The sequence below is a fragment of the Topomyia yanbarensis genome, chromosome 2, assembly GCF_030247195.1.
Source record: "Topomyia yanbarensis strain Yona2022 chromosome 2, ASM3024719v1, whole genome shotgun sequence".
Classification (NCBI taxonomy): Eukaryota; Metazoa; Arthropoda; class Insecta; order Diptera; family Culicidae; genus Topomyia; species Topomyia yanbarensis.
In genome coordinates, this window is record NC_080671.1 from 398,354,774 (window position 1) to 398,498,952 (window position 144,179).

Here is a 144,179-nt window from a genome sequence, read left to right on the forward strand (position 1 = left end):
ATATTTTCACGAAAAATTCCTCTATTTTATGTGAAAAAACCTCCTTACATGAAAAATAATCTCGTAAACTCAACGTAGGGGTTAGGCATTTTATACATAGAATCTGTATGCAAAGTTTGAAATAAATCGGTTAAGTAGATTTGGAATGGCAGTCAACAACGCAAATCGTGTTTTTCCAAAGACGTTCTACAAAAATCTTCGTCAGCGAGTTGCTTGTCGATATTTTTGCTTGGATAAATTACAGAATGTTATATTATTTATTATTATTGAGAGGGAAAAACCCGCGGGAGTGGATTTTCAAAAGCTCCTTCTGCCGTAGGCACAAAACCTCTATCTTTTAGGTATCAACAGTTAACAAACAAACCAAATGATACAATGACTAACACTAAACACTGCTTAAAATAAACACTTCTTAAACTCTATCTTACATAGGTAAAGTATTAACATTAACATAAAAAATTGGCTAACACTATCAAATTTGTGAAAGGGTGCGCGAAAACAATTTTTTTAAAGAAGTGCGAGACAAATTGAAGTCAAAGACATTGTAACATTGATTGAACACTCTACACATGCTACTGACGGGTTCATTTTTGCCATAATTAGTACGAGACACTGGAAAACGGACAAAAGAGTAGGAACGAAGGTTTCGGAGGCGAATATCAATGTTGAGAAGACGGAGTAAATCAGGGCTGTCAATGCGAGACAATAACAGATCAGAGACAAAGGACGCTTTGGCCACATTGCGGCGCAAAGACAGTGTTTCAAGACCAATGAGGTTGCAACGATCTTCGTATCTGGGCAGATTGTAGGGATCGCTCCAAGGCAGGTGGCGCAGCGCAAAACGCACAAATTTACGCTGAATACTCTCGATGCGTTGAATGCTGTTCTTGTAGAAAGGAGCCCAAACAACGGCGGCATATTCCAATGTGGAACGAACGAGCGAGCAGTACAACGTTTTTAAGCACTGTACGTTAGTAAAATGCTTAGTAACCCTAAAAATGAATCCTAGATTACGCGAAGCCTTAGACGAGATAAAAGCAATGTGATCCTTAAATGTAAGCTTTGAATCCAAAAGAATCCCTAAATCTTTCACTGTAGTTTCTCTTTTTAAATTGTTTTGCAAGATAGTGTAGTCGAATGTTACGATGGAGCGTTTTCGTGCAAACGTAATCACAGAACACTTCGAGGCATTCAAAACCATCCTGTTAGTCACGCACCAATTGGCGAAAATGTCTAACTGAGATTGCAAAAACAAAGCATCAGAGTAACTTTTAACTATATGGAATAACTTATAATCATCGGCATAAGACACCTTGAAGCACTTAATCAATGAATCCAGATCGTTTATGTATAGAAGGAAAATATATGGACCGATATGGCTGCCTTGAGGTACGCCGGACGTTACGTCGAAGGATGAGGATAAATGATTCCCGATTTTAACAGACATTTTACGGCCTGTCAAGTAAGATCGAAGCCATTCCAAAAAACTGCCGCAGAAACCGAGACGTTCCACTTTCGCAATCGTAATTTGATGGTTGATTTTATCGAAGGCGGCCGACAGATCGGTGTATATTGCATCAACCTGAAATCGATCCTGTAGCGAGCGAGCGATAAATGAGGTGTAGGCTACTAAATTAGTGCAAGTAGATCTCCTGGGAATGAAACCGTGTTGAGTTTCTGAGATGTAGCTAGAACAACAATGTGTCAAAAACTCGAGAACGATGAGCTCCAATAATTTCGATAGTGCACATAAAGATGCGATTCCTCGGTAATTGGGAACTTCGCTTTTGGATCCTTTTTTATAAACCGGAAAAACGTAAGATGATTTCCAGATGGTAGGAAACACTCCGGAACTTAACGACATATTGAAAACGACGGACAGAGGTAGGCAAAGCGACGACGAGCATTTTTTAATGATAGAGGATGGGATTCCGTCAGGTCCAGGAGTGTTAGAACACTTGAGTTTTGCGCAAGCTTTTTGTACAATATCGGAAGATATCGTGAAATGAGGTCCAATACTAGTCCTGCGGGGAATGTTGTCGGCTGCTGCGGAGACTTGTTGATTATTAAGAGTATCATTGGTAAAAACACTGCTGAATTGTTGGCGAAATAACTCACAGATGTCCGGCAATGAAGTCGCTTCTAAATCACCCAGCGACATAGAAGTGGGTACCTGATTCACGCCTCTGTTCATTAACGTAATTCCAAAACTTTTTTGGATTGTTACGAAGGTGGCTCTGAATACGATGAAGGTAGGAATTGAAGAGAGACTTATTAAGTCTCTTGTAACAATGATTTAAGAAGATATAATGATTCTTTAGCATATCGGTTCGGTATTTCGAAAACTTTTTTAGAGCTGACCTTTTGGCCGATTTAAACTTTTTTAGTGTACGATTCGACCATGGAGGATATTCACAGCCATGATAGAGTTTTTTAGGAGTAAACTGGTCGATAGCATAAATCAGTACGTTCGAAACAATTTCAGCCGCTGCGTTTGCATCAGATTGTGGCAAGATTTCATTCCAATTTATACGAGACAAGAAAAGGTGCATTCCTCGAAAATCTGTCTTGCGATAGACATATGTCAGTTTCTCAGTGGTATCTTCGAATGTACAAGGTACACATTTTCGGAGAAAACAATGAAGAGCAGGGTGGTGTTGGCATAGTTTAACGAGAGGATATAATATATAATTATTCATTATAATGTATAAAAGTTTTGATCAAATCGCTTCACCCAAACATAAAAAAAAAATAAATCGCGGAGAAATTAATTTTTGTTTCGCACTGAATACCTTACCCACCCACCCCCTTTAAATTCGATCGAGATCAGTAATATACTGATAGTTAAACTTAAAAGATACTCATACATTATATGCTTCTAAATTGGTTGTAATGCATGTTGGTTTTTGACTGGGTTTACTGTAAAAATACAGATCAACAGATAGAGCATTTTTTGTTAGGGGAAACTTTGCCACTGCGACCACTATTCAGGTTACCTTTTGTGGCTACTTGCTCTACATGTTACACACACATTTCGCTTGATTCTTTTACAATACATAAATAACTAAGTAACACTCCCGTAGCGCATTTTTTGCAAACTTAGAATTTTCGAATTAATTCAACAAACGATAATCCCTCATTAATTCTTGGTAGCCGGCTGCCCAGCGCAATATACACCTGATAACACCTGTGAGAGTTGCATAGATCGTATCACTTATCAAGGTGAAACCAGATTTGTGTAACTCTTTACCCTATCCTACTAACAAAACTTCCTTCCCGTGGCAACCGTGAATATACAGAGGTATTCACAGTCTCCATTCGTTGATGTTCTGTGCAAATTCGCTTGTTCTGGTCAATTACGGAGTAGCGAGTTGTAACTTTTAGCTTGTAGGCTTGACTTATGGATCCAACAGGACGGCGCCGCATCGCCTATGTCGTACAGTATCACACCTCTAGACTTTTATATGAGACTATGTAAAGTAAAAATCTTTGTGAATAAGTCTGCAACGATTGAAGCATTGGAAGCGAACATTACTCGAGTAATTAGCCAGATACCACTTGAAAAGCTCGAACGCGTAAACAAAAAATTGACCACTCGAATGGGATACCTCAAGCAATAAAAAGGCAAAGAATGTCCTTTGATTGATGATAAGGATTTCGCGATTTAATTCATTTCTCATTTTTTTGCTAGTTTTGAAAAAAAATCATGATGAATCACCCTGTATAAAATCCGCTCAGTTTTTCTCGTAAAACACTATTAGAATGGCCAATTTTCCTCGATGTTTTTCGAGGTGTGAAGCAAGTCTTGAACATAGAAATAATATCTGTTCCTTTCATATATGAGAAATGTGCCAAGAGTATGTACAAGTATTCTAGAGTTGTTTCAATTTGAGTAATTAAACATTCGATGTTTTTGGAAATTCCCACACAAACCACGTGTATCCCATTTGAACCGTTATCCCACCGCGCGCAAATGCAGATTCCGCCTCTTTGGTGCGGTCATTCTCGTGTGATGGAAGCTCGCAGTCGCAACTCACGAACCGCAGTCAGCAAAACTAGCCAACCAAACACAATTTGCCACAGCTGATGAAGCGAGAAAGGTCGAATGCGAAGTGAGATGGGATGGATGTAGTCCGCGTCACACAGCCATCGTACACGAGGTCACATGGCAAAACCAACGGTACCTTGGCTCGAGGGTCCCTCGGCGAGTGTGCCGGAGAAAGAGATCGAAACGATACCTACACGCTACTCGTTCGTTGGTTCGTCCGATGGCGATCTTATACAAAATGTTTGTTCCGATTTGGAGCGCGCGTGCAATTGTAGATCAGGTCACATTTGGGGCCCAAGAAAACCTGATTGATTAATAGTTGAGATCGATTTGCCTTTTCTATAGAAGCTCTATAGCTATATACAATTGATCTAGAAATAATGGATTTGCGAATTCCATAGAATTATCACAGCGATGTAGTAAGACTTTTATGGAAAGCTGCAGAACGAAAACGATTTATTTAAATGACAAGTAGAACGAAATGATCAAAATAAATGTTAAATGTTTGTTAGTGCTTTTCAAATCGGAACACAGTTATTCAGAGCAGAGCAGAGTTAAGATAAAAACAATCAATCATGATGTCTTCATGGTGTCAATTGCCAATAATTCGTTTTGCCTTCAGTTCGCGTCAAAATACTGACATTATTATTACGAACTCCTTTACCAAGTGTATTTATTTTTATGGCCATAACCAATCAAGGTAGGTACACTGGGCCACAGATGCAATCTAGCGGAACAAAACGAATTGCTTCCCGAGTTTACGTTCTAGAGATTTAGTGTTTTCGGCATTCCAGGAATATTTAACAAGAAGTGTTTATTCCTAACTGTGCGCAAAGGTGGAACTCGAATGAATTATAAATTAAATATTGAGTTTTAGACATTTGCTGTGTGCAACATAATGGTAACGTAATAGTGTTATCTGAGACCAATTGAGACAAAGAACACAAGGGTTACCCCATGGTTCACGTTATACTATTACGGTTTCTTGAAATGTCAAAGAATGCCATTGTAGGGGGATCCGGGGATATTAAGACAGTGGGGGTAATTCGGAACCCCTCGATTTCTCAGAAAATAGCAATGCATTCTGACTATCGTATATATTCGTGGAACTGCTATTCTGAAACAATAATTTTGAGAGCTGAATTTGATTCTTTGTTCTTTGTAGAAAGGAGATACAACGTGTTTCGTTTTTTTGCCATTCTCAAAACAAAAATCAATATAATGTAAAATCCGTGATTAAATCAACAAATAAAAGTGAAAAAATAAATGATTAGTGTTTTGGACAGCTTGAGGCTCCTATTTTATGGATTGATTTTTGTTTGGGTAAAAACACAGATATTTTCGAGATGCTTACCGCTTTTGTACGAAATGAGCGTACGGGGCTATTCGGACCCCCTATTCCGTCAAGCACCGTTCAAACAAACTTTTTGCATCCATCATACAGAAAAGAATCACTAGTGCGGCCAAACCAAAACATGAACTTGAAAATATATTGTAATGCAATTTCAGGTATGAGTAATAAATTATTTCAAGTTATTCAATTAATTGTTGATTGCAGATATTTTATTTTCTTCTGCACATACAATTCGGATCGGGAGGAAACAATGTGTGATGTGAAACTTGACATTCCAGCGGTTAACCTTCGCATGGTTATTTCCTGCGTGCGCAATTCTGGGCGCTCTTCTTTGTTTTGATAGGCTGAAAAAAGCAGAATGGTGGCTGTTCGGCCATCTATGGGAGCTGTCCATGAATGTCAGCTTCTTTCTCCGACCAGCCTAGATAAGCCGTGTAGTGTCGGTAGTGGTTGTTTCAACTGGCTAAGAATTACACTACGGACTACCTGTTCCGGTGGTAATACCAAACAGGGAACCCCAATTCCATAGTGTCATGCGACCCGTGCTATGGGTAAAATTGTTGAGGAGGTTTAAAATATTCTCAATGGCGAACGGAGCCGGGAAGAGCCGGGCGAACTCCCCAGTAACTGGCTGTGGTCCACTAGGAGGTTGATAACTCTATTATCTTTCTCCGGACGAAACCAGCCTAGAGGCCGCGTGGCATCCGGCGGGTTGAAGTATGTCAGTTATGGAAATAACTGTCAAATTCATTCCCAAAGGTGGCCGCGTCACTTATGAGGAGGCAAAGAGCTTTAGACCGATCAGTCTGACCTCCTTCCTTCTCAAATCAGTGGAACGTTTAATCGACCACTACATTCGGGATGGTAGCTTGGGCGAGCATCCGCTGCATGCAATGCAACATGCATATCAGCCGGGGAAGTCTACTACCACCCTGTTACACAATGTTGTCTACAGCATTGAAAAAGCTTTTTCACAAAAGCAATCAAGTTTAGGAGTTTTTCTCGATATTGAAGGTGCTTTTGACAACTTTGTCTTTTGGAAGCAGCACGCGATCATGGAGTACCTTCATATATCACGAACTGGATACACGCTATGCTTAGAAACCGACATCTGTGCTCATCGTTAAGACAAGTAGAGATGAGGAAACTGAGTGTCTGCGGATGTCCTCAAGGTGGTGTGCTGTCACCACTTCTATGGAACCTTGTCGCCGATAGCTTGTTCAGAAAACTAAATGAGCTTGGGTTTCCGACGTGTGGTTTCGCCGATGATTATCATATAATGATCACCGGTATTTGCATTAACATACTTTTTGATTTGATGCAACAAGCCTTATGTGTTGTTGAGCGGTGGTGTCTTCATGTTGGACCATCAGTTAATCCAAATAAAACCTCAATGGTGCTTTTCACGCAACGAAGGATTACAACCGAAGCTCGTCCATTGCAGTTTTTTTGACTCTGAAATTATTGTCGAAGATCAAGTTAAGTACGTTGGGGTAATTCTCGACTCAAAACTTAATTGGACAGCTCACATCGATTTCAGGATCAAGAAAGCTTGCATGGCCTTTGGCCAATGTAGACGGGCTTTCGGCAAATCTTGGGGACTCAAACCCAAGTACATTCAGTGGATCTACACAACAATTGTTAGACCAATACTGGCATACGGGTGGCTTGTTTGGTGGCAGAAGGGAGAAGTCATGACAATACAATCAAAGTTAAACCATCTTCAGAGAATGGTCTTGATGGCGATGACTGGTGCGTTCTCGACAACACCTACTGCTCTCGATGCACTCTTGAACATAAAACCACTATATGTGTTTCTGAAACAAAAAGCGCATTCTTGTGCATACCGTCTTAAGGTTACTGGGCTCTGGAACAGTAACCCAATAGATCGTGTAACTAGCCACACAAGGCTGTGACCCCAAATGCTTACTTGGGATGAATATACACTTGCTCCCAGTGACCTTACACTCACATGTAGTTTTCCTTCTAAAACTTTCAATGTGAGAATTGCTCTTCGTGAGGAATGGCTGTCTGGCTGGATGGAGCGACAACTTCAAGAATACGTAGTTCGTTATACGGACGGCTCTTTGTTGGAGGGCCGAGCCGGTGCTGGTGTCTATTGTCATGAGATGAGATTAAACCAATCTCATTCGCTCGAATCTATTTTTGCTCTGACAGTCAGGCTGCCCTGAAAGCACTTAGTTCGGCAGATTCGAGATCAAAATTAGTAATCGCAGGTCATTCCGGTATTACTGGAAATGAATGGGTGGACGAATTGGCTAGAGCTGGCGCTGCGACTGATTTCGTTGGTCCAGAACCAGTTCTACCACTGTCAATAAGTTGGATAAAGCACAAGATTCGCTCTTGGGCTGCATTCGAACATGCCAACCATTGGCGTAGCTTGCAAACTTGCGTTCAAACAAAGGCTTTTCTGCCGGATGTGAGTCCGAAAATGTCAAGAAATTTGTTGCATTTTTCCAAGTACAACTACAGTATTCTGGTCAGGGCACTGACTGGACATTGCGAACTCAATTATCACATGGCTACTATTCAGCGCGCTGAGTATTATTCATGTGATCTTTGTGAATCCGATTACGGAACATCATATCATTTGATATGCAATTGCCCTGTATTAATGCAATTGCGCATCCGGATTTTTGGTTCTCCATACATAGATGAACCTATGTACAGAGCTGAAATTTGAGGATATGCTTTTGTTCCTAACCCAGTGTGGTAAAGAGCTATAGTTTTTTAGCCGTATTTGAATGACAATATCTCTTCGGGGGTGTTGTCGTTGTGTTATCTCAATATCCCCTCGGGGGTGTTGATATATCCGCTCACTGTTTGAGTAGAGGTTCTTAATCCCTCCGGGGGTTGGAAGTTTTATTCCTGCTGTTGTAGCACCTGCAGATCGTTCAGCATCACTCCGGGGGTGCAGAATGCTCTGTTTAAATTGTTCTGTGTCGTTGTTTTCCTTACCCCTAACCTTACCACTTCCCCAATCCTTCCCATCAGGAAAATGATGAAAAGACGATTCTTGGCAAGGCACAAATCTCCGATCAACATGGGGAACGTGCCATTTGAGCCAGACGCTACTGATTCCTGATTCCTGAATTGTTGATTGCAGATATTTTATTTTCTTCTGCACATACAATTCGGAGCGGGAGGAAACAATGTGTGATGTGAAACTTGACATTCCAGCGGTTAACCTTCGCATGGTTATTTCCTCACTGAAAGCCATTCGATGAAGAAAATAACAAAACAAATTTTTGTTTTCCTAATTAGTTGATTTCAACAGAAAAATGAATAACGTAACTAAATTTTCTCTTAATTTTGAGAGATTCTCAAATAATAGTTATTGAAAATTATTATTGATTTTGATTCAAGACGCACATCATACGAAATGACAGCAAGTAGCTAAGATGCACACCTTACTGAAATACATCAAGGTAGCGACAGCAACACGCTGGGCATAACGGTTCAGCACGTAGGTAGTTGTCTCAGCTTGGAAAGCTTGTTTTATCCTGGACGCAACTACCTGAACCAGTACACAAAAAAAACAGAAATTCAACTGACCTCATTTTGGTTTTACCTAGTTTTTCTTTAAAAACATTTCAATAAAGGGATGATTTTTATTGACATTTTTTTCAATACATGTGCACTGAAAATTGAAAGTATTGTCGAAAATTGTCAAAATCATTCTATTTCGGATTTAGTCGATTATATAGTAACATTTCAATTATTAACCAATGTAATATGTAATATGATAATTATTTTTCATCGTTTGAGATTCCAAACTAGATGTGGAATAAGTATGAAGTTTTTTTTGTAGTGCTGGATAGTGTTTGTGACTAAATAGAAAAAAATATACCTTTTTTCTAAAATTCAAATCAATCAATTTCCAACAATCCTTAAATACCTTTGGCTATTTCGTCTCATTTAAGATTGCAGTTTATAAAAAGATAACATTATGAGAAACATAACTCTGTATTATATTTACGTGTGAATTACTGACATACGGAATTTTTCAACAATTTAATTCCATACCTTTCATCCGTCGGTCGGTGAAACAAAACGTTTGAAATATCCTATGTTGTATTTTACGATGAAGCAGTTTAATTCAACAATGAGATTAGTTGAATTCTAGTCGTTTGTGTCTTGGCTGAAAAGGTAGTGTAACGGCATATGCAATTGTGTCTGGACTAAAACAAGCGTTACAAGCTGAGACAAGCGTTTCAAGCTTTAGCTCATGTAGCTTTTCAAGTTTTGTGCTTTAGCTTTTTAAGTTTTGTGCTAGGATGAAACGTTCGTGTCCAGACTGAAACTGACAGCATCAAACCAACAACGTTAGATTATTGTTTTCAACAAAAATTTAGTTCGCCCAAATATTAACTAGACGAAACCAAAAACTCAACTAATTTTTTAGTTGAAATTGTGATGAATCGGTTTTCCGTGCTGCGTGCGCTCTTCTTTGTTTTGATAGGCTGAAAAAAGCAGAATGGTTCGTTTCACAAATCACGCGTTGGCGTCCTTGATCTGGATACCTAGTTACAAATGACGCAAATGGAATATGAGGCATTGCGTTTCAACTAGATTGTTTTTCGGTGAGGTGAAAATTGGCACACCCATGAGGCGATAATTGGATCGTTGAGGTGGGAACAGATGCACAGAATTTATTTTCATTTATGCTGAAAATTGAGACAATTCTACTCAATATAGATGTTCAAGAAACAGTACACTGATACTTTATTCTGAGAAAGGTTATAGGTAATATGACTTCTTTTAAAGTTGTCCAAAAAATAGTGCGACTCCTCCCTAATGGTACCAAAATAGGCCCATCACCCTATGAAGTAAAAAGGTATGTCTTTGTAAACAATCAATTAAAATTTCATGATCTGCTAAATACGCGTCAATTCCATGCACACTTATTCGTGGCAAGGAATCGACTGTAATTCTGTTATAAAAATACTTCCATTATAATTGAGCGGGGATTGTCGATGGGAAATGGACGTGTGAGCTAGTCAGATATCTATCCAGCTTTTTACGTGCCATAATGGCAGTCTAAATTGTTTAGTTCGTAATACGTTTAACGGCCCTTTTTTGACAATAGTCGTTTACGTCAGTTTGACAGCATCGAGTTTAGCGGAAACAAGATTTGTAGTTGATGAATCTCTGCTTCCTCAATTTTTTAAATGGATTCGAACATTCTTTCAACTAAAACTCAGAAGCTGCAACCAGAGGATCTAGCTCGTTATTTAGAAAAAATTAAAATTGTGGATGGAGTTGATCCGTACTGCATGCGATTCGACGCCGAGATGCTACCACTAACAGTGGATTACGACAAGATATTTGCTTATTTAATTAGCAAATTATCATTCAGAAGTGGAGCTCCTCATAAAAATGTCAAATCATTGGACGCCTACAAAACTTTCCAATCCGGATTCGTTAGGGAAGTGAAAGGATATAAGCATAATCAGGTGTTCGTCGTTTTTGGAAAGGTTGGTAAAATTAAATTTAAAATTCTAGTGATTATTATTGTTGACTTCTACTACCTGTGATAGGTGCTACACAGTATGAGTGTTGGTGAAGCTCCGGCAGAATGTTGGATCATAGTGAATGATAACGATTCCGAAGAACAAGCACTAGGAACAGTTTTAGCGGCCCACTGTGATTGTACTGCAGGCGCTGGAGAAACTTGTTCGCACGTTTCGGCTATTCTGTATGCTTTATCGTATGCCAGAGAAATATGTTTGGGAAAGCATGTAAGTATAAATCTGCAACTGTCACCAAAGATCCACTTATTCATGACATTGTTGTTGTGCAGAGCGATATTTTGGTATAAAGTTTATTCGTTTTTTCAAAAACAGAAGTCGAGTGTCGATCGATTGTCTACTGTACTAATAAATGTCATTTGCAGTTATCTGTGACGGAATTGCCTTCATATTGGATTGCTCCAGCGGGGGCTAGCGCAAACGCCGATTTGTATAAGCCAATTGAAACAGTCGACTTTGGCAGAAAACGATTAACAACTTGTGATTTGCGCGATGCTCCATTGGACAGAACCGAGGAAGAGTACAAAAAACTGATCGATAATATTGTTCAAACGGGACAACATGTGGCGGCCAGTGGTGCATTCTTTCTAAGAACTGACATTAACGTAGAAGAAATTGAAATCATTCGATGTAGAGAGCGTCTGGAATCGTTGTCGTTACAGAGTCACTTCAACGACACAAACGTTGGTAAATCGCTAGAGGATTTAGTGTCACTAGGAAAATCCATAAACTGGACCATCGATGCCAGCGATTGTTTTTCAATCGAAGAAATGACCAGAAAACAACATGCTGAACCATTGTGGTTTAAGCTGAGATATGGTAGAGTAACTGCATCAATTTTTCACCGCTGTACCAGAACCAGTCTCTAATCCATCGAAATCGCTTCTGAAATCAATTATAATTCAAAAGGAAGGACAGAATTTCCCAGCTACGCTGCATGGCAAACGCAATGAAATGAAAGGAGTTGATGCAGCTATCGAAGTTTTCAAACAAAGCAGACATAGGAATCTTAGATACGGAAAATCAGGATTGGTTATTTCCCCCCTATATCCTTACTTCGCCGCATCGCCTGATTATATAATCAATTGTGACTGCTGCGGAAAAGTAGTTGTAGAGGTCAAATGTCCTTTCAAATTCGACGTGCTATCGCGAGAAGAAGGAATCAATGTACTACTCAATCGAAACCAACCTTATATTTTGAAAAACAACAACGGTTATTTAACAGTAAATCAAAATCACGCTTACTATTATCAAATACAAATGCAAATATTCATTTCTAATGCAGCGTACGGTTTTTTTGTTATATGGGCTCCAAAGTTTACTTTGTTTTTCAAAATAAACAAAAATGAGCTGTTCTGGAACGAGAAAGCTTCGACAGCTAAGAATTTTTTCGAAAACGTGTTAGCCCCGGAGATTTTAGGACATTATTTCTCATTAGGTAAAATATAAATACAATACTCAGTCATATTTGAATAAATATTTATATGTACTTCAACAATTTTTCAAAGCACATACTACCATGTAAACATTTAATCTACAAAAGTACCGTTATCCTTGCTTCCTGCAAAGTAGGAGGTAGATACAAGGAACAAATAGCTGTATCGATTGCAATCATTCATTAATTATACTGGGACACAAATTAAATAATGAACAACATACTACAACAATCATGTTCAATACATTTTGGCCATTATGCTCGTGATTAAGAAGGGTAATTGGAAGTCTTTTTGTTAAAATTTCGTTTTTTTGCCTTAAGCTACCTATAACACGTTCTACCTCGTTTCTAATTGAAGCTAAAGCTCGTGTCCTTTCAACAGCACCTGAACTCAATTGTCGCTTTTTACTCGCTGAGTCTGGTACCTGTAGGCATGCTCCTTTATCTTCTATAACTTTTCTAACTGTAAATCCGCGATCTGCCAAAACTATATCACCTATCAACAAATTATTGGTAAAGTCTGAATTTTCTGTAATAAATTTATCGGAGGTGCGTCCACTATACGGCTTCGACACGTAAGAGATATAACCGAACGGGGTTATTCCAATCATAATTTTTACAGTGTAGTTATGTTTATAACTACTGAACATTTTAACTACTGCGTCTTTAGTACCTGGTTTTTCAGCGTACACTTCAAAACAGTCTAGTATGACAGTAATTGGCTTATTAAAAAGTTTGATATACCTGTTTGGTATGTTGGATTTGAGTACATCTCGCTCTGGGAACTTCACAAGCCCTTTCAATTGTCGATATAGCGCATATAGACCGGAATAAAAGTACTTACAAACTGTTGCAGGACATACTCGAAACAAATGTGCTAATGTAACGAAACTGAGTCCCAATCGTAGATACATAAGAACCATTATAAAGGTTTGTTCTTTATCTAATACGCCCGAATACGTCAAAATGCCTTTCTGTACAAATTTATACACGACAACGAGAGATGAATATGTTGGCAATCCGGTTAGGTGTTTCACCTTGTTATCATTGTCATGGAACGATTTCAAATCGTACTTCATGGCAGCAAGAACTATATTTTGCTTTGAAATTGTGTTTTTCAGCGATATTATTTCAAGCTCTTTTTCGCGTAAAACCTTTTGCCTATTGTTTAAAGTTTCCTGATCAATGTAGGGCGGGGTAGGGTTTTTTACTTGTCCATCATTTTCCTTATCCTCTTTTCTGGAAGTTTCTTCCCTGATGCTATCTGTTTGACGACTGCTTTCGAAACAGTAATCTACATTTTCTCCAACATATTCCTCTAACCACTCTTCAGATAGTTCAGTGCTCAATGTATTATTAGCCTGTTCAGTTATCATTTCATTTGGGCCCTGAAATAAGGTTATTGAAACTTACTTTTATCTCACAAATAAAACATAAATACCATTTCATCAAAACTAGCTTGCCATTTCATGTTGCTGGTATTGTTTGAGATCCTTGGAACCTTCGGATATCTGAGAACCTCGTTGCTTTCATCGCTGACCAGCGCATCACGCCGTTCAACACACTCGACGAAGTATTCTTTGTGACCATTTAATTCGTCGCTTACCTGTTCACCAATCGCACCAATGGTCCAATGATTGATACGAGAAGAGTAACTAATTGGCTTAGTGGCCTGTACTACAATCGATTGTTTACATACTACTTGATCCATCGACGTGTGAAGATCCGAATTAGAAATGGGTGCAATATACGACGCTATGTGTTTATGGTATAATGTTGAAGTTGCTTCAAATGCAATCTGTTCCAACTCGATTCGATCAGACGATTTCAGCTCCGATGTAGGCAGCGTGTTAATATTAAGGTGTATCGTCGGAATCCAATTTGGATCATACACATCGTGGGGTAGAGCTGGTTTTCCTGCCAATACAAACGTTTGAATATGTTTGTGAATTTCAATATGTTTGAGTTAATTCATATAGTTTGAGATACCTGCATAAAAATGTTTGCTGCATACAAAGCTTTTATCGACGTTTTCCACCTTGATAGATACAGCATCTATCCACAATTCTCGGCGTATGGTATCACGGGCAGTTGATGGCATCGGGAATCGATGGAAGCTTGCAAGAGACTCTCCATATCTTGCTCCGCAACCAGCTACACAACATTTTATCGGCATGATGTAAAACGAATTCTGGAAAGCGAGTTTTTTTGAAAATGGCGGCCAACTGCGGAAGCGGATTGCTATGCTGTCAAGGTGACGTAAACGACTATGGTCAAATGGGGGTTTATTGCATATTACGAACAAGGTTATGGTGGGCGCCATTATGGCACGTAAAAAGCTGGATAATCGTTTGAAAATTGGGTAGCAGGACCACAGGATAAGAGTATTTTTAACACTCTCCAATCAAACCGCAACTCCATACTCGATAATTCATCTGTTCTCTGTGCAAAAAATCCCTTTGCGTGCGATACGGATCATCTAAGTTTATCTAAAACTAAAGAATGTTGGCAACGGCCTCACCGTTTTCCAGTATGCCGAGTTTGTATATCCTTCGGCGCAGTCAATCCCTTACCGATGCTTCAAGTAAGGATCAGCTAGCAAAAACTAGTTTCACTCTTATTTCTTACAATGTTGTAAGCACACACTAACAAATTTTTCCATTCAGAATAAAACCTGGAATTTATCAGAATACACTAATATAATTAATTTAACACAAAAAGATACTAAAATTACAAACTTTCATAAAAAGATTCACTTTCCGTTGACTATAATATTGATGAAATATGCGCAGCTATCTTTGAGAAAAATGAGTGAGATTATTTGACACACATACATACATAAAAACACACACATGCAGCCATTTTCCGTTCTCAACGAGCTGAATCGAATGGTATAAAAGACTTGACCATGAGAGACTCTGCGAAAGGATACAAAAATAGCTAAGTCCCGAAAAGGTGAGTTTTGTTAAAAATAATATTTTTTTCGAGATAAAATCAAAAGTCGACTTTTCGTGCATTTTAAAGATATTATAAAAAATACTTTCTGAAATTTCATGTGATCCCCACTTTGAAAAAAAGAAAACATCAGTTCCGGCTTATATTGGACTTTTTTATCTAACCTTACGATTCAGTTTATATTTACGGAACCACAAAACCGATTCACACGAAATTTTATAGCAGTATGGTTTTTGTCTCTAGATAAAAAAATACCCTTTAAAAAAACTCGCCGGCGGTAAAACGCTCCACAACCACCACCTTGTGATGAGACTAGTCGAAAATATTATGTATATACGTCACAACTAGTACTATAAAACCAAAATTACCGAATTACGATTAATCATGCATTGCGTCCAGAAAAAATTCCGACATGTACCCATTTTTCGCGCTCTTTAGTGGTGGAACCCTTTAATGCTACTAGCATTGACAAATGCTATCAACAATTCCATTTCACATGCGCAGGCGCGTAACATGCTATAGACCGTGTTGGTCTCCGCAAAGAACGCCGGCGTGGAAATTTTGATCTGCTTTATAAACTTAGTGAGGATAAGTCGTAAAATAAGTCAGAATTGGCATGCCATTTCCATATGCATCACAAATTATTGTACGGCTGTCGAACTGAAAAAGAAAGCCAACGTACATAGAGAGAATTGGTACTGGTGATGTACCCAAATAGAAGGTATGATCACAGATAACAGACATTTAGGCTAGAACAAAATTTCTTTAAAAACCTGTGTAAACTTTCAAATTGATAAACGTTGGAAATCCTTGTTTCACTATTGCCATCTACGCAACTGTTTGCTACATGTGTTTGACAACTGCACTCCAACTGCATTGCGTCGATCACTGCGCCACCTACAATGTTTGCCAAACGTGTTTCAGAGTCTGATTTATTCGGAATTTCAATAGCGGGTATTTACACACGTTTCGAATCGAGCCTAAACGTCTGTTATCTGTGGTATGATTTACCAAGTACACGGAAAAAATATTGCTCCCAAAATCGTGAATAAAGTGCCATGAATTCTGGAACAATCACGTTTTACGTTATGAAAACAGGACCATGAACAAAAGTCATGTGTTTTATAATTATTTTCAACTTCCCTTCAGTAGCGTTCGCAAAACGCTTTTATTAGTGGAAATATTTGTTTTTGTTTTGTGAACTTCAGTCACGGCTTCCGCCAAGTTATTTCTAATTCGATTTTCAGTACGTAAACTAGTTCACAACTTTATGAACATTATTCATAAAACCAAAAGTTGACTAATGCTGTTTTTCATAGATATAGGAACATTAGTTCACAAAATCAAAATATTCTGGTAATTTTCTCGTGAACTATTTCACGAAATTCGGAATTTTATTCATGAATTCATTCAATCCCCATAAACTAATACATTATCTCTAATATATGAGCCACAATCCAATATCCATGCTTGTTCACAAAATCATCGAATATTATTCATGTATTCGTGAACTGATTCATGATTCCTAATATATTAGTTACGATCCAATATCCGTGCTCGTGAAATAGTTCACGAAATAATGAAATATTATTCGCGTATTCGTGAACAGGTTGATGATACTTAGTATAATAGTCACAACTTACCATTCGTTTTCCTGAAATAGTTCACGAAATCATAAAATACTGTTCATGTTTTCGTGAACTGGTTCATAATTCCTAGTACATGATTTACAATTGCGTGCTGGTGACATTTATAAGATATCCCTAATTATTTACAATTTCATTCAACATGGTAATGAAATTTTTACGCGATCTCTCACAAATCATTTTTGTTCCATGCACTTTTTCATGAAAAGTCCAGCTACTAGCGACCAATCAGAGGTAAGAACAGTAGATATAAAAAGCTATTGTGATGTCCGTACAGAATACAAAAACTGCGCTGAAAACCCCAAATAGTGTGCGTGATATAGTTCGCAGAACACGATAGGGACCGTTCATAAACCACGTAGACCGAAATTTGAGAATTTTTAACCCCCCCTCCCCCCTAGTAGACCTTAGTAGACTTTCACCAACCCCCCCCCCCCCCCCCACGCCAAATGTCTACGTAGACTTTTATTTTTTTATTCGCGGAAAATGTAGAATTAGCAAGAAGCACATTATAATGTTCAATTAAAAATTAGCGTTCCGATTTATTTCAAACTTTTTAAATATTAAAGAAAGGTTTTTCACATTGGTTTTTTGTCTATGACTGATCAAATCAATTAATAACAAATCAAGGTGCTTGTCAACGTTTGTGTAGCGGAATACTTCTTTTCAAGGTTAGTCACTCAAGTATATGTAAAAAGATTTATTGCTATAACTAGTTAAATTTTTGGCCGAAGTGTAACCTACAGCAACAATGCAGAATTGCTAAACACTTTTTGAGCCTTACTCGTGCATTCAATTGTTAAATTAAAGGAAACAATTACAAAATAATACTGTCGATGTGTACTGTTATCTAGACTAAAATAATACACCAACTGTGCTCACAAACTTCACTTTTCGTGAACAAATATTTAAATCTTCCCAAAAATATTTATTTTTCTTATGTAATTAATAGGATCAGCCATATCACCTGAGAGTATTATCGCAAAGTATCAAAGCTTAACTCCGAATATTTTCGAAGATAAACATAGTAGAACCGGTTTGCATGGAGTTGCGTAGGGTCAAGACATAAAATTTAACGGGTGTTTAAATATTTTGAAATCAGTGTAAATGATTGCAAGAGAAACTGATTAACTCGAGTCAACACTCTGTTGTAGAAGTTTCACTACACTACTGCTTTAACCACCGAAATCAACAAATAAAAAAAATTATTCCACCTATTAATAAAAATCGGGTGTTTTGTTGTTACAATGGTGGTTTTATTGCTTAACTTTGACCAATTTTTAAATTTTTATGGTTCATGCATTTAATGGTCCATGCATGTCTGGTAACTAGTTGTGTCTCAGATGATTTCACAGTCAAAATCTTCCGTCGAGAGGAATTTTGGTCAAACATCTTTAGAACTGTCATTTTGTATTATTCCTAGATCAAAACTATATCAAAATATACGCAAGAAACAACAACGTGTGAGGTTGCCCAAACAAAATCGTGGGTTCTGGGTTGAGTGGTCGCTTAACGAGTAGTTACCTCAATAGTGTACTAGCTTTGAAGTGCCTGCATATATACACCTAGCTGAATAGACCGATATTTTAAATGCAACTCTCTTTAAATCCCATTTATAATTAGTAATACGAGAATAACCAAAAAATAAGAGTCTACGTAGACTTTTTCAAAGAGCCCCCCTCCCCCTCGTAGACAAACGTAGACTTTTGCTAGACCCCCCCGTCCCCCTTATGAGTCTACGTGGTTTATGAACGGCCCCATATCGAGAACAGTGTTTTTAATCAAATATAGAAGCAATATACATACCAGACATTTAAGCTCATATTGAAAACTTTTGTAAACATCTGCGACTGCCATTTAGAATAAAGCATCCAGAGTACAAGTGTCAAACTACGTGTAGCTAACCGTTGAGTAGATAGCAGTAGTCAGTCACTGATTTCCAATGCAAATCGATTTGAAATTTTACCAGGTTTCTTAATAAGTTACGTTGTAGCCTGAATGTTTGTTATCTGTGGTGAAACCTGAAAGGTGATCTCAAAAATCGCTTATAGGGATTAAGACCATATTCCATTAAACCACTCGAAAAACGTGAAATAGTTACAAATACATTATTTTTTATTTTATTTCAGAGAATATTTAGGTAAATGAGGATTGTCATCGTCTGCAGAGAAGTAAAACGAATATTATTCATATATTTCTAATACAAAGCGCATGTACTTTTCGGGTTCGTCGCTTGAACCTTGAAATCTTTTGATTGCCATTCTTCACCTCATTTCTAAAATCACACCATTTCATTCTTTTAACTAATGTGATTTTAAATTTTTCTCATTCGTCACACACCATTTCACGTTTCACTCGATCACACCTTTTAAATAGCACTACACTTTCAGCTTTTCTTGCTGCTCGATGACATTCGACTCTTGGCTGCAGGCCGGGACAAGTGCAATTTGACATTGTAAAATTCAGCAAACAGGCACAAGTCACGTCCTACATTCGGAGCCCTATCGTTTTTTCTTGTTTTTCTCTGTCTCTCCGAATATAATAAACTGTTCCAATCTGGGTGGCGATCGCTGATACCTGAAGCTCACTATAAAGTGACAAACCTGTCTCCCTAACGAGTCTGTTAATATGTTACTTTTAATAAAGTTTATAATTACATGCAGCTGGGTAATTCGATATTAATTTCGTTGTTACTTTGTTTAATTGAATTAAGAGGCTAATAAACGAGCATGTGTGTGTGTTAGTTTGTTTTAATTTCGATCATTTTCTGCTACTCCGAATCAATTATCCTTCAAAATGTATGTTTCAAGTTAAGGCTTCCACGGTTCGGCAACGAAAAACTACTCTTGAGTGAAGAAAAAACCGCACCGAAAGAAACGAGAAACAACAGTTAGGTTAATTCCTTCTTCCTTTTGCTCGCCGCAATTCGAGACAACGCATGCAAGTCTTGCGGAAAAATTTCGACGATCAGAAACAGCACCTTGATGTGAAACACACGGAGCCATCACTCCAGGAAAGGCCCAACCAAGGCAACCGGCAAACCGCAAAAACCAGAATTAGTCCCGGGTCGGTATTTTCGGGTTCTGCTCCAGGACCGATCGATCCTACCGAGGCGCGATGACGCTGCACAGCTCTGATGAAAAAAAAAAAAACAAAACGTGCCAGCAAAGAAGCCAAAAAGACAAAAGGCTGCTTACGAACATCTTGCACATGCTGGCATGATTTTAATCAGGTGGTACGGAGAAGGCGAGGGGGGGGTGCTTTAGGGTTAATCAAAGGAGATGCACTCGGTCGGTGGTTGGACAGGGAGGGTATGAAGAAGAAAACATCAACTTCCTGTCTCAACCGGCCATCGTCGTATTCGGCAGCTGCCTTTTGGAAACAAATTTCGGTTCGTTTATACTGAATACGTTTGCATTCAGTTTTTCGATACTAATTAATCGTGGCAACAGCTAGTCCGGTGACTGCTTCTACAGAAGGGCAGTTTTTACGAAATTATTGTCCGTTGACGAACAGTGCAACCGGTTAGACTCGAAGTTTGTTCAGTGTTTGTGGTGAATTTATAAAAATTCAACTATGCAATATGGTGATTATAATTTGTTGGGAATGTTCTGTTATGTCAATCCAGTCAACAAACTTTTTAGGATAATAACTGAATGAATATCCATCATGGATTTCAACAAAAGTCGCTATAAAAAGAAATAAAGTTTTTACCACCTACTCGCTATATGGAACTTTGCTTTAAAACAATTCCACCTCAAGCGAGATGTGTGTAAAATGATACAAACCAAAGTACCTTACTGACTGGAACGGGGACCATCCAGGCGAGATGGTTGTCCATCAAGGCTATTTTTTTAACCAAGTCTGCCAGGTTCGTGCAATTTTTTGGTTCAAATTATAACCTTCCTCTCTGTCTTGTCTGTTAGTTGGCTAGCGCAATTTGCTATATGCGTGAATATAGGCGAAAATTTGATTCGACTGCACTGCGAGGGGCGAAACAGATCAGCCTTAATCACCATGTGTCATCGAGCGTGGCCTGCTTTCACGTCAAAAGTAACGAAGTGGATCAGCCACAATGCAATACAGAGCAAGCAAAAAAAAATAAGCAACTGAACAGTGACGCCATCCGTTGTTTTGAGAAGCGAGTTTTTTAGAAATACATAGATTCTATTGTATATCTTTTTTGAAATTCACATGCGTCACTAAGCTGAGCGCCAATTTAAGTGAATTAAGATTCCACCAAGAAAGCCTCAAAAAAGCAACCATCTTTAAAAACCAAAAAAAAACAGTTTTCTCGCTAACCTTCACAGAATCTTCATGAAAATCAATCAATGCATTCGGAACATTCGCAAAGAACAACTCTCGCCAAACATATGATAGCGGTGTAAAAGCCAACTGTCAAAAATCTCTTTGACGGAAATTTCGGATAAACCGTTACTGGCCGAACACAGTTCACGGCAGTTAATGAAAATGAAAACTTTTGTTTACTATCAAAATTTGAGATTGACTTAGACTTAGATGAATTTGTGAGTAACTATTTGTCCGAAATTTCCACTCAAAATGAATTTTGACAGTTGGTTTACAGCCCCTAATCACATATTTGTCCAGAATTGATAGATTCGCGTAAAGATTAAAGATCCTTTTTTCGCTTTCAAAGATGGCCGTCCATCTCTTAAAATTTCAGTTAAAATTTGTAATTGAGTAGGGGTAAATTTTATTAAATTTATTATTTATTTTAATTTTATTTATTTTATTAAATAATTTTGATTTGTTATTCTACGTACAAAATAGTGAAAAAATCTTCGACTACGTAACTTTAACGTCTGCTGTTAAATGGCGTAATGACGCAATTTTCGTTCATTCTGGCAAGATTCCATTTAAAGTGGAAGATAATGCTCGCAACAAAGAGGTTTGCCTAATAGGAAATACGATTAGTACTCGCATCAAAGTTCGAAGTATTTTTGTTTGCTAAATTTTCAGTTAGCTCAGTGCATGCAACTGCTTAATCTCACTTTTTTGACATTTAAAAAAGATTGTTTACATAGACTTGTTTGATTCCATCGCATGCCCGAATCGCTTTAAATTTCAACACCTATCAAAACCCAACCTATTATAAACTCATAAAATGAGCCAAATGAGCTTCGTTTTTCGGTGGTTTGTTGTCACGGAAGTTACAGGAGCTCCAATGCAATAAATTCATTGTAATAGCACGTAACAGGCCAAGCAAACAAACCAGCGAGAATATTTAAACATTAATCTCATTTATCGAGAATGACGTTATCTTGAAAATTTGGAACTGTACCCGTTTTTACGTATGCTATAAGCATGGCCCTTATGTTTGAATAAGCCAGTAACTCGTCGAATGAAAACAAAATTCATTCTGAAGTGCCAAACTGGCGCCCAGGTGGCGAAGGTGGTGTTCAATGGGCTGAATATTGTTGGCTGCAATCAAAACTAGTCGAATGTGAACAAAGTTCATTCTGTAGCGTAAAACTGCCGCCCAAGGAGTTTTTATTCTCAGGTGATACGATCCTCAAAAACGCCGATCAGCCATGTTGGTTTTAGAAACGACAGCTAACAACATTGTTTACTAATTCTCTCCATATGTTTGCTTTGATTTCAGTGGGTAAACAAAGTTGTTCGCTGTCATTTTTCTTCCCCGCAGTCTGCTGCATGCTTGACATTTTACTGCCGAAGACGAATCACCTTAGAACTCTAAGCACCTTGCTGCCGCCCATGTGGCAAAATCATTAGAATTCAACGGGGAGCTGGAGCGTTGCAAGAAAATTTGAAAATTGTATTTGTATTTGTAATATAGGGGCTATGGTGTTCAATAGCGAATTCGAACAGCACGCGAAAAAACTATGTGGCGTAGCCCTAGGGGCAGATCACTCTAGAAATTGCACCAAATTAGAAAAAAATAAAATTTGCACCAAATTAGAAAAAAATGCATTTAATTTCCATTTTTGCATCAACTTTGCACTCCCTCGCAGAAAAGTTTGTTTAACAAACGTCCTACGCTGATTCACTTGGTTCGACGTTTTGTTGAATGTAGGGCTAATTTTTTGTAGGGTTTTGACGTCTTACACGCAACGCAAAATACATTATGAATTTCTATTTTGATGGAAAGAAATGCATTTAATTTAGCTGATTTCAAAAAATGTATCACAAGTGATCTGCCCCTAGGCGTAGCCTCAATAGGTGGAGGAACCAAAATAAAATTGACAACGCTAGCAAAAGGTAAACAAGAATGAAGACTCTGGATAAACTTTTTGTCAATTGGTGTAATTAAAATACAATTAGTAAACCTAGTAAAATGTAAACAAGAAAGAATACTCAAGATGAATTTATTGTCAATTGATCTTTCGACGACTTTTGATTCGAGCCAATAATTCAATAATTTGATTCAATCCAGATGACACGATTGAACTCATGAAGAATGAAATTCGTGTTTGACATTTCTCGGTGGTTTGTTTACTTCATCCGTTATGTGAGTTAGAATGGCCCCTCTATCATTGGCTCGAATCAAAATTCGTCGAAAGATCAATTGACAATAAATTCATCTTGAGTGTTCTTTCTTGTTTACATTTTACTAGGTTTGCTAATTGTATTTTAATTACACCACCTAATGTGGCTACATCATATAGTTTTTTCGAGTGCTGTTCGACTTTGCTACCGAACAACACAGCCCCTCTTTTTAAATTTTCTTGCGAGAAGTAGCCGCTTTCAACGGCAGGTTGGCGGCCACCTCATCCAGCGGACAGTTATGCAGCTAAGTCACATCGCTCACGCACACTTGAGACAGATGATCCTGTTTGGAAGTTTTCTAGAACATAATCTGGAAAATAATACCTTTTCCGTTGAACTCCAACGAATTTGCCACTTTGACACCAGTTTGACACTATAGAATAAACTTTGTTTACTGAAGTTTATTCAAACTGTTTACTGATGTTCATTCAAACTCATGTAGCTCCAATGTACACAAACTTCTGAGAATTGTCATATCGAGTTCATCCGATTTTTTTATGAGGTTATGATAGGTTGGTGGGGCCCCTATTATTGGTTAAAATCAAAACTCGTCGAAATGTCAATTGACAATAAGTTCATCCGGAGTGTTCATTTGTGTTTACATGATGCTAACTTTTCCAATTCTATTTTGGTTTCACAACATAATGTGGCTACGCCACTTCGCCTTTTACTCGCGCTGTGCTATGGATAGAACCTATGGTTGAGTAAGCTGGACAAACCAGTGGATCACAGGTTTGCCTGCGGCGGGTCGGCGGCCACCTCGCTCGGCAGATAGTTCATTTCCTAGGCCTCGGTTATGTGGCTAAGCCGCATCGTAGTAACTAACTAAGCCGCATCGTACTAATTCACCTTAAACACAGAAGCTTCTGAAGGGTATCGGATGGTTACCGAAAGTTTCCGAAATCATAATCTGGGACATAAAAAATTTCTGGCAACGCTCTGGCTCCTCGTTGAACTCTAACGTTTTCGTCACCTGGGCACCAGTTTGACGCTACAGAATGAATTTTGTTTACATTCGACGAGCTTTGATTCGCGCCAACAACCTTCAGCCAGGCGGCGAGATGGGCCAATCCTGGCCTTAGCCTGTCATGGAGATGACAATAGAAAGGAAAAAAAACCTGTCAGTTTGATGTGAAACCCTGTGAGACTTAATGGTGTTGGCTCGAATCAAAAGTCGTCGAATGTAAACAAAGTTCATTCAGCAGCGGCATACTGGCACCCAGGTTAGAGTTCCACGGGTAACTAGAGCGTTGCCAGAATTTTTTTATTTCCCATGCCATGTTTTGGGAAACTTCCGGTAACCATCAGATACCCTTCCGGAATATCTGTTTAAGGTGCGCCAGTCCGATGCGGTTTAGCCGCATAACCGAGACCTAGGAACCGAAGCGGCCCAAAGCCGCTGAGAATCCGCCGGGTGAGATGGCCGGCGACCCACAGTCAGAAGCGACGGCCTCTCATAAGCAAACCTGTAATCCAATCAATGCTAGGTTAACTGTCGAAGATGCTAACCCAGGTGGCTGAAACCGGTGTCAAGTTAGTCCGATACCGTCAAATGAGCATTTGTTTACATTTTTGTAAAAAAAAAATCAGGTGAAAATAAACCTTTCAACGACCCAATTGGGTCATTAAGCCATTTGCTGTTTTCGATTTTTTCCGATGCAGCTGACGTTAAAGATACGTAATCGAACTTATTTTTTCACTATTTTCTACGCAAAATTGCGACTAATTTAATAATTTGAACCAGCTTGACCCCTATACTTTTGCTGGGATAACTGTCAAAAATGCTAACCCATGCGGCTAAATTCACTGTCAAAGAAGATCAATAGCGTCAAATAAGAACGTCTTTATATTTTTTTTAGAAAATCAATTAAAACCATTCTGATGTTTTGAAGTTTGAACATATATATTGTTATATTTAAAAAGATGAGCTCTATCGGTTTATGAAATAAAAGGAGAATTTTATTCTTCATTTAATGACCCAATTGATAAGCGAATTTTTTCCAGTTCATGTCGCGAGGATATGTTCGGTTGATGTATTTGTGACGATGAATTATCTTTTTTTGAGAAGTGTATTGGCTTGTTGTTCCACTGGAGATACTGTTTCTGGCTGCTATTACCCGATCGCGGTACACTGCTTTGTTAAAATATGTTAATCACTGTTATTTCTAAACTACCTGTATGTACAAATACGCATTCTTCTGTCAAAGAGGGCTCCGAATGTTTTGTTTTTGAATAGAAAATTTGGAAATGATTTACTTGTCTGTTCATATTTATATAGAAAAGGTAACACCAATTCACAATAAGTTCAAATTAGGGCTCACTGCAACATTTCTGCTTCTTATAGGTACAAGGGAAACTTTTATAAATTTCAAACGCATAAGAATTCTGTGCATGGACTTGTAGATCCTTGAAAGTGAAAGGAAAGTTCAGCTAATTCAAGGCCACAAATGACGGGATGAATTGCAAATAAGTTCCATTCGCGTGCACTGAAAAACATGAAGGTACACGTAAGTACTATTTGTACACTCTTAACTTGAACATGTTCCGTTTGTATACTTTTAGCAACTTGAAAGTACACTCCCATTTTGTTTGTGTACTCTTAGCATTAAGTACAAGCGAAATACTTAGCATTTTTAGGCCAACATTTTCTGATTTTGTTCACTTCCAAGATAATTTTTTCCAAACGAATCAAACAATTCGTTGCAATTCTTCATCTGCAAGCTGTACCTATAGACTTATCCAGCTGGGTTGGTATTGTGCTGCTTTGACGTTTAAATTGGGAGGAAAACAAAACTTTTACACGGCGAATTGGGAGGCAAACAAACCGCTTCTGGGCCTGAAGGGAGGGCGGTAGTATAAAAAAGCGAGATATTGGTGTGCGTAGTTTAAACGTCAGATATCTCAATACTGGCCACAAAAAGATCAGCAGTTCCCACGAAATTTCTGCTCGAGGGCGCCTCTTGCGTTTGATCGAGAGATGGAAGAAGGATGGACGAATTTTGTTCGCGGTCGTCGTCGGTAACTCTCAAAGAAGAACGAGGATCCTCGTCAGATATTTCTAGGGCAGGCAGCTAGAAGGAACCATAAATTTCCGCGTTCGAGGGTTTGCAGGAAAAATGCGATCGTTCACGCAGACGTTGCTGCGAGATAAACGAGCAAGAAAGAAAACTAAACGCAGTTGGAAATTGTTGATCGGGTTTTTTTACCTGAATTAATTCAACAGGCGGATGACCGGCGAATCAAAATATTGGAAGCAAAACTAAGAAGAGGAATAAAAATGCTTCGCTTTGCTGCTTCGTTTGTGATGGGCAAGGTTTCAAGCCACCGGAGTCTGGCTAGCTGTTCAATGAATGTACATACTTTTCTAGCGGAAGAACTGACGAATTTTACTGTTTGATTCAAGAAGGCGATGGTCAATTTGTTACAACAATAACAATTCCCCAGAGAAGGAAAAGTGAAACATTTTATTGGATTGAACTTACATTCAATTGGCAACTTCAACAAGGGAATGATTTGAAAATTGCTCCCGCCTCTGCTTTAACTTCTGTGCCGTTAATGGGTTAACTTCGACGCAAAAGAGTAATGAGAAAATTAACTTTCAACAACGGTTAACCCCTATGCTGTTGTAGCACGTGCCGAATGGAATCCGAAGAACCGCTCATTACCTCGTATATACAAATGTTTAGCGCAATGATGGTGCAACTATGGGAACTAATTGCGATTGAATTCCAAATCTATGGCACCATTTCTGTGCGCCTGTTTTACATGGTTAAAAATAAAGATACCAGGTATATTTTTCAAATGTTTTCTTATTTAATAAAAATGTCTGCATTTGTTTAGAATGACAAGTTATCGGAATCGGTTGTTGATTTCGAGCAATAATTCTGCCAGAAACCTTCCAAATTTCCGAATAAAAATGTCTTCAAAATGTAAAAAATGTTTTCACATCATTTCAAATGTCTTCAAAATGAAGATATGTCTTATCATCCGGCATCCCTGCTACAGTCGAGTAAATTTACTCAAAACTCGTCTAATGTAAACAAAGTTCATTCTGTAGCGTCAACGTGGCGATTGCCCATGTGGTGAAATCGTTAGAGTTCAACAGAATGCTGGAGCGTTACCCGAATTTTTTTTCCCAGATTGAATTTTTAGGAAACTTTCGGTAAACATCCGATACCCTTCAGGAACTTTTGTTTAAGGTGTACCAGTACGTTGCGGTTTGTAGCCGCATAACCGAGCCCGGCCCGGGTGAGAAGATCAACGACCCGCTGTCAGAAGCAAGCGAACCTGTCTCTGGTTTAAGTCCGACTGAGCGGTAACGAAGTCTGTCCGCACGCGTTGGAAGCGATGTAGTGTAGTCATATTGGGGGGCCCATATTATTGGCTCGAATCAAAACTCGTCGAAATGTCAATTGACGATAGGTTCATCCGGAGTGTTCATTTGTGTTTACCTTTTGCTAGCGTTGCCAATTTTATTTTGTGTCCAGCACCCAATGTGGCTACGCCACATCGCTTTTGCGCGTGCTGTCCGACTTCGCTACCGCTCAGTCGGACTTAAACTAGGGATAGCCCCTATGTTTGAGTAAGCCGGGCAAACGAGTGGATCACAGGTTCGCTTGCTTCCGACGGCGGGTCGGTGGCCACCTCGCCCGGGCCTCGGTTATGCGGCTAAGCCGCATCGAAATGGTACCCCTTAAACATTCTAACTTGAATCGGTTGTGTCACCGGAGCCGGAATACGAATTATATCCAGCCAGCATTCCGGCTGAGTTAAACTGGGAAGTTTAGTAAAATTTAATCTGGAAATAAAATTTTTTTGGCGACGCTCCAGCGCCCCGTTGATTTCACCACCTGGGCGCCAGGTTGACGATATGAAATGAACTTTGTTTACTTTCGACAAGTTTTGATTCGAGCCAACAACATCCAGCCCATATTGGGTGGTGCAATCAAAATAAAATTGGCAACGCTGGCAAAATGTAAAGACAACTGAACACACAGAATTAACCTATTGTCAATTGACATTTCGACGATATATTCAAAATATAATGTTTTATATTTTAATTTCACCACCTGGGCGCCAGGTTGACGATATGAAATGAACTTTGTTTACTTTCGACAAGTTTTGATTCGAGCCAACAACATCCAGCCCATATTGGGTGGTGCAATCAAAATAAAATTGGCAACGCTGGCAAAATGTAAAGACAACTGAACACACAGAATGAACCTATTGTCAATTGACATTTCGACGATATATTCAAAATATAATGTTTTAATTAATTTCGTTTCTAGTAATCTCTTTTTTGGGAAGACATTTAAGTAATGTCGATTTTGCCAATCGTAAAACCAAAACTCTCGCTACCTTATCTGGTATCATCTTGGGTTTTCAAATCATTTGCAGTTTAACAAGACCCTAATTGCCAAGACCATAATTTGATGTTGGAACGATCTATCCACCCTGAGAATGATCAAAAGAAGGGCAATCTCTCGCTGTCCGTCCGACTTCGCTACTGTTTGCTTGCCTCCGACGGCAGGTCGGCGGCTTTGCGCCGCTTCGGTTCTTGGGCCTCGGTTATGTGGCTAAGCCGCATCGTACTGGTACACCTTGAACAGAGGTTCCTGGAGGTTATCGGATGGTTACCGGGTGTTTCCCTCAACATAATCTGAGAAATAAAAATTTTCTGGCAACGCTCCAAATCCACGTTGAACTCTGTCAAGTTCACCACCTGGGCGCCAGTTTGACGCTATAGAATGAACTTTGTTTACATTCGACAAATTTTGATTCGAGCCAACAACATCCAGCCTAAACAGAAGCAATCTGTCAAAAAATGAGTTTTGAAATGAGTAACTCGTGAGTAACCGTTGGGATTCCGAGCTTATGAGTGAAATATGAATAATAACAAGTGCTTATTTCGTGCATTACGGCATACAACTTGGAAAATGAACCAAGAAGAAACAAAGTCGACACGAAGATATTCCGAAAACTAAAAGGTAAGTTTCTTTTAGATTTGTAGATGTTTTCATCTAACTTCCTGTATTGTTTACAGCACAAGAAAACAATTCTTCGCAGTTGCTGCGAGTGGTCGACCTTCCGTAAATGTATTACTGGAGCGAGGTATCAAACCACTCAGGAATTTCAAGTACAGGCGATGTAAAAACCCTTTGCATATCCTCGAACATATTTTGGTTTTGAGCAAAAAGTACCCAAACTTTGACTTTATTTCGAGAGCTCAACACAGAGTAAACGAGAAAAAAAAACATTTCATGACTTCGTGTATTTTTTATAAATCTTATGAAATATGTGGTGTATGGACTGGCACTCCCACACTATTTTTCCAGTAAACGGCTAGTTACGGCGGGTAACCTAGAACAAAGTTTCAAAAACCTACCGCTTTCCAGCATATATTTCGACCGGCGAAGTCGCCATTTCGTTTACTTGGGCTAGTTTATTTAGGTATTTTGGATTAGCGTGTGGTTCTCATGCGCGCATCAAAGAAACAAACTCTTCGATGACCACCCAAAATGTCGGCTCATCGACCTATAGAAGAAAGCCGCGAGATGAGCCACAAACGTGTACGGAACTCGTTTAAATGGTCTGCGGTTCACAAAACACTGACTGATGATCGGTTGGTCGGTGATCTCTTTGAAGCATCACAGATCAGCCCTGCCGCCTGAGCTATTGGCTACAGCCAGTTTGTGTGTGCTACACTATACAAGTTTCTGGATGCGGAGGTTATGCAAATTAGTTCTACTCTTGTGATATGCCGGGCGGTGGCCACTGTGCCGTTGGCGCCGGTGCGCTTCAATTACCGCAACATTTAACGCTTTCGGTCGCGGATTGCGAGAAGGAAAATGGGGCCTTTTTTGTTCCAGATTCAAAGCAACGCAGCGAGGTATTTAACTCGTGGAACTGTAAGCTAATTTCTTTTGTAGTTGCGCTTGAAACTACGTATAATTTACAGGATAAGGCTCTTGTTCATCGCATCTTTGAACCTTTAGCCTCGAGCAACGCTCTTTGCAACTTTGTTGCGAAAAAATAGCAACTCTACACTTGCAGCAGATTATTACCACCGAGAACTACAATCCGCAGGGAATCGTGATGAATCATCAAGGTGTTATTGTGTAGTGAAATGCTTTTAATCCCGTCATCGCCACCGCAAAACTGCACAGGCTAGCAGAAGGTTCCGTTTTTTTCTGCTGACTCCAGCCAGTCAGCCAGTCAGTATCCAATCTATAAACAACAAAAGCCTGCGATAATTTCAGCCCCGTCATGACCGTGCTCCACTTCAGATGGTTATTATTGCCCAGATCCAGGAAGAACTTTTCGAAATCACTATAAAGCCAAGCTGGCAATCCTCTTGGAGGAGTGGAAATAGGATTCCGTTAGCTGGAATTTTTACGATCATAACACCGAGCGTACGGCTAAGAAGACTCACGTCTCAAGTCCCGCGCGATCCCGGGCCTGGAGTTGGTGCTTTCTATACCATTTGTTTATTTTATTCCCCCGTGGTTCACCCGCGCACGATCCACCCTAGCACCGGCCCAGTCTCTATTTTCATCTTCGCTTCCTGCTAAACCATTTTACGTTCGCTCAGCAGCACAACTTGCTGATCTGTTTCTATTGCCATCATCCCTTCTTTTGCTTCGGCTTCTCAGGTCCGGGCTGGGGTTGGGGTCCGCGAAGCACCGAAGAGCGAGACGAGCGGTCACAAGATGTGGCACAATTCAATATGATGAAGTGTATCGTTTTTATTATGGACAGCCTTCGCTCGCGGCACTAACGGTGAACAAAATTGACTAATTAGCGGGTCTCCCCTCTATTTGCAGCTGCGGTAAAATGAAGAAGACCCGACTAAATCACAAACCGAACCCTATGCGTGTGGGTGTGCGCGCTTCCTTTACTGGATAGCACTCAGCACTCACGGCGTTCCCAAAGAAGATAGCCGAAGCACCACTCAGCCGAGCGCAAATGACAGCTGACTCAGCAGGCTTTGTTTTGTTTATCGTAATAGTGTGCGGAGCGGTTTGTGTGACTAAGAAAAAAAAAAGTGGAAGTGCTTATACATAGCTGATCTTTGGCAAATATGATCACATTTACCAATTCCCCGCTGTACGATGAAAGGCGTGCTGATAGTGGAAGCAAAAAAAACGCCAAGATCGACAGAAAGCTTGTTAGTTGGTGCAAATGCCGCAGCGAAGACTGCAGCTGCGCACGGCTTTATGGTAATAATTGGCCAGTTTCTACGCCGCATGGAATACATTAGATCCACTCTCTTTCGAGCATAACTGCCTTCAACTCACTCGGCGGCAAGAAGCTCAATTTTCAATCTTGCCGCAGGGATTTTTCGGGCCGGTTCCAGTGCTATACTAAAACTCCCCACTTTCGAGCGAAACCATTTCGCAGAAGTCAAATCGGTTTCCATGAATTTACTTCGTTCCTTCTTCGCTGTTTGGTTCTCTGCAGCGACCGAAAAAGGATCAATATATGAAGCTATTACGCGTCTAATTAAAGCTGGATGTAGCCCTGAAGGGCCAGCAGCTTGTTTCTAGAAAGCTTCGTTTAACTATGCTCGCAATTGACCTTTTGCCATATACCGGGGCGGCGGCGGTCGTGCGAACCCTCTACAACGAGTCGATAGCCTCTCTCTCGTACCTGTGGGGATTACTGCCAGTCGGGGGAGTCAACAAAGTCGGTTTAGTTGGTCAGTCGGTACAATGTTCGTGTGCTGTACATGCAGGCAGACATGCCAAGTTAGTCGGTTAATGTTTGTGTTAGAGACTCGTGTTGTTGCTGCTGCTGGCAGATTCGGCGATGCGGCCAACCAACTGTCACTGCTAATTACTGCTGCCGCCTTCTACGATTGAATCCACCTGGGAGCCGAACCACTACCTGATCTTCGAACAAAAGATCACGATCGTCGTCGGTACAGAGCTGAACGGATAAGGCGGGAGAGGTAACATGATATTCGACTAACATCCGTAGCTTACGTAGCGTAACCCGAGGCAGCTGCTGAAAGATTCTTTTTCAGAGTAAAGATTCTGCGGGTGTCAGTCGCCTGAAATTGGACCTTTTAAACTACGCTATATACAATTTTGGTGGTGGTCCATTTCATTCTTTATCGAAGCAAGAATCTGTCAGTGCTGAACTTTTTTTCGCCCTACCACATCAGTTCTAGCTCCAACCCGCGTGTGATTCGTTTCTCCCAGGCGGAACTGAAGACAGTTCGGAGATGATCCCAAGCGCTAGAGTTTCGTGACTAAGCTGTAACGAGAGTGAGTTCGCTTGCACTTACGTGTCCAACCGGTGACCCTGATACATACCACTGCCGTTTGGATCGTTCATCGAGGACTGGTGGCTCATCATCCCGGAAGGACACTGGGAGCTGGAAGGTTGCTGGGATGAGTGCGACATGCTGGCCATCGTTTGCTGTGACAACGAGGGCGGTGGCAGTGATGTAACCGTGTGTGAAGGCTGCTGACCAAGACCGGACACATGATGCAGGGATGAGTGATGGGCATCCAGCGGAACCGGTTGCAGGGTGATGAGCGATGCCGGTGGCAGCTGATGTGCAACATGGGCCGCTGGTTTACCGTAGGATGGATGCATCACCAGGTTGTTGTTTTCGTTGAGATGATGACCGGACACCAGCGGATAGCTCATGCTGTAGCTGGTCGATGTAGCCGTGTACGATCCACTCATGCCCACCGTGTTGAGCAGATGTTGCTGTTGTTCCGACTGGGTCTGCTGGTGCTGGGACGACGGATGCTGATGCTGGTTGCTTGGTAACATTTTGACCGATTGTGTTGTTTTGTAGGCGCGGAAGCGGGTTTCGAAGTATCTCTTAATCTATGCGTGTATAACTTAATATTTGGTTGAGTTGACAGCCTGTAGCTTGCTTCGAGAAAAGTGATTGCAGCGGTTTAAGTACGATTGCGGTGCTCTTATTTCTATGTAGTACGATTAATGCTTATATTGCTCGATGAAGGAGTATCGTTCAAACGTATTCGTAAAAATAGATGCTGAATATCTGGAAGAGAAAGAAAATAAAACTCTGGTTAAACACTTATCGAAGATCGTAGGTAAATAAAAATGGAAATTTAAAGTATCAAGATTAGCATTCCAAATAAATCACACGGTCTGTCATTATTTGTGCACGTCAATCTTCGTACTGTGCCACGGTTAAACCGATGCAGGCCACCACCAGCATCAGCAGACTGTTTCAAAGCGCGAAGGTGGTAACGAACGGATCGGTTTAAGCATAACAGTAAAGTCAACTTCACCCATACGATTACGAGAAGAGCGGAAAGAGACGGAGGGTGGTGCGCAGTGGACCAAATGAGCAACCGAACCAGGTCTCGGATAGGTTGCAAGGGAATTCGTTCAATGTTTACAGGGTCACGTTCTGGGTCGTGCTCGACAGGCTACTCTTTTTCTCCCAATATGAAGTGAGTGAGTCGGGGGTTGCGGAAGTTCATATTCTTGACTCATTAAGAATGCGTGGAGTGCTTATAAACTGAAAGAAGTGATTTATTATTAGTTTTTCGTAGATAAAGTAGGATTTTTATGTCAAGAATTAATGTCATCAGTAACTAGCACCAACTTGGGACCAATTAGACGATAGGCCCTATTCTCACAGGCACGCCGACTTTACAAGAAGTCACTTGATAAGAGTAGTGTCTAATAAAACCATGTTTGCACAAAATTGGCACTAGTTGGACAGTAAACTCAAACTTGCGTGAACGAATAAAACGAGTTATGTCTCGGGATGTAAGTACAGAAGCTCTGGTTTGCTGACGAGAAAGCGAAAACGAACCCTTCTTTTATGGTTTAACAACCAAGCCCCTGGTAATATGCAAAATTTAAGCCGAAAGGAATAAAAAAATGGAGAGAACACATCGTTTGACATAAGTTCGTTGGGCATAAGCTCATTTGGCATGACAGCAAGTGACACATGCTTTCCGTTGGCTTAATGTACATTTGGCATAATGATTATTTGACATAATGGTCGTTTGGCATAATTATGAATACGTCGGTATATTATCATTCGGCATCGAATTGGTGTGCAATATTTATAGGGTTCTATAACATTCACCCGAATGCCATTCGCCCGTAAGTTATTAACCCGGACGACATTCGCCCGAAAACCATTTACCCGAATGGGCCACTTACCCGAATGTCTAACCAGAATGCACAATTTACCATGAACTCGAATAGACGACTTGCCCGAATGTAATTAACCCGAATACCGCATTAACTCAATCATGATATAAAATCAAATGCAACGGAACAATATGCTCATAAGACCATTTTCCATTGTTACGATTACAACAAAAAGATTCAGCAATGTACTGTCAAAGAGTCTGGGTATTGAGCACATCATCATCATCGTCATCATCATCATCATCGTGGTCTGCTGTGATTTCCCGGTTGCTGTCGGCTGAGAACCAAAAACCACACCACCGGCTCCGTTGCCTTTGGAACAACATTCATTTCCAACATAGACAGTTTGCCAGAAATATAAGAGCACATTCCTTGTTTCAAACATGAGCAGTGTTTCGCATTTTTATGCCAAATAGCAAGTAAACTGGTGATCCACTCGTTTGTCCAGTTTACTCAAACTTAGGGATTGATTCCTTCTTTTAAACACTAGCAGCAAGTGCACTGTTGATCTACTCTACGTTTGCCCGGTTTACTTAAACATAAAGTTTGATTCTTCTTTCAAACATGAGCAGTTCTTTGAATCTGTATACCAAATTGCCCTTGACTTTGTCGCTTAACCGAGATCAAAGATTCGAAGCGGCGCAAAACAACTAAGGAGGGCAATCTAGTGGACCGAACACGAGCCCGATAGTTGTACGACTGAGCTTTGACGAAGCACGGAGAATGCCTTCTTATATCTGACGAACAGGTACGTAGCCAGAGGGCTGCTAAGGTGCTAAGGTCCCCTCTCGATAATTTTCCCAAAAAATAAAATTATCACAAATCCAAAAATTGTTATCATCAAAAATGTACGCCAGGCAGGAGTCGAATTGGATTTAAGCGTAGAAACCGGTGCTCTTGAGAAATGACAAGAGGATTCGCTTGTTTATCGGCTAATTTGCGACCATGATGATTCCGCTCACCCGGTGTACACTCCGTCGTCCAGCTTGAAGACGTCCGTGAGGTTGCAGAAATGGTTCATGTATGTTGTCGTTGACCAACTGGCTTTGATTCGATCTACTTTATAGAAGGCGCTTACACCTCATGACTTGACCCCCTTGAGAAGATCCGCTTGAGATCGATGAAGATCCGATAAAATACCATTGACGACTCTTCCAGGATGTTTCCTCAAAACAGCTTAGAGTTCACCCAATTCACTGCCGATTTGTCTGTAACACCATCATTGTGGTGATTGAAGACGGACGAAGCATTTTCTCGAAAGACTTTTTTGAAATCAGTTGAAGCTATGTGTTTGAAGGCGGAGCATTTTTCCGGGAGACTGTACATGCACATCGGTTAACTGGAAATCGAATACTTTTTTTTAAATATTGGTTCCTTCGCCAAAAAAATGGTTCCGATGCTTGGAAACTTGAAGAAACACCGAGATATCCGATTTTTAAAAGACTGTTTGATTGTGAAATCAGTTGACGCTAGGTGTTTGAAGGCAATGGACGGAGCACATATTCAGCAGACTTCATATCAAGTCCAGTATACTAAGGAAACAATTTTTAGGAGCTGTGACCTGGTTGGTGGGTTGTTGTTTACGGTGCATAATATTAGAGCTGAAATAACTGCCTGCAGCGAGTAAAAAATATGCTTTTTTGATCTCCTGTTGTTAACAGTTTTTACACAATCTTTTTGCCATTTGCTATCGTTTTTGCTATTCGGTATCGGTATCAGTAAGATCCAGCCATACACTGAGAAAAGATAGGTGACCACATCTTTGCTGTACTATTGCTTGACTCATCTTTCAATTTCTTGTATTTCTCGTAATTGCTGTATCTTCAACTTTTTACTTTCCGCCCAGCACCCAGGACCGTGCAAAAATGAATTAGCCTGAGAAAGACCTATTCTAAAGAGCTGATACAGAAATATTCAGTCGGGACGGATACCATGAAAGTACGCCCAAGCAAGCTCAGTTTTATGATATCCTATCTAAAACAAATATACTACTGACGTCAAGTATTCGACAAAGAGCTACCGTATCTACATTCCCGCATACAAAGTAGAGCTCGACGGCGTGATAGATTTGAATGCTATCTAGAAGTCGCTTTTGCCCAAATATACGTCTACATTGCTGCACAGCCACTAAAATCTAATCTGCTGGGCAATCAAAGTGCTGTTTGCTAACAAGGCGTTTTGAAATAACTTGTTACATAATAATTAAAAGGAATCAAGCATACAAAATGCTAATGCACTCTTTTCCTTAAAAACTGAAGAAATGAAAAAATATTATGAGCTCTTGGTTCAGGAAAAGTGCGACTCTGACTGATCTTGTTACAATATGCAGATGAGCTTTTTTGAAAGAAAATTTTCTTGAGAGGAGAGGCACTCCCCTCCAGTTGGCACCATTAACGAGGCAGTTCGCTCAACTCTAGTCGTAACACCGTGAAATGAGGCAAAACACAATGTGTTTCATAGTGTTACTTTCCGAGCCCCAGCTCGATTGGAATGACATAAACAGCGCTTCCTGTTTACTATTGCTGATCAGCTGCACGCAGAAGGACAACTGATGAGTATCAGTGAACCTGAACAAAGAGCGCACCAAATGTCATGCCAGTCGAACTAGGAGTCGGAAAATAACGCTATGTAACGCAGTGTGTTTTGCCTCGTGTGGTGGCTTTTACTCTTTAGAGCGAACTACTTCCCGCTTTGTTTACTGTTGTGTGGTCAGATTTTATTAGGAGACAAACAAACAGCTGATGTCATTGTCATGTTAGTGTCATTACGATTGAACAGGGGGTCGGAAAAATAACACTTTGTAACACTATGTTTCAGGCAATTGAAAAACAAACAAACTGTGTTACTTGTTCGAATACAATTAGTGCGTGGTTCTCCGAGAATTTGTAGAAACCTTAAATGCTCGTAGAAAAACCTGTCGTAAGCCACCTGGTGGTGAGATTGTGCCTTTCTCATTTATCCAAACTATGATTCAATAGCTGCTGTTCCATATAATTGTGGAAATGTGTATTATACTTGAAACAAACAGGTTCGTACTGACTTTGTATCGATTTACTATGATTTTGACACCCAGTTTTCCTCCGTATAAAAGTTTTGTGTGGTCACAGCTCAGGAGAATCTTTTTTAGGGGTTATGTTCGGCTTCCAGTCTTTCAAATATTTCACAAACGGAATATTTACTTTTCATCCCTTGTTTCGGTGGCATGTATTAAGCCTTTTTCATGGAATCTACAAAAACGTTACACTTAGTTAAAATTACATTACCAGAAACATTGATTAACCTGGAAACATTCCTGTTTTACGACACTTCAGAAGGAATTCCTTCCTGCTTATCATGTTTCCTGGCTTTCGATTTTGGGGCCCACATTATGTGCTCGAATCAAAACTCGTCGAAATGTCAATTGACGTTAGGTTCATCCGGAGTGTTCATTTGTGTTTACATTTTGCTAGCGTTGCCAATTTTATTTTGCTTCCACCACCCAATGTGGCTACGCCACATCGCTTTCGCGCGTGCTGTCCGACTTCGCTACCGCTCAGTCGAACTTAAACTAGGGTCAGCCCCTATGTTTGAGTAAGCCGGGAAAACGAGTGGATCACAGATTCGCTGGCTTCTGACGGCGAGTCGGTCACTACATCGTCCGGCGGATCCTCAGCGGCTTTGCACCGCTTCGGTTCTTAAGCCTCGGTTATGCGGCTAAGCCGCATCGAAATGGCACCCCTTAAACAGAGGTTCCTGAAGGGTATCGGATGGTTACCAGAACCCAGTAAAGTTCAACCGCAAATGAGCCGGAATTGTAGGGGGTTCTAATTCGTTTTTCGGCACCAGTAAAACAACCGATTCTAACTAGAATCGGTTGTGTCACTGGAGCCGGAATACGAATTAGAAGCAGCCAGCATTCCGGCTGAGCTTAACTGGGAAGTTTGCCAAAAATTCATGCTGGGAAATAAAAATTTTATGGCAACGTTCCAGCACCCCGTTGAGTTCTAACGCTTTCACCACCTGGGCGCCAGTTTGACGATATGAAATGAACTTTGTTTACTTTCGACAAGTTTTGATTCGAGCGAACATCATCCAGCCTTGAGTTTGTGTAGAATATGTTGTCAGGTTTACTGAACATGAACTAGAATTTTTTTTTAGGCGGTAGCACCAAAATCGACAAACTCGTAAAAGCACCTGTTTGCATCCTAGGCCATAACGACATATGATTACTAGCTATACGAATGATAAACTTTTCAGCACCGATTACAAGTGGGACAGTATGTAGACGTTGATATGTGTTATTCAAGTTATCTCTGCACTGTGTCACCAGCAATGTTTAGCTATGAAGTTCGATATTGTACTGCGCGATTGTTTGAACACTAACGAATTATTTGAGAGCTTTTCGCTGACTGTTCAAGTGTGGAAATAAACAGATGCATTTATGCTCCCGATGATTCGTTTTGGGTGTACCTTTCATTGAGGAATAAAGCTTCCATGCACCTCATATACAAAAAATAATTTTGATTGAAAAATTGATTTTCCACTACAAAATTAATATTAAATTGTTAATAAAAAAAGTTTTCAACATATCTAAGAATCTCTACAATCCACCTTATTATTTGTATATGCGTAAGTAAAAAAACCTCAAAATTTGAAAGCAACCAATATATATTTATAACCACAATGAGTTCGCCTGATTTAAGAAATCGTGTTTAAAGAAAAAAACTCATCGACAGCTTTCACTACAACCGACAAATTGGATCTCGTCCAATCCTAGTTTTGAATACTGTTTTGTGCTGTAGACTGACAGAAAAAAAATCCGAGCAGAATCGGTACCGGCCATCTCGGACCATCTCGTCTCCTAGCACCTTGACACCCGCCATCATAGTTTCCAGTAAATAATGAAGAAAAAGTTCATTTGAATGCAGTGCATAATTATATTTTTCTTCCTTTACAATCCCCGATAAGCACGTGGAACCGAAGCGGTTTATGATGCTGTTGCCCAGACCGACGACACACCCCGTAAATGATTTACTAAAAGTAATTAAATTTATAGCTCATTCTCGCGTTGCGTTTATAATTACTCAGCTACCAATTTAGTATCGGTTCTTGTTAAACGTTCAACACTCGGTGGTACAGCGGGGACAAAAGCCCAACCCCAGAGTAGGTCCCGTTGCATCTCCTGCTGCTGTAAACTGTGACAAAGGTGAATGAACCGACTCAACTGCAATGCTGTACCTCTCTCTCTCTTGCTCTGTCGAGCGCGAGACGATCGCGCACTTGGGTCACGATCGCGAGTGCTCTACAAGCTGATGTGTAGTGTATGCATGCAGACGCAGACGGTGACGGAGATGGGGTGCGGTTATAATGTCACAGCCGCTCGGTGCCCAACCCATTTCGGTTCAGCAGAAACCAGTTCAACCGGCTCCGTGTGCGCGATTATGTAACGCGTCCAGCAATCCGAGTGGACTGTTCAATAAACCGGAAGAGGAACGGCTTCGCTGCAGCGTGGAGAGCGCTTGAGCTTTGTCAAGAATCAGAAGAGCGGTAATAATAGAGCAACGCGCTTCGCGCTCAATGGGCGCTCTCGTTCGCACATGTTTAATTCAGCTGATCAAGCGCGAAATCCGCGATGATAAATTTAAATGGCTTTCATATTGAGGAGGGAGGCAATATATCCCCACCGAGCGAACGGCTTAGATGGCGATGAATAATGGAACTAGTCATTCCCGGTTTGTGCCCCTTACGGGGGTACGATCCGTGAGTTTTCACAAAATCATCGGATTGACGCGAATGACAATAAATCACGGCGCATGTATGGTTATGTGTCAGATCATTCACCAAGGATACACTTTTGGATAAAATTATGATTATGGTGTTAATTATAGTGGTCGTAATTGGAAACGACGGTATTTGTAAAGGGTCATCAACTTGACAGCTGTTATACCTACCTACATGTAGTATAATCACAAACGAGCCGTCCATCGTCTGATGTAGCATGCCATTCAAATCAGTCACGTCGCAATGCGGGAAGCAATTTTTCTCACTGATCTTTGACAAATATGATCATGTTTAACTGTACCTGTCACCGACGTTGTCGACGACGACGACGGTTTGTTTAGTAACTCCACTGCTGGCTGATCACCGCAGCTCCACTCCAGTCACAAAGAAGCCAAACCGCGTGCAATTACAGCGGAATATTATGGCCTCATTACGCTGTGGTTGAGAACAGGCAAAATTACGATCCAACCAGGTTCAATGTCAACCGATTATCCTATCTCTCTCTCTTTTTGTCTGACTCAACTATCAGCGGATAAATGCAGCGAATAATGTGGCGATGGCGCGGTCACAGCACTCCCACAGCCATCGTCTAGCTCAGCTGGTAAGCGTACAAGTATTCGCCTGACTGTCAGTCAGCCTGTTCGAATGGGGATATACATAGTATGTACAGCAATCGCATCATTCTAAGGTTGTGGGTGGTATTCTGACATTTTGAACTACTCTCACACAGGCTTATTCTAGACCTGAAAGTCAATGATTCCTGAAATCATGGGCACACAAGCCAAAACGCAACAATTAACAATAAAGTGGCTTGAGACGATAAACATCTACTTAGTGCCACACGAATGATGATGAATCCTTTCCAGTGGCTCGTTGAGATGTGCAGTATGTGCATACCGGAGAAACTGAACCTAACCTTATAACTGTTAACTTTCATTAGGCCTACGATGGCTAACGCGAACCAGAGAGAGAGAGAGGAGCTCCGGCAAATCAACGGCAAGCTTACGGAGGGACCAACCATTTAGTTACCTTTTGCCTGCGCGCTTTCACATGGGGCCGTGGCTTACGATTCAGCTAATGGATAAGAACCCCATTTTTATTGGCTTCATGGCTGTGCTTTAATCCGTTGCCCGGGAGGGCGCGCCACTCACCGTCGTTTCACGCGAGCCACGCGAGATGAAAACTTGGCAGAAGAATCAGTTAGTTAATCATACCGATCATCACTCCCATTTGCCCATTTACCATTATTTTTATTACTATTATTGTTTCCATTTAAATTTGTGCTTATATCTCGCTTGTTTGTCCAGACGGGTTCCGTCGTCGCAGTCGCAGAGCAACAAAGTTCTTCCGCGTAGCGATGGGGTTGGGTGGGGTAAAATGTACCCCTCGATGGATAGCCAACCTTCAAGGCGATGAAATGAAATGTCAAAAAGGGCGCTATTTTACAGTACTCAATCGTAACTTGAAAAGGAGAATGATTCTAATTATCATAGGCAGTACCGTCTTCACTCATGGGCACTAGAGTGCCAAGACCCCTATCGGTCCACCCCTGAGTTGATTCCTAGCACCACCAGGAATACTTGCTCCGAATTTGAAGCAAATCGGACAAGTCTAGCTACCCGAACCAACGCGTTTACTTTATAAATTCAAATGAACATTACTTTGTCAGCGGAAATTTGCGGATTGAAGTGTTATTCCATACCATAACTCCACAGATATAAGAGATAGAAATAAATTTGCTTAACAAACATTGTGTATTTTCTTATGCCTACAAACATCTTAGAACATTTTGAAATTCTAAAAAATCACCCTGAAAAGTTATTTTGAAAAAAAGTGATTTTCAGGGGTGTATCATAGAAAACTCCACAAATGTGTATTAAAATCAAATGAAAGATACATAGTCTCTTCAGCAAAGTTGTTTCTTATTATATTTCCTACAACTTTGCTGAATACAGTTTTTTATTATTTTCATAAATTACCAAACAAAAAATTGCTTCTCAGCTTTAGGAGGATTAATCACCAAATTAATACTTTAATAAGATGGGGAATATTTTATAGACAAACTTTGCTGAAGACACTATAGCTCTAAAATCGTTTTTTCGTGGTCAAAACAATTTCGATCACGTTTTTGCCTATTTGGAAACACTGTGCAACGTGCCTGAAGTTTGTATGGGATTTCTCGACAATTTACATGGAGAAAATCCACTAGTTTCACTTCACTGTAAGTGAAAATAAGAAAGATAATTTAATTGTCTACAACTTTGTGGAAGACTGCTAGTAAATCCGACTTTGTTAAAAGAAGTTATTAAGCGCTTAACGAAGTGAAGTCTGAGTCAGTTTTGCATGGGGCCTAACAGTGCATGGTTGTGCATCAATACTCGATTCCCATGACTTAAACATTTTTGTGAAATAATGGTTAGGTCTAGCTCAATATCATGTTCAGAAGAATTATAGTAAATAATACGAGTCATGTTTTGGTTACAACATTTTAGTTCCACATGTTACCGCATCTAGGGCGCCAGCACTAACTTTTCAAAGAAGAGAGATAGAAACTAGGTGTCTTCTACAAAGTTGTAGAACAGACATTTTGCAGTTTTTCTTCCGAACAATTAGATATTCTATCTTTTTTCTATGAAAAGTTAGTGTTGGCGCCCTCTATGCGGTCACAAATGGAACCAAAATTTTCTAACCAAAACATAACTCGTATTGTGTTTTATTTCGATTATAGAGGTTTTAACCTTAAGGTCATTCGCCTCTTCGGGTTAAAAAAGTCTCTTATGAAAATTTTCTAACCCTATGCGCGGGGTCGGAACTCGAACCCAGATGCGCTGCGTACAAGGCAATCGATTTACCAACTACGCTACGCCCACCCCTGCTATAATACTTCTAAACATACTATTCAGCTACATCTAGCCACTATTTTAAAAAAATGTATTGTTCGTGGGACTTGAGTATTGATACACAACTATGCACTGCTAGGCTCCATGCAAAACTGACTCAGTGATGTCTGAGTCAGCGTTGCATGAGCTTAACAACTTCTTTTAACAAAGCCGGAATGACTCGCAATATTCAACAAAGTTGTAGACAATTAAATTATCTCCCTTATTTTCACTTACAGTAATAATACGACTTATACAGTGCCACTTAGCGGTGAAAATGCGAAGTAGGGTTTTCTATGTAAATTTTCGAAAAATCCCATGCAAACGTCCAGGGACGAATGATCACAGAGTTAAAGTCCCCTCAAATAAAACTATCCTCGTGTGACTAGGAATTGAATCAGGGGCCGTTTGACTTATTTTTCTGAGAAGTCTAATGGACACATTGAGCTATCTGCAGGGTCTCCGATATAAAACCGTACTAGTTGCCTGTATAGTTGAGACCAGAGTGTATGTAAGGAGAGTGAAGAGAACTGTCATAATTATCTGTCAGTGATATTCCAAACGAACAAACGACCTTTCAAAATACATGGATTTGACTCGTTTACAATAACACTGACAAATAATCATTGTTCCAATTTTGACAGTGTCGTCACTCTTCTTATATGCACTCAGGTTGAGACGAAGAAAACACAAAAAAATTAGTTCTTATTCTACCTGTCACAAGAAAAAAAAAATAGTTGGGTAAGGTTGCCAAATTGGCCGATTTCTTCACTGGATGAAACCCCGTTTTCGCTGAAAACCAGTTTTCGGGTTGCTGATGGCCAATGAGCCGAAAACCAGTTTTCAACGAAAACCGGTTTTAGTTCAAGTGAAGAAATTGGCCGTAATAGAAAATTAAAGCACGTTGAATCAAATCTAGACCAACATGTGAAAAGGGCGGAAGTCCAAATGAGTGTCTCTGTGTTTACTTTCTATAAAGTGAGGGGGACGACACTCCGTGATTTATTGATGAAATGAACTTATAATTTACAATTCTGAACGGATTGATAAAGATTGGTATTGGTTAGTACGAAATGGATTCGCATTTCCAATATTGCTTGAGAATGGTTTGGAATGGCCGACGAAGGTTTGAAATGAGCCATGCCATTTATTGCTCGAAATTCATGTTTTGACAGTTTTAGCGCTCGATAAAACCAAAACAAAACAAAAATTTTGTTGCCAGAATTATTGAAAGATTCGAACGTACAGTATACAGAGTTGCCAATTCCATCAAATTGGTCAAAATTCGAGCAAAATTGGATTGAGATTGGATAGATTTTTTTGTAATTTCTTCGATTTTCTTTAGCAATGCCCGATTTGATAGAATTTTTTTAAAATTTTCTAAAATTATCGGAAAAAATACGAATTCATGCAAAACTGAACGGAATATAACATGTATTCTGAAGTAACGTTCCCCTCGATATAAAGTGCCTATTCGCGTTTGCAGACGCTTCGCTTTCCGCGTCAGCTTGCATCGGCGTTAAAATCCGGTCACTTTATTGATTCTGTAGCATAGCCTCTAGTGGTCGTATATGGAAAGTTCAAAATTTCATCTGGATACGATCAGTAAAGAGTTGTGCTAGATGGAAGACGAGAACAGAAAATGTATCCGTTTCTACAGGCTCTCGGACAAAAGTTTTACCTGGTTACAGCACGAGGTCCCAGAAAATTCCAGCATTTTTCGCCACTAAATTCGCCCAGGAATTGATGGTTTGGCAAGGAAGTTGCGGCTGCGGACTCAAAACCAAACATTCCATCCAAAAATACGATGAACTCCAGCCTCTACAGGAAAGAATGCCTGGAGAAATGTATACTAACTTCCATTTAAACTCACAAAGGCCAAATTAAGTTCTTGCTAGATTTGGCAAGCTTCCACTAAAGCTCGGGGGTGTTACATATATATTGGGCAGTTATCAAGCCGAAGTTAAAGAAAACTGGAAAGACACTCAAGATACTGTATCAATAGCTAATTATTGGACCAAAATGCCGCTGAGTTTGACAGGCCAGCGTCGGGATAGGCCAGTCGACGTGAGTGTGCAGGATTAATTTTCTTTTCTCGCCTTCCATCTTGCACAACTTTTTTTAAGACTGAATGTATCGAGGCGAAACTTTCACTATTGAAACATGTATTTTCCAAACAGATTGCTGTCATAAATTCAAATTCCGAGCACTAGATGCACTTCAACAGAGTAAATAATGTGTCTGAATCCCAAGTGAAGCAGACTTCATTCGTAGCTATGAGTAGCGCGAAGGCAGTAGCTCTACTTACAATGTTGTGGAATGAAATAACCAATTAAAACGATGATTGAAAATAAAATTCTCTAGAAATTAACTTGATCTAAAATATGTAGAAGACCCGTTTTTATAAGCCCCTTGGTGAATTTTAACCTAATAAACCAGGGACATTAATAAAATCGGGACATATATTTTTTCTGTCTTTTTAATAAACCGAAGCTCTTAAAATATTCTTCTTTGGCCCTTTGATATAGCCTCGCAACTTTTTCTGATTATTTACTTTAAGTTATTACTTGGGTGCGTTTCGACTTCGTCTCATCAGAAACCGACACTAACTTTTTGTCGATTAGCACCGGCGTGTTTTAATTTTAGGGATTTGCGTCTAAGTGATGAAAAAACAAACGGAAAAACTGGGAGCCTTTCATTCCATTGTGAACAACAGCACTTTGACAGTTGTACTTGTTCGATATGGCGTCACACAACCCACACTCGTTTTACTACCAAACTGATCGTAATATCTGCCTTACCAACTCGTATATCCAATTCGACATTTTGCATTAATTTAGGCATATTTTGGCTTACTTTCACAAAAATGATCTCGTTCGAAAGATGCATACTTCTGCAAAAACAAAATATTTACAAATAGAAATGAACATTCATATAAACAAATAACTTGACTATGACTTTCTTTATTGCTTTTACAATTTTTTTGACAGTTTTAATTCTTTCTTTTACAAAAAATCCTCATCGAATTGAAAGATAAATTTACTTCACCTTAGCTTCAGCTACCGTAATTGGCTGTACAAGGTGTAACGAAAACGACAAAAACGCCGTAAGACGGCTTACCGATTTTGCATAAGGCTCAGATTCGAACAAAAACTGAAGAATACCTTCAATTTCTTTGCAGTATGGTTTGGGTCGTTATTTTGATGGAACAAAATGCTATCTTCCAGTCAGTGTTAATCAACGAATCCTCTTAATTCTCACGCAGGCTATTAACGTAGGAATCCGCTGTCATAATGCCATAAATTTTCATTAAAGCTCGAACCCACGAAAAACCCGCCCTCAAACCATCACATTTCATCACGTTGGCTCTGCGTTGTTCAACGAGGGACTTGACGTTTTTCTTCTGTCTGATGGCGCATATTGATTTGTTTTTCACTGTTGTATAGTTCGCATTTTAATTCATTGGTCCATAAAACAGCCTTCCGTACTTTTCATAACTTATTAGCGTGCTGTCGAGTAAACATCCTAAGCTATATTGGTAATGAGCTGTCTAAACATATTTTTCCCATAACACCTATAGTTCCAATATTCATAGTTAGGTGGATACACTGAGCGGAGCCAATTGAACATGTCAAATGCAGGAGTCAATCAAGCATGACGTCACATAACGTTTTCTTTTTGCATCCTAATGGAGACGGTATTGTTATTATGATAATTATTTTACTTTTTCCGCGCGTCAGAGAAACACAAATAAACATGTTTTATTAGGTTCTTTACTGACACAGTTAACCTCACTTTTATTGACAGTTCGCTTGTACTGTTTATATGGACTAAGAAAAATTTGTGGACGACTAGATTCGCTCGAAGAAAATCGTGAAGAATTTTTCTAAGTCCATGTAAACAGTACAAGCGAACTGTCAAAAATTAACACTCAGTTCATTTGTGACTTCAGCGTAAAGTATTCAATATAACACCCTAAGACAATAAACATCATATCTTCGAATTCGTTGCTCACGACGTCAACATTGAAACTATTCGCTAGAGCACAGACTAACAGATATAACACACGAAAACAATGCTTCGCCCGCTTTAACGGTCGGAACAACATTTTAACTTATGGCGCCACTGACATATGAACAAGCATATGGGGGATAGACCACTAATGAAAAATTGTTCCCAAACCTGAGGGGTAACTCATCAGCAAATGGGTGTTTAAGACTGTGAATAAAAGATGAAGCTAGTGTTCTGGGAAAATTGCCGGATCGATGTTTTTTGTGGGAATTCCCTCATAGTGTTATGTCTGTTAGTCTGTGGCTAGAGTTTGAACATTTACATCGGATGCCAGTGTTTTCTTTCTAAAATAAGAGCTGCCAGTTTGTTTGAGATCCGTCCAAACAGGATTCAAAGTATTATACTTTGGAATCGTTGCTCTAGCTTCGTAAATATCGTGAACGTCATGAAATAGATGCAATGTTTGTTCATAAGACTGATTAAAATTGGAAACTGAAATAGGAAACAATTAGGATTTTCGTCACCTGATTGTTTTTTTTTTTAATTTGTGTATTTGACACTTCTCAGTGCAGTAGCTTAATTAATTCGTGATGTTTTTTGTGTTTAAGGTAAGTCTTCCCAAAGGAACATCGAATATCATGTTCGCTCTAGTTCTGTGCTCATCCTACACCATCATTTCGTGTGCAAACTCGAACGCGCTAATGCGTACCAAAACGCGAGCACATGTTCGTCTGCACAACCGAATCCCATGTACGTACGCGGTGTTCGTACACACAGGTTCTTGATACTAGTTTTCTCTTTCTCTCGCCCATCATTACTAGCATTGACTCATTCTTATTTGTGTGTGCTTTTCTTATGTACGCACACGGTGTACGTACACAGTGTTTAAACCTAAGTTTGCACATCGTTCACTTGGGTGTTCGATGCGAACTTGTACACAAAGGCAAAGCATGTTTGACGTTGAACGCGCGCACGAAATTTGTACTCGGGTGCAAACTTGTCGATGTTCATGGGAAGACTGTTTAAGATACATAAAAATTGATTGTTGAATCTTATACCACCCCATTTGTTATTTCGTGTGGAGATCTTCTTTCTCGGAGGGGATCCATTTGCAGCATCGCTAACTGCTTCTATTGAGCCGTCATGCAGTCATTACTGTTGTTGCATTGGGACTCATCCAACAATGAATGTTTTTTGTGCCATTGGTCTGACAGTTACCCGTTCGTTGGTTTGATGGAATTGAACAGTCTTTGTTAAGTGGGTATTCGTTGCTGCCTGAACAGTAGCTACTTGTCGGCCAACTGGTTGTGATTTAATTGAAGATTGTAGGTTAGCTATGATTCCCGAGTAGCATTTGCAACATGTTCTAGAAAAACAACAAAAGTTATTTGTTGCATTACAATGACAACAAAATTGCAAAAAACACTACTGTTGCATGTGTGAAACACAGCTGTTGCACGTTACATCTTAGTTATTTATTTATATTTCTAATGTTTTCTGAAACAATCAACTTTGACACATATTATGGATGTTTTTTGCAACGTGTTTGTGACTCTACTGCACAGCTAAAACAATTTTGTTGCAAGCATCATCGCGAAAACTGGAGATGACATTATTATTCAACTTGTCAGCAAACTTTATTCTGGATACACTTATAAAACTTTTACTCGAGTTTGTAGCATAGAAGAAATAAAAACAACCGCCATATTTATTGATAGAATGAATTATTTCTCTAAAAAATTTGCTGACGAAAAGTTAATATGTTTAGATCTTTGGATTAGAACCCAAAATTTTCATCATTAATATGCTTCAAATTTTTGATTACTTTCGAAAAAAGCATATTTGAACACAGTGTTTTGCGTACGATAAATAATTCACAAAATAAGAATAAAATTTATTGAGTTTATATCAACGTTGCTTGAAGGCCCTTTAAAAATATCAAAGTATTTTCACAAATTACTCAATTCATTTTTATTGGTTATACATTTTCACCCATATTAATAATATTGTCATATTTGACTGTGGACGTAATATTTATGCTTTGTTTGCATAACAATTTCGTGAAACACATTAAGTCTCATTTCATTTCGACAAAGTTGTTTTCAAAGCAATCGCTAGCATTATTGCAACAATCTTTGTTGTTATTATGATTCTTGGTACATCATTCGGAACAAATGAACATGTTGCCTATAAGGAGGCGGTGGAGCACCTCCTGCGCTTTTTTAATTGCATAACAGTTGAATAACGCTTGCTGCACGAATATTTTCACAATTTAATGTTTGACATTGGTGTTGTAAAAACAGCTTATCAACATACCGTGTTGCTTGGGTTGTCGATCATGCATTTTCCGCCGGAGCTTCCGCGTAAAGTTTCCTTTGTTTTCCGTCTGTTTATAAAAATTGGCACGCAAAGATCTGTTCTTGATGGATGCAAAGCAAAGTGTGTGTAACTTTAGCTCCATATGCTTTTATTGCATAGTCAGGTAGGAAGAAATTGGTCATTTGATCCGTATTCTCACCACCAGAGCACTACTCCTAAACCGAGAAGAAGTTCTTCCAAGTTTCAGGTGTAACGAATTTTGCTTCTCCGTATTGTGCTACGAATTTTCTAATAAGAGACAAATATGCAGTGCCAGATCATGTAGTTTAATATACAAGGGTGGCAGTTATGTTTGCGATGTTGCAATTTTGTCCATCGCAATTCATAAAATCAATCAAGGTATAAGAAATGTGCAAAATTATATTGAAATTGGATTATATTAACGCTTACCCCAATTCGGTTGATTTATATGAGATCAGGAATTATGATTTAGAGGAAAAACTGAAGCCAAGCCGCTATACTGTGTGGCAAGGTTAGAAAACCACAAATGTTACGGACCAAGTAAACAACCCAATCGAAGCCTCAAACAACAAACAGTGACCAGAACCTGGGACAGTAAACTGTACGATCAGACCTAGATCAAACCTATGCGATAGCCGGAGTTCAAATTCTACAAGGTTCCTACTCGCAGCAAGCTTCTTGACAGATTCGACTTTTTTTCTCGGATATAGTTATAGTTCGCGGTAAATGTATGATTTGGCAAGGGATCTGTTCCTGAAGTGCCGCAGCGAATGGGTTTAACTCTTTATTAAGTCCCGTGATGTTACGTTTTTGTCAGATCTAAGCCAAAAGAGTAAAAGTATATAATTACATAATTTTGATGATTCAATAAAGCCCAATAATTTTAAAACAAATTTTCGACAAAAAGTAATGTATCTTTACCGTATTGATATACATATCATTTAAATTTCACTGCTTTTCGCCGTGAACACAATGCAATTATTTGTGCATTTTTAGAGGTACAAAAAGCTCCCCAATCAGCGCATCGATAACACCATTCACGTTCCCATATATCTCTATTGCAGAACTTCCCTGGATCAGCATTGGATATAATTGGCGGCTGGTGCCAATTACACCATTAATTAACAACGAAATCCCCACTCACGACCTGTGCGCGCAGTCGTACGTTTTACGAGCTCCCGGCAAAACCATTTGTAGCAAAATTAGATATAAACTTCACGTGGGATCGCAACTTTTATAGCTTTATATTCTCACAGCACTCTGGAATCGCGCTGCCTGGAATAGTTTTTACCGCTTCTTTCCCCCGCCAGCTCGGGGTCAAGCCATCGATTCAATCCACCATCTCCGGGCAGTTACCCCCGGGGCGATGGGATCTGTCTAATGGAGCTTCTGGAAAAACGGCGAATCCACTCATCACACGCGATCTTTCTTCCCACTTTTTTTATCCATAAACCGATAAGTTCGTTACGCGGCGAGCACTTAAAACAGTAATTAAATTAATGCTGGATTAACTTTACTGCCATCGTCAAATCATACTGAGGCTGACCATCCCTAACACTTTCTAACGGTGCTTGATATCGTGTGATATTATATTAATCTTTGTGCCGCATGCGGCGCACTGAAACGAATACTCGCCATGACAGTGCACCTTGCGAGGGACTGCTGTCAGCACACTTATTCTGACTCCTATAAAGCCTTCCTGCAATGGAACCCGCTGACTAGTTGAAACTAGCTACAATGAACTCATCATTCTGATCATCCTTCACTCAAGAGCCGTCACATCAAGCAATTACAACTCCATGATTCGATCAATTATGACCGCCATTGTATCGCGGCTATGGCTATGGTCACGAAGGTAAACGAACTTTTGACGCAGTCATCACCGTCCACCGACCAACGCCGCACTGCGCCATCTCTACTAATGGTAATGACAAGTCGGGGCTTGCTGCAGAACAGATTCTATTCATATAACCTACAAGCGACAAAACCGTAATGGTGATGGGAATTTTCATATAAACAACAAAATTATCATTACTTAGTTGTAGTTTACTTCCTACCTTTAATTTTTTTGTAGGGGCACTCCCACAACGTTGTACGTAGACGCAACTACGGGCACCGGATAGTTTCGAACGATCCCGTTCGCGCTGGTTGGTTGTATTTTGTTTACAAACTTGGCTAGCCAGTCAAGAGCGCTCTTCCGTCCGACCGGTATTGTCCATAAAAGTCAAATAAATTTAATTGGTTAAAGCCCTGCTCGCGTCTGGAGATGGGGGGAAGTCGGACCAAAACGTACTTCTGTGAGATCGGGATAATGCATTTAACGCGAGGGGTAGATCACTTGTAATGCATTTTTAAAAATCAACGAAATTAGATGCATTTACTTTCCATCAAAATAGTAATTTGAAATGTATTTTGCGTTGCGTGTAAGGCGCAATTGCCAATTGCTCTGCAAGAAATTAGCTCTACATCCAACAAAGCATCGAACGAAGTAGATCAGCGTGAGATGTTTGTTGAACAGATTTTCGGCGAGGGAGTGCAAAGTTGATGCAAAAATGGAAATGAAAATCATTTTTTCAAATTGAATTCAAATTTGTTATAGGGTGATGAGCCTATTTTCACTATACTAAGCAAGGTGTTTCACTAATTCGGTAATTTCTTGCCTTACAATCAATGGAATGCGTAAAAATTGACATCAACCGCTTTGCTTCGTTGTTAAGAACCAATATAAAAACACAAATGCGTTGAAAACAGTAAAATTCTCGTGTTTGAGCACAATGAAAACTCGAATCGAGTGCCCCTATTGTTGCGCTACCATTTGACTCAATGCGTTGAACATAGATGGCAGACACTGCTCTAACCAACGGCTTCAAATGGGTAGGGTGATAATAGAAACATAGCGCAAATAGGCTCATCACCCTACATTCCTTGAGTAATCTGCCCTTAGACTAAACTAAATACGCAGAAGCCGCAAGGACCAAGTGTATGATCACTTGTGGTATTATGGCAAGGTTAAGGGTATTTTTATTCTTTAAAAATTTAGTGTGTACTTGTGTATCGCATACCAGAGAAAAATGGTTTTTTGAAATGCCAATTGTCAAGCATACGTCGTGGAGAGATTTTTAGGTGAAAGCCTTAATACACAAAAAAACGTTTTTTTAGGCTCAAGCTGAGGGGGAAGGGATGAATAAGGTCAATCAAGCAGTGCTGCGAAATTTCAAAATCATTTACCTATTTCTGCTTGAATTTACCGAAAGGGACGATCCATAAATGACGTAGCATTTTTTGAGTGATTTTTAACGCCCTCCTCCCCCATCGTAGCATTTCGTCACAAACCTATAAATACCCCCTGATAATTACGTAGCTTGACAGTAGTTCTACCCCCCCCCCCCCCTTGACCTGTAAAATTTAAAAAAAAAATGAAAAACGATGTTAGTTAATCCCCTTTAAAAAAGCTAGCATGACATGACCCCCTACCCCCCTGTCGTCACACATCATCACAAAATACAAAACTCCCCTCTCCCCCATATAATGATACGTCATTTATGGATGATCCCAAACCAACATTCAGATTCACCGCCTCCCTCATTCATTTACTTTCCAACTGACTGAAATTTCATGCAGAATCGAATGCTTGAGTGCAGAGGAAACATAAATTCTTTCACCAACCAAAGCATTCATTTGTTATTATGTGGACAGTTTTAAAGCAGAAGTTGGAATATTCTACATTTTCGAGCATAATTGAACTGCGTAATCTATATCTGGTGCACTTTTGCTCAATGGAGAATTAAAATTTTCGGATTCACAAGGATCGCCCGAATAACACTCAACACCCCGGATAGTACGCACATTAACACATGAAATTTGATTTGGTAGTTTTACTACTATTTATTAAAAACATTATTTAAAAAAATCCTAATCTTGGCAGACTATTTGTTTGTGCATCCCTAATGTAGAACAATCGAATCTTACGCCAATTCAATCGTCCGCTCTAAAGTCTATAATTTCTTACTTCCTCATCATCGCCACCGCTTCAAATGAAACGGAACGCGAGCCCGCCAGCGACCGTCGACTGTTCGCGGTCTTACTTTTATTACCGTTCCATTCCGATCCCGCTTTGGTGTTTCAGAAAAGTGTCATTAATTACGCTCTCGAAAGGAAATGCATTCTACGCTTCGACATTTTCCACCATCTGCTGGCGCGCCCTTCTTCTACCGCAGAGGGGCATATGAGGTAACTGCCTGACTGTAGGAGCAGCCTTCTCTTTCACCACAATGAACCGAATTGGAAAAGCTCCATAATAAATCCGTGTATTGGAAAGTAACCCAATATAACGGAGTGTGTGCATTAAAAAATCGTGTTGATGACTGTGTTCTCGGCGTTGCGTCGTTTTTGGGTGCAACCATTTTGGGAGTGCAGCAGCGAAACGCACTGTACAGTTTGTTCTGAATCGCTGCGATTGTTCTCGTCTCGTGGCTCTTCAGCGAGAAGTAATCGGAACGAGAGTGGGATCGATGACCCGCCGTGACTTCGTGTAGAATACACTAAAGGCGCGCGTTGCGTACGGTGCGTGTTTTTCGCGAACCCGCGCACAAGCCCACGATTTGACTGACGATGATGATTTGCTGTTTATATTCGACACACAGGCAGCTTTCTTTCGGACTCAGTAAGCACCCTGCTCGCCCCTGCTCTCCACGATCTCTCATCCGGTAGACGTAGATGATGGTGGCGGCGGTGCAGGCGGTAACGAATGAAAGATGATGATGTAGCTGTAAATTTGAAGTCGTAAGCAAATTAACGAGAATAGTCGAACCGGGAGTGTGATGACAAACGCTGCGCTGGCATACACAGCTGGGACTTTCTGGAGCGTATGGTCTCCTAAACACGAACACAGCCATAGATAGACCTTCTAGCATTAGCATCAGCAGCAGCAGCAGGAAAAGTAGATTGTTTATGCCGGTAATTATCGTGGTGTGCTTGTTAGCTGAGACCGGCAGTTTCTTCGGCTTACCGAGATGGGACAGACTTCCCGATGCCACGACTTGACGCGATGCGACGCAGAGCCTGCGGTAATTTGAGGCGTTAGGTTCATAAATCGTTTGAGTCAGCTATATGTGGCACGGTATGGAGCTTGTGTGGGCGACGTTCCTTATTTGCTCGTCGTTCTCGCGTTTGGAATACGATGGGAATAAAGGCAAGATCCTAGGTTAAGATTTACCTACATGTACTATTATGGTGATGAATGCAGGCCACTTTGCCGGCTTTACTGTTAGATTTGGGATTGGACGTTTATGAGCTTTTCAAAAATGAGTTGGCAGCTCACTGGCAAACCAAACAATACATTATTTGTCAAATATTAGAGGGCGAGAACGAGTTGTAGGTAATTAAGGTTTTAAACAATTAATAGAGAAAAAATAGATTTAACCTAAATTTCTCCCCACTAAGGAGAAATGTAGCATAGTGCATATTGCATCGGCTTGCTAAGTTTCAATTTCATTAATTCTCATCAGCTTAATAGGAACTCCTTTTCTTGCTGGACATCATGCAGGACTGGGAGTTTGTTAAGAAACACAAATAGTGTTTTCGTTTTTGCCTTTCTCATATAGAAAGGTTATGCAATCGCTCTAAAAATCGTTATTCTAATCCCGGCCCGGAGAGCCGAATGGCATATGCCATTCGATTCAGTTCGTCGAGATCGGAAAATGTCTGTGTGTATGTATGTATGTGTATATGTGTGTATGTGGAAAAAATGTCACCACTGTTTCTCAGAGATGGCTGGACCGATTTGCACAAATGAAAGGTACAACATTCCCATCGGCTGCTATTGATTTTTTTTGTAGATTGGACTTCTGGTTCCGGAGTTACGGGTTGAAGAGTGCGACCACAGAGCAAATTCCCATATGAAATGAAATGAAAAATACTCAAAGGGTGGAGTAAGGGAAAATTTCAAAATCGGATTTGTATTTTGGATGCCAAATGACTTTTTTTACTTCGGTACATTTTTGCCTTTCTCATATAGAAAGGTTATGCAATCGCTCTAAAAATCGTCAATCTAATCCCGGCATACATTTAATGTAGGAAATCGCCAAACATTTACTCCAGCTGGTTGAGAAGAGGTGTTAGATGTAACTCTCTGCTAATAAATGTGACTATTGCCTTTCACATGAGTATTAACAGTTACAAGGATCAGCTCTAGAACTGAAGTTATTGCAATTAATCTAATTGGATTCCGGCAGTGCTGCCAGAGACAGTTTACGTTAAAGACGGAAAATAAATTTTTCATATGTCTTCGTTGCGTTGTAATATAATTGAAAACTAATAAAACTTATCAATTTAGGCTGTCTTTTGCTACACTTTCCACGAAAGTGAACTATTGTAAATATTCTAGAAGAATTGTATTGAGCATTGAAAGGTAAAAGTTGAGCAGCTTCTAACACTGCGAGGGAGGCATCTATCCTTATGAAAAAAGGTTTTTCGAGTTTCTTGAACTCACCGTTTTCAAGGAAACATTGTTTTGAAACCCTACCTGCACTAGAAAAAAGTTGGGCATGAAAGGGTTAAATTACTATCGAATTTTTTACTCGGCGCAGCATATCAATAGGAACTGGATCATAAAAGTGTGATTGATTCGCGCTATCGTGAACTATATCAGGAACACGATTTGTGGCTTTGTAATGTATTTTTGGTATCTCCCGTGCAGTTTTCGATTTCTGTCCGGATATCGCATTGAACCTTTATCAAATTGATAACGATGTCCAAGAACTCAAGATAGAGCGTACTATGTACTAGGAATCATGAACGCCATGAATGATTTTGTGAATCATTTCACAAGCAGGACTAATTCGCTAGAAATCGTGAATCAATTCATGTATATCTACTTCAAAAATATTTCATGATTTTGTGAACTATTTCGAAAGCACGAATGTAATATAATATGAACCAGTTCACGAATACATGAATAATATTCTATGATTTTGTTAACTGTTTCACGAGCACGGTCATTGAATCGTGACGAATATATTAGGAATCATGATCTACTTCCAGGTAATTGAATGGCTTCATGCATAATATTCCGAGTTTCGTAAAATAGTTGACGAGAAAATATTTTACCTAATTCGCAACCACGAAAACCAGGTCATGTTCCAGATGTAATACAGTAATGTTTCGATTATATCACTATGCGTTTATATCAATACTCGTTTATATCACCCTCGATTATATCACGGTTTCGTCTCGATTATATCACGCTTTTTGAAAAACATACAAGACACACTACGTTTTGGCCTAATTAAGCCACATGTTGTATCCTCACACTTTTATGTTTTTTTTACAATTAATTTGCTAATTTACATGTAGGGTAATGAGTCTATTATTGGGTTTCGGGGTATTTCGTTAGGGGTTTATATATGATGAGATCGGTCAAAAAGTCGAACTTTTTTATTCTTTTATCTTAAAGAATAGATTCTTAAGAAATAATCTGAATTTTATAGAGGGCTAAGCACTAGAAGCAAAGTAATAGCGCTGTTCGTCTTGTTCCTTTACGTGAGCGGAGGGTGTGGCGCGAAACTTTAAACGTGAATAATCTCGAAATCATATTTTACCAAGACGTTGTTGCAATGACTAGGATTGCGGAAATATCTTTCGGCCAATTTCAATTTTAGTTTTAAGTTCTCTGTAACATATTTGCCGTATCCTTAAGAAGCCGTCTGGTGTAGCAGGTAAACAAGTCGGCTTCTTTTTTAAATTGTTAGTTATCCGCTGGAAAATCTAACAAAATAATGAGAAAAACAAAATACGCAAGATATGCTACACTCAGGCATAAAATACAGCGAATTTCATAGGAATATCGTATAATTTTTAGCCACACGTAGTACGCATGTAAATCATAAGATTATCTTATGAAACGGCATTTATTTGGTCAAATCGGTTTGCTTTGATTTCATGTTCCATAAGGCATCTTTGAATTATCATAAGACAATATTATACATTTCTCTTATGTTTACGAGAATCATGGATGCTCGTATGAAAGTCGAACGACTGGCAAATGCAATTACTTATAAAATGTTAAGGTAATCATGAAAGTCGTATGTTTTTCATATTAATCTTATGAAAACAAAGTTTTGTTACTGTTCTAGTCATCATAAGATGAATCTTATGAATTTCGCTATGCGTTTTGCCTTAGTGTAGGTATGCCAAGATAAGCCTTTTCTCTAGAATCGATGTGAGTATATTTCTTTTGAAAGGACAACGTCAACAATTGGAGATGGCACTATTTCTATGGATGTTGAAACAACGAGAACTGAATCGTAGTCTCTTCGAATACATTTATTTTAACAGTAAAGATATTTTGTCCAAAACCTTAACGTGCCAGATTCCTTCATGTTTAGTTTTGGGTGGTTCAACAATTTTAAGAAACGGTACGGGATAGGTAAAGTGATGTTGTGGGGGGGGGGGGGGGGAAATTATCCGCTGATGCCATACCGTTCGACCCAATGCGTTGAACAAAAATGGAGAACGCTGATCTAACCAACGGCTTCAAAAAAGTAGTGTGATAATAGAAACATGGCGAAAAATAGGCTATTACCCTACTATAATTTATTCTTTTGACTAGCTATAACTTTTTATTACTTTTACATTGGTTAATGCTTTAATGTAATTTTTTGTTTTGTTTTGAATATATCACGCTTCAGGTATATCACGCTTAAATACAGACCGACCGTAATATAATCGAAACATTACTGTAAATCCCAAATCAGAGCATGTTATATAGCCGAACTCTAAAATTCATATGAAATGGTGGATTCATTTTTGGTTTCATAAATAATATTCGTAAAGTTGTGAACTAGTTCACGCACAGAAAATCGTGTTACTGTTATGTGAAAAAAGCAATCTTCTCAGAGGCAGAATTCGAACCCGTACCCCCCGGCCAAAATTTTTTTTGGCTTGTATAAGCTTAGGTAGCGGTATGCAGTAAGGGTTTGCTACTTTAAAATTATAACTAGTTTAAGATCTCTTAACAGATCGTCCTTCTTGATTCGCCGCTGGTTTCAAGCGATGTTTCAGTGCCGACACATAGTATTTCAAAATCGTGGCTGTCGATCCATTGTATGTACTATGTGCAAATCGTACTGAATATGTAATGTACATTTCCACCATTGTATTGAACATAATGAGCAATGGAATCGTAGTTTGGACAAGTGAGAAAGGCACAATTGCACCACTAGGTGGATTAAAACAGGTTTTTGGAGCTAAAGTCAATCCGGCGCTAGCATAGCCCGGTAACTAAGTTAGTATCGGATTCTGATGAGATGAAGTCGAAACGAAAATTCCACAACTAATTTAGTTATAAGTTTTGTGCCCTTCACGCGGAAGATGGTTTTAAACAGTTTTCTCTATAATGGAGAAAAAATTGTTTTTACCTAAATTTTAATTTTAAATATAGCATAGCGAAAATATTTTTTATTTAGTTTTAACAAAAATAACTATTTCCTCATTTTCCACGTTTCTATACAAACAATCATACATGTTTCCTAAGAAACATGCAACAACAACAACATTTCTTGGATTGTATGTGGAAACTGTCCGGGCAGAAATTGTTGGTGCGAAATTCACCTGTTAGCACGACCCTTTATTCTAAGCAATTTAGTACTTACAAAACGGGCAAGCCAAGCAAAGAATTTAAACGCATTCCAGCATAATTTCTTCTTTGCTCTGCCTGACAAACTCGACAAATACTGCTACCAACCAGTTGAGTTCAGAGCACATTTTTACATAAAACCACATGAGAATGATGATCGCTGATAAATTACAAAACACCAACAGCCTGTAAAACAAAACAGCAACCCTTGTAAGTCTGTAACTGTTCGCATCCAAACCATCTAAACATCTAATGAATATTGCAATTAATGCGAGGTTTAAACGAGCAAACAGTACCGACGCCCACCCCAGCCATAATGATGCCGTCCGAGAGAAGTAAGAGAGGATGGTGTTGAACGGTTAACTGATGCCATAATTTCTCCACGATTCTATTGTTTTTCCCATCGCATATTCCAACGCACGCGTGGGCCTCCCTAGACTACACCGCGAGACGATGATCTTTAACACCTATCGCAAAACACGGTTTTCTGGTTGGTGATTGGTGGAGGTGTCGGCGGGGAGAGACTTGACTAGCAACACAACAAAAACGAACCTTGCTACACCAACCAAACTGGCTTAGTCTTTCTTCGCTTGTAGCAGAACAATAGAGGCCGATGCTGGTTGGCACGCGTCAACTTTCTCAAGCCGACGAGCGCAGTAGATCGTAATTCATCTGAGTGTTTTACGACGACGACAAACGATGGCGACGATGATGCCAATGATAGTATAGGAATTTCTCCTAACTGTACCCGAAAGGTGAAGGTTAACATTATTTAATAGCGGTTTTCGTTGTTGTTGTTGCTGCGTGTCAGGTTATCGTTTAGTTCTCACCTGCCGGCGAGATGGTCGATTATGTTTCAGTTTGGTCGGAGCGGATGGTGTTGACTTTAGTTAGTCGCGCTGGCGCGGAATTGTTTTATTATCTGATAGAGATGATTAATTGTTTTGGTATTGACATTGTATGGATGGAGAAGCTGCAGGTATTTCCTAGTAACCGGAAAATGAACCGGAATTTTGACTGGTTCCAGTGATACAACCGATACTAATTAGAATCGGTTGTGTCACTAGACGCGGATACTAACTAGAACCAGTCAGAATTCCGCTTTATTTTGCTGGGTTTGCGACGTATTCAAAAAAGAACTATATCGAGGCCTCTGGATGGCTCTTATGGGCTCTCTTGAACAGACGTATAGGGCCGGCGTAGCACTTTTAGCTCGAGTGGGTAGTAAAATAAGCATAGGGTGGGTGCCTAAGTATTACTAGAAATTTGTCGCATTACAGACACATAAAATTACTTGCAATGAATACATTTGTTCGAATGAAATCGTCATAACTGTGTCAGATCTCGACTGAGAAGATTCAATTTTTGTTTTGCTCTGGCTTAACGGGATGTATGACCAACCGACTGAAAAAGTAACTATTTCTCACTTTTAAATTTTATTGCATTAATTTCCTGTTCCCTCCAATAAAACCTGAAGCCCGCATAATGTTGTTGCCTAATAGGAAGGCATCCCCGACGACCGACACCTCCTCAGTCTCAATGGAGGTCGATTTTAAGATTTCCCCGGATGACAAAAATAATGCTGATAAGTCTCCTTTACGATACAAATTATGTCCGTCTAATACAACCGGCCTCTGGATGGTCAGATCACCGTATGTTATCTGTGAGCGATCTTGAACAGGTAAATATAATTGCGGGCTGCGAACTTTTTACGAAGAAGTATCTTGTCTACGTACCCGCCCGGGAAGTAGAGATTAATGGAGTAGTCTCCGACATGGGCCATAATTGGGGGGTCCTTTTGCTTCATTCCGTGAAAATTTTGAATTGCCACCAATTGTGTTCAGCAAAATCGAGGAGCATAAGCTTCATTTCGAGCCGTTCGCCGTATCTGATCTTCAAAGCTTTGCTCTTTTGAACTACGTTAGCATGCCTGTTCGTCTTTTAATGCCGCGGTGCATGCACTACCATCGTTGCAAACAATTAGGCTATACAGCTATTCATTGTAGAAACAAGGCACGGTTCGGAATATGCGTAGAGAATCATGAAAATGATTCTTGCTACGGGGATGCTGAAGTCTTCATACTGTGAGAGACTCTGCATGATCTTTCGATATACCTCGCGTACAAATTTTGCGGGGAAAACTGAATCATGCCGAGAAGAAATGCTAAAGAGGGATACACCACCAGCCATGAATAATTTCTACGCTCTCTTGTTCACTAAAGAGCGCGATTCTGACAATCCCATCGAGAGAACATCTTCTAATGTGTCAATAAATTTACGAAGGAGGAAATTTTTTTCCTTTCCTAAGCTTCCTCGTAAAGGTCTGAGGGTGTCCCATGATGGGCCTCCAAGTATAATAACTCGAGGAAGTTTCGTTACAAAATCGAAGTAAGTAAACAGGAATTTTCACATGGGACATCAGTCCGAGATTCAACCTAGTCCTGATCAGATGAAATTATTTGATATGGACTGGACTAGATATTAAACACTTCCAATAGTGAGAGTTTTCTACTAAATGGCCCTCCTAGAGCGATCGTATCCTTAGATGACTAATTCACCGAGCGAAGTCACTATTTGCAGAAGTATTATCGATTATTTGAAACATTTTAAAAATAATTTGCAGTGTGATGCATTTGCATTGTGTGAAACCTGGTCAACTTACGTCTTAACTGTCAAAAATTTAACATTATTCGCCAGGACCGAGAAAACAGTATGGAGGAATATTTTAGGGTCAAAATGTGCTATTATTTCAATTGAGTTAACCTTTACTCGGTACCAGGTATTGAAGTAAAAAAGCCAGCAAACCAGCACTAAATCCCTACTCGCACCTTAATTCTGGTTTTAGAAGACTTCAACTCCCACGTTATGGCATGGGGTTGTCTTAACGATGATAATTGATCTACCTTCCTGCATGATATTTGCGACAATTTTAAGATGATCATCTTAAATACGGGAGAAACGACACGAGTCCCTATTCGCACTGGTTCGTGCGCGTTAGATTTATCATTGTACTCGTCCTCCCTGCAATTAGAGTGTACCCATTGATTGAAAGAGCTACACGACCCAGTCTATCCGAAACAATCGAATCAAAACAAGAAATTCCTCCAATGGAAGAGTAGAAGGTTTTGGCTTGCTTGATTCTCGGCACTGCGATTAAATGTCAGATGATACGAGTACCCGGTGCAAACACTCTGTGGTAAGCCAGAGTGTGCTCAGAATTGCACGCGAAAAAGTCCTATAAGGACTTTTCGAATGTTGGACGCCCGAAAATTCCCGAATATATGCGATGTTAGCAACGCAAATGAAAAACTTGATGAAAGCTGAAAAACGCGGATATTGGCACCAGTTCGTCGACGGATTAACGAGAGAAACAATGTTTCGTGTGGTCACTAGGCCTTACCTTGTGTATTCGATTCAACCTTTGATCGGAATACACGGAACCAAGAAAACTTTTTCGACGGCAGCAGCATTCCATGTAGATACACACTAAGCCAGCCAAAAGTTGTTCAGCAATTTATTTCGACGACTTGCACAGTAAAGTAATATTTTTACGAAGCTGGCAGCAAATTGTTTCAAAAACTGCAGTAAAGTTTTCATTTTTTAGCGATTTTCAGTAATTTTTCAAACTCGCAATAATTGCGGTAAAGTTTTCATTTTTTGGCGATTTTCAGTAATTTGGCTGAAACTCGCAATATTTTCACTGAATTTATCAGCACTTCTGTTTTTTCGGTACATCAACATTATCCAGTAAAATACTGATTGTTCGGCAAAATTGTACCAACACTACCGAACCTCGTCAAAAACTTACAAAACAGATACAGCAAATCATCTGTCTATTCGCCATTTTCAGAGGAAACTGCTGACTGACCAGTATTTTTTGACGTTTAGATAGAACGGATTGGGGAGAGTTCGGTAACTGAATTGTTTTACTGAACTGATTGCCGAACGATTTGCTGTTCAAAACCCCAGGAAAATTTTACTGTGCCCAGTAATTCAAATTAAATGTGCACACATTCAAACAATAGATGTTTCGCGATGCAAAGATAAAACTGCTTATAAATGTAGTGATTATTCTTTAAACACACAAATTTATCTCACAGCATTGCAGTGCGAGCTGTGTTTGTTGATGGGATAGTGAATTCGGCAATGGCGATCTAACGTCCATAATGTAGGTGTTCCCTTTGCTAACATGTCACTATACTTGTCTTATGTAGGTATATTCCTACACCATAAATATGACCGGGAAGATTCACATGCAAAAACGCATGGTTCTAATGCGGGTTCTGCATTTGAACTGGTGTAATGCATATAAAGCGACATTTACCCGAGAAAAACTGCATCACACAGCGATTACGCTCCAGAAACTCACACAACCTTACGATTGCTAGTATATTGGTGAATTCAGCATTGTGAGAGTATTTGATTTAGAATGAACCACACACAAGTACATTAGTATGAATGAGTGCCACAGGCTTTGGGGCCCCTATTATTAGTTCGAATCAAAACTCGTCGAAATGTCAATTGACGGTTCATCCGGAGTGTTCATTTGTGTTTACATTTTACTTAGGTTATCAATTTTATTTTGAATCCATCACCTAATGTGGCTACGCCAAATCGCTTTTACACGTGCTGTCCGACTTCGCTACCGCTCAGTCGGACTTAATCTAGGAATGGCCCCTATATTTGAGTGAGCCGGGCAAACGAGTGGATCACAGGGGTGCTTGCCTCTGACGGCGGGTGGAAAGTTTCTTAAAATTTAATATGGGAAATAAAAATTTTCTGGCAACGCTCCAACGTTGAACTGTAACGATTTCGCCACCTGGGCACTAGTTTGACGCTATGGAATGAACTTTGTTTACTTTCGACAAGTTTTCACACAAACGAAAAACTACCTAAAATTGAGTTCTTTTGATTCAATGTCGGGGTATCGTGGAGGAAGGTAAAATTAGGTAAACCGTGTTGAAGGTAGTTTCCGTTTAACCACGGCAAAATTCACAACTCATTGATGGGTTATTTATACTCAACCTTGATTTCAATATACTAAAATTTAAGTTGTACAGTCGTGATTCGCTGGTTGGGCCACAGTCTCTGTCCAACTAACGAATTTGATTCGCTAGTTGGAACAATTGACAAATGTCAAACAAATGGTATAAAGGGATGTCAGTAGTATAAATGCATATGATCACATCTCTAACTCTTGTCAAAGTGAATTTGAAATAACATTTTGACATTCAGATGCTTTTTAAATGGACAGTGGTCCAACTAGAGGATGTCCAACTAAAAAGCGGTCCAGTTAAAAAGTGTCCAACCAGCGAATCACGACTGTATTTACTTAATTTTGAGTATACCACAAACAACTCAAAAGTACCTTACTCCACGAAAGACCTCGACTGAGTCGAATCTTTTGTTTTGTTCTTGACAACACTAATAACTGCGAAAGCGACGCGCAACACAAAAGTAAGTTAAAAGAACTTATTCTTTGGGTTGTTTTATTTTTCCGGACTGATTCGAGCCAACAACATCCAGCCTTTCTCAATCTGTCAAAAGACAGCGGCTCTTCTCTTTTAGTTCGAATCTAAACTCGTCGAAATGTGAATTGACAATAGGTCCATGGGCCCCTATTATTGACTCGAATCCATACTCGTTGAAATGTCGCCATATCGCTTTTCACTCGTGCTGTCCGCCTACGCTACCGCTCAGTCGGATTAAAACTAGGAATATCACCTATATTTGAGTAAACCGGCCAAACGAGTGGATCACAGGTTCTGACTCCCTACGGCGGGTCGGCGCCACCTCGCCCTGCGGATATTCAGCAGTTTTGCGCCGATTCGGTTCCCGGGTTATGCGGGTAAACCGCAACGTATGGTATCCCTCTAATAGACGTTTCTGAAGGGGATTGGATGGTTACGGGAAGTTTCCAAAAACACTCTGAATTATAAAAATTTTTGTTTGCGCTCCAGCGCCCCATTGAACTTTCACGATTTTACCCCCTGAGCGCCAGTTTGACGTCATAAAATGGACTTTGTTTACATTCGAAGAGTTTCGATTCGAACCAACAACATCCAGCCCCAAAGTGATCATCAAATTTTGTATTAACATTGAGCTTCTCCATTGAACTCAATTTCGCCACCAGGGCGCCAGTTTGACGCTACAGAACAGGGATGCCAGGTACACAGACTAATCTGTGTTTCACAGATTTTCAGTGTTCTGCACAGATTTTTAAGACTGCCCAGATTTTCACAGTTTTCTGTTATAATGCAGAGACTAGCCTGGATTTCTCAATTTTTGATCTCGCGTTCAATTTTTAACTCGAGCAAAACCCATAAAAAAGGTCGTCACTTCTTGTTTGAGACAAATTTGTACGTTTTTCTTAACACAGATTTGCACAGATTTTTAAATAGGCTGCACGCAGATTTCAAGAAATATAACCTAGTCTTATTGTTTTCTCCGCCACTGTATGTACCGTGATCGCGCATAATCCAGCGTAGTTTCAAACATTTCACTTTGAAATTCATACTAAACTGCATTACTTTTTGTGGGTTTGTATTCAACCTAGTATCTTCTAGTAAAAGTGCTACGTTTCAGGTCCTAACGAGAAATGAAATAGACAAAACGTTGCACGGAATTACAAACATCATTTGTTAGGTGCGTAAAATATAGTGCTTTCACGGTATCTCATTTTGTAGTCCTGTATTCCAGTTGAAACCGACTAGAGCCAGCTACCAACACCAACCCTAGGCACTGGCTAATCTTTTGCGACTCACAGACCACCTTTAGAAGCCCGGTACGGTAGATCACCTTGGAAGTGTCAACTTAAATCACCATCAACCTAACGATTGACGCCACCCAACGAGGCTTCTTATTTCAGGCAGAAAAACAACAAAAGACGACCACGAAAATATCGAGCCGGTTATTTGAAACCCGACACAATAGCTCGGCTGCTCCCTCATCAAACCTTTTTTGCGGGGTCCCTTCCCAAAACGAGCGAACGAAAATGATCACAAGCGATGAAATTATCAAATTACGTGGAAAATTAGACCGGCCACGCCACCAATCTTTGGTCGAGTTTTTTTAATACACAAGGTTTCGAGTTGCTTACCTCTTGTTTTTATTATCTGCTTGTATTGTGTAGTTTCCATACAAAAAAGGACGTATGCAGAAGTAGCTCTTGCTTGAAGATCTCTGTTTCTCAGTCTTAGATTAAGGGGGTAGGTAATGTATCGGTAAAATAAGCCAAATCTGCAAATGAAAGAGAAAAAAGGACGGATTTAGTGACATAAATATCATACTACTAGAACAATGTTTAAAATTGGTTTAATTCGTGGACCCCTCGTTCGCTGTACCGCTGACTGTCAACTCCACGCATAGGCCGGGACAAGTGCAATATTAGTATTGAATATCAAAATGTTGCCCTCGTCCTTACCGATGCGTAAATTGATTTGTGCCGAACATAGGGGGGTCCACTTTCATCGCTAGTCACTGCGAGCCAGCGCTGCAATTGGGCCGTGCGCCGTCGACGAGAGCCCGGATACCCGGAATTCACACTAATAAATTTAAATTCGTTTCCGGCCAACTTTTTCCTTTATTTGAGTCACTCGTTGAGTGCTGCTAAACCATCTGTTATCGAGGGAAGCGTTTAACGACCTGAAACCGCCGACTGGGACCGACTTTTTCTTCGAATCTTCGCTTTTTCGCCTGCTGATAGTAATTGGCCAACCTAAAACCAGTTTTCACCGCGTCAAAATGTACCGTTTCTCCTGTCTCATCTAGCCCACAATTCGTTTCCGCTGTCGATACTTTTAGTCGTTCACAAACGACAGGAAAACGTTGTATAGCTTAAAACGGTAATCAAATAACTATCGGCTATGCTTCAAATATCACGAAAAAAAATGTTTGTTACCTTCGGCTGTTCTCCAAAGCATTACCAACGTCTCAACTCTCTCAAAAATACATATTCAAGTTCAATGTCAGCACACGGAAAATTAACCCACAAAACCAGTCTCAAAAGTGGCAGGGAACATTCGCAAAATGGCTATTATTAAGTGGAAAAAACTTTTCCAAAAATTTATCAGCAGCCGGTTTAGGGCCAGTCAATCCATTACCGCCACAACTGTAGCCCCGGCCCGAATCGAGAGAGCCCTTCGCAAAATCTTTCTTCGTCGCTCACGCTGCTGCTGATGCTGGATTTGATGGACCCTGTTATTTGCTCAATGAAACCTGTTATTTTGCTGTACCAAAAATATAAACCGAGTGTACAGTCCCTATCGGTGTCTTTTCAGACAATCTGCTGTTACCATACAGCAGCAGCCGGGCCGATGTAGGTGCATGGGAATCCGATGCACAAAGCACTCGGATTCGGACGCGGCCCAAAGCGACAGGAAAATGTGTGTAGATTGTGCGAGGCTATCGGAATACCTGACGGTGGCTGAGAAGAGGTAGCCGGCTTGATCAGGAAACTTGATACCTGATGAGAAGAAAAAAACCAAACGTTCTACCAAGTGTACGGATCACTGCCGATTCGAGTGAGTGTGTGTATGTGTGCGTGTGCACCGCAACAGGTTCCGGGGTAACCGAATACGATATACGGTCGGACGGTGCAAATAGATTCAGTGCATTCTGTTTGACAGCTTCCGATACGGTTGTATCCAATTTCGAACAGGTTTTATGAATGAATTCTCTCGGACCTCTCGAAAGCCTGGCAGCCTTGAACTATTTCCGGTGTGGGTTGGACGATCGAGTGTGCTTGAGAATCTAACGATAGATAGTTCTGGTTATTATTGCTTGTAGCACTAAAAACTGGATTCGAATCGCATTGCGCACTTAACATCTAATTCAAATAAATTCTTCTCATAGACCGGTTAGTTCGACTGGCATGTCTGTGAGAGTACCATCTCTATCACTTAAAATATACGTGTTTTGACAGCTCGCACCCAGTTAAACTCATTCCGGAACCGGTTCGGATTTCTGAATGGAGTCATTATGGATTCCAAATCAAATGCAACAACCGATTCCGACTCAGAATCGGTTGTTGCATTTGATTTGGAATCCATACTGACTCCATTCAGGATTCCGAATCAAATTCCGAATGGTTTGACCGGGCAGTTTTTAGATCACTCGCACTTTGAAAGTGCGGATCAGTGCGATAAAACATCAATTTCAAACGAAAATATTCGTTTCAAGTGAAACTGCGAGTCACTGTATCAATTGAGTTCTGCTGCCGTCCTCGTTTGAATCACTCAGAGTTCACTGTCAATTGAACAACAGGTTCTGGTCATTTCACGTTTTTTTAGTTTCTATTGAAAACCAACCTCACATTAGAACGGTCTCAGCTAATGGAAGTGAACCATTCCAATGAACCACTCACAAATGAATATGAATGAACACTCACTGACATGAAAATAACTCCGACCAAGATAATAAATACGTACAGGGTAAAGGCTATGATAAAACGAGACAACTCAAGACGGATAAAGGTAGGAACATTTTTTCTCTGTATGTCTGTATGAGTTGTCATTTTTTTCAATGAAGCTGATAAATCAGGAGGATATGAAAAAGAAAAGAATAAACAAATGACGTAGTGGGCTTTTCTGTTTATATAAGTTTTGTTTTGGTTTGGTAATAATTATTTTTTATTAGTAGTTTCGAGATAAAAAGTGTCTCTAAGTAATCGAATCGGAAGATCCGAGGTGAAACCCGGCCTTTTCTCTCTTTTCATTGTGCGCCAAAGAATCGGGATGCTCGTCCGGATGATTATGTTTACTACCAGGGGCCCAGCGGCCATGCTTAATTTTACAGATATAAAACAAACACACTCAAAAATGACAAATGTTCCGAACCTTTCTATCTCTTCATCTTGGAGCAGTTGTCTCTGTAGTTAGTTTTCTTGACTTTCTTGTACCCTACCGAATAATTGTTGACAGATGACTGTATGCAGCTAGCGAGGTTGGCAGTGCAGCCAATTTCTTTGTCATATTTAGATATGTTGCCATAATACACATAATAATGACCGCTTTATTAACTCACATTTCTCCAAAATGTATCTGGAATAGGGATCTTTAATTTGGGAAAATTGTGTCAGTTTTTCATATGTATTGATAGCGGGTGTCCTTACGAGTACACTCATATCATTCTTAAACCTTAATTATTCTTTTCTGATTTTTAAATTAAAAAAAAAACTAATGTGGTTTTCGTTTGAAGCGAAACTGAGTCAGTTTCTAGCCCCAACTGCTGTCAAAATGTATGAACTGACAGCGGTTGGGGTTAGAACCTGACTCAGTTTCGGGTTCAAGCGAAATCGCCATAAATTAAATTCAACCGACAAACTGACAGTTGTCCTACTAAATGACATAACTCCAAATATCTCGTTCGCCTCATTGTTAACCGGGACAGCACCCCACACAGCATGATCTGGTACTTTTGCAATCCGCTAGCAGCCTGCCATCCCAAGTTTCATATGCAAAATATGGTAGATCTGATAAGGCAACCTATAGAGTCGTGTAAGTCGCATGGGTTTGGATGTGTTATTGTCCTAAAAGGAAACAAACTAAAAAATGTTTCGAGCCTAAAAATTGAAAAAGGGCTGAGATATTAACTCACGGTACTATTCTGCATCACGATATGCCTTAACCCGCACAACCCTAAAGATCCCTATTGCCCTTCAATTTGCCAGCAAATTGCTGGCAATGAGCTGGTGGCTATTTCAAATGCAACATTTGGGCGATTTGCCGCTGTCATTTTTTGCCGCCCTACCCGTCTTTAAATGGCCTACGCCCCACGGAAGGCGCCATTAGTCGCCCTTAGTTGCCTAATATGAAAATTACAAATAATACATATTTTCGGATTCATTATCTACTCACATAAACTTATCAGTATACTAGGTAATCACCACGAAACTATAGGAAGAAGCAATGGTGAAATTGGTATTGCACACCAAAACTTACCACAATCTGACGTTCATTAAGATTTTAAGTCAGAGATCTTGTTCTACTATAATTACACACGACTCCACAATTTCCTACATTCGTTGGCTTAATGAAGTGCACTAAGCGAACAAATTACAAGCGAGAACATGCCAATTGTCCAAAAAATAAGCTTAAGCCAAACATGAACCGCCATGTTGGAAAAACGCGAAAAACAACCAAGGGATAATCCATAAATGACGTAGCATTATATGGAGGAGGGGGGAGTTTTGTATTTTGTGATGATGGGTGACGACAGGGGGTAGGGGGTCATGTCATGCTACGGAGCTTTTTTAAAGGGGAATAGGCGTTGACCTTATATCACAACCTTACCAGTTTCATCTAACTTACATCTTTTTTTTTATTTTTATATATTTTTACGTGATCAAGGGGGGGGGGGAGACTTACCGTCAAACTACGTAATTACCAGGGGGTATTTAGAGTTTTGTGACGAAATGCTACGATGGAGGAGGGGTGTTAAAAATTACTCAAAAAATGCTACGTCATTTATGGATGATCCCCAAGTCCATTTTAGCCACAGAAAATTTGTCTAAGTATTTAAATTGCCTTTAAATCGCATTCGCAAATTGCATTTGTTCCTAGGTGCAATTAGCACAGGCGAGTTGAGTCAAACGTCAAACTGTTTAAATCGCCTGACCATGTTCGTCAGCATTTTTTTGACTGGGTTGCTTCAATTTCTTTAATGGCAAAGTTGTGACGACAAATTTCTATGCAAAATCACATATTCCTCGCGATATTTCAACCTACTAACACGTAACTCAACAGGAAAAACTACCTTCACCTCACCTTCAATAGAATCCAATCACCCGAATAATTCTAACCGATAATTAAGCACTAACCATCCCAAAATTGCCCCCGCTCTACGAAATCCCTCGTGATCCTGCGCTGTTTCAGCTGCATAGCAACAGTGCTGGTCACCCCGGAGTTATTCATCGCCAAAAGTTACAGTTAGCTGATATTGTAGCGCTATCAACGGTGACGGAGATAGACACGGCGGCGGTGGCGGAAAGGTGGTGAAGAAAGGAAATAATTTACCTATTCATAACTCCACAATGAATGAATCCAGCACTGAAAACAGTCATAAATAACTCTTACGTTTCGTTGCTCACCGTGTTGTCCGTATGAATGCGAGTGCCGATCCGAATGGCTTTCGATGGAGTCAGTACATGTACCGAACGCGCAAATAGGCCGCCGAGGTTTCCTTCTTCCTAGTGGAGGAACAGAGGTTCTGCGCACATATCGAGCCCGGCCGGTGGTCACTCGAGGATGGTGTCACACTTGAACAAAGGAGTTCAGCCAACCCACCACCAGCCCCCTCCGCACTGTATAGGTTTTAAATGTTTGTTGTTTGGAAGTACGAGTTCCAGTATTTTTTTTCTTAAAGCCACGAACCATTTTGCGACGACCGAGAACTTTGCATGTTTGTAGTACGCGACGACATTAAAGTCATCTGTTTTGGTTCATACACACTAAACAACTTATTCCCGAAGCAAATGAATTTGCATTTAAATACGATACTACTAAATATTTAGCGAAAAAAAAAATATTTGCAGATGCGTTCAGCTTAAGTTTTTCAACCAACCCAATCCGTAGATCATTGAACCGACCAACGTCAACTATTGTACATAGCTACTACTGGAGACTGTTGGAATCTCAGTGGAACCATTAAAATAATGCAGTGATTTTTTTTCGGCCATCAACATCTAAATACTCAGAGGTCAACCAATATGTATCATCGTTGTCCCCCCAAATTTGCTCACATTTCAGCTTAACCAGTAAGAGAAAAATAAATTATTTATTTTCAAACCAACCACAGATCACTGTCCCTGACTATTGAACTTGATAATCACATCGTGTAGATCTTCCGGCTATGTGAAAGACCATCCTAACGGGGTTTTCGTTTCTCTGTGTGACCAGTCAGCGCCGCAGCATCGCGGGTTGTTCGAGTGGGTCGCTGTGAGTTATTTCGAGCTCACACCCGTTAACTGTAAATTCGTAAAACGTTTCTGAACCTGACCTGAGCTGACACACGATTGTAGTGCTCCCGATCGGTTGCATGACTGCTAGCTCTCCCAGCGCACAGTAAGCAGCAATCGATGATTTACTATCAGCTAATACCACGTAAAAAGGCCATTCAACTCGTTTCGCGGTTGGTCCTCAACGGTCGGGCCGATCGCGGAGCCCCCGGAAAATCGCTGGCAATAGCCCGGGGGCTGGTCGCGCGGAAGCTGTCCATTCTTATGCATATCTACTTACTGAGTTATTTATTTTTATTTATTTATGGATATGATAATGTGCACTTTTTTCTTTCTCTCCTCCATCCGTTAGTCGGTTGATGTTTTCACGGGGCCAGACAATCTTCCGCCCGATCGGTTCATCGGGTGTTGTTTTTTGGCACCTTAACACATCCCACTGATGGGTGATGCTGATAAATTTCAATAACGGACTTTCCCGCTTTAATTGTTTACTTTGTTCTGCCAGCGGCCAGCACAAGCGGTGGCGGGGTCATTCGGTAGCCCGTTCCACCGATCGGGGATTGATTCTCGCATTGTTGTTTCTCAGCAATTGGACCATTTAGCAGGTACACGTGAACTCTTCGCATGGAGTATCGCGGTTCGGTCAAATCTGACTTCACCGCTGTGCCGCGGCAGGGTGGTGGTGGTGGTGGTGATGGAGGGGTACGAACGTTGAACTCACATCGGTGGCGGCGGTGGCTTCTCCATGGCTAATTACTGCTACGCTAGAGACAAAAGGCTCGGGAGAGAGGTTCGCTGTCGATTCTAGCGTGAGTTGATTGCGCAAATTCCCTCTTTGACGCAACAAGAGATGCATAGCATCATCAATCATCACACGGGTGTAGATGGATACAGCTATCTAGGAGTATTGGCTGTGATCTTGGATTGCCACTGACTGGGGTTTTAGCCGCGGTAGCTCATTTGTCTTCGTTCGGAAATTGGCTGGTTGATGGAGGTTTTTGTTAATGTGTATGTATGACTATTTGAACGATCTAGTCTGCGGTCGTGGACTTCATCGGATTGTTCGATCTGAAATCGGGATGTTAAGCTATTCTGTTACGGATGGTGATGAAAGGTTCTTTTTTAATTCAGGGATTAATCGGGTGTCCATTCGAGGGTGAGATTTGCGTTTGGTCTTCTTCCTAAAAACACTTACATGCAGCTGATATTTGGGGCCATCCCTAGTGACAATTGAGGTTTTATGGTAGTTTTATAGCCACTCATAAAACTTAGATTGCACTTGTAGCATTCTATAAAACTTCAATACAACCAAGTCAAAACTACTGTTTCATGCAAGCTTGTATACAAAAAAACTTTCGTTTCGAGATGCAGAATGTCACTCCAGAAGTTCTGAAGCAAGATGACATCCAAAGTAACAATTCAAATACTAATTAGTTTTATTCAAGTTTCATGGATATTCTATTAAAGCATGAACGAGTAAATCTGGTTCTATCATTGCTTTTGGCAAGGGCATGTAGGCTTATGTGATCGAAAAGTTTTACGAGTTCTTCAAAAAAAAACAGTTTTAAAAGAATCTTGATCCCCTCTTAAAACATCCTTTTACAACCTCCATAAAACCAAAAAAAAAAAGTTTTATGAAGTTCTTGTTGTAGCTGAATGTAACTTTTGAATGCTACCATAAAACCTTCTTAACACTGTATCACATTAACGAAGTGAAAACAGTCTGGTATTTGAGCGTTCAAAAATAAACAAACAGATTATTACAACTGACAGGATAAGTCAAGTCACAGAGAATAGACGTCCATCACCAGCTTTCAAATTGTGTAAAAATCCCTACCGTTTTCGAAGGTAATTGGGATAGCTCCACCAGGTGCGCTACTGTCGTCATGTTTTTTAGTGGCCGAGTTCGACTGAATTGACAGCGGTTGGCGATAGGTTCATCCGAAGTGTTCATTTGTGTTTACATTTTGCTAGCGTTGCCAGTTTTATTTTGATTCCACCGCCCAGTGTGGCTACGCCACAGCGGTTTTACGCGACCGCTCAGTCGGACTTAAACTAGTGATAGCTCCTATGGTTCAGAAAGCCGGCCAAACGAGTGGATCACAGGTTTGCTTGCTTCCGACGGCGGGTCGACTTTGTTTACTTTCGACAGGTTTTGAATCGAGCCAAGAACATCCAGCCCAGGGTTATCCGGAGTGTTCATTTGTTATTGCATTTTGCTAATGTTGCCAATTTCATCTTCATTCTACCACCAAATGGGGCTACGCCACATTGCTTTTTACGCGTGCTGCCCGTTACCTAAACTAGGGAAAGCGCCTATGTTTGAGTGAGCCGAGCAAACGAGTAGATCACAGGTTTGTTTGCTTACGATAGCAGGTCAGCGGCCACCTCGCCCGGTGGAACCTCAGCGGCTTTCCACCGGTTCCTAGGCATCGGTTATGCGTCTAAGCTGCATCGTACTGGTATACCATAAACAGAGGATCCTGAAGGTTATCTGATGGTTTCCTAAAACATAATCTGGGAAATAAAACTTTTCTGACAACACTCCAGCTCCCCGTTGAACTCTAACGATTTCGCCACCTGGGCGCCAGTTTGACACTTTGTTTACATTCGACCTCATTTGGCTTCTTATATTTCCTTCAACGTTCTTCTTCCCAGTCACCACCACGGCAAGCAGAAAGTTAGCAAAAGTTGAGCAAAGCGAAATTGATACTGGCAGAACTTCTGCGAGTATTTTGCGCGATTTGTGCGAGAATTCTGGCAAAGAATTCGCTTAAATGCAACAACCCTTTCTGACAGAAGCGGTTAAACCAACCGATGCTACTCAATTTTATCCAGAATCCAACCAGGAATGTAAGGCCAAGATTTCTGTACGCTTCCTGCCACATCTTTGTCAGATGTTTTGCTCATTTCGTGCTAATTTCCAGGATCTTTGCACAGTTTATGTCCGAGTTATGCCAGGGTTTGCTCGGTTCCTGTCAAAATTTGCCAGAAAACGCGAGCGAAACCGAGTTCGCCCTAGTTCAACTAACCCGACAGGATACGCGCAGGAATCTGACAGGGCTGCCAAACTAAGACTGACAGAAATCTACCAGAGCGGTTTCTGTCAGAAAATTTAGTGACTGGGTTTTCGCACACATTATCCCTGCCGAAATCTTTCGAACAGTGTGGCTGCTTTTATTAATTAACTAGCTAATTCCCGTCGCGCGTCAATTTCAACGAAATAGAAGAAAAACACAATTTGTTTCGAAGAGCCATCCGACGGGCAGATAATGCCCAACCTATAGGACATAAACACGCTCCATAACAAATGTCCACTAGGTATAAATTTTTACACCAATCGGTTAAGCCGTTTGGAAGTCGATAAATCATATACATACCCATACATACCCCTTAAACATTCTAACTAGAATCGGTTGTGTCACCGGAGCCGGAATACGAATTAGAACCAGCCAGCATTCCGGCTGAGCTTAACTGGGAAGTTTAGTAAAATTTGATCTGGAAATAAAAATTTTCTGGCAACGCTCCAGAATTATAACGATTTCACCACCTGGGCGCCAAGTTAACGATATGAAATGAACTTTGTTTACTTTCGACAAGTTTTGATTCGAGTCAACATTTCACTAACCCTGCTGTACCATTTCCTATGGTGCCAGTTGTCAGAATAACCCAATCAGCAGCTGGAAGATTCTAACATAAAATTGGAACAAGCACAGCTCCCCCCCCCCCATTTTCATGTCTTGTCTTAGCATTCGACGAGCTTTGATTCGAGATACCCACTGAGTAGTCCAAAAAATTGTTTCAAAATCTTTCAACACGGTTCCAACGATGAACGTCTGTAGAACGGTTATTTGGGCGTCGTCCAGCGTTGGCCCAACGAACGTCCGTCATTGGATGATTATGAAACTAACCGTTCTTAGAGCCTACATCCAGCCTACCCATTTCGGAACCTGTTCGGAATTCTGAATGGAGTCAGTACACGGTTAAAATAAAGTACCCATTTATGAGTATCAGAAGTATCCATTTTCTAATTCCAATCCAGCTGTCATAAACTGGGTACTTTCTTGAATTAGAAACTGAGTAAAATATTACCCACCTTAATCTTGCTACCCTACAAGAAAAATGGGTAATCTTTTACCCATAAATGGTTGAAAAAGACTTTGCCATTTTTAGACTGAACTGATTTATTGGAATTAAAGTATATAGTTGGGTAAATTGTAACTATAGACACTCATAGTAATAGACCAGCGAAGGTACTTTTATCGAGCCAAACAAACTGTCAAAATTCGGAGCCAAACGAGCATGACGTCATACAATGCAAATAAGCAGAACAAGTATTGCGATTTTATATTAAAAAAAATATTTTGTTATTCACAGTAGGTTTCACTTTTCATGTTCGTGTTAGTATTTTACAATGTTATTTAGAAAGATATTTATTGTGTTCTATATAACTGAATAAAAAGCATTTTACTTATATTTTTTTTCATCAAATTTGTGTTTTTTTAAAGAAATTGGATTTTGTTTGCTTTTCTTAATTTCTTGTTGCTCAGTATCAAACGTATAACTTCTCTTTTGATTCACATATTGAACCACTTGAAAAATTATTTTAATAAAAAAAGGTGATCGAATACAGTCGAGCACGTTGGAGCTTGCACATTTTTGGGTGATGCCAGTTTAACGCGCTTGTTTTTTTAGTTGCCAGTTTTGCGGTTTTTACATCCGCGAGTCTATTACTATGAGTGTTTATAATTGTAACCGGATCGGAATCCAGTAGGAAAAGCCAGGTTGACATGAGCTGGTAAGTATTGATAGTGCCAAAAGAAATGAGCCTCCGTACTTAATAAATTGTTCGTTCTTCCAAAGGGCCATTGTTAGGAATGTTCAATCCCGTCTACGACCAGCTTCGAATAGCTCCGGAAACCCCTAGAATGACAAACCACAAGCAGCAGTTTACTAATATGTGTCCGTATATAGCACCCCGTCGGAATACCTGTCATTGGTTGTGTTGATACTGAGGAATATTGTGGCCATCTGAATGCGGACTAATGACCAACGATAAACGAAAGATTTAAAAGGCTCAATGAATAAAGAGTGAGAATATTCGATAAACTATATGTATAGTTTGCTCATTATTTGAATTCTAATGATTTGCAACAAAATTTCTTCCGTTCTATAAGTACCCAACGATGGGTAAATTTCTACTCATTTTCAGTTCCAAGTAGTAGATAAATATGGGTAAAAAATACCCATTTTCTGACGTATACTGAAAATTCCCAATTGTGGGTATATGATGTTTATTCACTAAATTAGTTTTCCCAGTTTTGTCGGAGATGGGTAGTATAAAACTCATTAATGGATACATTATTTTAACCGTGTAGAACATTGCATGAAAATGTATAACCTCACTTTTCTGACAGTTGAGAGAGCTACTTGGACTTAAAAATATTCGATTCCACCCATTACCAGAGACTTGGTTCGAATCGCTTTTAAATTCTAACACCATGTAAACAAGCTTGCTGAGCTGTCATTTTTTCGAGCATTTTTACTCAGAGGACGTCCCCGGTCAAACCATTCGGAATTTGATTCGGAATCCTGAATGGAGTAATTATGAATTCCAAATCAAATGCAACAACCGATTCTGAGTCGGAATCGGTTGTTGCATTTGATTTGAAATCCATAATGACTCCATTCAGAAATCCGAACCGGTTCCGGAATGAGTTTAACTGGGTCATAGCTTGCAATCCGTATTGATTCCGAATAGTTTAACCGGGTAGTGGCTTAGGCCGTTCGCCCAGCAAGAGTAAGTCGTCCTACGTTACCCCAATACATTGAGCGTTTGTACAATGAGCACTCGATATTCTTAAAAGGGCGTTGCTGTCAAGCTGCCGTAAGCAACTCTAGAGAAAATTTAGAATAGGACATAATTAACAATGAGAGATTCTCTTTGGAGTCTTTCTCTTCTGTTCATTACTCGGTCGTTTCAACATTTAGTACTCATCGCTTTGCATAATATTCTAGTGATAACCATCGGCTTTCGATATGTACTGGTAAATTAGTACAAAGTGTTACAGTGACGTCGTAATAATCGAAATAGAAAGTAAACAAAGAGAGGCTGTCACGTCCTATTCCTAAATTATCTCCAGAACTATTGTCAAAATAAGAAGTATTGTTGGAAATCATTCTCGCTCACATATATAAACGACTGGCAAGATAATCAATACTGCAATACGCTGCATTTGACGTTTTGTTTTTCTTACCACTTCGCGAGTTTCGTCACAAGTTCTAAAAAATCCTCGGACAGAGCAGTGCAAAGAATATAGTTCCATCCAGTTACTAGTTAGGACAGCGAGCACATAAGTATATGCGAGCGGAACCGGACAACCGGACGTTGTTACGCCAATCAGTCTCGCAGTAACTTGTGTCATTATGGTGTACGCCATGTACAACACACAAAAATTTGACTGGGGTTCTTCTTTCGGCTGTCACTTCGTGAATAAGCGTAGGTTCATCATCCATAACCAGATTGAAGATTGAGCAGTGTCTTTGTTTTATACAGAACGGAGTACATACCAGCTTCTTGCGATCCTGGTGAAATCGCCACATTCACTTGGAAAACAGAAGAAACGACTCCCAAATTCGACTATAATGGCGAAGGTTGATCTCCCCCAAAAAGCATACAAATTTAGCCACCGTACAGAGCGTATCATGGCTGTGCCGGATACAGACATTTACTTACTTTGAACTTTGCTGACTGTGCCATTACCTTCGATACCGTGTAAAATATCACACATAGAAGATTTGTACATCGAAGAGCTGTCCGGTCTACACCACGAAATTTTCCCAAGGCCTTTAATTGCCGAAATGGGACTGACCGGGATCTGGTTTTTTCCCCTTATTCAATTCATATACATAATCCAGTATAGATGTGCGCTGTTTGTGTGATTGATTACTATGATGCTCTTGCCCGCCAAAAGGTCGGCTCGAAGTTAATGGCCCACCAAATTTCCCCCCGAAAATCAATTTGAATGCTCGCCGAGAAGCCACACGAAATCGGTGACCTTAACGTGCAGTTCAAGTGCGCGGGGGTGAGAGAAGAGTGGTCGTGGCGGACGCGTCGGCGGACCGGTAGACCCATGAGTCAAACAACTAATCAAAAAGATACTGTTAACTATAACGGAATAATATCGGGACCCGAGTGCACAAACAGACAGATATGTGTGCTCTGTGAGTGAGAGATAAAGGTAGGAAGAAAACAAAAACGGCCAAGCCGAAAGCGAACGAGGGAACGGCCGGCGACGATGGTGGCTTCAAGCGCGCGAAGGTGTGTGCGTTTGCGAAGCCGAATGTCAGCGTGTGCTTGCTTGTTTCAATATCTTTTTTTGGATTCGAACTCAGGGATTACCTGCACGATCACCATATCGAATGAGCGATAAAAAAAATAAGCAGTAATTAAATGGCTGAGATCTTGCAGCGATGCAGTGATGGGCGGACAGACCGACAGATCTATAGACAGACAGAATGGACAGCACAAAGAGGCGCACGGCAGTGTACAAAAATTTAAGCCAATATTGGTCAAAACGAATTGTTGATCACCGATCATGTGGCACCAATGAGAGGCAGCAACGCGAAAAGACGGAAAATAAAAAAAATGCCTGCTTGCTGGTTTTGTCACGTTTTTAACGGAACTCGAACCGTTGCGCTGCTGTTGGTGCTGCTAGATTGGCCGCGGTTAGCATGTGCAAGAAGAAAAGAACTGGTCAGCAGGCGGGACGCGCACAAGGGGGTGAGCACAAGAGTGATAGCAATCGCTGACCGTCATGTGCTCCCCCCATTCCTTCTTCGCTTCACACGTGCCATCCGAGCACTGCCTCCCACTGTGGTCCATCGTAGTCGTCGTCGTCGTCGTACATGGTACTCGTTCTGACATTTTGGGGCATAACGGGATGCTGCATCACGACGGACTACTCGACCTGGCTGTCTCCCACTGGGTCGAGCAGCACTGAGCCCCCGCCCGGAGGATGAAGTGTGTCAGAAGTTGAAACAGCTCACCGATCGATCGTGTGCAACATTGTGTAGGCACGGAAATCGGTGGCTAATAAGCATCGGGTGTATAATCGGGGCGTGTAATTAGGAGATAGAGGCTATAGATAAAAGATGTTGCTCGGGGAACGTTGAACTGGTCGAATGGAGGTAGGTTTTTCGGTTGCACTTGTGAGTTTTTTTTTGCGAAATAATTCCTGAAGGGGGTAGTGTGTCTTGAGACGGGCAATTTAAGTTTGAAATTTATTTCAAGGGAAAAGAGAGAATACTACGAAAAAATCATAGAACATAAACTTCGTTAACGACGACACCGGTGGTTACGTGGTAAGCGTGCTCGCCAAACACCTCAGTTGGTCTGGGTTCAATCCCAGTCGAGGTCGTTGAAATTTTTCTGAGGTGAAAAAACTCTGCGGTCTCGCCTTCCTTCGGAAGGGAAGTAAAGCCCGGTCCATGAGTTGATATGTCGATATCTAGTCCAGATAGTAGGAGTCACCTCTCTGGCATCGGTGTATGGTCTCGTAGCGGAAATACGCCGACGGAAAATAGTTAAAACATGAACCTCGATTATGATATTCAACGAATTCCAAATTTCCCCTCCCGAATTCATTGATAATCAATCCACAGAGAACAGACGTCCATCTCGAGCTTTTATTTTGTGTCAAAAACAAAATAATGTTCAAACATACTAATGCTTCGATTAGTAGGTGTTAGTTATCCGCTAGGGAGAGATGCGGAGATGCCATCTTGAGTCAACGAAACTGTCAAATTCTTGACAAAGCCGAGCCAATCTACCTTTTTTGGGAGCACTGTTAGATTTTAACAATTTAATTGAAGCTTGCCATTTTGTTTGCATTTCTCTCCACTTATCTATTCCTGGAGGATAACTAGTAGGTGTGACCTAAGACAAGACGTGAAAATCGGTTTATATTCTTTCCATTTTCTGATTCTTTCAAGATTATGGATTGGTTACTTTTTATTATTGTTAAAGTCAATCAACCACATATACGACAAATGCAAGATAAATACTTGTTTTACTCATTTGACTACAATTATATTTATTTATCAATAGTAATGACTTTTCCTTTAAATACAGCAACACTGCCAAACTTCATTTCACTATCCCTGCAGTAACATAGAGTTCTATGCAAACGATTTCACTCACACTACTTGGGGGTTTGTTTTCCTCCAGCTGTCATATATTAAACTGTCAGCCAAATTAAACATTTGAATTAGCTCTCGTAAAGTATTTATAATGGTGTTGAAATGCTCTATGTCGCTGTAAAACTGATTCGGGGGACGTACCATTCTGGTTGATCATATTTCATCATGAAAATAATCCGACCGAAAAGTTATTTTCGATTTGATTTCCTCCATCTATGACAGGTGGAGGAAAACAAACCGTTGAACACACTAATACAGTTACAGATTGTCAAGTACTCTATTGCAAGTTGTCAGAATCAACCAATCAGCAGCTGGAAGATTCTAAACTAAAATTCGACAGCTGATCACATAGATTTCAAAATGGCCGACACAGTCGTGCCTCTCAGTGGGATAGGCCGGTACGGCGGCGCTAGTGTTTTGATGGATATTCATTCAAAAGTTTACACAAATATTAAATCTTATTCGTTCCAAAATGGATGTCTGTTCTCTGTGATTAAGCATTACAAGCAATTTTCTATAATTCTTTTCATATGCTATATACGTTTATTGTTTTTGTCTCTTTACAGTTCCATTATTTACTGGAAAACTTACTGAATTTTTATAACCGTGACTTGAAAGTTTTTCATCGTCACGCACTGGGAAACGGTGTCGCATAGTTCCTTTGTCGAACTCATGTATACGGTAGTTCATTTTGAGTTTTTTTTGCTATTCATGTTTTAGTTTTACAACTTTGGCGGTATGAATCCGACCGACTGTGCAACTACGAACAAACTAGCGGGGAGAGCCCAGTTTGGACTGAAAGCCATTATGTTTATCGACAGTTTCATCTCCAACTGGTTTTTAATTCACTCAACTGTACTATTGGTTATAAGGTTTCTATCACACCGCACTTCTAGCTATTCAAGTTTTCATTGATGTTTTCGTATTATTCTTTAAATATACCAACCAATGCGCCGTTTCGATCCACTTAACTTCCTAATTCGTATTTTTATTTACGCTTTTTCACTGCTAATTTGACAGTTACCCACTGTCCCGCGTGCAGCAGCGGCGGCTGAAGCCGTTGAGGGTATAGATTCGCAACGCCACAGGCGCACTCGCATGCGGCCTGACGTCGACCAAACACTACACGGATACGATTCAATAGTAGCAAAATTAGATGAAGCCTTTTGAAAAGAGTACCTGAGTCCTAAAATGCACAAGGGTTTCGAAATTCTAATCAAAGCCTCGCAAAATGAACTGGATAAACCTCACTTGACAATGTTTGGTGGCTTGTTTACATGAGAGAAAAATAAATCTGTTGCATGATGCATTAAACCCACGTAACTGAAAAGGCATGTAAACAATTGAATTGTCAAACATGAACTCAATAAAGTTCACCTTTGATAATTCTCGGTAATTTCTGTTATTCCATTCACTGTGTTGTTCTTTTATGAAAAAGCGAACCAACCATTTACCGGCAATCATCTCAAGAACCCAATCGACACGGCAACATTGCCGATTGAACCGGATCCGAAAGCATTTAAGTTCCCAAACGGCCCGAATCGGGATCACAAACACAAGCAGTCCGGAAAATCGATCGAAGCTCAAGATTGTAGTTTAATTTTTATGACTTTACACATCATTAACTTCTCCGCCAAGGCGCACAGGGGTTTGTCCCGCCGATTGGTTTTGTCGTTTGTTCTTGCACCGGGGGCGATTTGCCGGCATCAAACCAACTGTCGAACCGAACCAAAAATCGAACTTTTTTTTATTGGCCATTTAAAAATTAGTCGGAACCAGTTTGCGAGAATAGCTTTTAAAGATGTGCATTTGAAATGAACCCAAAACCCATTAAAGTAAAGCAATTTGTCTGGAGTGATTAATAATATGCGATTTTGTGGTGATTCAAAAAAAAGTATAACCTCAAAACTTCGTTCGAATGCTTGGATTGTATCGGAGTGAACCCTGGTGCTGTGCTGGTCTCATAAACCAGTCGTCACGTGTTAGAGTCCCGACCAGGAAGCATTCTTAGTATCAATAGGATTGTAGCACTAGCCACTGCCATGTACGCTATGAATAGGCTGCCAAATCTGTTGAAACAGAAAGCGAAAATTCCGCAAAGGGGATGTAGTGCCATTATGTTGCATTATCTGGGTGATATTTTGATGCAAAATAAAGCATCGTTTACACAATACGGTAATCTACGTGACTGCGCTCACAAGAAATGCATTTAACCTTAACACCCATGACGGAATCGTGACATGACGTACACGTTCTGATCCGTTCACGGAAGCTGATGTATCGTGTGAAGTGTGCTTAAATCTATCCTAAAGAGATTAGCTACCGCTCTGTCGGACTTAAACTAGAGATAGCCCCTATGTTTGAGCAAGCCGGGCAAACGCATGGATCACTGGTTTGCTTGCTTCCTACGGCGGGTCGTCGGCCACCTCGCCCGGCGGATCCGTGCCGCTTCGGCTCCTAGATCTCAGTTATGCGGCAAAGCCGCATCGTGCTGATGCACCTTAATCAGAGGTTCCTGAAGGTTATGGGATGGTTACCGGAAGTTTCCTAAAACATAATCAGGGAAATAGAAAAGCTCCCCATTGAAGTCTACCGATTTCGCCACCTGGGCCACATTAGTAGGCTGAATGTTGTTGGCTTGAATCAAAATTCGTCGAACTGAACTGACGCCCAGGTTAAATCGTTAGAGTTGTGACGTGACGTGACGGTTAGTTACATGTAAAGACGCTGAATTACTGAATTAAGACTCGCCATCTTATCCCAATTAAATAAAATGGTTTGGTAACATTATTTTCTGCAAACTAGCACCACTGTCACAGCGTTAACTTCAGTTGACTCGTATACTACAGTTACTGCAGAGTTTCACCATTGCTCATCATAAGGTGCTGTGTGAAGTTTTGTACCTATAAAACAAACGCCGGCTTTAAAAATATTGGTTTTTTTCGCTTCCTGGTAAACTACGACCTTCGTGTGGAATGGGTCCGGTTCTGTGGTTTACCAGAAAATTAACCCATTCATGCCCTTGTTGTTTGTGGACAACAACGTTTGAAAACAGCTATAACTTTTGATTGAGGCAAGATTTGCTCGCAAAAAGAGGTAAGGGTAATAAATGTGACTGTTGCCTTTCATTCGAGCATTAACAGTTACAAGAATCAGCTCTAGAACTGAAGTTATTGCAATTAATCTGATTGGATTCTGCTGGAGCAGTGCTGCCAGGGCCAGTTTACGTTGACGACGGAAAATGAATTTTCCATATATCTTCGTAATGGTGGAATATTTTTGAAAACTGATAAAACTTATCAATTTAGTCTGTTTTTGGCTACGTTTTCCATGCAATTGGAATATTGTAAATATTCTAGGAGAATTGTATTGAGCATTGGAAGGTAAAAATTGAGCAGCTTCTAGCACTGCAAGGGAAGCTCCTATCTTTATGAAATAAAACTTTTTGTGTTCCTTGAACTTACCGCTTTCAAGGAAAAATAATTTTGAAACCCTACATGCACTAGCAAAAAAGTTGGGCATGAAAGGGTTAAACATTACGGATAGCTGCCATAGTTGAAGCAACTTTTAGAAGGCACCGTAATGATAAGATATGTGTTTCAATTTGGCGTAGAGATTCGATTCAGAAATATATTCAAAATATTTTAACCCACTATCACATTACTTTCCAACATTCATTCATCAGAATGGAACATTTGACAAGTCTTCTGCTCGATTGGAATGACATTGACGGGTCGCGTGCTTGATTGGAATGACACTGACGACACTGACAGTTAAATGGTAAACAAACGATTGACGTGTCGAGTCTTTATCCAGAAGGATTCAGCGTCGTTAGTGGATATATTCGTGCGGGGCTTATTGTATATGAAGGCGACCTCAGAATGTACGTATAGGAACAGGCATTCCTAAAATGGGTCGTTGGATGTGCAGTAGAGCTATCATCTTTCATCTTCAGAGCTAAACATGCGTACCCGCAGAAAAAACATTTGCAGGTTCAAGAAAGAAAATGTATTAAACTCAATAAATAAAATTATTGGTCGGAAGACAATAAATTTATTTATTGAATTTAATAAAATTTATTTATTATTTCAATAATAAAAATTATAGTTCCATTTTTTAATAAATATTTTATTGAAAGCAAAAAATTATTGTTGAAAATATGGTCAAACCAATAAGTTTGTTGTTTGAAGTAATAATCAATAAATGATAGGATGCAATAACACATATTTTTGGTTTAAATATGCTTAATTTTTCTGCGTGTACATCTATGGATAACACCAAATTTGTCAATAAATAAATGCAACATAAAAACACTGCCGGTCAGTGGGAGGTGGATTGTATGCACACACATACAGATCTTATAACTCGAGAGCTAAAATTTAACAATTCAAAAACTACACAATGCCTGGCATCATTCCGTCAAACTTCCGCATCAAAACCGCACTGGCTCCTAACCTAAAAAAAAATTTATCGCTCGATCTTCATCGCGTTGTGTCACAATTGTTGATCGTGATAGTCGGCCGACGCGCCTCTAACCGACCAATTCGGATTGGAATCAAAAGGAATCAAACCAAACCGTATATAATTAGTGATGGGGTATAGCTATTTTTTCATCAATCATTCGCCGCATTCAACAATGTAGGTACCTTCTCTACTTTTGGCTTATTTTCGTTTGGTTTCTGATGTCGCCATCGTGCCGCAGCTGAAGAGCCGAAGCAGCAGTCTGTTCGCCGCATTCAGTGTGGAAGCTTTGTTTTGTTTTGCCGCTATGCACGGTGTCGTCGCCTGCTGGCGCGTAATATTTTCCATTGGTTGATTTTCCAAATAATGCCAAATACGGTATCTTTAAACATCAACCCGCTGGTTTGGTTGTCCGCCGACTTGACGTTTCGCTTCATATATAGTGAGATAAGTACAGTCGTTATTTGCTAGTTGGGCAACCACCTCTGTCCAACTAACGAATTTTTTTCACAACGGTTAGAACGACTGTCAGATTTCAAAAATTGGCCAAAAGGAGATGCTAGTTATGTGAAAGCATCTGTTCGCATCTCTAACTGTCGTCAGTTTAGTTGTCAAAGCTAATTTGACATTCAGTTGTTTTTTTAGTTGGACCAACTAGCGCAGATCCAACTTAAAAGCGGCCCACTTACAAATTGTCCAACCATCGAAACACGACTGTAGTAGTGACGTGTTTTAATTACACTAAAACGATGATGAAATAATTTACAAATTTGTGTTTCCGCTTGTGCCTTTGTTTGTGTAAAAATTGGTGTCCTTGTAATGTTTGTTCCGCTTTCAGTTGGACAGCTGCAAAACATCGTCATAAAATGGCAAACATAACCTGAGTTAAATCGCTTGCTAACATGGCCGAAAAAATGCTCATTTTTACCAGCTTTCGGAGCTCATTGATCTCACGTAAGCACACTCAATTTCGGTGCATTTTATTCTTGTCATCCCTGAGGCAATTCATCTGCCAACTGCCGATCAAGTTGGATGGATATTCCTAAAAATTCCCTACGGCAACTCGGTTCAGCGCTCGGTTTCCAAAAAACGCAAAACAAGGAAAAGTCAGATACCAAGCATTTTTCTTTTGCAGGGGAAACGACAAATGGGAGCAATCTTCAGCCATCATCACCATTAGGCCCGGCCAGCAGTCCTACAAATTGCCTCGAATACTGGTTCCACTCATGGATCACGGAATAATGCGGAATTTAGCATCAGCGCATCCCCGGTAATTTACCTTTTGATATGGCCGCCTGACGCAGATGCAAAAAGTCAAAATCAGTGAGGCCATCAACAACATGTGATGTGCTCCTTGATATCAAACATTTGGGCGTATCACTGCTTCACTGACCAGAAGTCAGATGATGGCTAACATCAGATTAAAACATATCCAACTTTACTGGCAAAATAGGGCAGAAGGCCAATCAGACAAGACGGAGAACGTAAAATTCAAATTTATTAACTTTGAATTTAAGTGGTCACGTTCAATACTTCCGGACCGGTTATTGCTGTTTACCTATTAAGTTCTTGTTATTATTATTTTTCGGGTGGGCCAAAGGCTGGTAGATTACGAGTTAGCTGGTCATGTGAGATACCATCAAATGTTGAAGCGTTTGAAGTATATGTTTCGTACATTTACGAAAGTCACCTAGTGACTAGAAGGCAATTTACTTCTAGTCACGTGACGTGACTATGAGAATAAAGCCCCTGATCTGTATTAATACATAAACTCCTTCGTACAACCCTGTCCCAAAGCAAATTTTATCATTCCTATACACTATTCAAATGATATACGCCCAAGAGAATCGGAGTGAGTAGAAGCTAATCAATTCCATGCCCGGTGCTTGTTGATCGTTATGTTATCAATCACACACATCGTTCGGTTCCCTTCGGCAAACAGTGAGCCGAGTGTAAGCTCGGCATATTTCTTCAAATCAAATAAACTGGTGCCACTAGGTTGGCCTGTTCACGGGACCCAGGGCAGTAGTATGAACAGCTGGTCTTGAAATAGTCAAAGCTAATACGCGACAGCAGCGAGGGGGCCGTGCGTCGTCATGATCCACTCAAGCAGTACCGCAGTGCCGCGATCATACATAAGTATAACATTCCTCCATACGATATCAATTTATTTATCATCCCATTTTAAAATCCCACTTCGCGTCGCGCCGCACCTTTCCCACCCAGCCCAACCGAGAATTGCACGACTGGCGAGGCCGCGGCGTTGCAAAGCGCAATGCTCCGGTCGGCCGAAACCTGAAAGGAACTCTTTGTACAAATTAGAATTGAATGGAGTTCCAGGGCTCGTGCCGGTCGTGGCGAACCAGCCGCACTGTCAGTGCCAGCTCTAATAGCAGAGTATGTAGAGAAAATAAATATTTGATGAATGTTCTCAATCCTATGCGGGAATCAAGCTTGTAAACCTCCTGCTCTGCCGCCCACTGATATATGGGAAAAGAAAGAACAGACGAACGTCGAGGTTCCCCGAGGAATAGGAAGATAGCGACATTATCGATGTAATCTGGAATGTAGATACCGCAATAAAAAGTTAGTGGGAATGTGGGTGATGATTTGGCACAATCGGGTGTCAATTTAGAAAATAGTTTTCAGAACCCGTTAGACGACAGTTTTCGTTACGTTAAAAAAAACGAATTCAAATTGACAGACTCACCGGTTGCATCTGATTCCGCAAGAGCAGGCGTTGGGGTGCGTTTAGTAGTTGATTTTTGTATCGCTCAGCTGCTGACGCAAATACAATTAACTTTGTTTTCGTTTCCCCCTTTTACTCATTAGTAGCCTTATGAACAGGCAACAACAACAACCAGCTCCTATTTCGACTCTAGCAAGCAGTAGAAGAGTCTCGATCGAGTCTGTCTGTGTTGGTACCTTTTTCAGTCATTTCAGTCTGAACGCCGCACTTCACGGTTCAGAAGGCACCATCATTTATAATGTTATTTCTTCTATATATTTTACATTCCCCTCTCGCCCGTGTTTATCCGTAGTACAACCGCACCCGGATTCCATGACTAAGCGAGCACCTCCCGAAGCCATTTTTTAGTTGTATACTCTTTGTCATTCTGTAGAGCAGAGAACGCGCTGCGCTGCTGCCTGTCGGCTAGTTCGTTGTCCCCTACGCTTAGCAATCTTCAAAGATAACCTCCAATGAAATAGGTATCATGGGGCAATGAGCGGCCACTCCAACGCGACCACATGGGATCTAGAAACTCCGGTGATGTTTACCAACCTAGAGCAGACAGGCAGGATTGGCGCAGGAAACCGGGTCCGTCCTTCAACCTTCAGCTCCGACGCGATCGACTTCGGTTCCACCGACGCAGCAAATGATTACCATAATATACCACGAGCACACAAGTGGTAGAAACAACAATGGCTTTGACCGGCAGCCAGTGGGAAAGTTAACGTCCTAGCAGGCAGGTGGAGGTCATGGGTGGAACGTTTTGCTAGAACAACATTCACAGGAAGGGGCTCAGTTCGTTCCGTATTCGAAACAGACATCGAAATATAGTGTAAACTGATTTCGGAAGTGACATTCGGTAAACTCATAGCAGAGTAATTTAAATCGTTTTTACGAGTCTTATCGGTTGTTTGGCAACCCTGCAATTTTCCAAATTAATTCAATACAGTCGTGATTTGCTAGTTGGGTCTGGGTCCAACTAACGAATTCGATTCACTAATCAGACCGACTGGGAAATGTCAAAAACTCTCCAAAGGAGATTTTAGTAACAAAAATCCATCTGTTCACATCTCTAATTATTGTCAGATTGATTGTCAAAACAAATTTGATATGAGATTTTGGCGTTCAGATGCATTTCAGTTGGTCCAACCTGTGAAGATTCAACTATAAAGCGGTTCAGTTTAAAAGTGACCAACCAGCGAATTAATTCTTTAAATGGGTAAAAGAGACTTCTGTAAACAAGCTTATTTCGCTGTTTATTTGGCTAAAAGAGTTGGATTTCCTATAAAATTCATTTCATTTCGCATCTTTACCTTGCATGACAGCAGTTCAGCATTTCAAAGAATTCATAAACGATTTAAATTAGACAAACAAAAGTTTGTTTACAATGTCTGCTAGCCTTTTATAAGAATTTTTATTGAAATGATATTTAGCGACTGTTCATTACAAAGAACTATTTTATCCGTTCCTAATTATGGCGCTGGATCTCCTAATAAAGACTTGACAGCTCAATTTCTGCTTGTGATTTCTCTTTCAGTACAACTCCAATCGAGTACGAGACCTATCAAAAGCATTCAAACCCAGGAAATTCTCCCGTTCTCGAACGGGGACCATTGCCGTTCTCGTGTTCGAGTGGGTTGACGGTGACGGATAAATGGTAAACAATACATTTTGATGACGACGCCTGTTTTGCATCTTTACTCATAACTGCGTTAAAAAATACAGTTTTCATCGCTATTTTATGTGATTTTCCTGCCACCTGGTGATGAACACACCCATGGATCGCCAATCATAGTACTTCTATTGTTTACAGTTCACTTTGTCAGCAATGTCAATTGTTCTGCAGTAGCCAATGCGAGAAACGGCATGTTTTGACATTAAAAATATATTACTTCACTATCTATTGGACTTTTGGACTAGGTACCATCCTAAAACCTAAAATTTCTCATATGTAACGAAACTATGAAAGGTTTGCACGCTTATAACTTCGCTGTTACTAGATGGATTTTAATCATTTATACACCGAACCATCTTCAATATTGGTAATAGTGTAATATCCCGATCAGAAACACATAATAGAAATATTTCAAAATTATATTTCACCAAATTTTCTGGCAGAGACTGCTCTGCTAGATTTCTGTAATGGCGATTTCGCTTGAACCTGAAACTGAGTTAGGTTCTAACCCCAACCGCTATCAGTTCATATATTTTGCCAGCACTTGGGGTTAGGAACTGACTCAGTTTCGCCTCAAACAAAAACCACATAAGTCTTGGTTTGGCAGCCCTGTAAGATTTCTACGCGCATCCTGTCGGGTTAGTTGAACTAGGGCGGTTTCGCTCGCGTTTTCTGGTAAATTTTGACAGGAACCGAGCAAAACCCTTGCATAACTCGGAAATAAATCGTGCAAAGATTCTGGCAATTCCTACTTGGTAGAATTTAGCACGAATCGAGCAAAACATCTGACAAAGATGTGGCATGAAGCGTACAGAAATCTTGACCGTACATTCCTGGTTGGTTTCTGGCTACAAGTGAGCAGCATCGGTTAGTTTAATCGCTTCTGTGAGAAACGGTTGTTACATTTGAGCGAATTCTTTGCCAGAATTCTCGCACAAATCGCGCAAAATACTGGCAGAAACGCTGCCAGAATCAATTTCGCTTTGCTCAACTTTTGCCAACTTTCTGCTTGCCACGATGACTGGGTAGGTTTTACACCAACCAACATAATCCTACAAAATCAGCCAAATGAACTTCGTTTGACAGCTCTCCGTGATTTGTTTACGTGGGAGTTACGTGAGTTCGAATGCAACAGATAAATATCCGTTGCACTTGAACTCACGCATCTAACGAAGCAAACAAACCACCGAGAATTGTCAAACATAAACTGCATTCATCACGAGTTCGTTCGTGCCGTCATCTTGTATCTCTTAGATCTGGTATAACTCAATAAAGGTAGTCTATGGAAAATCGCTACAATTGAAAAACGGTAAAGTTATCATTCATGAATCAGCTTTTTCAGTGAGAACCGCCAAACAGAGGCACCTAAGTGGCTCAATCAAAAACTATTAATAGAAGTTCCACCTGCATGTTTGAATCATTTGTTACTTGCATGCCAAACGAAAAATCGACGTTGAAATCCGCCATCGTAAAGCATTGGTATCAATCGGATACAGCAGATACGGCATCTACAGAGTGTGCGCCCGGAAAGTCCAGCAGAAGTTGAAGCGCGCAAAGCCAAGGGGAATGTGGCGGAATCCTACCGTGTCTTAGGCTGAGAGGTGGATGCAACCGGACAAACCGTCAAAGAGTTCCTCCAGTCCAGGAACATCGTCATGCGGAAGCGAAAGTCCAACCAGGCCATATCGAAGTAGCGGGTCACCAACCAGAAGATGCGACTGAACACAATGATCAACAAAATTTAACCAGCAAAACGCGATTTGCTAGTTCTGATGGCCGATACGACATATCTGACCTTAGACGGTCACTACTGGCAGCAGATTGCTTATTTCAAGTGCCCCACCAAGGAGGTAAGCAGCGTGGTCAAGTATATCTCACACAACATTCTCTTGTGACTGACCATCAGCGAGAAGAGATGTAGAAGTCATCTTTTATTTGCCTCGGCACTTGCAGTGGAGTATGACGTAGCTGGGTAATTACCAAATGCTTGTCAGCTTCATCCGGAAATACCATGAAGAAGAGGACGTGGTATTTTAGGTGGAGTTGCCATCAGCCCAATAGGCCAAAAAGTCGTTGGAAGGGTTAATCCTGAACATCAATGCTGTAATGGGTTCTTGATTGATGTTTTACGACACAAAATAGAATAGAGCAGCGGTTCTCAACCTTGTTTGCTCCGAGGACCCCTTCGAAATCACCTTGGGTCATCGCATCAATATATTATTTTCAGCGTGATACGATAAAAACAACTTGAAGATTCAATATCCCTCCGGAAAAGCTTGTCCTCTTCGCGGACCCCCAGCAATGACTTCATGGCCCCCTAGGGGTCCGCGGACCCCAGGTTGAGAATCGCTGGAATAGAAGATCAAAGAGCTAGTTCTGAAGATGGCTGAATGCGTACAGTTTGCCGAATCGATTGAGTTTTTCTATTTTTCATATCTATCGGAAACCGGAACTATAAATCTACGGTGATATAAAATCGATATTCTTTCAAACATCAATGTTGTACCGAAGAACGTGAATTCTTCCGATGTCCTCCAGCTGTACCAATCGCGAATTTCTGGACCAACCTCAAATGCAGAATATATTTCAACACTTTTGTGACCACATCCGGTAGAGGTAGCTGATCGAAAAACTGAAGTAGGAGCTAAAGAATATCACAACATCGTTCTGTTCGACTGTGTCGACCAAGGATCCGGCCGCTGCCCAGAGTGTTCAAATTTTACGTCCCAACAGAAGTTTTATTTACTTATGGTAATTAGTTGTTTAACGACAAAACAACACACATGGTGGTGTTGTCAAGATATAAGCAAAATAGAATTTTCGTTAAGAAAATCGTGGAATTTTTAGAAAACCCTCCAAAGGATATGTTTCCATTTTTTGATTCCTTTTGGACCAGCCGTTGAAAATAAAATTGCATTCTTCTTCTAAGGCTTTTGCTTCGCAATAGTGGAACCTTCCTAGCAATTCTTTCTGGAAGATTGGCATTTTGCAGCCTACGACGAACTGATCTCGGGCTACCGCATTTTCAGTTTGTGCTGTAATAGTCCTGGATGACGCGAATGGATCAAATTTCGCTAATAATGCAATACGATGGTCAGCTGTAGATGTTTTCTTAGGTTTTTTGCGTGTTTTCAAAGGTTTTAAGGCTTTTCTTAGCAAAACTCGTTCCATTCTATAACAAATCATTGCCTTATTCAACGTTTAAAGACATTTAATAGCTCGCAGAATACAAACTTTTCAAAATAAAACGTATAATGGAATTATGTAAAATAATAACCCGTTAATATATTTCACACACCTATTCTATTATAACTACACACAAAACCCACACTGGTCTTGTTTTCCATCTTGACAAGGATTGCAAATATAATCAACGCCAACAACCCACTAGTAACTTGACAGATACAAAGGCTTGTGTGTGCGGTAGGTGTGATTGAGACTGCTGTAACTTGGTATATGTAATTGAGAAAAAAAACTAAATAATCTATCACCCATCTATTTTATTAACCAGCAGTGCACTTTTAGCTTATAGGCACAGATCGCACTTTTTCTAAGCCAAGAGAGCATAAGATTCTATCGTGATGAATGTGTAGCTCTCATAACTTTTTCTGCAAAAAAGTGCATAGAACATCTTTTAAGGGAGCGCTTCAGATTTTTTCAACAACTGCTTGTACGCGGGGTATGGTAATAGATCGTATTGACCTCTCCCCACAATATGCACGCTTTTCAGAATACCTTATGTAAGAGTCCTAAATATCCTCTGCGTTCTTGCCACACCAGGCCTTCACCTTTTTTTTGGAGACGAACCACTGCGACTAGTATTTAGATCTATTATGGCCTTTGCCATAATTGCCTTTGCAGCAAACCCCGCGTTTCAGTAGATCTGCACCAGACAAACCCGAATTGTTGACCACACCGTCCATTGCAACTTTGTGGGCGGGCATGTAGACGTGTCGTTTTTGTTAAATACTTGTGACCAGAAACGTCATTTACGTGCTTTAGATACCATCTCAAAATGTTGAGCAATTATTCGAATTCTTTAGAATATTTATAGAATTTCTTTAATTATTTATTCGATTATGAATCTTGTTTAATATCCATTTTACCATCATCTTGGTTTCGCAGAAAGAGACAAAAATAACGGAAGATAGGAAATACGACCCAGTAAAAGGACAGTAAAGCCAACTTGGTCACACTCGGTCATAACTGGATTCTACCGATAGGAAGAATTGGTAATAACCTGTATTTCTGAGAATATCCTAACGGTATTTGGACTGGTAATTCAAATATAATATGCACAGTGATGAATAATTCACCAAACAGCTCCTAAACATGGTCACCTCAATATACTAATCTTGAAATAAAGTCTACGGAATAGATGCTCTGTCCCTTGCTTTCAAACACCTAGCGTGAACTGATTTCACGAATGTAGATCTCAAGACTGACAGCTGGAATTTGCATGAAAAGAGAAACAGTTTTTAGACATTTTCACAAATTTTCAACCAGCGGTAAACTGTTGGTGAAGGAACAAATATTCAAATAAAATCTACGATTTTTTTCTATTATACAAACGCGTTGATTTCCGCAATAAATCGTCTGCTCCGATAACTGATCTGCTTGTACAGTCACGCGAATAACTGCTATGTCCGTCGCGTTTAAACACCGAGTGTCAACTCATTTCACAAAATCTCCCGGGAAAATGCTCCGTCCGTCTACAAACACCACAATAACGGTATTACAGAAAAATCTACAGTGAACTTATATTTAAAATTCCGCGAAGCTTAATGTTCTGTTAGTGCCTCTTTATTTGATGGCTTTGCCCGAAATAGGGTGAAAATTTCGGTTCCCCGCCTCGTTTTCGAATGGTTGTTTGAGAGGCAGTTTACGCATTTTGTTATAAATACATGCTTCGAAATTAAATGGATATTGGTAAAAATTGTCAGAATAGTGTGTTAATTCCGCACAATTATTCATCGGCCATTTCTATGTAGGGTGATGAGCCTATTTTCACCATACTAAGCAAGGTGCCTCACTAATTCGGTAATTTCTTCCTTGACAATCAATGGAATGCGTAAACATTGACATCAACCGCTTTGCTTCGTTGTTAAGAACCAATATAATAACACAAATGCGTTGAAAACAGTAAAATTCTCGTGTTTAAGCACAATGAAAACTCGAATCGAGTGCCCCTATTGTTGCGCTACCATTTGCCTCAATGCGTTGAACAAAGATGGCAGACACTGCTCTAACCAACGGCGTCAAATGGGTAGGGTGATAATAGAAACATGGCGCAAATAGGCTCATCACCCTATATACACACTAAGACTGTGAACCATTTGGCATTTTTTTCAACTTTCAATTAACATTTGACAGTTCGAAAGTTGTTTTCTATCGAATGGTAAATTTTAACCAAGAAAGCGCTAATTTCATTGTCAGTATTTGATTTGGAGTTCTCATGAGCTAATGATTCGGAATCTGCGGATCGAGCGGGTACAGAAAAGATTCGTTTGACTCACACCAAGAGACCTTCCCTGGCGAAATCCTCCGAAACTGACATCGTTCCCGAATCGCTGCCATCTGACTCACTAGAACGAGGTAGAAAAACTCAACAAGCAAAGTTATTGGTAAGATTATTAAACAATAATATCGACTCCCCGTGAAAACGGTCATTTTTAACTTAGGCGCCACACAACGATCCCTTCTGCTCTATTGACATTCTATTGGATTTCAAAGTAGGACGTTTGGACTCAACGAATCGATAACATAAAATCAAATGCGGATAAAGGCAGTGGAAAATCCATTTCATTTTTGTGAACCATCGAATAAGCTTGCACCGAAAATGTCGCTGTATCCAATTTAATAATTCAACTGTTTAATATTGATTAGGAATATTTTCTGTCGGATGAATTATATAACATAAACAATTATTAATCAACAAAAACGATCTCTTGGAGAACTTTGCTGCCTTATCTCAAAATTGCTCGAGGCCTGGCGATGCCTTCATTATAATTATACTGAACTATATTCTAAAAAGTATATAGTCTGGCAGGGAATTTGTGGTTGGGGATAATCTATATTCAAGACTGTTTGCTGAGACATCTACTGCCAATACCGTTGTTGCGATAGCGCTATAAACTGTTTAAAGTAGGCCTAATTTTTGTGGCCGAGCAACTTGCTTCACAGCACTTTATTTCCTCTGTCCGTGAGTCAAATCTAATGCTCCTTATATTGATAGAAAAATTATATTTAAAATTTGGTTTTCATCGAATAAAATAAGCTATTTGAATATTGTTTTATCACAATTACGCTAGTTTTCAAAAAAAAATCTCCTTTATCACTATTAGTATTGTAATGCATAGTTTATTGGGGCTTTAACCTCGATGGGTCATTCGCTCATATCGCTATTAGTGTCTTGTGAGTTTTAACCCACTAAAAACGAAAAGTTTTTTTTTATGAATTGCCGATTAGGCAAGATTTACATTCTAGTATCGATTTATCAAGCTTTGCATTTTTTAGTTAAAAAACGACTACATTCCGAATCTGAGCTAGATCGATATTGGGAAAAAAGATATCATTTTTCTTCTAATGGCCCAATTTGAACCATATTCAATTTTAACGTTATACCGACAGGATAATAAATTCATACTGTTCACCGATGATCGAATTGCGATACCCTATCATGAATCAAGTCTAGTACCTTCAACAGCTCAACAAACTTTTCAGTCTCTCAACGAATATATCACTACGATGGCAATAAAAGTATGCTTCAACTTCGCTCGCTATCACCACCACGCAAAACCCCTGCACAATCCAACGCCTTTCCTCTTCGTAATAAACCATAAAATTCTCAACACCAACACCGCCAACAATTTCAACGCTCGAACTCGCATCGGCTCGACAAACCGTCGACGAAAAAACCCTAATAAAAAATTATTCGAATTAAACGTTCCGCCGAGAAACAAGCACACAAATGGAACAAAAGCCGATTTTATAGTTTTCCATTCCCATTTTTTTGGGGTGGGGGGTTTTCAGGAAACACGCGCTTAATCATTATTACTCACTCGCGCGCACGTCTGTACCAGCAGCAGCGTCAACGGGAAGAACACAACCCGCCCGCTGTCAAGCAGGATGTTCCGAAGAGTATTTGGTTGGTATTTCGCGCACAGTTCAATCACACACTTTATGCACCTGGGTAATTCATCGGACTGCTAAAGGTACTTACCCAATGTAAAGCGTATCTCGATTGCTCCTTGATATGAATCCGCTAGTGGACAGCTTTTAAGGCAAAAAGACTTCCTGCAGCAGGCCGCGTGAAATGCACAGTAGGGTAATAATTGTTCTTGATTTTTTTTCTTGCTAAGCTTTCGTTTTCCCACTTATTAATCGTATAAATAGAAAAATCGTTTTTCGATTAGATCGGAATTAAGTGATAATTGTTTCTCCTTAAAGCGATTATTAGCAATGAAAATGCGGTTTTTTGTATTATCGTTACGTTATTTATGCCTTTAAATGGTTAATTATTACTAAATCTGATTGCTGTGCACTCTTACAACTATTGAAATACTTTATTTGTTTAATAAATTTTTGGATGGATTGCTGTATATCGTGCGGTACGCTGCTTAGCATTTGTATAGTTAAACTTAGTACGGTTAGACTATTTAAGTGTTTAAGTATTCGTTTGAAATCACAAATTATCAATCTTGAAATGCGTAAAGTCTTTCTGCGAATTGCTGGCTAATCATCATAGAGTTAACTTTTTTTTTTGGGGGAGGGAATAAATTCGTTTAACAGCTTCAGCCGATTAGGAAGAGGATCGATCTTTGGTATGCAGCAGTTCGTGATTTCCTACTCTCGTTTCCCGTAAATTTTTTCTTCTCCGCGTAAACGGGTGGTTGGCCGGACGGTAAAAAGTTAGTGAACCAAGTCCAAGATAATCGTCGCTTCCACCGGTTCCTCTTTCCAGGGAAGGGAGCACAGACACACACAACACCGACTTGAGCGCAGAACTTCTTTTGTGTTGCCCGCGCGCTTAAGTCGCTTCACGAGAGCGCGGTCTCTGTTACTGGTATCTTATTTTGCGGCTTCTCTCGACGGGCTGTTTCATTTTGCTGTTGTTGTTGTTGTTGCTTTATTTAACGTCGTTTCGGTTCGACAATTTTTCACTTTAACACCACAGCACAGAGTCGAAGTCCTACCGGGGTGCGGCACACTAGGCATACACTAAACTACTAAACGTACTCCTCACTTGCTATGCCTCCAAGCCGTTGTTTTTTTTGGTTGCTCCACCGTCTAAAAACTGGCCCCAACACGCGCACACTATTTTTTTTTTAAATCTAGACCGCCTTCTGTCCTGCCAGTCAAAGGATGTAACAGTTCTATATGTTCTAGCTGGGGTTGCTCCGCTAAAGCGTCCAGCTTCGACAACTGCGCGCGCACTAATGAGACAGCTTTAGCCGAGCGGGAAACGAACATGCTCTACCACCGGCTTCTAGCTCTACACGGACTGTACGGACCCCTGTCTGACGACGACGACGATGACGGAAGGCAACAACAACAACAGGCTATTTTGTGCTGCTCCGTTCTCTTCCCTCTCACATCCTACCCATCATATGTTGGCTCCATGGTTGAGAGCGAGATGGGAACAAACACAGTGAACAACACAAGTAAACGTTCCTTCGTCGCATCGTTCTTCGTCGTGTTGTCAAATTATGCTGCTGTGCATTCCGTTTGCATGGAGAACCACCGAACCGTCTTGGACTGTGGCTGCGAGATGTGATAGTGTGTGCTGTTCGGGAGCATAAGAGCCACTCACCTAGCAGGGTTAACATAAAATGATTGATCGATACATGGGTTTGATTTATGTTGCATTGTTGGTTCTATCGAGCTGGTATGAATTTATTTCAATAACACGAATTGATGGTTCTTGAAACAAGTAGTCAACTATATTCTGTTTTTTTTTTTTTTTAATTTTTAGTACATCTGTCGAAGTCTTAAAATGTGTCCAAATAGTTTAATAAAATATAAAGCACGAGAATTTCTTAGCCAAAAACTTATTATGTTATTTAACGTGGTATTATTACTAGTTAAATATTCTCAAAAACTTTACTTAAATATTCAAAATTTAAAATAATTAAAAATTTAAAAACAAACTGAGCATATACAACACCAGCTTGTATAGAATGAGAAATGGACGAGATGAGTATTTTTTTTCTTCAATACAGTGAAGACCCGGTATATTAGTTTATTATTATTGATGTATTTTAAGCTGACAAAATGGCAACATTGATAAAATCGGAACCTATTTTATCTTTCCTTCTAATAAACCCAATCTGTTGAAATATTCTTTTAGTCCCTAGACACAGCCTCAAAACCCTTTCTGATTATTTAGTATGAATTTATCTTAAGCGGGTCTTCTAGAGTAAAATTTTAATAAATATTTTTTGTAGATTTTACATCTTCAACCTTTGCAGTACCAGGTTATAATGCTTCGGAAAATTTTATTTCATTTTGCAAATATTTCGTCAATTTTTGACCGATTTGTATGGAGCCGACTTTAAAAGATTTGAATTTTGGTCCAGTTTCTCAGTACCATTTAGCGTTTAAATCCATTGAACAGCTCCGGAATTATTCCGAAATTTCTTGAGGTGTCTCCAGCATCCCAATGCAGCGAGGTAACGAACGAGTTTTCAAGAAAAATCTCTTCAATTTAAGTATAATTTGTTTGAATAGCACTTCGTACGATTATTCGCCATTGCTTCTTCATAATAAACATGAATTGGAGCAATCTTGACCACCGGAAAACTTCCAGCAGAACCTAAGAAATGTGTACGCTTTTCCATCATTCCAACTTTTTGGATGCATAAATGCAAAGGTCTTTCAATCATACGGTCCTATAGCTCTTTCAACCTTGGTATATCCATTCAGGGACCGGTTCCGAATGGATTCCAATGAGACATGTTGACCCAATTTTGAAAACCAAGATAGCGGCGTCCGGTTACAAGAACCAGTGACAAACATCATCAATATGGGTATCATTTGAAAGGAGGCGGTCAGTAGAAGGCGAAAAAGATAGCGGCTTCCAGTTGTACAAATCATCAACCATAATGTTGTAATTGTAAAGCGGCTGGTCAGCAGAAGGCGAAAATCGACGATTGACGCCATTTCAAAAACCAAAATGACAGCTTCCATTTACCACCAAATAGTGATAATCATCAACAGTGTGAGAGTCTTTTGGAAGGGAATAATAAGTAAAAAACAGAAATGGATTTTTGACGCTATTTTGAAAACCAAGATGGCGGCTTTCGGTTAGCATAAACCAGTGAAAATCATCATCAATATAGGTATCATTTGCAAGGAGGCGATCAGTAGAAGATGGAAATTGATTTTTTAACGTAATTTTAAAAACCAACATGGTGGTTTCCAGTTACCACAAAACAGTACAAATCATCAGTAATAATAGTGACATTGTAAAACGGGTGGTCAGCCGAAGACGGAAATTGATGATTGACGCCATTATAAAAACTCTGGATACCTGATATCCACAAAACAGTGAAAACCATCATCAATATGGGTGTCATTTGAAACAGAGTGGAATATTTTATCGTCTTGTTTTTTGACTATTTTATTTTCTTTTTTTTTCACTGTTCCTATTTCAAAATTCTTGAGCGTGTTGCTCCCGCTACAAAATGGATCTAGACCCTGTCGTAATCTTACATCGTTGTTCACCTGTATGAGCTGGTTTGGATTACGCTGCTCAATACATGAGAGGGCTCTCCGTACCAGTCAATCGCTTTCAGGCCCGTAGCCAGGATTTAGTTTCGGGAGGGGCTCAAAAACTATTACATAAATGAAGTTCTTAGTGAAAATAGACACTAAAAATCCTAAAAATATGTTATCTGTTACAAGAAAGGCGAATTGAATTTTATTATTATTATTAATTTACAAATTATAATTATCTCTAGTTACAAAAATGAATATTCGAGAGTTTAAAGTATTTAAGGGTGCTTGAAAATGCAACGTATTTTAGACTAAACGTTTACAAGGTGTAGAAGACGCTTAATTAGAATGAGTAGAAAAATATCTGAAAAATCGTTTCACGAAATTTTACACGCATTTGCTAATCAAATCGTGTTCCACCGCGATGAAGGACGCAACAAACGTCAAGGTTATCTCCATGTATAAAAATATATCTGTGAAATCCAAGTTTACCGTTGCAAGTGAAGTCCGAACAAAGTGAATGTCGAAATTTGTTTTACATGTTTGAGCAGGCGATTTGTATATGCGGAAAATAGGTTCAGCTCCTATTTCCATCATCAGACATTTAGCTACTATTACTAATTCTGTGACTTCATCCGAAGTTTGCGTTAACTCAACTTTATGAAATTTTGAATGATAGTGATCATGTCGTAATCATAAAAATCCTGAAACATTTTTTTTTCATTTGACTCTCGTGGGGAATGGGTTAAAGACAATCTTCGACAATATTATCGGATAACTGAGAATAACTATTTATTTATCTATTTAAGTAGATTCTTTCATGAGCACCTCAACGGTGCCGCAGCAGAGGACGAAGGCGGTATGGCAACGGATCTTGGAGCACACGCAGAAGACGATAGGCTGCTGGCCCCTGATCTCCTAGAAGTCAAGGAGGAGATCGGTCGGCCGAAAAACAACAAAGCTTCCTGTGTAGATTAACTACCCAGCGATCTATTAAAATACGGTGGTGAAACACTTGCTAGAGCGCTACACTGTGTAATCGCCAAGATTTGGCAGGAGGAGATTGGTGGATGGAGGGTGTCGTTTGCCCAATCTACAAAAAGGGTGACAAGTTGGATTGCAGACTACTTTGCGCCGCCTATAAGGTCCTCTCCCAAATTCTTTGCCGCCAATTGTCAGCATTTGCAAGGGAGTTTGTGGGGCACTACCAAGCGAGATTCATGGGTTCCCGCGCCACCACGGACCAAATATTCGCAATTCGACAGTACCGCGAATACAACGTGTCCACACATCATTTGTTCATCGATTCAAATCTGCATATGACACAATCGATCGAGATCATCTATGGCAGATAATGCACGTGTACGGTTTTCCGGATAAGCTAACACGATTAGTCAAAGCGACGATGGATAGGGTGATGTGCGTTGTTCGAGTATCAGGGACACTTTCGAGTCCCTTTGATCTCGAAGAGGGTTACGGCAAGTCGTGCCTGCTGTTCAACGTTGCGTTAGAAGGTGTAATAAGGAGAGCGGGGATAGACACGAGTGGCACGATCAGGAAGTCCGTCCAGCTTCTGGGCTTCGACGACGACATTGACATAATGGCACGGAACTTTGAAGCTATGCCGGAAACGTACATCAGACTGAAAGCTGAAGCCAGCAGAATTGGACTTGCCATCAACGTTTCGAAGACAAAATACATGAGAGGAAGAGGTTCTAGAGACGACAATGTGAACCTCCCATCCCGAGTTCGGATTGACGGTGACAAAATCGAGATGGTCGACGAACACGTGTATTTGGGCTCACGGGTAACCGCCGATAATGATACCAGTAGAGAAATTCAGAGACGGATCTTAGCGGGAAATGGTGCCTACTTTGGACTCCGGAGGACGCTCCGGTCGAACAAAATTCGCCGCCGCACGAAGTTGATTATCTACAAGACGCTGATTAGACCAGTCACGAGACCTAGACTATGCTCGTGGAGGACCAACGCGTCCTTGGAGTTTCCGAACGAAAGGTGTTGCGTGCCATTTATGGTAGCGTGCAAATGGAAGACGGAACGTGGCACAGGCGAATGAACCATAAGTTGCATCAGCTGCTGGAAGAACCATCCATCGCGCATACCGCAAAAATAGGACGTTTGCGGTGGGCTGGACACTTCGTACGACGACCTGGTGAAGATGGTTCTTGAAGGCGACCCTACAGGAACAAGAAGACGGGGCGCACAGTGAGCACGGTGGATCGATCAGATAGAGGACGACCTGCGGACCCTTAGAAAACTGCGAGGCTAGCGACAAGCAGCAATAGACCGAGTGGAGTGGAGACGGCTTCTGCATACAGCAAAAGACAACAAGGCTCTAGCCTGAACGGTGACGTCCGACGTTCGACCAGAGAATGAGCTCGCCCGAGCAATGCTGATAGTTATATATCCGAAGATGACGTCAATAGAGCCAATCAGAGCCATGGAAAGAGACATCACGAGCACTTGGCAGCACTCATCGCAGCACATTGGCAACATGCCTGATTGCTACTGTTGTTATTTACGGCCCGACGTTCGACGGGCGAATGAAATCGCTCGAGGAAAAATATTCTTTAAATAGTCGAGGATGACGTCATTCATAGAAGCGTAGTGTGCTGGGTGTTCAAATCTGTCGTACGAGACGCTAAAGGCACGATGTTACTTGTCTGGCAAAAGAGCAACAACTGATTCACACAGGCACGCGGCACATTTACTTATAACTTGTCGTATTCGATTGAATCACTAAGGTGCTCCCTATTGACGGCTCTGCTGGGGATAGATTGAGATTGAGATCTATTCATTTGTGCTTGATTTTCAATAGTGTGCTATTGAAATACCAAAACACTATAGCAATAAAACATAATTTCAGTAAATTCCGATTTGTTTGGTGATAACCAGACGAAGATGCGTTCATAAATAACAATGTTATTAGCGTTCAAAATAGTGACGCTAAAATGTGACATCGTTTGATTTTAAATTTTAGAATGACAACCTGTCCCAGATAGTGCAGTAAGACATTTTCAATGTCAAAATGAAGTGTCATTAAAAATAATATTGCGTTGAAATGACGCGAAACAAAAACTGTCTTCTCGGCTGTATCTTGAATGTGATGCCTGGTGTTTATAAAGTGTGCACCGAACTAATACAAAAAAAAATTGTGCAGTTCAAAAACTTATCATTTAAATGACAAACGGAGCCGTGACTTTTGTATGTTTCCATTATGTAAACAATAAAAATAATAAAACGAGTTTTAATGGTTATCCGGTAGATCTCGCGCAATCGTATAGCCATTGCACGTGGGAAACCTATTTACGAGGCGAGGAAATATTTTTGACTCGCCAACTGCGTCTGGGGGGGGGGGGGGGGGGGTTGGTAATTACTATTTCGCTATTGTACATTTCCATGTCATCATCGTCTTTATGTTCGCGAATATCTGATTTCTTCCTTGCTTCTTGTCCTTACATGTGTCAACTTCCTCAATGATGGCACTGGTTGTAGATTTTGAGGTACTTAACGCAGCTTTTGCAGTTGTCAATATTATTTGACCAGCTGCCACAAATTTTGCAATATTTTATATTCAGCGGTTTCTAAGCAGGGTACACGTTTTTTCGCAGAACTGGCACGTATTAATTTGACCTTGATATGTGCAAAGAATTCTCTGGGTAACGATATTATCGCACATAAACACTATTTGAAATGCCGTGAGGAAGATTCTACACGTGCCCTTCGGAATAGATTTCATTTCTCTCAAATGTAACTTGAATCTTCAAGTAAGCGGTGTCCGATCTTATAACGGAACATTCTTTTTCGTCCATATACAAGAGTCTCTTAATTACAGCATCTTATGAGCGTTATGAGCGCTTAATGCCTGACAAGGTAGAACTCGATAAAATCGGGTTTCGAAAGTCTAACCTACATTTACATCTTCAGGAAATGTTCCACATTCTGAATGCTCGGTCCTATGCGAGTCATCAATAATTTCATAATCACCGTATTCAGGCTTGTTATTTGCTCACACAATGTGTCCAACCCTAGTAACAATTGAGGTTTTGTGGTAGTTTTATAGCCACTCATAAAACTTAGATTGCACTTGTAGCATGCTATAAAACTTCATTGTTACTTGGGAAAGAGCGAAATACACCGATGAAAAATAGAGCAGCACAAAAACACTGCGATGTGCAGAACGACCGCACAAAGAGAAACTTGAAAACGAAAAAGAGAAAGATCTGTGCACCAAGAGCTGCACAATTTCGCACAAAGAGTCACCTTAAAGAGCCACTTTTTTGTGCTTCCCCTCACTGGCAAGCAGGTAGGAAAGCGAATCAAACTACAATTCAGATGAAGATTGATCGGAAGAACGTTTATAAAATGTTTTTTGGTTGCCTGCTCTGCCTCCGTGCGCGTGGCACCAGGATTCATACTAAAGAGCCTCTTTATTTCTACTCTTTGCGGTGTGCAGCCATGGAGTAGAATGCACGTATGGGAGCAACACACAAAGGAGTGAAGAGGTTTATTGTGAAAGAGAAGAGCGGTGGTTGGCATGAAAAGTGCAAAGAGCGTTTTTTATTCTTCTTTATTTGCTCTGAGGTGCATTACATCCTTGACCTTGTTTGGCCGGAGTACCACTTCTCGCTTCTGCTACTCACTCATCTCGATAGATTACTACAGCATGAATTATAGTAACAGTTTCTTTGGTATTCAGATAATGCACACAATATAAGAATTACTATTTTAGTCGTCCGCATCGCACTGGCTCGAGCGAAAGCATAAAACACACTGAATTTCGTGACCATTGTCATTGGTGGTTGGAAATAGCCTTCTTGAGGAAAGAATTTGCTCAAACCAAATGAGCTACAAATTTTGTTTAAAGTCGCCGTTTTTTAATTTTTTTTTTAATTTTCGGGGGGGGGGCTCTGGCTACGTGCCTGTAACATGTAAGAAATCGAAAGTCTTATTGTAATGTTATAATCCATTTGATACAAACATTGCATTAAGGCGGGGCTGGTTAATGGAACGATTACCTCCAAGCACGGTTTGCCCTGTATACGAAATGGGTAATCGGAAAATTAATTGAGCTAGCACCTACCTAAATCCTGGAATGAAGTTATTTGCAGGCATGTACATGGAAATAACTTTTTTCTGTAAACCGCTGCAGGACAGTGGGAGTTAGGATGGTTAACACACACTGATTCTTGAATAAAATACACATAGCTTTAGGGTGGTTGTCGTAAAGCTACGTCATTATCATCACCCGTGTTTAGAGGTTTGTGATGAAATGCTACGAAGGGGAATTTAAGTAATGCAAGTATTTCATCAGTTTGCAAGTATTTAGTAAAACGATACTTAGAGTTAACAAAAACTTACAGCTTCTATGCTATAGTATTAAGTAAACTAAAAGACGTCAAACTATGCAACATTTTATTATATTTTTATGCAATATTTATTCCTAAAAAAGGGAAAATTAAATTGAACCAATTTCACGTGAAGGGCGCAGGACCTAACTTAAAATAAAGTTGGGTTTTTGTGTTTCGAATTCATCTCGTCAGTAACTAGCACCAACTTAGGGCCAAGTTAGATGATGTATCTAAAGTAGTACCCAAATTAATGCTAATTTAGGTACTAGTTTAGATACATCATGCAACTTGGCCCCAAATTGGTGCCAACTACTGACGAGATGAATTCGAAAAACAAAAATCCAACTTGATTAAAAAGCCGCACTCTTGACTACGCCCTTGGTCCTTCTATTGTTTCACTTTTGTGATGTGAATTTTGCGGAAAACTTTAGTGGTTTTTGATAAAAAAAACTGTGAAATGAAATAATACCAATACTTTTCATTTGAAAAACATCAAGTGTCCCGTCTTGCTCCCCCTCATGGTTATCAAATACACATACACACCGACAGCTCTCCCCATGTTCATCTCTAGTTTGATCATCAAGTGGTTGTTGTTTCGATTTCGCCATACGATCCTCGATCTTCCCCCTGCTGGAGCACACCCAACTGTACACCAGCCTTGTGTTAGTGGTGCCGCAAAGCAGCATAAAATGTATGCTTCTACGCTGTTCCTTTGTCTCCTGCTGCCTGTCGCGTTACGTCGCATCGGCCCGGTCTCCATCATCGGTTTGATAGCCGCGGTGTGAAAGAAAAAGAATAAGTGGAAAACCAACCGACCCAACTGGGTCCCAGCATATTTCTTCTGGTCCAAAAATTTGGGGTTTGGTTTCTGTTTGTAGGTACCTACCTACCTACCCACCGACCTATGCAACGATCGAGTTTTCTGAATTTTCAATCACCACACATGACCCCGCGCCCCACCAGATCGATCTGGCAGGAGCATTCAGGCTCGAATTTCGCCGTTTTGTATTACGAGTTTTTTTTTCTTCAACGTGCTTTATATCAACTCTTATGATTATTATTTCATTCGTTCGAATATTCGAACCACTTCGGCAAACAGGAAGAACAGGGGGAACCGCAAGCATAGAGAAAGCGATCCTATAAATCATGAACTAAAAAGATGTTTTGAACGGTCTTTCTTCTGCCAAAAGCAGAGCCACGTTTTTTATTGTTGATACATGCTTTGTGTCGTCGTCGTAGGAATCATGTGTGTTTATTCGGCGTCTGTCGATTTCCCAGTAGGAGCAAAATCTCAACGCGTCGGTCGAACGCATGGTGGTTTGTTTGATGCTTTGTTGTTGTTGGTATTGTATCGTATTGTACTGGAACGATTGAAACATAGTCGTGGTTGTAGTTTTGCGCCTCTCGTGTACAGGAAGGAAGTGTGACTCATTTTTGCAGAAGAAGCACTACGCAAGCGTGCTTCGAAGCTGGAAACACGTGGTTCCGTACCTTGTGTGATGCTGTGGAGGGGTGATGATTTTGCAGGCACGTTTTCGTCAAGGTTACAAATTGAAACAAATAGAAAATACAAATGGCAAAGGACTGAACGATTTGGAAAAGGTGTCACTTGAATTTGCATTGACTTGTTGCATCATTGGGGAATTGTGAAACCTTGTATATTTTAGTTCTATTCTAAAATTTGAAATTATTTAACATTATCATACTGATAGTAAATACATAATCGAAAAAGACCTATTATTACAATAATTATTTTAATATTTGTACCCATTAATGTCCCTACACCATCTAGATTCTGTTCCGTGCTTTATCGTAATCCGGTTGATCAAAATTAACAATGGCATGATTCAGGTACCAGACTCTCAATAGTATTTCTTTCCATATTATTGAGCGAAAAGAATACACATCCATGTAAACCAGTCACTCGCGACAGCTAAGAATAAGAAATGAAACATCATAGATGAGACCATGTACAGGGAACTGGAGCAGAAGGTTGTTTTGAACATCTGCCCCTCGAATTCAAAGTTACCATCAGTGCCAGTGGTGTTATGATGGTGCATAGGTGAATCAATTTAACGGGAGGGATGGGGTAAATGTGTTCCTGTCGATTTCAATAAGTTCAAAAAACGTGTATGATCTTGTTGCGTTGCGTTGCATTGTGACAATGGTTTTGGAGTTCGGTTAGCGCCTTTAAGGTTTAAGATATGGTAGGTGCTAGTTGAGGGGATAGTAAGGTGAATCCGGTAAAACATATACATTTCGATAAAGGATAGATAGGAAATGTGATGCTTCACTTACTTAAGGTGCAACTGATGCCCCCAAAAAACGGCCATCTCTGAAACCGTAAAAGCAATTTTTTCTTGAAAATCAATCAATGCATTTGGGGTTAAAAAATTGTCCAAGAAATCGTGAATAAAGTGCAATTGAATTCTAGAACAATCACATTTTTACGTTACGAAAATAGGACCATGAACAAAAATCATGTGTTTTATAATTAGGAGCCTATTTTCGCCATGTTTCTATTATCACCCTACCCATTTGAAGCTGTTGGTTAGAGCAGTGTCTGCCATATTTGTTCAACGCATTGAGTCAGATGGTAGCGTGACAATAGAGACGCTCGATTACAGTTTTTGTTGCGCTCAATCACGGGCATTTCAGGGCATTTGTGCTATTATCTTTATTCTTAACAACGAAGCAAAGCTGTTGATGCCAATTTGTGCGCATTCTATCGAATGTAGGCCGAGTAATCAATGAATTAGTGAGACACCCTCCTTAATATTGTGAAATTAAGCACATTACCCTATGTTCAATTTTCCTTCTGTAATGCCCGCATAACGCTATTGCTAATGTAAATATTTGTTTTTATTATGTGAACTTCAGTCACGGTTACCGCTAAATCCTATTTTCTGTACGTGAACTAGTTTACAACTTTATAAACATTACTCATAAACCAAAGGTTTACTCATGATGTTATTCATAGGTTTAGGAACATTAGTTCACAAAATTAAAGCATTCTGGATATTTTCTCGAAAACTGTTTCACGAAACACGGAATTTTATTCAAATCATAAAATGTAATTCAAGCATTCGTGAATTGATTCATGATTCTTAGTATAATAGTCTCGACTTACCATTGGTGCTCGTGAAATAGTTCACGAAATCATGAAGTATTATTCATGCATTCGTGAGCTGCAGTTACGAGTTTCGAGCAGTAGATATTAGAAAACTATTAGGACATCGTTATTCATTTGATAAGGTTCAATGTGATGTCTGGACAAAAAACGAAATCTGCGCTGAGCATACAAAATCGTGTGCGTGATATAGTTCACAGAACAAGATACCGCGAATCAGTCACACTTTTATGATCCGATTCATATTGACACGTTACTTCCAGTAAAAAACCGATACTAACCAAAAAATAACAGATATCATGAACATGAGTCGCATTACCTATCGTGTCAAACTCTAAAGTGAGCTCTAGAATAAAATATCACGATAACGGGAACAGTAATTACGAAAATCGTGACTATGATCTTGAAATCATGAACATAGATCACACAACTCGTGACAAAAATATCAAAAATCGTGACTAAAATCATGAATATAAATAAAAATAAATCTCTACTCATTACTAATGTATCACGACAATGTGAAAAGAAATTACGAAAATCATAACAAGGTTCCCGTAATCATAAACATAAATCACATTACACGTGATTAAAATATCAAAAATCGTGACTAAGATCTTGAAATCATAAACATTGCAAATAGCGGTTTGGCAAATACTCTGGCTCTGATTGTCCGCGGACCCTTCTTGTCAGGGCGGCCTAGGTACTTCTACTTTTTATTTCCTCTCTCCTCTGTGCTGCACTCTGTCAATGGAACTGATCAGCTGCTTCTAATGATGGCGGAACGGCGAAGGTTTTTCCGACTGGCCGGTACTCCAACAGCCGTGTTCTCCTGCTGGTACTAATAGCCGGTTCCACTTACTCCCCGTGAGTGGCCCGAATAGACACCGCAGTAAACTACCTCAGGTGGATCCGTTGTCCTACCTGCTTGGCCCTCCTTTGCGATTAACTGTGGAGGAGAGCTATGCTTGTTCGGCTGATCCCCCACAGTGAGCGCAGCGTGGTATCACTAGGTCCTTTGTGTTTAGCCGTGGAAGCGAGTGTAGGCTTCCCGTTCCCCGTTTTCGTGACCCAAAAACACAACACTCGAGTACCCGAACCACGATCGACACTTTTCGACGGGATTATTTGCCATCGCACGCGTGCACTGAAACTTTTCTCTAGTTGTGGAAAACTCCCACAAAAACTTGTTAACGGACGTTTGTTAAACGCCGTGGTTCGCCACTAACTAAATTTTTCGATGGCAGCCTTCCGCACTCGACCAAGGCAAACACAAACCCGCCTTGTCGTATAGCTGCCATCGATGAGCAGCATAACCAGCGCACACGTATTTTTGCAAGAGAAGAGTAGTGTCCTAACTAAACTCTATGCTAATTATACACAAATGTCAAACAAAAATTACTACAACTATCCACACAAACAAAACCGTTCACAAACGCGAAAACAACTAAATGTGAAAGGTACATAACAGCGGTAAGCATATTGTTGCCAAAACACATACACTCTACGGAGTGTATAGTCAAAATAGGAATATCTCCACCCAGTGCTAAATTGTTACTCTGACGGGTTACAACTAGAGGTGCGCACCGCGCCGCCGCCTCAGCACCGCGCTGACGATTGCAGGTAAAAATAGTAAGCACACCGGCATAGTGCCGGCGCGCTGCCGATTTTTACCTGAAATCGGCGGCGCACACCTCTAGTTACAACATGACTCACTGTACTCATGACTAATATATCACGATAACGTGAATAAAAATTAGGAAAATCGCGACTAAGATCCTGAAATCATGAACATAAATCCTGCTAGTCTGACAGAAAAACTCATGAATAAATAAACACGGTACCGTGATGAGAAATTAGAAAAATCAGAGTAAGCTCCTAAAATCATGTACAATAATTATAACAAAAACTAAACATATCCAGGGAACAACAACAGTAACCCAACCAAACATTCGAATATAACGCCATGTATATATTTGAGGCGAACTAGTTTTTTGAAAACACAATTAGTTTCTTGAATATGAGGTTTATCATTCATAATTTCAAGAACTTGGTCACAAATTGTTCAGTTCACGAAATCATGATCTTTTTTTCATGAACGGATTTTTTTCGAGCGCTGATTAATTTTCTTGAAGATTTTGTCCACGTTGTGCAAAAGCACTGCTTTGGTCGCCTTCAAAGATGGACGCGTTTCGAGGCTATCTCAGTTGAACTTTAACGAAGGGTGACGATTTGTTAGGTACTTCCATAGGTATCACAGAATTGGAGATTTAAAAGGTTATATGGATCTAGGATTCGCACGTTTGCTTGAAGCGAAACTGAGTCAGGTTCTTTTTTATTCTTCTAATTTATTTCACTCGGCTCGATGCGTTAGCACAACAAAGTCGTGGATTTTTCGTTTTTTTGAAGATGTAAAAAAAATTAAAGTACTGCATGTCCTTCGGATCCTTTTTTTCTTGACATTACCTGTGTTTTCCTCTGCAACTTGGGGGTCAGTCCACCTGCCTTCTCTCGCGTTGTCGTTCATGCACAATTTGTCATCAATACTGCTTCCATGCGGTTCATTGTCGGAAGTTCTAGTTTGATTGTTGTTCTTGAGAGTCGCTTTTGTAACTCCGCCTTCATCGGTATTTGTTTCTTTGGTGGTGTTGGTTGTTGATTTGGTGGCATTTGATATAACCTTCGTTTCTTCGCTTTTGGTTAAAGCAATTCTACTGGTACTGGTACTGGGCACGATCATCATGGATTTAGTATTTGTTACTGCCCGATCCACAGTCGTTGGTTTGGCAACCGGTTGTGGTTTGACATACGACGACTGTGTATCAGTCTTACTTGTAACAGGTAGAATTTCCTTAGCAGCCTCTGCGTAAGGCTTTTCGTGGTGTAGCGGCTGATCACAGAATTGGCACGTAGGTACCTGTCCTGGATACGTGACTAATGTTCGCTGAGTATGTGTGACACCTTGGATTGATTTGCATTGGATGGTCAGGTAGGAGGGTATAGGTTTTGTCGGCCGCATCCTCACCACACGCACGCCGTTGTGAAGATATGAAAAGAAGTTCCTCCAAGTATCCTTCCTTGACGGTACCCAATTCTCCGTGCTTTGACCTGTGTTGTTTGATAACGCTAACATTAGTACACGATGCAAGCTTTACTTCAATAGTGTCATCGTCAATATATGCTGGGTTGCATTACATTCGACGGCGTGTTTTAAGTTGTTTTGGGAAGTAAATGATTCTGCTTGGATAATGGTTTTGAGCATAATCAGTACCGTATGACGTAGATGATAGAATAGCAGAGCACTAACTTCTGCTACGTTGAGCTTCATATTCACCTTCAACAATTGATCCATTTCACGAATCGATGGTCTTACTGGACATTTTGAAAAGTCAACAGCAACACAGTTCGATCGCATCAGGGAATAAACTAACATTGCATTATACATTTCTTGCTTTGACGTGAGTCTTTGTTTTTTTCCTTTCTTAAGGATTTTTATGAACGTGTCCACTGGAAAACAGACAAAGAAAGAATGACCGGAACGGTGAGAATGAAGAAACGGTGAAAATTCACCTTTTTATTGGAAACACTGAGAAAAGATATGTCCTCAAGCAGAAATCGAACCTGCGATCTCCCAGTCTCTAGTTGGGTGCGTTAACCACTCCGCCATCGAGGAACTGTGATGATGTCATCACATATTCTCAATGGTATCGTGATCACCGCTGCAGCCTCCAATTCCTCCCAATTGACCTATCGATCCCCAATGTCTCCTATAAGCAGATCCATCAACGACTGGATTTGTCGTTAGCATCTGCCGATAGGCTTTGAGGCAGACATCAACATTCCCTCTCCATAGCTTCTACCCACTGCCAAAGTCTGGCGGCGACTGAGTTAGATTGGGGGCAAACAGTGATAGTAAATATCTCAAGCCTTCGGCGAACTGGACCTAAAAATAGATAACGAGAGAGATTTGGCCCGATCGATGAGAGAGAGGTGACGATCTTTATAGGAGACATTGGGGGTCGATAGGTCAATTGGGAGGAATTGGAGGTTGCAGCGGTGAACACGATGCTATTGAGAATATGTGATGACATTATCACAGCTGCTCGATAGCGGAGTGGTTAACGCACCCAACTAGAGACTGGGAGATCGCAGGTTCGATTCCTGCTTGAGGACATATCTTTTCTCGGTGTTTACAATAAAAAGGTGAATTTTCACCGTTTCTTCATTCTCACCGTTCCGGTCATTCTTTCTCTGTCTGTTTTCCAATAGACACGATTATAAAAATAACTTTGCATTGTCACTTGTTTGTTTGATCACTTTTCACATACTGGGTAGAAGGAATGAAATTTTGCGTTGAATAATAGACAAAGTACACGAGTGGATTTGATTGCGTACCCTGCTATAGCTGCGGAGTGATTTTTAGCTTCTAAACTGAGTGAGAGGGGAAACCAGACTGAGTAAGGTTCTAACTCGAACTACTGTGAAAATATATGAACTGACAGCGGTTGAGGTTGCAACCTGCCTCATTTTCAGGATCAAGCAAAAACAGCAATAGTCTTCGAGTACATAGTCATTTTCACCATCAGTGATCTAGGCCTGTGAATGAAAGTAATTTTATATTACTTTCAACAGACTTTTAATCTATGAAGAATTACGATTCTACCGGTTTATATATGAGAAATTCCTATGTAACCGCACTAACCAAGCTGTAACTCCGGAACCAAAAGTCAGTACTGAATGAAATTCAATAGCAGTAAATGGAAATATTGCATCTCTCATTTAAAATCAAGTTTGTAAAAATCGTTTAAGAGTTTGTTGGAAAATAGGGGTGATATTAGTTTAGAAATTTGGCGAGTTCCCTGGGGCACCAAAAACCGCCATAGGTGGCCAATGTGGTCAAAGCTACTTTGATTGGTCATTAGTGATCTAGACCCGCAACTTCAAGTAATGTTGAACCTTATGAATATGTACTAAATCATTCGGACATGGTGTTACTTGTTTACATGGAAATTTGCTGTGTGACCGTACTCTTCAACCCGTAACTCCGGAACCGAATGTCGGATCATCTAAAAATTTAATAGCAGCGTTATGCTGAACGGCACCAAGTTTGTGCATATCGGTTCAGCCATCTCCGAGAAAACTGAGTGACATTATTTGACACACACATACACCCACACACATACATATATGCACATATATACACACAGACATTTTGCTATCTCGACGAACTGAATCGAATGGCATAAGAAACTCGGCCCTGCCGGCCTCGGTTACAAAGTCGCATTTTCTACCGATCGCATAACCTTTCTATAAGAGAAAGGCAACAGATGATTTTTTTCATAGTCCTGTTTTCGTTACGTAAAAATAAATGAAAATTCATGGTATTTGTTCTGGGAATATTTTTTTTTCCGCGTAGTGTCTTCAACATAAATACTACAGAAGAAAAGCGAGTAAGTAATCGGACTCTGAGTAAATTTATACCATAGTAGTGTGTCCTCTTTTGGTAAAGCAAACATATTTGTAATATTCGAGTTCGTAAATAATCGACGCGGGAATTTTTTTCTAGCGGCGCACCACCGGCCTATAGTTTGGCGTCGGTGTATATTAAAAATTAACGGTTGCGGAGGCGTGGCGCGACGGCGCACGTGTCTAACCGGATGTCGCCTTCTTGGTGTCCTAAAATGGTATCAATGGTCCGTTTCTATCTTCTACTGCCCACCTCGTTTCAAATGATAGCCATATTAAAAATGGTTGTTACATTTGTGTGGTAACCGGAAACCACCATCATGAGTTTCAAAATTGCATCAATAATCAATTTCAGTATTCTACTGAACATCCCCTTTCAGTTGCACCCATATTATTAGCGCATTTACCCAAAATTCCACGAGGCCTTTCTCGATTGAAAGGAACGGCCGCGCTCCATGAAGCACCGCGCTTAGCCGATCTTACATGATATCGCGAATTTGCGTGACGAAGGGCTGAATAAGAACACATGTTGCTCCAAAAATCAGCCCTGTGTTATGCAACGTTTTGTGCAGGTTGGTTATACCAGGTACAAGTGGTGCCAAATTCACCACGCTCAGTTTAATGCAAAAATTCTTTTTAGATTACAGAATTGATATAATTGGTTAAATGAGTTAAACTTATAAATCAAATTATTTTTTAAATTGTCCATGCGTGTAAACCGAAAGGGGAGCGCTACGTTACTTAATTTTTAGCGCAAATAGCAAATGTAAGTACTAGTTACACCAAACTACTGACAACCTTACAGCGGCATTTAGGAAGCAGTTGGTGCGGCGTGTACCTTTCGGTGAATGTCTCTATAATGAAGACTTTCACTGTTTTGTGGTAACCGGAAACCACCATCTATGGAATCAAATCAATAAATCAATGGAAAATAGTCATATATAGGCCAATTTAAAAAAAAAATACTTACATTTATGAAATTATGAGATTATGAGATTCTTCAAAACTCGTCCGTCACCCCGCGTGAATGTCGGATATATCACACGGGGATTTAATTCCGGAACCGGTCAATTAGGGTTGCCACCCCTCCGGGTTTGACCCGGAGACTCCGGTTTCGGGAGCGATCTCCGGGTCTCCGGATTTTACATCAATTTCTCCGGGTTTGGTGGGAAGAAGCATAGGTTCAATTTATTCTTTACAAAATATTTAAAAAGTCTAAGTTAACTATTACTCTGGTTCAGATTTATTTTTCCCGACTAACCCTTCGTTTCAAGGTGGCAAAGAGTTCACCAAATATTGATAATTTCTTTCACAAAGCAATGAAAATGAAAACAAATAAAATTTACTACAAATTAACCTTCCGGAAGTCGCGTTAGTGCACTGAGTGCACACTACTCTGAGAATCTAGCGAAATCGTCTTAGGGGATCAGCGGCTGCTTGTTCGGTAGGACATATGCGCGTCTTCCGGAGGGTTAAAGAAAGTAATATTTCGCTATGGGCTACAATTGAAATGTTGCATTCCACTAAGTCGCTCAAAATGGTGTAAAAAAGTGATTTTGCTGCAAATTTACCAAATCATTTCACTCTTAGTGGTGCTTGTCACCAGCTACACTAAGGTCTGGCAGATTTGTTCTAATCCAACTAACAAGGTCAACACCAAACGAGATCTTCCGGTGTTGTTGCTACTCCGGCAGCGATCCTTAACCGGGCTAGGGAGGTGAGTTTTGCCCCTTTGTTGCGAAATTAAAACTTGTTGGTGATGAATAACCAACACCACATACTGTGATGTCGCAGCTCTGCCTCCTTTGTTCTCCTTTTCCTGTTAGTTGTGGAGGAGAGCAATACTCGTTCGACTAATCCTCCACAGTGAGACTAGCTGGTGCTTTTGTATTCTTGGCATTTAGTCGGGGAAGTGAAATACTACACCACATTAAACCGATAAAACCGTTCTCAAACGTGAAAAATTTACAGTTTTACTTTAACGTAGCAATATAAAGCGATTAAAGTGCTATAAAATGCCGAGATATCGCTTTGATTCCAATTTCTGTTTCGTTCCACTCAAAATACACCCCCCCCCCCCCAGATCAGTGAAAATCTCCGGGTCAAAGCCTCTCCAGAGGTGGCAACCCTACGGGTCAATGGATTCGAACGCTAATATGGGTACAGAAACTGGACTAAATTCTATATCTTTTAAAGCTGGTTCTATCTAATTCGCTCAAACAATGACGAAATGAGAGCAAAATTAAAATAAAAAAATTGCAGAAAAGCTCTAGCCTGGTCAAATTACTTATGGAATTTGCGTTTCGACTCTGTCTCATCAGAATCCGACACTAACTTAGTGACAAGACTAAGCTAGCGCCGGATCGACGCTAGCGTCAAAAAACGAAAAGACTATTTGTGTTTCTGAGCAAACTTCTAGTAATGCGTGATGTCCCAAAATCGTCCAAATTTCGGCACCTCCATTCGTCGCAACTGTGGCATCTAGAGATAGAATTTTACCCCATTCAACCCATATCTATCGATGTACCGCGATAATAGAAAGCGGACCCGAACCACAATAATTTAAACCGGTTGCAACAAGTAGTGTTTGAACCCCTTTCCACAACAAGCACAATTTTCAACGAATCACCTCGCATAGGGGTTAGTTGAATTGAACAGTCAAACATGATTCTTCCTGTACGCGTAGTACCAACCGAAATGCTCCTTAACCATGTTTTGCGAACACGTGATACTTAGGGACCATTCATAAATTACGTAACGCAAAAATTGCCCAAAATTGACCCCCCCCTCTCCCTATGTAACAAATTGTCACAAATTTTTCCATCCCCCCCTCCCCTGTTACGTAACAAATTCCAAGAAAATTTTTTTTTTCTTCGATGAAAACATGTTACGTAACGATCTAGTTAACACCCCCTCCCCCCTATGTCACAACTTGTCACAACTTGTCGTACCCCCTCCCCCCCCTAAAAGCGTTACGTAATTTATGAATGGTCCCTTATGAAACAAACATCCTGTTTCGTTTGGATAGTACAAGGGGAGAACTTTCGATTGCAGGTTCAGAATTTGTAACGAAATATTTGTGCATAACAAAACTGCCGTTGCTGTTGTTGCATTCTGTCAGTTGCTGTTTCAAGGTCAAATTTAGCAACCACACTATGGATTGTTATGCATCGATGTTTTAAGTTAGAAATATTTGAACTTTTCCATTATCAATCACTGAGTCGCTGTTAGTGTATCTTTAACGTAATTTTGATAACGATAGAAGCTTCGTGGGGGAAAGCGGAATTACAGCAAACACGTTACAGGTCTTACAAGAAGTGGTTTTGTACACTGACATGAAGCATTCGTGATTGCTTAAATAATTTCCATTTTCCTCTAAAAATATAGCTCATGGCGATCCGAAAAAATCACCACATATAAAGAAAATGAAATGCTTAACGTCGTGATGAAAACGTAGGGACTCCGTGATGCAACACGCACATAATTAAAGTTATACTCATTAACAATATTTTTGTAGATGAATTATAAAAAAATATTTTAAACTTTTCAATTCCAAACTTGTACAGATAATATGAAGAAAGTCAGTATCTCCTTAGGGAGTAGTATAGTATTTTGCAACGCATTGGCTTGCTGGCTGAACACCAGGTTCGATTTTAATGTCTTATCATCAGTCAAAACTTCTTTTCTTGCGGGACACCGAAAATTAGGAGCCGTTTGGGTGTGTTCACAATTTTGAGCTAGCTTCAATCTGGTGCCTTAGGCCGCTTACGGAGTGGCGGCGAGAAGCTGAGCTGGTGCTGACATTAGAATGCGAGATGCGAGAAACCTGCCTGCAGCAAAGTAAAGGGATGGTGTTAGGATGCTTACAGAGTGGCGGCGAGAAGCTGAGCTGAGCTGGTACTGACATTAGAGTGCGAAATGCGAGAAACCTGCTTGCAGCATATTAAATGGAGCCTGTCAGAGTGAAAGCGGGCAGTCGGCGCCGATCCACTCGGCTTTCACTCTGACATCACCCATTTGGTTTGCAGCAAGCAGGTTTCTCGCATCTCGCATTCTAATGTCAGTTCCAGCGCCAGCTCAGCTTCTCGCCGCCACTCTGTAAGCACCCTTAGGGACCATTCATAAATTACGTAACACTTTTAGGGGGGGGGGGGGGGGGTACGACAAGTTGTGACATAGGGGGGAGGGGTGTTAACTAGATCGTTACGTAACATGTTTTCATCGAAGAAAAAAAAATTTTTCTTGGAATTTGTTACGTAACAGGGGAGGGGGGTATAGAAAAATTTGTGACAATTTGTTACATAGGGGGAGGGGGGAGTCAATTTTGGGCAATTTTTGCGTTACGTAATTAATGAATGGTCCCTTAGTCAAGTGCCGTTTGGAGGGTACGAAGTCGAAACGAAAATTCATTGACTGATATTAAATTAAACGAAAGTTGTTTCCCTCTTTTTGTTTAAAAGATGTTTAAAATAAATTTGAGTTTGATCTCTGCTTAACCAACTTAGTATCTAATAGAATTTAGAAAAATTCCAATTATTTCACGTATCGTTACATATGCAATAAATATTTGTGCGAACACTTTTGGGCATGTTTTAAATGTTCCGGCAAGTTGCAACGTTGTATTTTTTGCCACAAAGAGCACAGTCAGTGTTTCAGATACTATTACAAATAGGGATGATAACCTTATGGTGCTTGCGGATACAAACTGTTAAGTTCAGTTCTCATTGTTGCTATTTCTGGTGCGTAAATAGTAAACGTACTGTGAACCCCAACAAATTCTATCAAATATACTTTTAAAAGATTCAAATATTTTCATTTCTTCACTCCTTATCCGTTGCTTTAACAATGCTTTCAATTTGGTCCGGTTGTTAGGGTGGTTAAGGAAGCTTTCTGTATACTGTTACTTTACTGTTATCGACAGTGAATCGAGCAAAAATGCTAAAGTAGTGCGTGCAAAAACGCAAATTGGATTTAATTATTTTTTGTTCGAGAGGAAATTAAATTCTGCGTTTCGGATTATGCTCATCAACACTAGCACCAACTTGAGGCCAGTTAGATGATAGCGCTACACTAGCACCAAAATTAGCACCCAGTTAGACGTTAAATTCAAGAAATCATGCGTCTTGCATGAACGCTTAAAAAACTAGCTGGTTCTGAATGATGTCCCGGAAGACAACGACGTTCTGGTTTGTTGATCAGAAAGCAGAAGCCGCATCGGGCTTTTCAGTGGTGTAGCCAGGGGGGAGGTTGTGGGTTCAGAATCAGGAATCAGAATATATTGGCTTAGATGGCACGTTTCCCGTATGTAGTCGGAGATTTGTGCCTTGCCGTAGGTGTAGAGATGTGGTGAAGTAAGATTAGAAGGTTGGGAATAATAACAGCACAAAAATAAAAACAAACAGCAGGTAAGTTTATCTCACAAGTAGGTCAACTCGCCTGCGAGTAAGCCTAAAGCTCTTTACCACATTGGATAGGAAACTTTAGTATGTCTCTGAGTTTCAGTCGTCCAAACATGATGTCGTCTATGTAAGGACGGCCGAAAACTCGAAATCGCAATTGCGCTAATACTGGACAGTTGCATATCAGATGATACGAGGTTCCGTAGTCGAATTCACAAAGATTACATGAAAAAGACTCAGCGCGCTGAATAGTTGCCATAATTGAGTTTGCAAGCCGCAGTGGATCTTCAAAAAATGTAGGAAATTTTTCGAAATCACTGGGCACGGTTGTTCTAGAAACGCCTTTGTTTGGCGACACGGTTGTAGATTTCTCAAATAATTACAGTGCTCGGACGAAGCCCAGGACCGTATTTTTTCGTCAACCCATTCATTTCCAGTAATAGCAGAATGTCCGGGCACCCAGACAAGGTAGATAGTTTTGACCATGCTTAGTTCTTCGATTTGTCTGAGCGAAGGGCCTTGATTGCAGCCGAAGTTTATAACTTTTCCGGACAAACTCAGTTGAAGGGCCGATTGTACCCCGCACATAATCGCAAAGATTTCTGCTTGGAATACAGTACAGTATCTACCCAGTGAGTGAGATTGTTCCAATCTCATTTCTCGACAGTAGACACCAGCACGTCCCTCCATCAGGGAACCGTCAGTGTAACAGAACACTTGCGTTTGTTGTTGTCTTTCCATAGAGCCAGACAGCCACTTCTCTCGAGAGGGAATGTCGTGTAAGGAAAACTACAAGTGAGTGTAATATCGCTGGGAGCAAGAATATCTTCACCCAATGTAACCATTTGTGACCACAATCTTTTGTGAAATTTTGTCTACTTTCCGAATCTGTAATAAGTTTTGATGTATGTTCATTTGATAAAGTTAGGACCAAGGATGCAAAATGCCTACCTTTTCTGCGGCTGTAATTTTTCTGCCTACATTCTCATTTCTCTTTTGACGCTGCTGCCGTTCGCTACTGCAGGACGCCCAGCGCTGTACGGCAGTCTGTAAGCAAAGCAGTAACATGACAAAGAAATACTGTACCCAGTACAGCCACCAGACGCGAGCGGTACAGCTTCTCTTTCCTTATTTTACACTTTTTAATATTTTTAATCTATTCAATATTTTCAATAACGAACGACTGTAATAAATGCGGTTCGTTTACGCCACGACCGGCATCATCGCTTTCGTGTGCGGGCCTCTCCCTTTGACTACGCAGAGAAAAATGTACAAAGCGAGAGAACAAACAATACTACGTCACACTCCCACCGAGCAGTCGGAGTACAGCAGCAAAACAAAAATGTATTCTACTTCCCTACGGGAAAATGTACTCGGTTTGACTACCGTTCTGGCAAGAGCTGTAGTGATGTGTCGCTGTAGCGGGCTGTACGGCTTGTGCAAATGTAAATATACCGAAAAAAATGTAGTTTACCAGTACCTTCGGCATCCCTGGTTAGGACAAATTTGCGGAATAAAGATTCGTCAAATCGTTGTAAACGTCACGAAAGAATGTGTCATGTGACCTTGTCTCACTTTACTATATTCAATTGCGCGTTAAATTACTGGACCAGTAAATTCTCTTCTGAACAATTTTTTTTCGGGAATATATGACCAAAAAGTAAACTTTGAATTCGAAAGCAAATTGAACGTTCCAGGTTCCTAATAACTAATTAAGGTCCATCAATAATATAGAAATACTTAATAATAATTTAAAACGACGCGTAAAGAAGCGTGAAAACGAAGAGAAAAACAAAAAAGGATGGAAGCCCTAGAAAGCCTATTGAATATTAATAAGCCTTTTCTCAGAAGATAAGATTTTGAAAAACCTTTCATAACTTTCCGATGCAATGGTTCTCAGATTCGTACAATCTGGATTATCTATTTTCTTTATTCAAAAATGATTTTTAACTTTTACTTTAAATGATCATTTCACTTTAATTATTTATTTAATTCAGCATCTATTTATAAATTTTGTTCATCTGCGTTCATTTTATCTGCTTTATTCGTTTCATCATTTGGATTCACTCTGGTCAGTTTATTCTTTTCGTGCATTTTACTCATATCATTCATTTTACTTATTTTATTCACTGTTTTCATTCAATGCATTCTATTATTTTTTTATAACCTTTCAACATCGTTCAATTTATCATTTCAATTAATGCATTTTATTCTGCTCATTTTCTTCTTTTTTATTCATTTTGTCAGTTCAGTTCATTTTGTTTATTTGATTCGTATGTTTTATTTACTCATTTAATTAATTTTTTAATCATTTCATTATCTTTGTTCATTTCATTTATTTTATTCATTTGATCCATTACATTAATTTTATCCATTTTATTCACTGCATTCATTAAATTAAATTAATTCAATTAATTCATTTGATTCATTTGATTCATTTGATTAATTTGATTAATTTGACTCATTTGACTCATTTGACTCATTTGACTCATTTGATTCATTTGATTCATTTGATTCATTTGATTCATTTGATTCATTTGATTCATTTGATTCATTTGATTCATTTGATTCATTTGATTCATGCGATTCATTTGATTCATTTGATTCATTTGATTCATTTGATTCATTTGATTCATTTGATTCATTTGATTCATTTGATTCATTTGATTCATTTGATTCATTTGATTCATGTGATTCATGTGATTCATTTGATTCATTTGATTCATTTGATTCATTTGATTCATTTGATTCATTTGATTCATTTGATTCATTTGATTCATTTGATTCATTTGATTCATTTGATTCATTTGATTCATTTGATTCATTTGATTCATTTAATTCATTTGATTCATTTGATTCATTTGATTCATTTGATTCATTTGATTCATTTGATTCATTTGATTCATTTGATTCATTTGATTCATTTGATTCATTTGATTCATTTGATTCATTTGATTCATTTGATTCATTTGATTCATTTGATTCATTTGATTCATTTGATTCATTTGATTCATTTGATTCATTTGATTCATTTGATTCATTTGATTCATTTGATTCATTTGATTCATTTGATTCATTTGATTCATTTGATTCATTTGATTCATTTGATTCATTTGGTTCATTTGGTTCATTTGATTCATTTGATTCATTTGATTCATTTGATTCATTTGATTCTTTTGATTCATTTGATTCATTTGATTCATTTGATTCATTTGATTCATTTGATTCATTTGATTCATTTGATTCATTTGCTTCATTTGATTCATTTGATTCATTTGATTCAATTGATTCATTTAATTCAATTGATTCATTTGATTCATTTGATTCATTTGATTCATTTGATTCATTTGATTCATTTGATTCATTTGATTCATTTGATTCATTTGATTCATTTGATTCATTTGATTCATTTGATTCATTTGATTCATTTGATTCATTTGATTCATTTGATTCATTTGATTCATTTGATTCATTTGATTCATTTGATTCATTTGATTCATTTGATTCATTTGATTCATTTGATTCATTTGATTCATTTGATTCATTTGGTTCATTTGAATCATTTAATTTATTTTAATCGTTTGATTCATTTGATTTATTTGAATCTTTTGGTTTATTTAATTCATTTTGTTCATATCTATAATATAATTCATTTCATGTTTAGTAATTCCTTTTATTTATTTCATTCAAATTGTTAGTTTGAGTCAATTTATTCTATTAATCTTATAATTATTTCTAAATATAGTCCAAATTTTCATTAATTAAGCTAATACAATTTGATACGTGTATTTTATAATTTTGATTTGCATTAATTATTCTACTCATTTATTAATTTGACCACTTTTTATTTTATTATTTTTTATAATTTATTCAGTTTATTCGAGATTTTCTTCGTGCAGGACTAGAAACTGTTTTATCCCACCTCTAGTTGAGTGCCTACTTCGCAAGAGTTCTGCAAACTAACGATTGATCCAGCAGTGATATGTGTAAGAAATGTCTCATCGCACTGCTAGGTGGATTAAATCGTTTTTTTTTTTAATATTTCGATTATAGAGGTTTTAACCTCAAGGTTATTCGCCTCTTCAGGCTAGAAAAATTCCTTAAGAAAATTCTATAACCCTATGTGCGGGGTTGGGATTTGAACCCAGGTGAGTACTTGGTGCTGGTTACTGACGAGATTAATTCTAAACGCAAAAATCCAACTAATTTTCAAAAATAAAATTTTGAATGTTTGTCCAGTTCGGTGACATAGTGTCACTGTGTGGCCAACGCAGCTCAAGTAAAAATGGTAAAATAGAAAGAGTGAGGCATCATTTTTCTACTCATTTCAAGTTTGCTCACTTTCCCATCGGCATAGCAGCCATATATTATTCCTCATGTTTAACCGTGAGAAATCAGATCACAGACTGCCACACGGATCCAACCATTCAGAATCAGATCGGAGTTTAGAGAGGGTCCCAATTTATCATATGAATGAAAAATTTACATTTCTTTGTTACGTAGTTAGAACCATCCGACATTGGTGAACAAAGAAATGTAAAAAGGACTGGCAGGCCTTTTCGTTGTTCAAAATCAAGGTAAATCGGAGCTTCGAGGGATTTCTACGGCACATTCAATCCGCCAAGGCTTATTATTTGCTCATCCATGCGTGGCAGTATAGTGCGAGGACCAACAAATAATAGCTCCCTGATTAAATTCAGATCTTATAGCAACCTCCCGTTGGTTACACGGGAATCGAAATTCGTAAAAAAGGCGGAGGACAATCTTGCGGGGATTTTGGTAATAAATTTGACACCCTTAAATTTAGTTTAATTGTTCCGTGAGTTAGTGTGACAGCGAAACGAGCGAGAATAAGCGCACCCAAGGAAGACAAACTTTGCTCTTCCGAGAGGGTAGGTTTCTTAATGGCTGCATCAAAACGGAAACTTCCTTTTCTATTCTTTCTTGGTTGGAAGAAGTTTTTGCGTTTGTTTTGAAATGCCTTGCTTCATTGCTTCATATCATGGGAAAGTAAGGTTCCTCCGGACCCTACTCTTTCATGTTTTGGTACAGCTAATCTAAATTTGAATTTAATCGTTATACACAAACACGTGCTTGATCAATCGCAATGGGGTGATCGAATGTACACCAGGTAAACAGGCTCTGATTTCGATCAGTTCTTCATTTCCTCATGAAAATTTCAGGTATTCGAACTCCTCAGATAGAAGTACACACTAATGTTAAAAGATAGGTTGTAAGGCATACAAAAAATCGCTCAAAAATTCATTCACTTATTGAACTTACGCATATAACGGTCGATATGAATAACGCTTTAAAGATTTCCCAGAATTGCTCCACAATTGAAAATTGTGGTAAGTAAAAGCAATGCTAAGAACATTGCGTTGCACAAACCAAAATTCCCACCAGGTACAGTTATGTAAATTTTTAAACATCATGGTTCAAGCAGAAACAGCCCTTTAATTTTTCAGGAAAATCTAATGCTTAGGCCCATAAACCAACTCATCCGGATAATTCCTAGAAGTGCACCTCACGGGAGAAAGCTAAACCTAAATTTTTAAAACTTGCACCTCTCCAAATATGGACGCTGCTTTGGTGTGGTTTATTGCTCTCATTTCATCTTTCCATTCGGGCTCATCCGACTGTCCGATTAGCCCGGCATTAATGGAGAAAACAAATAGGGAAAGGTGCGTTTTCAGCTTAAACCAGATAAAATCCGAAGAATGTCTTCTTCTTCGCCTGGTCGTCTTTTTGCTACAATGATGTTCGCTCATTTCCTTTCAGCATTTCGTTTACTTTTGCCACTAAAAAGGTAATTACTTTTTCCTCCTAAATTCCGAAACCCTCTACGGGTGGTTGCCTCTTGCCAATACGTAGGTATGTACCCATCCGTGTATGCAGAGTAGTAGCAGCATTGTGCCTTGTCCGCCTGCTGCTGGGATCTGCTGAAACATCGTTAAGCCTCGTCGTTCCCAAAAAATAGTATTAAGCAATTTAACTACCTCCGTGTCCCGATGTTTCTGCTGGTGGACCTGGCTGGACCCCGAACGGGAAGAGAGTAAGTACCGACCAGAAGCGAAGATCCGAAGATATACGCAGGCAGATAACACAAACGGCCATGGCTTAAAGGTGAAAAGAAACAACCGGTGAAACACGCACCAGAAATGGGAAATAATTTAAATGTTACACCTGCATGCATTTTTACCTTTCACACAAAACAGCAGCTACACAACAGCTCTTCGGTTTTGCTGGTTGGTTTGAACCAAGACCCGGTACGATTAGGGTTTTCAGTTAGACCGAAATGGTTGAGCCATTTTCGTGGGCTTGAGGGCAATCTTATCTAAAGTAGTGTTTTGGTAGCGAAATTCATGGAATTTTGGCGAGTTCTATTGTTCTGAAATGAGAGCGAAATGACCCAGGCTTTGTGTTTGGTTTCGGTAATTAAATAATAGTAATCGATCCAAGCCCTTAGGCAGAATTTTGTTTCGGAAGGGCTAAAAAAATTACCGCAGAAATGCAAAAATTCTGATGACTTCAGATAGTCACTAAAAAATGAAATTTTGACAATTCCAAACATAAGATTTACTTCACTTACAACAATGGATATTCAAGAGTTCAAAGCATTTAGGCGCTAACTGAACATGATGCATGATGAAAGGTATTCTAGACTACACATTTTCAAGATTTGTGTAGTAGAAGATGCCAAATCGGAATGAGCAAAAAAATGTCTACCGAAAATCCCGCCTAGCGAGTCATGTTCAACCGTGATGGATCACGAAACTCAATGTTATCTCCATGGGTAGGAATTTATCAGCGTCAAGTTCAAGTTTACAGTTCCAGAGTATGTTCGAGAGAAGTGAATGTCGAATTTTGCCCTAATATTTTTGATTTGGCTGGCGATTTGGACATGTGAAGCAACGGTTCAACTCTTATTTTCTTGATCAGGCGTCTTACCAGTATTACTAGTTACGCGAATTTGGCGCTAACTCAATTGTATGATATTTCCAATCTCAATGAAATTACATTCAACACTTCTGTTTACTTCCACGCAATGTGCTCGGCAATATTGTCAAGTGAGAGCAACCTTTACACCGATCCCATATTTTTTAACTCGTCTCTATAGCACGGCTCATAACGGTGGTATCAGGAATCAGAATATATTGGCTCAAATGGCACGTTCCCCGTACATAGTCGGGGATTTGTACCTTGCCGTGTGTTTTCATCATTTCCTGAGTGGAAGGAAAGGACAAGGAGGTGTGGGGAAGTAGAATTGGAAGGGTGGGAAAAATAACAGCACAAAACAAAAATAAACAACAGGTAAGTTAAACTCACAAGTAGTTCAACTTGCCTGCGAATAAGCCTAAAGCTCTTTACCACATTGGATAAGAAACTTTAGTATGTCTCTGAGTTTCAGTCGACCAAACGTGGTTTCGTCTATATAAGGACGGCTGAAGACTCGTAATCGCAATTGCGCTAGCGCTGGACAGTTGCATATCAGATGATATGAGGTTCCGTAGTCGGATTCACAAAGATCACATGAAAAAGACTCAGCGCGCTGAATAGTTGCCATGTGATAATTGAGTTTGCAGTGGCCGGTTAAAGCCCTGGTCAGCATGCCGCAGTGGAGCTTCGAAAAATGTAAGAGATTTTTCGAAACCACTGGGCATGGTTGTTCTAGAAACGCCTTTGTTTGGTGACACGTTTGTAGATTTCTCCAATAATTGCGGTGCTCGGACGAAGCCCAGGACCGTATTTTTTCCCTTATCCAACTTGTCGAAATTGGCAGCGCGGGCTCAGGACCAACGAAGTCAATCGCTGAACCTGCCCTGGCCAATTCGTCAGCCCATTCATTTCCAGTAATACCGCAATGTCCGGGCACCCAGACAAGGTAGATAGTGTTGACAATGCTTAGTTCTTCGATTTGGGTTCGGCACGCGATCACTAGCTTGGACCGGGATTTGTCTGAGCTAAGGGCCTTGATTGCAGCCTGACTATCGGAGCAGAAGTTTATAACTCTGCCGGACAAACTCAGTTGAAGGGCCGATTGCACCCCGCACATAATCGCAAAGATTTCTGCTTGGAATACAGTACAGTATCTACCTAGTGAGTGAGATTGTTCCAATCTCATTTCACGACAGTAGACACCAGCACCAGCACGTCCCTCCATCAGAGAACCGTCAGTGTAACAGACTACTTGCGTTTGTTATTGTCTTTCCATAAAGCCAGACAACCACTCCTCTCGAGAGGGAATCTTCACATGGAATGTCCTGTAAGGAAAACTACAAGTGAGTGTAATATCGCTGGGAGCAAGAATATCTTCACCCCATGTAACCATTTGTGACCACAATCGTGTATGACTGGTAGCAAGATCAACATGATTACTGTTCCAAAGCCCAATAACCTGCAGTCTGTATGCACATGTGCTTCTTGTTTTAAGTGTATGTGTAATGGTTTGATATTTAGAAGTGCCTCAAGAGCAGCAGTCGGAGTCGTGGTGAAAGCACCAGTCAACGCCATGAGCGCCATTCTTTGCAGATGGTTTAGCTTTGACTGGACTGTCACCACCTCTCCCCTCTGCCACAACACAAGGCATCCGTATGACAGTATTGGACGTACAATTGTCGTGTAAATCCAATAGATGTATTTAGGTTTGAGACCCCAGGTCTTTCCAAAAGTTCGTCTGCACTGCCCGAAGGCCATGCACGCTTTCTTGACTCTGAACTCAATGTGAGCAGACCAATTCAGTTTGGAATCCAATATGACTCCAACGTATTTGACTTGATCTGCACACAGTAGCTCAGAATCAAAGAACTGCAAGGGACGAACCCCGGTTGTTATTCGCTTCTTCGTGAAAAGAACCATTGAAGTTTTGCTTGGGTTAACTGATAGTTTAACTTGTCGACACCACTGTTCGACAGCTCTTAATGCCTGTTGCATCAAGTCAAAGATTGTTCCGATGCAAAATCCAGTAATTAGTATTTGGTAATCGTCAGCAAACCCGTAGGTTGGAAATCCAAGCTCATTGAGTTTCTTCAACAAGCCGTCAGCTACTAAGTTCCATAACAAAGGTGACAGAACGCCGCCCTGAGGACAACCGCAAATACTCAACTTCCGTATCTCAGCCTGTCGCAATGACGAGCAAAGTATGCGGTTACTAAGCATTGCGTTTATCCAACCTGAGATACATGCAGGTATCCCATGACCGCGCGTCGCTTCCAGAATAGACTGGAAGGACACATTGTCAAAAGCACCCTCAATATCTAGGAATACACCCAAGCTAGATTGCTTAAGCGAGAAGGCTTTCTCAATGTTGTAAACAACATCGTGAAGCAGAGTGATCGTGGATTTCCCACACTGATATGCATGTTGCATTTTGTGCAGTGGATATTCAACTAAACTAACGTTCCTGATGTGATGATCGATTATCCGTTCCAAAGCTTTCAGAAGAAAAGAACTTAAGCTGATAGGCCTAAAAGTCTTGGCTTCTTCATAGCTTGAGCGCCCCCCTTTGGGAATAAATCTAACAGTTATTTCTCGCCATGCTTTCGGGATATACTCGGTAGCAAGACTGGAAAGCAAAATCTTTTTCAAGACATGTTTAAGAATATCAAATCCCTTTTGCAGTAGCACGGGAAGTATTCCATCTATTCCGGGTGATTTGTATGGAGCAAAGCTGTCAACTGCCCACTTGACCGATTCAGTGGAAACCAATGTGCGTGCTAACGCCCACGAGTCCGAATCACCAGAATGAGATCTGTGAACATTGATCAACTCCGGATCGATACAGCCTGGAAAGTGTGTGTCGAAGAGACAATTAAGAACATCTTTTTCGTCCGTCACATAAACACCATCTCTGGTTTTCAAGGAGTTCATCTGAAAATCATTCGATTTGGAGAGAATTTTATTTAATCTGCTAGCCTCGTTCAGACTAGAGACATTAGTGCATAGGCTTTGCCAGCCAGCCCGTTCTGCAGATCTAAGACATTTCTTATATGCACTACGAGCTGACCTGAAAGCCCTGGAGTCATCACGCTGACGCCGGTTCCAAGCTCTTCTCATAACTTTCTTCATTCTTTCAAGCTCAGCCCTCCACCAAGGGGTTCCCCTAGTCGATTTAACAGTACGAAGTGGACAAGCTTCTTCGTAGGATGCTAATATGAATGAGTTTGTCGTATCCACGACGTCATCTAAGTCGTCTAATTGACTAATTGTTGGAAAATATCCATGAAATTTAGTCGCCAAGTTTTCCAAAAAGAGGTCCCAGTTTGTAGATTTAGGATTACGATATGTCACCACATTGAAGGTGGCATCAAAATGCTCGAAAAATATATATTTATGATCGGATAGAGACGGTTCAGTTTCATTTGGAACCTGCCAATTTCCCAGTTCATGCAAAATTCTATCAGAGCAAAGTGTTATGTCTAACACCTCCTCCCTCCCAGACCTCGCAAAAGTTGGTCGGTTTCCCACATTCAGAATATGGAGATTTGTACTACTTATGTACTCCATCAGTTCAGAGCCTCTCAGATTGATGTCTGAGCTGCCCCAAATGATGTGATGAGCATTCGCATCACTGCCGATAATGAGCGGAAGCCCATTTCTGCTACAATATGATACAACGCTTTTAAAATCATCAGAAGGAGATGATTCGTTATGCGGTAGGTATGCTGAACAATATATATATTTTTGTCTACGTTTTCGACAGTCAATGTAACTGTGACAACACAGATATCGCGAGTTGTGAGCTCCGATATGAGACACGCGTCAATAGCCTTATTTGCAAGAATGCAAGCACGAGGCATTTCACGTGGGTTAGTCATGCCTGTCTTGTTGTAAGCAATGAAGGCAGTGTTAAGCAACTTTCCAAAATAGAAGTTTCCTTTATGGAAATACGGTTCTTGAACCAATGCTATGGAAGCTTTACCTTCCTGCATGAGTCGAGATAAATTCATAGTTGCTGTACGTTTATGTTGGAGATTGACTTGTGCTATTCTAACCATTGTTGATTAGAGAACTGTACATTTCATCTCCAACACAAATTGCACAACAACTAGAGGACACCAAGCGAGTTGGGATGTTAACGCATTTAGCGAGCCATATCAGGTTTAAATGGGACATGATCATTTGATTCCCACGATTTGCGAAGAAAATAATGGTCCACTGTGTCAGAGATTCGCATAACACAGCAAGGGCAAAACCCAAAATGCTCCGTGCGCGACTGGCATATTTTAGACCCTCCAATCATTAAGTCCTCGGCACGGAACTACACCTTGACTTAGGGTCTCCTACTTTCAGTCGCCTCCTACGACATGGCAGCAGACCTCCAGTGGCTCAATTCTAGGCCGGATACCACACGTCATGTGGAGTCATGTTCAACCGTGATGGATCACGAAACTTCAATGTTATCTCCATGGATAGGAATTTATCAGCGTCAGAGTATGTTCGAGAGAAGTGAATATCGAATTTTGCCCGAATATTTTTGATTTGGCAGGTGATTTAGACATGTGAAGCAACGGTCCAACTCTTTTTTTCTTGATCAGGCGTCTTACCACTATTACTAGTTCAGTAATACCATACAATTGAGTTATCGCGAATATGGCGATAACTCAATTGTATGGTATTTCCAATCTCAATGAAATTACATTCAACACTTCTGTTTACTTCCACGCAATGTGCTCGGCAATATTGTCAGGCAAGTGAGAGCAACCTTTACACAGATCCCATATTTTTTGACTCGTCTCTATAGCACGGCTCATAACGGTGGTTTAAGAGAGCCGTGATTATCCGTTGGATCTCGTGAACGCAACTTTCTATTGCGCACGGAGACCTTCTTTCGTGGCGGGGAAACATTCGTCTGCTCGTCTACTGTGTCATGGCAGTTATTCAATTCTCTCTTTGTTACCATGTTTTAATTGCCGTAAGGCTCTACTGTATCGACTGTGTTGGCTATTTTCGGCCAATTCTTTCTTATCTTTCGCGTCCAGGTCATTATCGTAAAAGCTGTTTTAGTGCCCGCAATCAGTTGTTTTTCTCCGCTTCTTGCACTTACTGGTGACCAGTGTAAACCTGTCGCCATTGCTGTTAACTTCCTTACCGATGCAGCTTACAGGTGATTTTAGGGAGCTAAATGATTCTTTTGCGGAAGTCAATATGCCCTGAACAGCTTCCACAAATTTGGCCACCGGTTCAGGTATTGAAAACTCTGTTTTGGATTGGTTTTCCGTAGAAGAGTTTCCAATCGGTTGAGGTGTATTCTCCGCACAAGGTTGTCCATGGTGTACTATCTGATTGCAAGAATAATAAAATGATTTATTTGTTCTCGGCACAATGCACGCTAATTCAAAAGGCTGCTAGTTATCGTTCGCTTGGCATGATTGGAGGTCTGACTCCGGCAAAAGTAGAAAGTAGACTGATCCTATTTTTTTATGAAATTTATTTTTTTATACTGAATTTAGGAATGTATTAGTTTTTCTATTTCAGAAGAATTCCTCGAACCCTGATACAATGGCAGACCAGTAATTTTCATTCTCATATTGAATTAAATTACCGATGTTTTCGGAAGTGTGTAAATAAACAATACCACGCACCACAATTTGGTTGTCGATTTCAGCAAAATTTTGCTGAATTTTCACCAGCTGAAAGTTTCAGCAATCCAAGATGCCGAAAGATCGGTAATTTGAACTGAACCTTGGCAGATTCTCTTTACTGAAAATTCAGCAATTCAAATTATCAAATTGACAGCGCAATTACCGGATGTGCAGTAATCCAGCACGGAATACTGATAATTCGGCAATTGCACTGTCAATTTGACACTTTCAATTGCTGACTTTCAGCAAAGTGAATCTGTCAAATTGACGTAATTCGAATTGCTGAGCTATCGGTATCTTAAATTGCTGAAATCCTCAGCTGATGAAAACTCAGCAAAATTTTGCTGGCATTTGGTGAAAAAAAATGCGCTCAAATGGCACGTTCCCGTTTGTTGATCGGATATTTGTGCCTTGCCATAATTTGTCTTTCCATCCTTCCCTGATGGGAAGAATTGGAGAAGTTGTAAGGTTGGCGATAAGCAAAAAAGCGACACAGAGAACATAGACAATACGGAAGTATTCTTCACTCTCAAAAGAATAAAGACACTTCTCGATGAGCGGATATATCAACACCCCCGAGGGGACATTGAGATAACAGAATAACAACCCAAGAAACAATTTGGAAACAACTGTAAGACTATTTACTGAATAAATGCCTAATAAAAGCAACCTATGCTGAATAAACAGTATTGCTGAACTATGTTATGAACACTAGTTTTATCAGTAAATTAAAACACTGTTATTAAAAATCATTAAATGTGTTGAAATATCGGTAAAATAAACGTGCCTATGGCTAGTTGTAGCACGGCTATTCAAATTGTATGTTATACCTGAACAATATGCTGAATAAATGTTTTTCTACCTGCTTTAGGTACCTCAATACAAATGCTATTAAATTGCTTATAAGACTCTGAAAAAATGTTAGTCCAATCAATCAAAAATATACTGTTCAGCATGCTATTTTTTCTGAACTACATACTGAATTAAACTGCATTCAGCAGAATTGATTACTTCTGTTCAATTGATATGTGCTGAATAACATGCTGAAAATTGTCATATGCACTTTGTAAACATTGCCAGCGATACTCTGGCTCGTATTAAAAATCGAAAAATCACTTGATGTTTCTGTAAAAGGAATTCTACCCAGTATAGCTCAGCCGGACAATGAGCCAGAATTCTAGCTGATTCCAGTTAGTATTCCGACACCTGTGACACAACCGATGATTCTAATTAGAATCGTTCATTACCGGAACCGGAATACTAACTAGAACCAGCCAACAGCCTCATTTTCGGCTGAACTTACTTCGCAGTCTTGTTTCAGGACCAGTATGAGTGAACCTGAACTGTAAAAGTGTTATCATGCAAATGATGTCAAGTTACCACAGATCACAGTCGCTGAACAAACATAGTTTGCAGCACCTGTAACCCCTGTAACCAACATGCACTGCGTTTTGTTATATGCTTAATTCAAAATCCGATTTGGGCTGCAAATTCATAAATTTTTGAGAACAATCCACTTACCTTATCGTGGATATAACTGGCTCATTTTATTAACTTTCAGCAGCTGTTCGAAATAAAAAAAACTTTCAGCAGCACAGTAGATGAATAAAATCACGACTTTTAATGCCAAATGATTCGAGGTTTTGAAAAAAATGCTCCGTTGTGATGAAAAAAATTATCGAGATAAATGACGTTACCATCCGAGGTGTAAGGTTGCACCTCCTGTTCTAAGGTTGCACCCCCTGTTTGAATATACGTATTTGAGGCTCTTATAAAGCAGTTGATCAGCGCCGGTTTTGAACTGCCATTAACACAACGCTGATTAAAAATATCAATGTTGCCGCAATTCAGCTATTAATATATGACTATATGAATACTTACTTGATTGGTATGACGACCAATTTTTCATGTGCTAGAAGAAAGGCGATATGGCTTAGATGGAAGAGCGACGAATGTAGTAACACAATGTACCTGGGTTCGAATCCAAATGCTGGGAAAAGGAAATGGATTCGCAAAATTTCATCTTGGAAGGTAAGGTTTTGTGGTGCTGATTGACTTTGGGGGCCTAAGCTCCGTTAACCAGTAATTACGAATGGAAAGAAGATTAAATTAATTGAAAAAAATGCCGACAATTGTTGGTGAAAAAAATATTTTTACCATTAGCTTTTCAAGCGCTTTACAACAAGCTGAACAATTACTAAATAATTGCAGCTTAAACTGATTTAATCAGCAACTCCTTGTAAAAGCTGAACAAGGTACTGAACAAGTTTTGTTTGCGTGTGGAAAAAGCCTGTTTTCAGCTTACTTAATCAGAAACAGTTGAACTAATGTTATGAGCCACACAGAACTGTGACTGAAGAAACGCTGTTACAACAGCACTAATCAGCAAATGCTGAATAAATTCTCCAATTTCAACTGGTTAAGCATTGAAGAGCAGTAGCTTGAATATTTTAAAACGCAGATAATCAGCATAAGCTGATTAAAATATCTTGCATATACGTTTTTTCAGCAGAAATTGTTCCTTGGGAACACCTCCAATGAGATATTGTCATTCAAATTCGGCTTAAACCGATTTAGGTTTATAAACTTTCGCCGTGACTTTTTGGGAACCATAGTCCAGTATATCCCGATCAGAACATCATAACAGAAAACTATCAAATTTATATCTCATGTTGATATTTATTACTCTCTGTGTTATCTTTATGATATATCGATTAGGAATGCAAGAAAACTTATATCAAGATTATATCTTCTGGTGCTATCATTGGATTAATAATATGATATTAATGTACGCATACAACGATGATGTTACAGTAAGGGCGGTGGTCAGCTATTTTCGTCCGCGTCCCTTATCACCTATTTTTATAAAGTGATTCATCAGCAGTGCTATCTTTGAAAATGAACCACCTTGGTTATGCAACTAATTTTTCAGGTTTTTTTTTAAATGCAAATAATTAAGCAATCTTCATTTCGTTATATTCTGAATTGCACATATTTTGTCGTATGTAATTTTAAATGTACTTTCATTTGATGGCATTGTAAGGGAACACGTATCCGCCGGTTGATGCTAATCGAGCTGACATTTCTTTAGACTGAGCAAACTAAGTTATTTGTTTGTTTAGTGTTTATTTGACCAACTAGGTAACGAATCCACTGGGTCTTTAATGCGTGTGGGAAATACGCATGGTCTTGTCTGAGTGTATGACTTTTGAATTATGTATGAGGGTGGAGAATTGACAATTCGCAAGATCAATTCAAATCCAATTACCAATTTGCGGCAATCATTTCAACATAAAAATTTTTTTTATGGTCATATATAATGGTTAACTTTTAGTCCATTAACTAATCAGTTAATTATACTGAGCTGAGAATAAGTACGTAGTATTTGGAAACGGGGGGTGTTTGATTCGTGCATCATTAATATCGTTTAGGAACGCAGCATTTACTCGAACGAGGTGGAAAATTTCAAGTTACGGGATCACAATATGCTTAAGGACGATTTATAAATTCTGCCACGCTATTAGGAGGAAGAGATATGACTAATTGTGACATAAATGGGAGGGAAGCATGTGATGTGCTTTGACGCAATCGGCCGTTTTACGCACGATTGCGCCATGTATATAGGAAATTCCATGGAACATGAATACTTTTGCAAGTAGCGGCATTAATGTGCTACTACAAAATGAAGCAAAAACTAAAATCATTTGATTCGTATTAGACCAAGGATAAAAATAACGTGGTAATATGACAGAGACTTAGTTATTGTTGGGTAATCTTTGCGTGACATAATTTGTGAATGTTCCACAACACCACTTTTAAACTCATTGTTTGCGGTCCATTTTACATTGTCAACAACACTCCCGACAGCCAACCGGCTGTTCGGAGTTCAAGTTGTTTTCGATGAAACAATTTCGATAGACGATTACCCAGAGTTTAAACGCCTAGAACATTTACGTATCCTTCAGTCAATAAACTATTCAAACATCTTATGCACGAAAGTATATTCTCAGTCGCATCGCTTGCTTGAAGCGAATCCTGACTAACAACCCACCCACTATCCAATCCGTGGTACTTATGGGAGTGTCACTGAGTCGGGGCCTTCCGTTAAGTAAGTACCACATCAACACTTCCTTTCTCATCCCAAGTTACGGTAAAGATGGCCGTGGCCCGCAATGGTGGCTCTCAGGCGAAATTCTCGCTTGGACTGGATCAATTGTTATTCCCAAACAATGCTCCTCAAGTAGTCTGGCTGGAAATGAGAGTCATCAGTCTGCAATCTACGAAGTATACCGTGCTTACGCAACGCAACGCAACGCAACGCATACAACGATGATGTTACAGTAAGTACAGTCTTTTTAAAGCGAATTTTCGAAGCTTTTGATTTTTTATTTGGATTTTCGAAATTCCGCTTTTTGAGTATAGACAAGTTTTAGATGCAAGTGGTCGGAGAACCTGTCAGTGAGGTGTTTGATTGACTTACTTGGTTTCAGTTGGATTAAGAGATGACATTTCCTATTTTCTGAGACACTCTTCTGACACATAACTTCGAGTAGGAGGCGCACGATTTAAATGTTAAAGCCATTATTATAAAAAGCTTTGAAATCGTGAAGTTATCAAAGAGCGTTTTTATAAAGATTTTAATTTTCCTATAAAATTTATTTCGAAAAATATGCAGGAAGTATCAAGCAATCCAAATGAAAGAAACGCGAATTGAAATCAAATTGTACTGGTTTATTTAGTCTTCCCCATATCAAAAATGCCAATAACAAATCCCTAAAACAGATTTATTTTGAAACCTCAAAACTCATTCGTGGCTTTGAACCTATGCGGAATCCTAAATAAGATTTGTTGTATTCTTCGTGAAACAATTTACGTTAAATATCCGCTCAATGTTACCATGTCGCATCGACATTATTTCTAAAAACCATGTAAAACACGTTAACGTACAAGAGAAGCGCCAAATCGCACTATTTAGAATCTAAAAATAGCCCCTCTTTCCTAATCTGAAAAGATATTATAAAGCTATTCAGTCTATCGTCATACAGGCAGCTGTATTAGTGACTGAAACTGAATAAAAACAAAGCGTACACCAGGAAAACAAACAGCACTTAGGTTTGGGCAAGGTTCAATGTGTGCGTTCTGGAAACGTCTTCTGCATCTATAATCGTTTTGCCCTTGACGGATGCGTGGAATATTATGCTAACATTAAACCTCAGTCGAAAACAACGTCGTTGGTTCATGCAGGAAACTTCCCCTTCAAACTCAGAATACCCAGGTTCAAAGCGGCAATATCGACAAATAATAATCTACTTGTCATATACTCACAATAACAATCAGCCCCCCAGCAGGTATGCAATTATTTGGCAATGCTATAAAAGCTTTTGCTGCAGGAAGCTTTTTGCTCCAAAGCAAAAAGCGCCCTAAGGTATGCTTTATTTTTCTCGTATTCTATTTTTAGACGTGCACGCTAAAATCATTGATATTATACAATAAGTAATACAAGCTATGTTGGGGTCAGTTATGCTATCTCAAGTTGTTATGATCGTGTTATATTGCTATCAACATTTGTTATAAATGTGATATTCGTAGGCAATTTTTTGTTAGAATTTTTGTTATTTTAACACCTAACGGTTTCTACTTTATAACAAAATTTGATAGGAAATTTTTCGTAACAAAATATCAGCATGAGTTATACTGGTGTTATTTCCTTCTGGTGGGGATATCCTTTCACTAGAAATTCCAGAGAACGGTCATCCATACTGCAAAAATACTGCTGTATTTTCTCTGTAAGCGACTTGGTTCTCAGAACTTCCCAGCAAACTGCCCACGAACCAAGATTATGGAATTCTACCCTCATCAAAACATCAGTATTTTTCAAACAATGCTTTGGATTCCACGGAATGTAAAGGAATACATTATTCTAGTGATGGTTATATGGTTCGACAATAAAATGGAAGTCCCCTGCTTTCTCACTTATCTCCTCCAATTTCCATTTCAGTCAGGCACAGCTTTGTTCGTTATCTGTAACTCCGGAACCAAAAGTCAGAACTGAATGAAATTCAATAGCAGTCAATGGGAGTATTATATCTTTCATTTGAAATCAAGTTTGTAAACATCGGTTAAGAGTTTGCTGGCAAATAGGTGTGAAATTAGCTGGGGAACTTGACGAGTTCCCAGGGGGCATCAAGATCCGTCATAGGCGACCAATGTGGTCAAAACTACTTTAATTGGTCACTAGTGATCTAGACCCGCAAATCTAAGTAATGTTGAACGTATTTGAATATGTATTACATTATTCGGACATCATAGGGTTACCAGTTTATATGGGAATTTACCGTATGATCACAGTCTTCAACCCGTTACTCCGGAACCGGAAGTCCGATCAAATAGAAATTCAATAGCGTCTTATGGAAGCGTTATACCGTTCATTTGAGTTTGTGCAAATCGGTTTAGCCATCTTTGAGAAAATTGAGTGACATTATTTGACACACACACATACATACATACACACATACATACACACACAGACATTTTGCGATCTCGACAAACTGAATCGAATGCGATATGACACTCGGTCCTCCGGGCCTCGGTTTGAAAAGCGATTTTTGGAGTGATTGCATAGCCTTTCTTTATATGAGAAAGGCAAAAACGTCTGCTACCTTTCATGAAGCAACACGATTATTCCACTCTATTTTGGCCGGATTTGAAAATTGCCAATATGGAAAAAAGGATATGTAGTAGTATGACGCCTTCAAGGTTCAATTGGCGCCTAAGGACAAGAACCCTCTCAACACACTAGAGCTCGGCCCAATCGAAGAATATTTGGCCATCGTCAAGCGGAATCTGAAGAAGACCTAAAACTGTTTAAGTAAACTGGCTATGGCGAACAAAGTGGACGAGATGGTTATACAGAATATGATGGCAGTAGTTAAAAGATGCTAAACCGAAAGCTTAGCGGAATTTTTTTCAGTATTTTATACTAATTGAACTTATCAAAAACCTGTTTTAATCCACCTAGAGAGATTAGAAGTAATTTGGTGACTATTTCAATAGTTTTTAGCCTCTGAGGTATTACGTTTGTACCGATTTATATGGGAAATTTCAGTGTATCCTTACTAACACCCCTGTAACTCCGGAAGCAAGAGTCAGAACCGAATGAAATTCAGCAGCAGTCAATGGTATTACTGTATCTTTCATTTGAAATCAAGTTTGTAAAAATCAGTAGAGAATTCGTTGGGGAATGGGTGTGATATTAGCTTAGGAACTTGGCGGGGTCCCCGGGAGCGTCATGATCCGTCATAGGTGGCCAATGTGGTCAAAGCTGCTTTGATAGACCATTAGTGATCCAGACCCGCAAACTAGAGTAATGATACATCAATTTTAATATGTTTTACATCATTTGAACATCATGATGGTACCAGTTTATATGGGAATTTGCTGTGTGACCGCACTCTTCAACCCGTAACTCCGGAACCGGAAGTCGGATCAACTAAAAATTCAATAGCAGCTTATGGGAGCGTTATACCTTTCAGATGAAACTAAGTGTGCGAAAATCGGTTCAGCCATCTCTGAGAAAATTGTGTAAGTTTAAATGACACACACACACATACATACACACATACACACACATACACACACACATACACACACAGACATTTGCCGATCTCGACGAACTGAATCGAATGGTGTATGACACTCGGCCCTCCGGGCTTCGGTTAAAAAGTTGATTTTTACAGTGATTGCATAGCCTTTCTTTATATGAGAAAGGCAAAAAATAATGCTTGTAATAAAAAAAATATTCATCGTTGTTTGACCAAAATTTAATCATAGACAGCTCCCGTTGTAAGCGTGACAGCCCACACAGCCCAGTGGGTCTGAGTTCAATCACAGGCGTAGTCTATGAGATTTTCTGAGGTGAAAACTTTGTGTCACGTGTTCCTTCGCAAGGGGTAGTAGCGTCGTAGGTCGCTGTCCATGTGTTGATGAATTGATATCTGGTTGTGGAGTCACCACTCTGGCATCGGTGATAGGCACTCAGTGCGGACAAAATAAACGAAAAAATGACCAAATACCCTTTGAAATGAAAAAAAAATCATTGGAATTAACAGCACTAAGTGTATCCTCCTATAGTTCTCCACAAAAGTTTCTATGCATTATACACAAAAGCTGATAACTATTTATTCCAATAAAGTTCGAGCTTGACAGTTTCTATGTTCGAAAAATCTACAAAGATGGAGGGGGTCCTTATGCTGGACCCCCTGGGCCCCTAATTTCTCTCTGCAGCCCTGCCCGTTGGCGGATAGACAGTTAAATTTTTTCCTACTGGTCAGAAGAGCAACGACCGAGTTCTCCTTGATGGTTTCTCTTGGCTGCTCCAGCAGCGGCCCTTCACAATTAGCTAGGGAGGTGAGATTGGCTCTTTTGTTGGAACCTCCCTAGCGACGTTGGTGACGAATCACCGAACGCCCTTGCTCCCCGCAAGGAATCCAGGAAGATATTGCAGTGTTCTTCCTAGGCGGAGCCGTTGTTTTACACGTCCCTTTGCTTGACTGATAACCCTCACGAACACCCAAACCATGGGTCCATAGGTTTGACGGGTACCTTTCCGTCCCCCACGGGCATTTCATAACATTTTTGGTGCGGCACTAAAATACACATGGGGAACGCGCCATTTAAGTCACTTTATTCTGATTCCTGATTCCAAATTTTCTTTGCATAGATTAATTCCAATCTTGTATCGTAGTTTTAATTCATATGTACCTAACTTTTCCAATTTCTGAAGGCTATGATTAAGATTGCAGATATCCTGGGTCAAATCATTTCGAGACAAAGATTCGTATGTCTGAGTCTCAGCTTCAGGAAATTTTATATATCTGATTTCTAGCCTGTTTGTTTTTGAAAGTCACTTATTATAGCAACTGGAGAATTTTTAAATGATTACTTGTGAATAATTGCTCCCGACCACTATTATAGTGTATATAATTGACATCATCATTACATGTCACAAAAAAAACTCCAGCTGACCGCGTGCCAAAAATGTTATCGACCAAACATAAAACCAGCTCAGCTGCCTCCTGTCAGCTTTCACACGGCACACAAGATCCCAATCATTCACAATGACCAACCGGTCATTGAGCAGGCACTGGCGGGCCCGTATTAAATGTATGTTTCCTTGAAGCGATACCGAGCACGTGGTCAATCGATTAAGGGCCAACGAAGCAACCGGTGTTATTGGTGTGTGCTATTCAGCTTAAGTTGCAGCTGCCATCGTGATCATCGGACAAAAAATAACCTTCCTTTTGTCGAATTACCTCTCCTTTTTGGCACCCTTGTTGCTCCGAATAGCGATGCCGCCACGCCGCCGTAGGACTTACTGCTGCTGCTGCCGCTGCCATCAGCGTACCCTCGTCTTCGGCCCAAGGTGACTAATTGAAATCAAGAAAAAACAAGTTATTCACTCACTACCCTCATATGGGTTTGTGTTCAGTCTAATGCTTCGCGAAGATCGGTTCCAAGCACAAGCAACAGTCGCATCAGATGGCCGAGCTCGGAAGAAAAATCACCCCTCCGGTTTTATTTCGATTTCATCCCCCTTTTGTTGGTTGGATCCTTGTTTCTTGTTCTTCATACATTTTCACCCTGGGCAAACGTATACAAGATTCGAAATCAAGAAAGGAAGGGTGCCGCTTTCGAAATGGATAATACAGACAGTTGGTAAACCAGTTTGAATCGGCCTGAGGGTTCCTTGTTTTGTCTTTGAACGTTTGAAGGACAAATTTGCTATAACCAGTTATAGCTAGAAAGAGTTCAAAAGATGATCTATTAGAATCTTGGGGGGACCAGTATTGAGTAAAAGAAAAAACGGCCCCTCACATATTACGACGCTATAAACACCAAAAATGATACCTTCACAACAAGAACGGTCATTCTTCGGCTCTTATGCTAGAAGAATTGCAATTCTCGACAGACATATGATTAGGGCGTATAAGCCAACTGTCAAAATCAACTTTGAAGGAAAATTCTGGACAAACCGTTACTTACCAATCACAGATGTTGGTAGTAAACACAAGAGAAGAGTTTTCTCTTTCATAAACTGCTGTGAACTATATTCGTCCAGCAACGGTTTGTCCGAAATTTTCCTCCAAAGAGAATTTTGACAGTTGGCATTTACGCCGTAATCATATGTTTATCGAGAATTGCTCTGCAATCTATTGTGCCCAACTGTTGAATTATATTCCGAGGATCCCAAAGATTATTGTTTTTACATTTCTTATAAAAGAAATGTATAGAATTCGCTCAAACTCAAGATTTTTTCCGAGGCCCGGAGGGCCAAGCCTTATATACCAATCGATTCAGCTCGACGATTTGGGACAATGTCTGTGTGTGTGTCTGTGTGTGTGTCTGTGTGTGTGTCTGTGTGTGTGTGTATGTAACGGACAAACTCTCATTCGCGTTTCTCAGCAATGGTTGAACCGATCTTATCCAAACAAATTTCAAATGAAAGGCCTCACAGCCAGACAAAACGCTATTAATTTGTTTTTGATTCTGATGTTTAGTTCCTAAGATATGGGTATTTGAATCACAGACTAACAGACATAACACATAAAAACAAAGCTTCCCTTTAACGGTCATTTTAAATATATTTGTAGTTGAGACTGTGGCCACATTTGAAATTATGGCGCCACTGACATATGAACAAGTATATGGGGGATAGACCACTAGTGAAAAATTGCTCCCAAACCCACCAGTAAATGAGTGTTTAGGACCGTGAATAAAAGGTGGAGCTAGTGTTCTGGGAAAATGGTCGGATCGATGTTTTTTGAGGGAAATCCCTCCCTTATGTCTGTTAGTCTGTGTTTGAATGTCCAAAAAAGGCACTTTTCGCAGTTTTTTTTTTAAATTACTGTCGAAATTGACAACATAGATAAACACTTTATACATCTTTAGACAGCTTATACGGATACCCTTCGAACGAACTATAGTTTGTTGAAATCGGATTATTACCGAAGGAGATATTTAACATTAAATACGGGCGACGGATTCTTGCCGTATCCCAATATCTAGAAATAAGACCAAAAATATGAAATTGACTATTACCGCCAAAACGGCTAAGTTGAGGTCAATAGCATCTTCGGAGAAGTTATTGGATTTAATATGCGCTTTTTCTTGACATTATGTTTTCACTGATTAATC

General features: G+C 39.9%; 2 protein-coding genes across 3 annotated transcripts; one reads left to right on the forward strand and one right to left on the reverse strand.

Moving 5' to 3' along the window:
- The first annotated feature begins 10,492 nt into the window (after nucleotides 1-10,492).
- Nucleotides 10,493-11,913, forward strand: LOC131684874 (uncharacterized). The gene is made up of 3 exons (XM_058968113.1): nucleotides 10,493-10,900; nucleotides 10,964-11,164; nucleotides 11,320-11,913. The coding sequence occupies exons 1-3, from the start codon at nucleotides 10,595-10,597 to the stop codon at nucleotides 11,821-11,823; spliced, it is 1,011 nt and encodes a 336-aa protein (XP_058824096.1). The 5' UTR covers nucleotides 10,493-10,594; the 3' UTR covers nucleotides 11,824-11,913.
- A 7,473-nt stretch (nucleotides 11,914-19,386) lies between these two features.
- On the reverse strand, nucleotides 19,387-98,747 carry LOC131684875 (uncharacterized). 2 transcript variants are annotated; one of them, XM_058968115.1, is made up of 4 exons: nucleotides 98,561-98,747; nucleotides 97,545-97,697; nucleotides 66,399-66,538; nucleotides 19,387-33,542 (listed from the first exon to the last, which is right to left on the reverse strand). In XM_058968115.1, the coding sequence occupies exon 4, from the start codon at nucleotides 33,302-33,304 to the stop codon at nucleotides 32,804-32,806; it is 501 nt and encodes a 166-aa protein (XP_058824098.1). In that variant the 5' UTR covers nucleotides 33,305-33,542; nucleotides 66,399-66,538; nucleotides 97,545-97,697; nucleotides 98,561-98,747; the 3' UTR covers nucleotides 19,387-32,803. The 2 variants fall into 2 exon arrangements, with proteins under 2 accessions (XP_058824098.1, XP_058824099.1); XM_058968116.1 differs by lacking the exons at nucleotides 97,545-97,697; nucleotides 98,561-98,747 and adding an exon at nucleotides 97,020-97,139.
- Nucleotides 98,748-144,179: the final 45,432 nt, after the last annotated feature.

Coding starts and splice junctions, on each gene's coding strand:
- LOC131684874 (XM_058968113.1), top strand. CDS start 10,595: ATGGATTCGAACATTCTTTCAACTAAAACTCAGAAGCTGCAACCAGAG. Junction 10,901..10,963: donor TGTTCGTCGTTTTTGGAAAG/GTTGGTAAAATT, acceptor TACCTGTGATAG/GTGCTACACAGTATGAGTGT. Junction 11,165..11,319: donor AAATATGTTTGGGAAAGCAT/GTAAGTATAAAT, acceptor TGTCATTTGCAG/TTATCTGTGACGGAATTGCC.
- LOC131684875 (XM_058968115.1), bottom strand. CDS start 33,304: ATGTTACCAAGCAACCAGCATCAGCATCCGTCGTCCCAGCACCAGCAG.